Here is a 106,206-nt window from a genome sequence, read left to right as displayed (position 1 = left end):
AGATAAGATCTAAATTTCTCAAGAGCAAAAACAATAGCAAGCATCTCTTTCTCCGTGGTGGAGTAATTTAATTGAGCGTCATTCAGTGCTCGAGAAGCATAGTAGATGACATGAGAAGCTCTCCCAACTCGTTGCCCTAGAACGGCTCCCACTGCATTATCGCTTGCGTCACACCAACTCGAATGGCAAGTCCCAATTCGGAGGTTGAATAATCGGTGGTGTTGTGAGGCGCTCTTTCAGTGCTCCAAATGCCTTCTTGCAATCGTCATTGAGCTCAAATGCTACATCTTTCTGCAGGAGGTGAAACAATGGTGCTCCGATCTTGGAGAAGTCTTTGATGAAGCGTCGGTAGAAACTTGCATGTCCTAGAAAACCACGTAGCTTTCGCACAGAAGTAGGGTAAGGTAAAGCAGTGATTAGCTCAACTTTAGATTTATCTACTTATATACCCTCATGTGACACCTTATGGCCTAAAACAATTCCTTGCTGAACCATCAGTTGACATTTCTCCCAATTGAGCACAAGGCTAGTTTCGATGCATCGTTTCAAGATTAAAGTCAAATTACCTAGACAATCATCAAAACTAGAGCCATATACACTAAAGTCATCCATAAAAACTTCAATGATTCGCTCAATATACTCAGAGAAAATACTTACCATACATCTTTGGAATGTAGCAGGGGCATTACAAAAACCAAAAGACATCCTTCTGTAGGCGAAAACTCTAAACGGACAAGTGAATGATGTTTTCTCCTGATCCTCGGGTGCTATCGCTATCTGAAAATAACCTGAAAATCCATCTAAAAAGCAGTAATATGCGCGACCAGCGAGTCGTTCAATCATTTGATCAATATAAGGGAGAGGAAAATGATCCTTTTTTGTTACTGCATTCAGCTTACAGGAATCTATGCATTGGCACCATCCAGTTTGTTTTCGAACCGGGAGCTTTTCTCCTTCTCGAGTCTCTTCCACCGTTACTCCAGCTTTCTTGGGAACCACTTGAACCGGATTCACCCACCTACTATCGGAGATAGGGTAGATGATACCAGCTTCGAGAAGCTTTAACACTTCTTTCTTAACTACCTCAGTCATAATCGGGTTCAACTTCCTTTGAGCTTGTCTCACTGGTTTTGAATCCTCCTCGAGTGTGATCCTATGAGTACAGAGCGAGGGATCAATACCTTTTATGTCAGCGATCGTCCATCCAATGGCGGTCTTGTGATCTTTTAGAACCTTGATCAATTTCTCTTCTTGTTCTGGTGTCAATTTTGCAGAGATGATCACCGGTAGAGTCTTCTTCTCTCCCAAATAAGCGTACTTTAGAGTTTCAGGTAAAGGCTTCAATTCCAATTCAGGTGCCTGCATCAAAGATGGTAATAAACATTGATTAGACTCATGTAAAAATATTGGAGCTAATTCATACCTTGGTGACACTCTTTGAGTTGAGTTAAGCTCCTTTAGAACTTTTCTTATTCTCTTGTCTACGGCTATCACTCTCCCATGTTCTTTCTCCAGATGTTCCATTAACACGATCTTCAATTCGTCGGAACCACTTAATCCAAATGCGTCTTGCACCAAGGGATCAATGATATCAATTGCATATAATGTTTCAGAATCAATAGGATGTTTCATAGCATCAAAAATATTGAAATGGACTTCTTCTTCATCAAATTCCAAAGCGAGAGTGCCCTTCCGTACATCAATTTTTGCTCCTGCAGTGCACATAAAAGGTCTTCCTAACAAAAGAGGCGGTGGATTAAAGCAGTGTGCATCATGCATATCCAGAATATAAAAATCAACAGGGAAAATTAAGTCATTAACTTGAACTAGCACGTCTTCTATCATACCATCAGGGTAAGCATTGGTTCGATCAGCAAGTTGAATAATAATTCCTGTTTCTTTTAAAGGCCCTAGATTTAAATAATCGTATATTGATCGAGGCATGACATTAATAGCAGCTCCTAAATCTAGCATAGCCTTAGTTATCTCAGTTTTTCCAATCCTACAAGGGATAGAAAACATACCTGGATCACCTGTTTTGGGTGGTACCTTTCTTTTGAGAACAGCAGAAACGTTCTCACCCGCTATAATATGCTCGTCCCCTCGCAATTTCCTTTTCTTAGTGCACAGTTCTTTCAAAAACTTTGCGTACTTGGGGATTTGGTTGATAGCCTCCAGGAGCGGGATATTAAGTTCTACCTTCTTGAATATTTCCATCATCTCTTTTCGTTTGTTTGCCTTTTGTGGTTTCTTCAACCTGTCAGGAAAAGGAGCTGATTTAGTTTCAGTAGGAGGAACAGAGTCAGGAAGTACCTTTTCGTGAAGTTCAGCTTCTTTTTCGATCTCCATCTCAATCTGATCCTCATTCTGTTCCTTTGAGATGGGAGGTGGACCTTCCAATTCCTTTCCGCTACGAAGAGTTATGGCACTGATGTTCTTCGGGTTTTGCTCTGGTTGCGCAGGCCACTTTCCTCTTTCTCGTAGTTGTTTTACCTCTTCTAAAACTTGGCTAATCTGACTTTGTAGCTTGTCGACAGTTGACTTCATCTCTTGCTGGAATTACAGGGTACTGGTAGCCATAGACTTCACCAAGTCTTCCAAGGACGGACTGGAGTTGCTTGTGGGTGTTTGGGGGAGCTGTTTCTCGTAAGGGCGAGGCTGTTGCATCTGATGTGTGGCTCCAAATGGTTGAGGACCATGATTCTGGTGTGCGTTTCCATAGCGCAGGTTTGGATGATATCTCCAGCCTGGATTGTAGATGTTGGAGTATGGATTGTACGCTGGAGGTCTATTTATACAGTAGTTTGCAGCGTTCACATCCACTGCACATTCTTCTTGGAGGGTCGGACATGCATCTGTAGGGTGTCCTGTACTCGTGCATATTCCACACGCCTTGACCTGGACACTCGGGTTGGATTTTTCCACGACCATCTTGCGAACGAAGCTCGTCAACTCAGAAAGTTGTTGCTGCATCGATTGGATGGCATGGTCGTTGTTTCCGCTCATATGTCCAACATCTCTTGAGCCGAATTGCTGTGTATTTTCAGCCATCCTCGCAATAAGATCCCAAGTTTGTGCCGGCGTCTTATTTACTAAAGCTCCACCACTTGCAACATCGATAATGTTCTTGTCCATCAACGACAAACCATCATAAAAGTATTGAATCAATAATTGAGGGGGAATTTGATGTTGTGGACATTTAATGATAAGCTTATTGAATCGCTCCCAATATTCATGGAGCGTTTCACCTGATTGTTGCTTGATGCCACATATCTCCTTCCTCAGGATCGCAGCTCTGGAAGCTGAAAAGTACTTTTCCAAAAATTTATTCTTCATGTTGTTCCACGTGTCGATGCTTCCAGGTGGGAGATAGTAGAGCCAATCCTTTGCAGCATCTTTGAGTGAGAATGGGAAGGCTCTGAGTTTGATCTGTTCGTCAGTAATACCTGGTGGTTTCATGCTGGAGCACACCACGTCGAACTCTTGCAAGTGTTTGTGAGGTTTTTCACCTACAAGTCCATGAAAAGAAGGCAATAAATGAATTAATCCAAATTTGAGTTCAAAAGCAATAGTGTTATTCAGAGTGGGAAAGTTAATGCATAAGGGTTGCTGCGCCAAGTCGGGAGCAGCCAACTCCCTTAAAGTGCGGGTATCCTCAGCCATGACAGTCTCTTGATCACTTTCAGAGTCACTAGAGCTAGAGATTTTGAGGTGGTTTAAAGATTCTGCCAGCTTCGCAACTTGAGCAGCTTTTCGTTGTTTGGCTTCCTTTCGTAGCTTTCGCTCGACCTTCTCGAACTCAAGATTAAATATCAGTTCACCTGTACGAGAAGAACGGGGCATAAACAAGAGGATAAATTAAAATAACACAAAAGAGTAAAACAAAACGCCAATCCCCGGCAACGGCGCCAAAAATTGACCTGTCGCACGGTTAATCAAATATTTCACCTACTCCGTGATCACAATTTAATGTAATATAGGGGAATGGATCGTCTCCACAGGGATTGTGTGATTCACTCTTTCGTATTCTAATGCAGTAAATAAATATGGATTTTTCTTTTATTATCTAATGAAAATAAAATAACATAGCAATTAAATTAAGGAGGGAACTGACTATCAAGGGGATGTTTGGCTCAAGGGATGATGCAGTTATGGCACTTGTGTTTTATCATAAATTCAATAAAGTTAATTCTTATTAAAGTATCAACAAATTGGTTATAGTTATCAACAAGCTCTGACAACCAATTTTTTCTTACAGTGTGGGTAATTAAGGTACGACCGTTAACTACCCCTAATTAAGCAAATAAACCTAGGTGCGCCCATAAGAATATTGCCTAACCGCATTCCAATCTAGAAAAACCCAATTCAAAACAATTACTACCTAAGAGGAGTAATTAGATTTGATTGCCTAACCCCCGGGAAGGAACTATTCAACCCGGTTGTCACCTATTCAAGTGCGAATACAATTACGGATATCCTATTTGAATTGACTTTAGATTATCAGACTAATTTAAATATTGGTACCAAAATATTCAATCAATCTAACAATCACAAATGCTATTATCAGAATTAGACAAATATTGATAATAAAAAAGAACTTTTATAAAGAAAATCAAGAATCTCCAAAACAAAAGAACCAAAACATTATCACCCCTCAAACCAGAAAAGTATCTACTCCATAATTAAATAACAAAGAAGAAAAGAGAAAGATGAAGTCATAGTGGGAGGGGGAAATCTTCTCTGTCGATTTGCTCCTGCGCGATCTATGGATCTGTCAGTCTCCTGCTCCTGTGCGTATCTGCCCTAGCCGTTTTCCCCCTTTTGAAACGTGTGATCCCTCCTTTTATTTAATGTTTGCCCTAATTATTTTGTAGATGGGCTTTTGGGCCTTTAATTAATTTTATTTCTTTTTTCTGCCAATTATGCCAAATTTAATATTTGTCTTCTGCACACAGCAAATAAACAATTCGCATATAAATCCAATCAAAATCATCCAATTATCGCATATGATATTAATATAAAACGCATGCGATTTCTAACTATCAGTATTGATAATTGTTGCAGAAATTCTAGGAAATCAAGAAGAGACCAACAAGGACACAAGAATTTGGTAACCCAGTTCGATCAGAATGATCTATATCTGGGGGCGCTGCCAACCCAAAAATTTACTATAAAGTACGCAGACACATGTTAAAGTGAGAATATTTGAATATTTATAGGTTAAACATGCCAATAATATCCAAATTATATCTCTAAAATCTAGAATATAATATCTAAATCATATCCCTAGATTTTAGGATATAGTCAGGCTTCATATTCTAACAATCTCCCACTTGAAAACTGATTGCATCTTCCACTTCAATATTTTACTTCATCGGCAGCGACGGCGCCAAGCTTCATTCTTCACTCATCGAAGCCAATTGAGGTTGAACACAACCTCAACCCATCTAAGGTCATTACTTTAGATTGTCTTCCAAGATTGTTCATAAATCGGCTTACTACTCCTACTGCACATGCTTTCCGTTTCCTAAAGGTATAAAAGCATCGTATTCATGCTTAAGGAAGTATACTCATACCTCTCTCGTATCGTCGTCAATGAACGCAGTGTAGTACTGTGAGTCTCCAAGGGTCGATACAAGAGCTGGTCCCCACAAGTCCGTTTGGATCAATTCCAACTTTTCCTTTTCCAGGTCTTTCCATCTTTTGAGAACGCCACCTTTCGCTGCTTCCCAAAGATATAATCATCGCATACTCCAATATCGACGGATTTAAGACCTGTCAATCTTCCCTTTGAAACGAGTTCCTTCTATGATCGGGTTTCATATCCCAACAATAATATTAAAAACTAATATTTTATATTGAATATTGATTTTTTTTTTTTTGTGAGAGAAGAGATTACATATATTCATCCGTTCCAACTCAATATACTTAGTTATTATTTTTGTTAGTCATATTCAAAGATATTAATTTTGTATTCTAATAAAAATAATTCACACACACACATATATATATATATATCAAAATATCCCTAATTTTTACAAAACTATTCATTTTTTTTTTGTACTTTTGACAAAAATATAAATACTATCTTACATAGTTTTACTCACTAATAAAATAATATTATTTTTAAATCAATAAGAAAACAATATATGGATACTTTGAGTCGGGATGGGGGAGTATATTATATAGTCCATTTGTCTCGATACAATAGTCCTATTTTACCATTTTTATTTATTTTAAAACAATAGTCTCATTTTTTTAAAAAAATAATCATATCACCGTACAACTTTTTTTTTTTATTATTATTATTTATTATTACATATGTATCATTATTATTATTTTTTTTTGTTCACTCAAATTAAAATACTTATTATCACTTTTTACCGATTAATGTCAGACATAAATAAGTCTATTTTGAAATGACAAAAATAGTATATTACGAATGTGTTAGTAATATTGGGTTTGAGTGAACAAAATGATTATTTGTGTATTTATATATATATATATATTAAAATTGTTAACTTAGGTGTGTTTGTTTAGTAATTTTTTTTAAAAAGATATATATATTTATTTATGTGAAATATAAAAAATTATTTAATAATATAAAAATATAAGTGTAATATATTATTTTTTTAAAAAAATATTTATTTTTGAAAATTGTAAAAGAACACACGTTATATATTAATATATTATTTATATCATATTATATATATCTAATATAAAATTATCTCAGCCCTCTAGTAATGGTATATTTTTTTAAAAAAACATATGTATCTTTTTTAATTTAAACATTAAAAATATTTTGAAAGGTCTCTTGATCATAAAGAAATAAAATAATTGTATTAAGAGAATTAAAATCAGAATAAGAATATTTAAATTATTATACCATTATATTAGTGGATGCTTTTTGACATATTGATTCAAAATCTTATGATATTGTATTGGTTAAAATACTTCATTTCATTTACAATATTTTTAAAAAGAATAAAAATATAAGTAAAATATAGAAACATTATAGTAAATTCAACCGGCTACAGTCCTTAATATAAAATTCAACACTGTGCTGCACATCATGTGCTACCGGACAACACACGGTATTACTATACACAACAAATAATATACGTTATTATGATACAAATACAACATATGATATAGTTTCACACAACACATATAATACTTGATTTTAGCATATGACATATTCTCATACATCACATGCTGTAATTATGAACAAACAACACATGTCTTTATTACATACAACATATATTATTTATAAAAAAAATATATGCTATCTTTGTATTTTATGTGTGTTGAATTGAAAAATCAGCATGATTCTGATTTTCCAAATTCAACACCGTAACCTTTCCCTATTAAGGGTGTGTTTGTTTGGGGGCTTGGATTTTGAATTGAGATTTGAATAGTAAAAATTTTGAATTTGAATAGTTGTATGATGTGATATAAATAGGTGTTGATGTGATGTTTTGAATGTAAAATTGATTTTTAGTATAATATAAAAATGAAAAATAAGTGTTTGATTTGATGTTTTTGGGAAAAAAAATTGGATGAATAGTATAAATACAATCCAATTCCCCAAACAAACACATATAGATTTTGTATTATTAGGGGTGTGCTTGTTTGGGAGTTTAGATTTTGAGTTGGAATTTGAATAGTAAATATTTTTGAATTTGAATAGTTATTGATGTGATGTAAATAGGTGTTGGTGTGATATTTTGAATGTAAAATTGATTTTTAGTATTATATAAAAAATAAAAAATAGATTTTTGAGTTGATAAACACACCTTAATTAAATATGTTACATCATAATGGAATGAATCGGCATGCATGTTTCCTCTTACTTTAATAACGAACATTATATAATTACATTGCCCCATGATGTCGTGTAAAAGCAGTGTTGTATTATTTGTTATGTCTTGATTAAATAATACTACTACTATTTATTCTTAAATAAATTTAGCAACCGACATCTTCCTCAATCGATCCTTGTGCTGCGATGCCATTTTGTTCAATCTCAATAACAGTATTATTATTATTATTATTATTATTATTATTTATTTATTTATTTAATAGTACTATTATTATTTTGAAAACACATAATAAAGGCTCCACGTGTCGTGTAGTAAGGAGGGTGTGATAGGGTGCCGCGTGGGCTCGACCGACCAGGACAGACTAGACTAGCCTGGTCAGTTTTCCTTGATTACTCTATTTTTTTTTTTTTTTTATTACAATTAAATTAAATCATGGCTTTGTGCGCTGGCCCTTACGTGCTCACCATTTTTCAGTATTTTGTTTTATTATTATTATTATTTTTTTTAAAAAAAATTAATTGGGTGCATCACACGTCTTCTTTTCGTGCACTTTACCTAATCTCCAAGCCACAGAGTTCACAAAATTTGGGAAAATTATTATTATGATTTTTTATAAAGGTTTTATTTATGAATTATAAGGTTTGATTGATTGATTAATTAATTTTAAATTTCGTTGATAGCTGATGTGTCTATAGCTACGTATTATTATGATTAAAAAAAATATTATATACTATTTTCGTTCATTTTAAATAATTCATTTACTTTTTACATGTTGATACTAGAATATTAATTATCATATAAAAATATAGTACAAATTAAAAAAAAATTACAAAAATACTTTCATTAGTATCTTATAATACTAATAAAAATATATTTATACAAAAAATTATACAAATATAAAAATATTTTGAATGTTAAACACAATGACACGAAAAAGATAAAGGTGATTAGAGGTGGATAGAGAGAGTATATAATACTCCCTCCGTCCACACAATAAGTATACATTTACTTTTGGCGCGGAGTTTGAGAAATAATAGTATTCTAATTATAATAGTAGGTAAAAGTAGTTTAATGACATTTTTGTCCTTACTTTTTGGTATAAAAGTAATGATACGATGTAAAGTAAGGGTATTTGTGGAAAAAAAGTGGAGTATTTAATGAAATTTTTACTTTGTAATTGGATGTCCCAAAGTAAAAATATATATACTCTGTAGCTAGACGGATGATGGAGTATATGAATGCGGTGTTAAATATTAACAAAAACAAAGGATTACAAATGTAATTATAAATTTAAATATGGATAATAAAATATATTAAAGATTCTAGTGACAATTTTGTTGTGTTATAAATAAAGTACTTAATATATCTAAGGAAAAAATAACATAAAATAAGTTAATTAATATTTTCAATATATAAATAATTAGAGTAGAATATTTCAAGTATATATGTATTTAAAATAGATTACATTTGACAAAATTAGTTTGAAAATTCAAATAAAAGAAACAATTTTTTTTGGGGCGATTCGACAATTTAAAATTAGGAGTGTATTTGGTACAAATTTTCCAAATTGTATAATATTAGTCAATAAAAATATACTTCCTTCGTCCACAAACTAATTTACTATTTTTATATACAAAATTTACTTTTTTACCCTTACTTTATTTACTCTTTCATTTTCTATATACAAGATTAAGGACAAATTTGTCATTTTATAACCAAAACCCTAATTGCCTAAAAATATGTATAAATATCAAATAAGACATTAGAAAATTGACAGAAGGAGTATTATTTATTTTATACAATATTACATCAAAACTTAAAAAAGAAAAAAAAAATCAAGCTCAAATAAAAATTTAAAAAGAAAAGATTTTATTTGATTTTTGTATTTTATGTTTACTTTTTGGTGTTCAACAAAGACGGTAATAAATTTTTATAAAATCTAGACATACCATAAAATAATGAAAGAGTAATCGATCGACATATTTATTACAGAAATTATCCATTTATAAAATGTAGCCTATATCATAAATGTGAACATAATTTATTATAAAATCTAATTTTGCTGCGGCCCATAATCATAAATAACTCTCATAGTTAAGCTACATTATTTAATTCAATTTTCTACATGTAACTATGGTCATTGCCGACTCCTTTCTACAATTTATTTAAATAATTTTGTATTATTATTATTATCATTATTATTATTATTTTCCGAAAATATTCTACAAGGTCGTTGTGATATTCGTACAAATCTTAAATGAGCACTTTCCAAAATATACTGAGATCGCGTTATCTTTTCTTGATTTAAACTCGTATATTTTTATTTAAAATATTTTAATAAAAAATAAAATAAACAAATCTAAAATTCCATTTTTTTCGACCGTTGTATATATGAAAAGATACATGACACGTGGACAATAAGTGGTGAATATATTCACGCGTTTGGTAGACCTTACCGCACCGAATATATATTTCTGATTTAAAATTAAAAAAAAGAAAAAGTGCGAGGAGAGAGAGAGAGAGAGAGAGAGAGAGAGAGAGAGCAGTTTATGAGAAGTTTCCTCGCAATTTCGCAGCACCGTTTCGCATCGGCTCTCCTCTATTCTCACTCAACTGGATTCGCTGAGGCGGTTGGTTTTTTTCAGGTTTGTAGCGAGATTTGTTGGTAATCGGTGATTTTTTTGACGCTTTTTGGGTGTGGTAATCGGTGTAGTTGGTTAGGAGGATTGGTAGGGGTGGGGGAGAAAGGATATCTATCAGTAGGAAAAAGCATATGAACTCATCCCTGTGCAAATTGTTGCTGTGTTTATATTCGCCAGAATTGATCTGAAGTAGTGTTTTTAAGCAATGTCTATGTGCTGGTATTGACTTGATTTGACAGAGATAAGCCGTGTCATCTCTCCTGCGAACAGAATCCGAAATGAACGAGGACTACAAGTCGTCGCCGTACAGGCGACACCGGAATGACCTTGAAGCCGGGAACAGTACCCGAGACTATGACTTGGACGATGATGAAGGTTCGGGGCCGTTTGATATAGTACGAACAAAAAGTGCTCCGGTCGACCGCTTGCGTAGGTGGAGGGTAAGTAGTGCATTGTTATCATCTGTTTTTGATGATTTTCTGTGGTTGCCTTCAGTTCATATTTGTGGTAAAGTGCGACCGACAGGCATGTTGTATTGTTCTTTCTGATCAATTTTATTTTATTTTAGTTTTTCCGGGACTGTATCTACTTGCAATAAATAATTAATAGAGGTGAAGATTAAATAATTTGTGATCAGGTTAATATCCAGATTCTTTAGACCTTACAGCGCCGTTTCAGAAGTTGATTTTTGTTTTTATACTCAATACTAATTTGTTTTTAGAAAATATTAAACATCACTGAGGAAATATTACGTGTAAGTGTATTTGCTCACCTGTGAGGAGGGTTGAATAGAAAGCAGATACTACTTGTGGTAATGCTGAAACTGGTTATATATAATTTGAAAAACTATTTATCTAACCTGTACTTTAATAACAACGTAAAAGAATACTTTCCTTGCAAGTTGATGGTGGCCGTGTGTCAAATGTGTGTTTTTAATTTTTTATTGGAATTTTAACTTTGATGTTGTTTAAGATATCTGATATGGATTCTGGAGAAATTTGAATCCTTAATGTGAATTCCTTCCCGCCAACCATGCAATGAGCCTACAGGCAAATTTATGATGCGTGCAATATCTGCTTTAGAACTTATTGTGGGAAGATCAATTATCCAGTTGTTTTGCATGAGAGCAACTTTGTTTGAAAAAAATGAATGCCATTGGTGGTTGTGGTTTCAGATAGTCGAGTGCATGGAGTTTATTGTTGCATGTCGTTTGTTTTAAATTATACATGACGTTGGTTATCGTGCTTGCGGTTCGTTCATGCTCAGCTCATCATTTTTGGCTAATTATTGCAAGTGATTTAATGTCAGCAAGATCCATTTTCTAGATGTTGGTTAACATGAGCAATACTATGTATATAACGAATACTTGCCATTGGGGGTTTGTGGTTTCAGGTTGTGAGCTTAGAACTTACTGTGATTGGTAACTTGTTGCTTGTTAGTTGCACTTATACTTCCAATCTAATTGAATACCAACCTATAAGCTATATTCTCTCTGCTTTTCACACCGACTATTTGGGTAGAAGATTATGTTATTTGATGAGAGCTGCTGCTTTTTTATTTTAATTTTTAATTTTTTCATGGATTTTATTTTTCTTGGGTTTTATATTATTACTTTGGGGTAGTTATTGATGTTATCCTGTATTGACTACCTTTGCATCAGCAAGCAGCGCTTGTACTTAATGCTTCTCGGCGATTTCGGTATACATTGGATTTGAAAAAAGAGGAAGAGAGGAAGCAGTTGGTTGCAAAAATTAGAATGCATGCTCAAGTCATCCGGGTGCTTATATTTCGTTTTTCTTCTTGATTGTATTGTTTATAAAATATCAATTGATTGTTATTAATCAAAATTTTGTGAGCAGGCAGCTGTTCTTTTTCAAGCTGCTGGGCAGGGTCAAACTGGTAATTTTCTTCATCACTTATTTATGTACTTTTTTAGAATGCATTTGATATGGGGTATCCGGAGCTCGGAAATAGCCACTGATGGAGCCCCTGGTGGCGGTGGATGGGGGCAGTGCCAGGCGCTGTAGCCCTCTGGGTCTTCATTGACCGGGCCTACAGGCTTCCCATATTTTTGTGCCGTATTGTGTTCTAGGCTTAATCTGCTATTGATCAGCCTTAGTTTCTGTAGTAAGTGGATTGTTACGGGCCCTTACCAGACATTCCTGGTTATGGGAACATGGTTTTAACAAGTGACTGGTTAATGCCATTAAGCATATATATATATTAGCTAAAGCTTCTTCCCATTGAATATTTCTTCTAATTCCTTTTTGGTGAAACTTGTTATAGCTTTTTGTGCATTCCTAAACTGTCTTATCATGCAAGATGTCTTTGTTTCATTTCTCAATTTGCACTGTTACGAGAACGTGGTTATTTATGGTATCCCACTTATATTGTGCGTCAGTTAATCTTATGTTCAGTCTTCAACATTATATATTCTGTTATTTTCATATATAATGATCGTTTCTCTGAGAATTAGCCTGGACTGTAGCTTTTCTTTCTGATAATCATCATCCATACCTTTTATTTAGGTCAAGGATCAGCCAAGTTACCTTCAACCCCAAATCGGATTGGTGATTTTGGTATCAGTTCTGAGGAGCTAGTTGCAATGTCCAGGGAGCATGATCTCTCTCTTCTGCAGCAGTTTGGAGGGGCAAGTTTTCAGAAATCCTATTCTGCAGACTTCCATAAATTTATGCTGATGTTATCCCAACATCTCTTTCTTTACTTCTTGTATTATAGGTTAATGGAGTGGCTCAGAAGCTAAATTGTAATGTGGAGAAAGGTGTGCCTGGAGATGAGACTGACTTAATAGAACGGAAGAAAGCTTTTGGATCTAACACATATCCTCGGAAGAAAGGGCGAAGTTTTTGGGTGAACATTAATTCATCTTGTTGCTACTGCAGTCATTATATTCTAAAATCATTCATGTTTATGACTGGAACCATTATTTATGCTTTTCTCAGAGATTTGTCTGGGAAGCCTGTCGAGACACTACATTAATCATTTTGATGGTTGCTGCAGCAGCATCCCTAGCGCTTGGCATAAAGACGGAGGTAAGGGCAAACATGCTTTTCCTTGCCCAACTGCTGAAACACATTTTAATTTTTAGTTTTTGTGGATCGTTCTGGTGTTAATTTTCTTACGTCTTGCTGAATAATGGGTTTGCTTAGGTTAATGATTAGATATATTGTCACTGCAATATGGTTTAATTTTGGGGTGGGGTAGTGGGGGATGGTTTTCTGGTGTAACACAAGGTCAAGTTGGCATCCTCTGGATGGCTGGGGTGTCCTTTCATTGGGATTGGTTTTCTGGAGATAAATGGAAATATTTATGGAAGAGATGGAAAGCAGATAGCAGGTAAAAAATTACAATAGATGATGAGGTGAGGTGAGTTGCGCAAATAAATAAAAATTTTGTATAGTAGGAAAATATTGGCTACGTATACTTGGAGTTTAGTTTCATTTGTTTGTTTTTTTTTTTTATTTTTTATAATTTATTTTTACTATGCAATCATCATGATTTCATATAAAAGTCATTTTATTTTCTCATGAAATATTATATCCAAACCACTGGTATTCAAAATACAAAACCAAACTCTAAATAAACAAACCAAACCCTTGCGCTCTGTTTACTTTAAGAATATATATATATATATTTTAGTTACTTTATTAAAACATACCATTTATTCATACTACCCAAAAACCAAAGCACACATGCAAACCCGAAGTTAGGGTTCGTTTTCTTAATATTTTTTTTTTCCATTTTTTTTACTATTCAATATCTTAGTTTCCTTCCATAAACATCACACCCAAACATCGATTTTCCACATAAAACACCATTACATTCAACTACTATTTGACCTAACATTAAATAAAATATGACAAACACAAACGCAAAAGAGAAAAAAAAATACCCCAAAAGAACAATCACCAATTCTTCTTGTTCATAAGGAGATTTTTTTAAATTTATTTTTTATTCTTGCTGCACTCTTATGTTGTGAGAAACTTTTGATGCAGTTTTTAATTCACATGAAGTTTCATTACATGAATTTAAAAACTTACATATCTGAATATTTAAAGTTCAACAAACTATAGAAATTGGATGGAACATCTTGTTAATATATTCCCTGAATGAATAAAGTTAAAATGCAGAAAAATTTGAACATTCCAAAGGGATGTTAGGGGAGTTTGTTGTTTTAAATTTTGTATTCGTATTAATAAATGTTTATTTTCCATTTTAGGGCATAAAGGAAGGTTGGTATGATGGAGGAAGCATTGCTTTGGCAGTCCTTATAGTCATTATATTTACAGGTATTTCTGTCATTATATCATCGGATTTGTTTTGGCCTGTATTTGAAGTGCATGTCAACCTGCGTTATGTTTATATACATTGTGTAGCTTCGTCTTGTAATAATTTGGATTTGTATGTTGCTTAGTACTACCTTCGTTTCCCAACCTCATTTTTACTGTGGTAACTAGCACCCACAGTTTTTGTATTTCAGTTGCTATATTTTGTATTGTAATAGTTTTAGCATCCTTTAAAAATACTAAATTAAAGTGACAATTTTTCCTACAACAATTTGTCCTAAAAGCTGAAATTTTTATATTTTCCATTAGATGAAGGATGAAAAAATGTTGAAGTAAAGAAAAGAAAAACACAGTAGAAATGTGGCTTGTGTGAGCAGACCAGTGTCCTGTGTACACTGGGTTGCTGTGTGATGGCTTTGTTGCAGTCAACTTTATAGGTGTAACAGATTGTGGTAACTGTGGAAATTTTTGCAGCTGTAAGTGACTACAAACAATCACTTCAGTTCCAAAACTTGAATGAGGAGAAGCAGAATATACAAATGGAGGTAGTTGCCATGCAATATTGTAGTTTAAACTTGAACTTCTTTCTCTTTTATTATTTGCCTTATTTTCCCCTTACATTTCTTGGTATTTCCATTACAGGTAGTTAGGAATGGGCGCAGGATAAAAATATCAATATTTGAAATCGTTGTTGGGGATGTTGTGCCTCTCAAAATCGGCGATCAGGTGGTGGAAAGCCACTAACCCATAAAAATAAAGTTTTTCTGTGACTTCCAATGTTCGAATTTCAGCAATTTAACACTAGTTGCATCTGTACAGGTACCTGCCGACGGATTGGTAATCTCTGGTCACTCCCTTTCAATTGACGAATCAAGTATGACTGGAGAAAGTAAAATTGTGAGTTCAATGGATTATCAGGTGTGAGTATTATTTTTTATATGTCGATCCTCTGATAGAAATTAATTGTGCTTTTATTAGGTACACAAAGACTCAACTAAAGCACCATTTCTTATGTCGGGATGCAAAGTTGCTGATGGATATGGAAGCATGCTGGTGAGATCTCTAATCATTTGCATGCTTAATATGAAACTTCCATTTGTTCAATCATAATTGCAATGCCTGGTAATATGTTGTTTGCATGGTGATGTGTATTAGACAAGTATATTTATCATCATTTGCTTGGATAATTTATTGTCCTAGGACTTCACAGTTTTTAGATATTGCAGAATGCTTCCTTCTTGCCCCTCGTTGGTTATATTTGCAAAGCTAATAAAGTGTCATTATTGTACAAACACTGTATGCTGTTAGTGTCCTCTCATGATATCCACCCAGGTGTGATTCTTCATGATAGTTTTACACTTTTACTACTACTTGTATCCCAGGTCACAAGTGTTGGAATAAACACAGAGTGGGGATTACTTATGGCAAGCATATCAGAAGATAATGGTGAAGAAACACCATTGCAGGTCCCTTCTGTTGAAAAATTGAACTTCTGTGTGAATGCTAATTGCCGTGGCTTGTGGTTTTGAGGTTGCACATGCTAATAATTTCAGGTAAGATTAAATGGGGTTGCTACATTCATTGGTATAGTGGGTCTTGCAGTGGCAGTGGCTGTTCTGATTATCCTTGTTGCCAGGTACTTCTATTGAGATGATTAACACATTATTATGCCCCATATAGAAGATGCCCTTATTTGTTTACTTTTTTTGTGATCTGCTAGATTTTTCACTGGGCATACAACTGATCCTCAAGGCAGACCCCAATTTGTAGCAGGGCAAACTAAAGTTGGTGATGCCATAGATGGCTTCATAAAGATTTTCACTGTTGCAGTATGTTCACTTTATTGTACTAAGTCGGATATTGTTTTTCCATAACATCTTTGGATTGTTAACTGATTTGGACAAAAATTCCAGGTGACTATTGTTGTTGTGGCGGTGCCTGAAGGTCTTCCTCTGGCTGTTACTCTGACGTAAGTTTATATAATTGCCCATCCTATGGTTGGTCCTGCACCCATCCTGTTGTAAACATCTAGATAGCAATGAAAGAGAAAATTCTTATCTTCCATATTGTGGATCGTCTCAGACATGTACATGTCTGTTGGAATCTTAACATTGTGCATTTGATATATTTCATACTCCTATCCTAAGAAAGTATCTTCTTTGTCATCTTCTGCGATGATATTAATCCATTTCATTTGTTTTTTTTTTTTGTTCCTTTCGAACATTTGTTCTTGTAATATATATACTCCGGTTGCTTTTTTGTCGCCCTTCACCTTTGGACATATTTTAAAAGCGCAAATTGTTTTATTTTTATTAACTTCATTTTAATATGTATATGGTCTCTTGTAGGTTGGCATATTCAATGAGGAAAATGATGGCTGACAAGGCATTGGTATGTCTACTTGCTGAGATATGAAAGCACAACTTACTTCTTATCCATAAATTTATTTTTACTATTTGTTCTGATCCATGCTACAAAATTGATTGATCATAGGTGAGGAGGCTATCAGCCTGTGAAACAATGGGATCTGCAACCACAATTTGTAGTGATAAAACTGGGACCCTAACTCTCAATCAGGTGCTTATCAGTTTTCTTTAACTTGGGATATGGGACCTGGAATTAGTTATCTAGCTAGTTTATTACTAGGGGATCTGCACTCTCTCTTTTTCTCTCTCTTTATTTTTGTTTTAGTGATGCTCATTTTCTGCTTTCCTTTTCTTTTTGTACAGATGACAGTAGTTGAGGCATATGCTTGTGGAAAGAAAATTGATCCGCCTGACAATAAATCTCTTGTTCCATCGAGGGTCATATCGTTACTTATTGAAGGCATTGCTCAAAACACAACTGGAAGTGTTTATGCATCTGAGGTATATTAACAGTGGGACATTAGATTGTGATATGGAGCTATTTATTTATTTATATCACAAAGAGGTGCGGGTAGGGGTAGCATTTTACTTGTAGGGGTAGGAGCTATTTATTTATCTATATTGTTTATGCGTTTCTCTTTTAAGATTGGATGCATAAATGGGTCCCTCTCTCCAGAGAGCCTGTGAGTTTACTATGAGTTTGTTTAATGTTTTTATTTGAAGATTATTTATTTATTTTTTATGTGAGATATAGAGAATTGTGTCGATAATATTAAAAATAATATTTTATGTTGAATATTGATTTTTGTGAAAGAAAATAATATATATTGAGAATCGTGTCGAAAACTATTTCTTGGACAAACAAACCCTACCTAATTTAAAAAGATCAGATTATTTATAAGAATCACCATTGTCTCCCTACTGATGGTTTTATGACCCTCTTAGAATCCATATTGTGATATGTGGTGTTTATGAAAATATGAAAACCTATAAGATGTAATAAACATGTTAGCTATTGGAGCTATTTTGAGATCGCTGGTTATATTTTTTTCTCCCAATGCAATTGTAATTCTTTTGTATTTGCAATACTTCTTTTTCTCATACAACATTTCATGCTCGTGGGTGTTGCTATTGCACCTAATTTTGTGCATAGTATTTGAATAACTGTGTCAAGGAGGTCTGTTCTGTACAGTAGTTTAGTTTTTGCTTTCTTTTTTGGGTGCCTATAAGATTTTAATGCAGGTCTCACCTGAGATAATGCAGTGAATCTGAACTTTGTATGAGGGATGATCATTGGCAGCATTAGAATACTACAAATTGATTTCTTGTTTGGCATATCTTTAATAGGATGGTGGAGCTTTGGAGATTTCCGGGTCACCAACAGAGAAGGCCATTCTGCAATGGGGATTGAATGTAATGCAGTTATTTTTATTTTACTCGTATACTCAATCTTATTTCTTATATCTACAGCATGTTTACATTGGTTTTGTTTTGTTGTGTAGCTTGGAATGGATTTCAAGACTGCCCGTACAAATTCAGACATCATCCATGCATTCCCGTTTAACTCAGAGAAAAAGCGTGGTGGTGTTGCTGTAAAACTGGTAATTTCTGATGTGTTTATTACTTTATTTTATAATCATTAGTTTATAGTGGCATAACTTGGAAGAACTTCCTTAATTTTCAACTTTCCCATTCCAAGTTTTTGATTTTTTGACTGCTTTTGTTTTTTCTGCAGTCAGATTCTGAAGTTCATGTGCACTGGAAAGGTGCTGCTGAAATTGTTCTTGCTTCTTGTACAAGTTACATAGATTCGGATGATAAAGTTGTCCAGATGGATGATGATAAGGTTTGGATATTACATGTTTTTATGAACTAATCGTTCTTTTATTATGAATGTGTGGCACAAATGATTTTTGTGGAAAGTAGAAAAATGTTGACTTTGTATTATCTAATATTTTCCTTGATTATTTAATTCAATGACAGTTATCTTACCTTCTGTTTCTTTGTTTGGTTTTATCTTTGCTTTACATGCCATTTCTAAAATAAAGTATATTCTTTTCTGCAGTTATTATATTTTAAGAAAGCAATTGAAGATATGGCTGCAGGAAGTTTGCGCTGTGTTGCTATTGCCTATAGGATGTGTGAAGTAGAGAAACTTCCAACCACTGATGAGGAACTAGAAAACTGGCAGCTCCCTGAGGGAGATCTTATTTTGTTAGCGATTGTTGGTATCAAGGTGCATATGACAATCCCTATTTTCATGAATAGCAATATTTAACTCTCCATTGAAATGAAGATGCATTATTATGTGAAAATGCTTTATCCTATGGCTTGAACTTTCCTGTGTATTTGGAGTAATACACAACATTCCATTCATTAGTTGTATTCAATTGATAACAATGGATGATCTTGTGTTCCTTTTACATGCATTTGTGTCATAGCGGAACGTGCTAATCTGTCAGCTCATCAAAATATTTGAACATGCTCTGTTTTGTCATGCATCTTTTCTTCATCCAATTCAATCATTAGGTTTCTTTACTTGATTGCATCCTTTTAATGGAAGTGCTTTTCTTATTTTCACTTGTGATTGAATATTCAGTGTCTTATGTTCTTACGAATATTTCTGATGTAGGATCCTTGTCGACCAAATGTGAGAGATGCAGTTCAGTTATGCATCAATGCTGGCGTTAAAGTATGCACAGTTCTCTTTTTTTACATGAATACTATATCCGTTTTACATTTTTAATTGCATTCTCCGGTGTATTTTGTTGATGGTGTTTGTCTTGCTTTGTGTGTATCTTTCTTAATCTTCTCACCTTTGTCATGCTTCTTTGCATGCCCCCCTGCAATAACTGTTACCCGGAATTTGTTTGTGACCTGAACTGTAAGATGGGTCACTGTCACCTTTATTTGTTGTCAGCAAAGACTATTTGCTCCGTGCATCTGGATTTCATGCTTCCAAATATTGCCTTAAGCTTTTGAAATCTTCTACTCTGTTTCCCTGTCTTTCTACTAGAGTGCCTGTTAACTAAACCTCTCATGCTAATTGATTATAAATTGGTAGGTTCGCATGGTGACTGGGGACAATCTTCAGACAGCTAAAGCAATTGCTTTAGAGTGTGGGATTTTAAGATCAATGGATGATGCTACTGAGCCAAATCTTATAGAAGGAAAGTCATTCCGTAACTTGACTGAAGCACAAAGATTAGAAGTGGCTGATAAGATTTCGGTATGGGAAAAAAACTGAACTGCTGGCTTGCATGGCTTATATACATGTGCATTTGTGTACATTATGGCCAATATTCTTATTAATGTCCTGACAGGTCATGGGAAGGTCATCACCCAATGATAAACTTCTGCTTGTGCAAGCTTTGCGGAAGAGGGGGCATGTTGTTGCAGTAACAGGAGATGGCACTAATGATGCCCCTGCACTTCATGAGGTTTGTTTTCTCCCTTGCTTTGATGTAGTTGATATGTCCTTTTGGTTTAAATGAGGAGAAGAATAACCAGTTCTGGGATAGTGCTTTATGTTACTCTCTTTCCTATGGCATCATCATATTGGGGGCATTTGGTTGTCAGGAGCAGTCGGTTATTTGACTTGTACATCCTTTTGTATCAGCTTTTTGATCTTTTTAAAATCAGATAAAGAGCAGGTTTGACAGTCTGAATTGATTTTTGATATGGTGCAATCTCTGATGATAATTTTATTAGTATAGTTTATAGGCCACACGTAGAATGGCGTTTGGAAATGCTAAGCTGGTTTGTCTTAGTTTTGCTTCAAATACTCTTAACTTAAAATGATATGGTTTACAATTCCATCATTGTGTAGGCTGATATTGGTCTAGCAATGGGAATTCAAGGGACAGAGGTTGCTAAGGAGAGCTCGGATATCATTATATTGGATGATAATTTTTCCTCTGTTGTGAAGGTATGTTTTCGTGTCTGAAAAATGATTCAGATTTTGTTGGTTTAGGAACCATTGTATGATATGGTTTAGGTTTCTTTCCTTGGATTCTGTGCTTCTTAATAGGCAATTTCCATGGGGGCAGAGTATCCTCTTTGATTTTCTAAAATATCTTGACAAATTTGATGTATTTCTTTGTTATATGGGGGCTCCATACCTCCTCTATGCCACTCTGTTGTAATTGTCTTAAACTTTCTGTTGGAAATGTATGTATGATCATCTTTGGTGAAAGAATGCATGATCATACCTAATATTCATTCAATCAAAGGCAACATTGCAGTTTACATTTTTGAGCAACTTTATGTTTCATGCAGGGTTAAATGTGGTCATGTTGATACCATATGCTGTTCAGTTGTTGATTTTATTAGTCAATTTCAGGTTGTGCGATGGGGTAGATCAGTGTACGCCAATATCCAGAAGTTTATACAATTTCAACTTACAGTTAATGTTGCAGCTCTAATTATCAATGTTGTGGCTGCTATTTCTTCTGGTAATGTTCCACTCAACGCAGTGCAGGTGTGTAACCTCTCTCTTCTATCTGCCTGTTTGCATGGGTTTGGTGCTGTTTTTTATTATGGTTGGTTGGTCTGAAATGACAATCTATTGGTTTCCGTTTTGGAAACCAATTTCTTTTGTCCTCTCTCCAGCTTCTTTGGGTAAATCTTATCATGGACACACTTGGCGCCCTTGCTCTGGCCACAGAACCTCCTACAGATCACCTTATGTCTAGACCTCCCGTTGGTAGAAGGTTAGACTTATCCATGTCTCGTGGAATCCTATTTTGTTTACGTAAATGAAACTAGTTTCTCTTCTGCCTATTGGTTTGCCTTGCACATTTTCCTCTTGCCCACTAGCCAAAGTGATTAAAAATTGCTCACTTTTACTCTGGCATTTAGTGGCTTCCAGAATGTACCGTTGAACGTAATTCATCCCATTAGATAGTAACCCAAAACTGAAATTCTTGAAGATAGTAATTCATCACTTTTACACTTGTCTTGTTAAGTACTTGCAGTGTGCAGTACATTAGAAGATAAAATTACTCCTTTTATTTTTTAGCCCATCACAACATTTTACCCTGAAGTTTTCCGGGTTTGTTTGGAACACTGGGGTTACTAGTAGTTAGTATTACATTTCTTTTTGTATAGGACAAAAGAATTAGTTATGTTGCAGTTGGCACTAAGATAAGTGTGCACCATTGGAGTCTTAACATTACTTATTATAATAGCAGTTGTAAGATGAGGGTGCAACATTGGAGTCTTAACATTGACATCTATAGTAATAGCAGTGATGGCAGTTGTATATAAACCCACTCCCTCTGTGTAAGAAATATGAAATAGGACAGGGATTTCATGTGTTGGCATCTAATTTTTGTATGCATGTATACTTCATTTGGTGATTCATATTTTACCTGAATACTGTTAAATAAGTTATTTTTGCTGTTTCAGGGAACCTCTGATAACAAATATCATGTGGAGGAATTTGCTAATACAGGTATCAGACATGTTTTTGGGTACTGTAAAAGTGCATTTGATGTTTGACTGGACAAATGGCTAATCCAATTTCTCTTGATCATAATCCTTGGCACTGGAATGAACTTAGGCTCTCTATCAAGTAACGGTTCTTTTAGTCCTCAATTTCCGGGGAAGGAAAATCCTGAATCTAGAGACCGATACCAGCGACCATGCTTTCAAAGTGAAGAACACACTGATTTTCAATGCATTTGTTTTCTGTCAGGTAAGCTATATATCAAATATAATCTACTAATGTAAGACTTCTGTAATAAGAAATATAATCTACTAATGTATGTCTTCTCAATGGGAATGTTGTAGATATTTAATGAGTTTAATGCTCGAAAGCCGGATGAACTCAATGTTTGGAAAGGAGTAACTAGAAACCATCTCTTCATGGGGATAGTTGGGCTTGAAGTGGTACTTCAGGTGAGATTTTTGTTTACCACCTCTACTGAAGGGAACCCACTGGTTTGTATACTTCACAGTATCTATCTTATTTGCTTGTTTGTATTGTATACTCTCCCCTCTAGGTTATCATCATCTTTTTCCTTGGAAAGTTCACAACAACAGTCCGGCTCAGTTGGAAACTGTGGCTTGTTTCAATTGTAATTGGCTTTATCAGGTATGTATAGTATAGATATGGAGAGAGTCTCCTCATGTCCCGTCTCACAACAGCCATGAAATTCTTGTATCTGATCTAATAGAGTCTTGCTTCTCTGTTTCTTAATTATCAGCTGGCCTCTTGCTATGGTTGGAAAACTTATACCTGTACCAGAGAGACCATTTGGTGAATATTTTACCAAGAAAATTCGGAGAAACAAGGAGTCAAGTGGTATGTATTATGTATATGTGTGTATGTATACACGTGATGTTTCTGAAATGAATCTGACTATGACTAGTTGTTGTTGTGCATTGAATATTGAATTCAGGCAAGGAAAATGCAGCTATGGAGGAAGGAGGCTGACTTTTGTACAGACAACATGACAGAGATACAATACATAAAAAAAGAGAAGAAATCAACTAACTTTTTTTTCTAGGTGTGCTGTTCTGTTTCAAATTTGAACTAACAAAGTTGGTTTGTTTTTATTACTTCTGATTGATCATAGGGTTGGTGGTATTATCTTCACATATATATATTATATCTAGGTTAACTGAAAACTCAAAGAAGTACATAAATTACTATCTTGTGTCCGTCTGTCTGTCTCTCTCACTCTGGTTTTATGCTGTTTGGAATGAATGAATTATTGAAAATACATTGTCTAACTATGCTTCAGAATTTGATATGTATAAATTTCAATTTGACCTGGACTACTGCAGGCTGGTGATATGATGATGATAACATCTAGCTAGCTTAGCTGGTCATATAATATAATTAGTCATCTCATTTGATCTCATCTCATCTCATATCTTTGGTTCCAACTCGTCCATATTTTTACCCTATATAAAACAAAACTACTTGTTAATAATTATAGCCAGCCGTCCAGCAAGACCTATCTTCGTTGCTTGGCTACAGTTAAAGTCCCATTCATTCCCTACTACTATCACACAACATTATAAAACAAACAAATAAAAATTGAGAGAGAGAGAGAGGTTGTCCTTATAAATCCATTCAATTAGCTGCCCGCTAGAGGAGAAGATACATTGATTTACGTCCACAAATATTATCCCGTGTGCACATACAAAAGGTCATTGAGTGGACCTGAATTATGGAAAAAAATAGCCAAAGAAGCACCCCTCTTCTGTGGTTGAAAAGAAATATGTCGGGAGGTCATTAACTATGAGATGTTGGGAACTAAATAAGCCCCCAAGATGCCACAGCGCTTAACAATGTTTTTCTCTTTTTAAATTGAATTGGATCTTGTGAACCAATATGTTTAGACAGTGTGGTGTGAATTGTAGGAGTTTCAATATTGTATGTATGCTAAAAGCTCTTGGGATTTGTTTGTATGTTTATGTATTGTGATTTTTTTTTTGTAGGATTTGCTATGAATGCAGACATGGTTATGTGTTGCGATTTGTTTAGTTTATGTGTTGTGATTTGGTTGTGGAATTTGTTTATAGATGGCTCACAAATTGCATAATAGCCATGTTTAAACACGGGCATGTCAGACTAGCATGTCCTTATTCAACCTCCCAACATTCCTGTTTTAGACACGGCCATGTGCCAACTCTTATTTGCGAAATAACGGTTGTATCTTTAAAAATATAGCTATGTTGTTAATACATAATAGTACAGGGCGATAGACATGCCCATGTATCAGGCCGTGTATAGGAAGCACGATCGTGTTAATATTATATACAACCATGTTTAAAAAATAAAACAGTACTATGGTGTGTATACATGGTTGTGTATTAGGCGTTGCATAGGAAACAAAACCTTATATTTATGTACACAGTTGTATTTGTCATGGACAATATATTTCTTTTTTTATCGAAAAGATCAAGGGTTTTATATTTACATTCACGTAAGAATATTAACATCTAGGTTGTGTACTAGGCCCTGCATAGGAAACACAACCTTATTTTTATATATAGTTGTATTTGTCACGAATTATGTTTTCTTTTATAAAAAAGATCAAGAGTTTTATATTTATACTAAAGTAAAAATATTAACATCTACACCAGACATACCTGAAAAAGACAAACCGCAGAACAAACACCGTAAGTAAGCCTCAAGAGTCTAGAACAAAGTGGAGTAATGTTACAAAAGCTCCATTAACAAAGAAACTAAGGGTGTGTTTCTTTAGGCCGGTTTGAAGAAAATTAAGATTGAGTTTGGTTTTTGTTTGAAATTTAAGATAGGTTTAAATTTTTTTTGTTTCTTTTGTGTATATGTTTGGTTTGGGTTTTAAGGGTTTTGATATGTATTGATTTGACGGGTAATAAATATAATATAAATGTGTATTTATTTGTATAATTTGATTATAAATTTATATTATATCTACATAAATATTTTTATTTTTTTTATTTATATTATAAAAAATTTAATTTTGTACAAAATGCCATATGTATGACAAACAAAAAGAAAAAAAAAAAAAACACGCAAACGGCCTGCAGTTTATCTGCCAAACAAAGGACAACCCAATTTGGGGAATTCGAGCAAGCCAAAAGAAATTGCAGACGACTCTATGACAAGAAAATCTAACTCAACCAAATAAATCGGAAATTCAACATATCAAACCAAGTCAACCTCACAGGATAAAGTGTATGCGCACATGCTCTCTGAAAGTGTATATAATCAGCTAACGCTCAAGTAGTGCGACAAAAGATTATCCCATAGGCTTGAATGATAATCAAATCTCCCTTGCATAAGATACTCGAATCTAACATCAAGAATTAAAGGGATTTTTTTATAAAGGTTGTAACGGGGCTGATGGTTAGGGGTAGAAAAAAGGATATGCGAAGGCTAATATATGTTAAAAAAGAACACAATAAGAACACGATACTAGCATATGAAAAACAATTCGGCATAAACAATGAAACCCTTACTTTATTCACTACCCAAACTTTAATAACATAATTATATCAATCCTACTTCATCAAGGTTTATTTTATTTTTAATTTTTTTTGGGGCCTTTTTTTTTTTTTTTTTTGGCCTTTCTTTAAATATATATATATATATATATACACGCCTTTCACTACCCGTTCTCATTGAAGCAGACACTTCTGATACTCAAACTTCGTTTCTACCTGGTGCCAAACAAATAAGGTCCATCACAACATGAATTTAAGGTAATTCTTTCTAACATAGGGTTCAAATCGGAGAAGAATTAATATCAAAAGAAGGGTATGAGACTAAAATACAGTTTAATATAGAAGGTTGAATGATAGATGGTGTGGTAAGGAGATTTTTTATTTGATCAAAATCTTGTTTGCAGCTTTTATCAAACTCAAATAAGATATCCTTTTGTAAAAGCAAAAACAATGGGCTCACCACCTTAGAGAAATCCTTGATGAATCGTTGATAAAAACCTTCATGACCAAGAAAAGAGCGCAATTCCGTCACCGAAGTGGGGTAGGATAAGGTAGTAATAGTGTCTATCTTTGCCTTGTCAACCTCTATTTCTCTTGAAGAGACCAAGTGACCTAGAACAATTCCATCTTCAACCATAAACTGACATTTTTCCCAATTAAGAACCAATGTCATTTCAATGCATCTTTGCAAGACTAAGACCAAGTTATCTAAACATGCATCAAAATTATCACCATACACACTACAATCATCCATGAATACTTCAATGATCTTACCGACATATTCTGAAAAAATACTTATCATGCACCGTTGAAAAGTAGCTGGAGCGTTACAAGCCCAAATGGCATCCGCCTATATGCAAAAGTGCCATAGGGGCATGTAAATGTCGTCTTCTCTTGATCTTCCGGTACTATGGTAATCTGGAAGTACACTAAAAATCCATCTAAAAAACAGTAGTGAGATTTTCCTGCTATTCGCTCAATCATTTGATCAATAAAAGGTAAGAGAAAAGGGTATTTTCTTGTGACGGCGTTCAACCTACGGTAGTCGATACACTGGCACCATCCAGTTTGTTTCCTAACTAGAATCAACTTACTATCATTGTCAGCCTCAACCGTAACTCCTGCTTTCTTAGGCACCACATGAATCGGACTTACCCATGGACTATCTGCGATAGCATAAATAATTTCGACATCCAATAGTTTCAAAATCTCTTTCTTCACCACTTCCATCATCACATGATTCAATCGCCTTTGAGATTGCCTTACTGCTTTTGCATTCTCCTTCAACACAATGCGATGTGTGCAAAGGAAGGGGCTGATGTCTTTTATGTCATCTATGGTCCAACCAATAGCTTATTTGTGCTTTCTCAACATCTGAATCAATCGCTCCTCTTGGATTTGAGAAAGGGAAGCTGATATGATAACAAACAAGGTTTCTTTCTCTCATAGAAAAACATATTTAAGCTTATCAGGGAATGACTTCATCTCTAGATCCGGAACTTGCAAAACAGAGGGCAATATTTTTTGTTTAGATTCACTTAAAGGCAACGTTGCTTGTTCTAACCTGGTCGTCTTGAATTCCGAAGACTGCAGTGCGTGCATTGCTTCCCTTAGCTGTGAATTCATCAATTTTTTTGCATTGAATTGCACATCACGATGGTATTCCAGAAAAATCTCCAAAGGGTCTCTTCCACTTAAATAAAAAATTTCCTGCATGTTCTCATAAAAAACATCCAAGCTATAAAAAACGCTAGATTCTCCAGGGTATTTCATAGCATCGGAAATATTAAACTGTACTTTCTCACCATCAAACTCCATAGAAAGTATACCCTGCTTGACATCTATTTTAGTTTGCACAGTGCACATAAATGGTCTACCAAGCAATATCGGTGAAGGATTTGGAGAGTTATCATTATGCATGTCAAGCACATAAAAATCCACTGGAAAAATTAATTCATTAACCTGCAGTAGGACATCTTCAATCATTTCTTCAGGGTAAGCATTAGTCCTATCATCTAGTTGTATCATAATCCTAATCTCTTTTAATGGCCCAACATTTAGAGATTTATTAATAGACGTAGGCATCACATTAATTGCAACTTCTAAATCTAACATTACTCGTTTAATCTCCAACTTACCTATCTTACAAGGAACCGAGAACATACCTGGATCGCCACATTTAAGAGGGAGTTTACATTGTATAATAACAGATACGCTCTCGCGAGCAATAATGCACTCATCTCCTCGCAATCTCTTTTTATTCGTGCAAAGTTCCTTAAAAAATTTGGCATACTTCAGAACTTTTTTGATAGCATCTAGCAAAGTTATGCTCAGTTCCACTTTTCTAAACATCTCCATCATCTCCTTGTTTTTATCACTCTTCCTCGGTTTCTTTAACCTGCAAGGAAATGATGCGGCGTTAGTCTTAGGGTAAATAGGCGTTTCAGAAGTTACCTTGTTTGTTTTTTCATGAGCAGCTTTCTCTATCTCTCTTTCGATCTCTTCTTTATCCTTGTCCTTTGAAATTTCAATTTTAGGTCCTTCTAATTCCTTTCCGCTTCGTAAAACCATCGAGCTCACGTTCTTCGGATTAGCGTCAGGCCATGCAAGCAATTTACCTTTCTCCTTTGATTTCATCTCGCGCATCTCATTCGCTATTTGACTCACTTGTTCTTCCAAGCTCTTTATGTTGTTCCGAGTATCTTGTTGAAATTGTAACATGTTAGACGCCATAGTTTTTATATATCCTGTAAAGAGTTATTTGGAACCGTTTAAGGAGGTTGTTGATTGTGATTGCGTGGGCGGAATCCTTGTGAAGGACCTTCGACACGTGCTTGTTGATTTCCATATTTCAAATTGGGGTGATCCCTCCATCTTGGAGTATAGGTGTTTGAGAAGGGGTTGTATGCTCTAGGGGCGAATCTCGCAGCATTGACATCCACTCTTTGAGTCATAGTGGGACAGGCATCACAAGGGTGTTCCGTGCTAGTGCATATTCCACATGCCTTAACTTGTGCATTTCCTATAGCCATATGTCGAACAATTGAAGTTAGTTTGCTTAATTGTTTTTGTAGAGAGCTTACCTTATTTGCCTCTTTCACTGCTGCGAGTTCATAGCCATGTCATTCAGTAGATCCCACGCATCTCTAGGGATCTTGTTCATCAAAGCTCATCCACTTGCTGCGTCTATGATCCTCCTATCGATGAAAGTCAAACTTTCATAAAAATATTGAATTAGTAACTGTTCAGGGATTTGATGTTAGGACATCGCATAATTAAAACATTAAATGGGTCCCAATACTCAAATAAAGATTCCCCTGTTTGTTGTTTGATCCCGCATATTTCTTTCCTTATGTTCGTAGCTCGTGAGGCAGGAAAGTACTTCTCAAGAAACTTTCTTTTCATGTCAGTCCATCTGTTGACGCTTCCAGCAGGTAGATTGAATAGCCAATATTTTGCAGCATCTTTCAGTGAGAAGGGAAAAATACGAAGCTTGATTTGATCTTCTGTTACTCCTTGTGGCTTTATACTTGTGCAGACGACATCAAGTTCTTGAAGATGCTTATGTGGCTCTTCTCCTAGAAACCTATGGAAAGAAGGCAACAAGTGTATTAGTCCTGATTTTACTTCAAAAGCATTGTTACCGTATACCGTCGGGTATGTGATGCAGAGATGCTGCTGGGTCAAGTTAGGGGCTGCCAGCTCCTTTAATGTCCTCTGATCCATCTTTTCTTCTAGCTCCATCTCGTCAGAACTAAAATCTCTAGATGATTCTGAAGCTAAATCTTTTTTGCGATGCTCCCTAGTTTCTTTTCTTAATCGATGCACAATCTTCTCAATCTCGGGATCGAAACTCAAGATTCCTGTGCGATCAGATCTCGACATAAACAAAAAAAAAATAAGATTTGTTAGATAATAGATAAAAACCAAAGATAAATAAACCAATTAAAATTCCCCGGCAACAGTGCCAAAATTTGATAGACGTTTGTCATATGCTGCAAAATTTAAATAAAATAAACCTACTTCTACAATAAAAATAACGTAGTATAGATGAAGTAGGGTCATCTCTCCAGGTAATTAAAAAGGTTTTATTTTCGATTTTTTAATTTATAAATATAATAAAAAGTGGGGATTTTGGAAGTAAGAAATAAAAATAAAATAACAAACTAAAAACTCTACGACTAAAAGATAAATTCAATAAAAATAAGTTTCCAGTCTAGGAATGAAATTGACAACTTGGGTAGTGGATTTGATCATCGAAAAATATATAATTTTATTGGTTTCTAAATAAATTAGTTATAGTTACCGATACGCACCTGATAACCAACTTTTCCTTAATTTCTCGACAGTTTAGGTACGCCCGTCAACTGCTTCCTTTGTTAGAATAGAACTCTAGTGACACCACAAATAATTTACTAGCCTAACTGTCTTGCGAACTAGAAGAGTCTAATTCAATTTAACAATTACCTATGCAAAATTGTTTAAAATTTATTATGTCATTTCCTAATGATGTCTACCACTAGTTGCTACTTGAACCAAATTAAAACGCAATTACGGACTCCTAATTTAGTTTAACAATTAATCCTTAATTCAATTGAAACACCTGACCACAATACCCAACCAAATAAAAGATTATAACTCAAAGAAATCAGAAATCACAGAAATACTTAAGAACCAAAAAAATATCATAAATCAAAACAAGTCTAATCTCCCAAATCCATACCAAGTTATTTTTCACTCCTAGACTATAAAAGTAAACTATTCGCTAATCATAGGAGGAAGAACAAATGAAGCAAATAGAAACATTGCCTGAAAATGATGTTGGTAGTGGTAGAACTCGAAATCTTCTTGGAAGAATTTTTCTCCTTTTTGCCCTTGCACGGTTTCTCCCTGGGACTGTTCTGCCCGGTGTTCTCCTCGGCAAGTGGCAAGTGGCATAAGTGGCACCCCCTCCTTCTTTCTTTCCTTTATATTTGCCCTAATTTTGTAACAATTGGACTTTGGACATTTTTGTTATCTTTTCCCACTAATTATATTAAATTCTATTATTTTTCTCTTGCAAATTATAAATAAATAATATATACCCAAATCAGGTAGAATCTAATAAAAATCAATCAAATATCGCAAATAATATAAATATTTAACACATGCGATTTATGACTATCAAATACATTACTATCTTTTTTGGAGGCAATGAATTCATTAAAATCTACATCCACAAATACATGAAAGAAGGCGAGTCACTTGTTGTTGCACTGAGTGTGTTAATTTGTTGTTTCTAAATTTGTTTCTTATGGATGATCTACGAGGATTTGGCTCGGACGGAAGAATGTTGACATTAGTTTCTTAGCCAATTCAATAACGCTATTAATCTTGGTCTCTTGAGTGTTTAATTGATATTTGAGAAGCATCAAATAAGTCCAAAGTGAAATACTTTGCAAAACAATGAGATGAAAGAAGATGATTGAGTGATATATATATATATATATATGTAAAAATAATTCTCCCTCTGTCCCACGTACTGTGTCTACTACACTGTATTTTAGGAAGGATGTAATTAGTAGATAATTAAAAATATATTAGTGAAAATAATTACTTTATAATATAAATAATTATAAATTAAGATTAAGATAACTAATTAGTTTAATTAAAATTAAAAAAAATAAATTAAAAAGTTTAAAATTACATTAAAGTGTGTAATTATTTTCCAAAAAAAGAAAGTGACATGAAATATAAGACGGACAGAAACGGCAATGTGGACATGATATGTGAGACGGAGCGAGTAATAAATTTGTAATGAGAAACCGGAAAATTTATATTGAAATACCAATATCAGAACATGAAAATGCACAAATTTCGAAACCTAAAAGAGAATGAGAAATAAAAATAATGGTCGTAATTGCCTCGTGAGGCTCCACTCCAACCTCTCGTCCTTTCCGTTAGTGTCTCTAAACTTAACAAATAAAATATTAATTTATTATCATTATTATTGATATATAGAATTAGATTTATATATTATTATAATACAAATATATTATCGATGGTTGCACATTCATTTAGGTGGGCCCACCTCCAACATATTATGAAGAATCACATGTAATATTTTTTAATTTTTTGATCTATTTATTTCAACAACATAAGGATTAACGGACATTTGGTATAAAAATGAAATTGTAGATAAATAAAAATGGATAATAGAATGGTAGAGAAAATAAATTAAGTAGAGAATAAAAATTAATCATCTGATTTGGTAAAACATAAAATTTTATTGAGAAATGTAAAAAAATGCAGCTATTTGAATTAATCGATTAAGAATAAATGATTAATCGGGCAAGAAAAAAAAATTGTAATTGTGAAAATTTATGAAAAAATACTTTTGATATTTTTTGTTTTAATAATAAATTAGATACGATGTTTTGTAAGATCAAATTTTTAGTATAATCTTTTTTTTTTAAAAAAAAAAAAACTAGTAAAAAATACATATCTAAATAATAAATTAATTGTGATGTTTTATAAAATTGAAATAATATAATTTAAAAAAATATAAAATTAAATAATAAATAAAATATACTGCCATCAATATACAATTTTCTACATTTATTTCTCTTTATATATATATATATATATGACAGAGAAATGAAATTAGAAAATGAGAAATAATTTATTTTTTAGTTTTCATTTCTCTAAATCAATCAAAAAAAAAATGAAAATGAAAATGAGATCATTTCCATTTCCTTGCCCTTATTTTTCTTGTACCAAACACACCCTAGTGCCAAATCTCTAAAGACATCTAACAATTGTTCTATTGAATATACAACGCAATACAAAATTATCAATCTTCTATTAATTTTAATTTTTTTTATTTATTTTTCGGAAAGTTAAAAAAAAATTGGTTTGACGATAGTAATTTGGAAATAAGGATTGCTTGTATAAATTGGAATGTTTTTGTTATATTGAGTAGAAAAATATTATAAAAAATTTTATCCAAAAGAATAATGTGGCAAAATTGGTAGTTTATTGGTAAAATTGGGTAACATTTACAAAATAGAGAAATTTAAGAAAAGAATATAAATACTAATTGAAAATGAAAATGAAAATGAAAAGATTATACATTTTAGAGGTTTATTCTGTTGTGTACTCAACGCAACTTGCGGAAGTCCTTCTACTTGTCCGTCCGTCCGTCCGTCCGTACACACCTTCTCTCTCTAGATCTGTTTCTCAGTCATCTCTCACTCTATATTTTAGTTTGTATATATTATATTTCTAGCACCACCCACCCACCCACCCACCTACCATATATATATATATATCGTGTATTTACGGACATTCCAAATACGCAGATTTTTCTTTATAGAGAAAAATAATAATATAATTAAAAAACGATTAATTTCTTTGATTCATCGTTTCTGGTTGGGATTGAGATCATCGATAGGTCTCTCCAACAAATCTTTCACATATATATATAAATTAAAGAGAATTTTTGTTTTTGTTTTGGCGTATGTAAAGATGATGTACGAACAGCAGCAGCAGATAAAGATGGATGTGATGAGGGGGAAGGGTTTGCAGCAGCAGGAGGTTACAGCAAGGAAGATTAGCAATAATATGGGATTGGGAATTCATGAGGAAGAAGAAGACGACGACCACATCCATTCATCATCATCTTCTTATAATATGAATATGGAAATAGTGGACCTGAGTGGGATGTCTTTGGATACTCTCCCAAACCCTCCTTTCCATTTGGCCAACATCTGCAAATTGGACCTCTCCAACAACAATCTCCAGGTCTCTCTCTCTCTCTCTCTCTCTCTCTAGGGTTAATTAGGGTAATTATATATATATATATATATATTTGATCTGAGTTTATGAGATGAAATGATACTAAGGTTATGTTTGGTACGGAGAAAAAGAAAAAAAAATTGTGTCATTTCTTTTAGTTGTTTGAGTCCGACAAATAGAACTTCGAGAAATAAATCATTTTTATTTTTCTGTTTTTATTTCTCTTTCTCTCTCGTATGCACAAGAAATGAAGAGAAATGATGTTGCAGTATATTTTTATTAATTTTTTTTAATCTTATTGGTACTATTTAATTTTTATAGTTTTTTTTAAAGTTATATTATTTCAATTTTACAAAAATTTTACGATCTTTTAAGAAATTGTACTAAAATATAATTTTAAAAAACATTGCATATAATTTATATATATATATATTTTTTTAAAAAAAGAACCATAAAAATATTTTTCATGCATTCTCATTGATTAAAACTCTTTTTTTTTTTTTTTATCAAGTTAATCAATTCTCATTCATTCTGCATTTTTTTACATTTTTGAACTAAATTATCTCTTTCACTAAAGAAGTGAATTAATTCTCATTTTCTATTCAATTCAATTTATCTTCAATTTCATTCTTTACTCTCATTTGTCTGTAGTTCCATTATCGGTGCCAAATGCCCATGAGAGTTAATTATATTGTATTTTAGTGATTATATTAAATAATTAATTAATATATATATATATATATATATAAATATATAATGATGGATGATTGATTGATGGAGGTGCAGAAGATTCCAGAATCACTAACGGCTCGGCTGCTGAACGTGATGGTATTAGATGTCCGGTCGAATCAGCTAAGGTGTCTCCCTAATTCAATCGGCTGTTTGACAAAGCTCAAAATCTTGAATGTATCGGGCAACCTCATTCACTCGCTTCCTACCACCATCGGATCCTGCACGTAAGTATTTTAATTTAATTTGGGGAACAAATTATTTTCGGTCCCAATACAATCAAAATTCATCAATTTTGGTTCAAATATAAAAATTTTATCAATTTTGGTTCCAATATGACCAAAACTCATCATTTTTTGTCTCAATATAAAAATTTTATCAATTTTAGTCCAATATAACCAAAACTCATCATTTTTTGTCCCAATATAATCAAACCTTATTTTTTTGGTCACACCGTCAACAAATCGACGAAAAATGCTGACGTGGACTTGCAAAATTGTGCAATTTTTTCAAATATAAATATAAGGTTTGATTTCTTTTCACGTCAGTATTTTTCGTCGGACAGTAAAACCAAAAAAGATAATGTTTGATTATATTGAGACAAAAAATGATAGAGTTTTGGTTATATTGAGACTAAAATTGATAAAAAAAAAAAATTATATTTGGACAAAAAATAATGAGTTTTGGTTATATTGGGACAAAAATGGATGAATTTTGGTTATATTAAACTAAAATTGATAAAACTTTTATATTGAGATCAAAATTGATGAATTTTAGTTATATTGAGACAAAAAATAATTTTTTTCCCTTTAATTTAATTTAATTTAATTAAATCTTGATTTTTGTTTTTAAATGTTGCCTGTCTAGTCTAAGTTATAAGTTAGTTAGTTTCACATATAATGAATGATTGATTGCATCAACCTCCTCAATTAATATATATATATATATATATATATAATCCCAGTCATCGATGACAGGATGCAAAAGTCAACCCTCGTTTCTTGTATGCGTTGACTTTATTTCGTTTTATTTTTCTGGGTTTCTATGTAATTAGTTAATTGCAGACTTTTTCATCAGCGGGTCTGTTTCATATTCCTACACCATATATGATAATATATATATATATATATATACAATTGTATTAGAGGTGCATGGGGCTGAACAGCATAAGGGCTAAGAATCCCCTCCCATATATATATATATATATTAAATAGTCCTCCCTCCGTCCCAGATACCATGTCCATGTTGCCGTTTCTATCCGTCTCACATACCATGTCATTTTCTTTTTTTAAAAAATAATTACACGCTTTAATCTCATTTTAAATTTTTAAATTTTATTATTATTTTTTAATTTTAATTAAACTAATTAGTTATCTTAATCTTAATTTATAATTATTTTTTCTAATATATTTTTAATTATATACTAATTACACCCCTCCTAAAATACCGTGTCTACACTGTAGCAGACACGGTATCAGGGACGGAGGGAGTACCATATTAATTTAAGGGTGTGTTTCTTCTTATTAAGTTTGGAAAAATTAGATTTGTATTTGAATTTTAGGTTGTGTTTTTATGTTTATTTTGATTTATAGGTTGGATTTGATTTTTGAGATTTTGATGTGTATTGAATATATATAAAATATGTATTAAAATAAATTTATGAAATTAATAATAGGGTAATTTGAATATTAATTTGTGTTAATTATAAATAAATATTTAAATTTTTTATGTAATTATAATATATAAAATTTTATTTTTTATAAAATGACATGTTTATATTTTATTAAATTATTATTATTAAAAAAATTAAAATTATTTATGAATATTCATAAATTGTGATTCTTAAAATAGAAAAGAAAAGTCAAACGGACATGACTTACGCCGTAGCCGCAGATAGTGTCGGTATAAGGGCAGTTTCGCATCCAGAGTCGATTCAACAGTACCATAACAGTAAAAAACACTCGAACCTTGATTGTAGAAACACACCTTAAATATTTTATCGTGTAATTTGTATTACACAATCAAACCATCTACATATACTTGAAGAGATTTTTTTAGTCATGAATTTCTCATCTACAAAAGCTCTGTAATGGAGACTATAATCGTTTAGATATGTTTTAATTTTTTTTCTAAAGGTGTGTTCTTTCGAGAAATTTGAATTTGAGTTTAGATTAAATTTAATTTTTTTTATTCTTTTTATGTTTGTAGATTTGGTTTGAGTTTGAGTTTATATTAAATTTGAATTATAATATAAGTTTGGATTTTTATGTCGCTTTAAAATTGTAGTTTTGGTTTAGACTTGAATTGTAAGATAGTTTAGATTTTTTATGTTCTTTTAGATGTGTAGATTTGGTTTGAGTTTTTAGAATTTTGATTTGTATTAATTTGATAGGTAATAATTTTTTTAAGTATAAAAGTATTATTTGTATATATTATTTTTGTAAATTAAAAATAATATTAAGAAAAATTTTGTTAACCAAAATGCATCGATAATTTTTTGTTAATTTGTTTTTTTTTTTTTTTAACAAAATAGTAGAAAATGCAATTAAACTTAAGCTTTTTAGAACCTACCATGGTAGACTGCATTGATTATCTCATAGGGTGTGTTTTTTTTTAGGCGGAATAGAAAAAATTGGGTTTGATTTTGATTTTTATTTGAATTTTAAAATAGATTTGAATTTTTGTATTTTTTTTTTTTTTGTGTATGTTTGAGTTGAGTTTGAAGATTTTGATATATATTGATTTGATGGATAATAAATATAATAACATAAATATGTATTACTTTATATAATTCTATTATAAATTTATATGATATCTATGTATATATATATTTTAAATTTTTATTTATTTATATTATAAAAAAATGTATTTTCTACGAAAATGACATATATATTGTATATATTTTATTAAATTATAATTAATATAAAAATTTTAATTTTAATTTATAATTAGCAAAAAAAACTAAACCCACGAGGCCAGCAACTTTGTCTGTCAACCAAGAGACAACCCCAGTTTGGAGAGTTTTACTGTGAGTGTTTGCAAAGTAAAACTCCCAAATCTTGGTGTTTGCACAGTAAAACTTTCCAAACTTATTCCGAAGAAACATGCTTTGTGTTGTGGATCCTCCCATTACTAATAAAAAGTTAAATAAAAAATGAAAAATTACATTGAATTAATGTAACAATTTTTATATAGAATACAGTAGTTTTATTTTATCTAATCAAGTACTTACTTTATTATTATTATCATTATCTTTATCAAAAAATTTTATTCTATATATGCTATGAATTCATATGCATATTATAGCATAATGATCCAATCTCATTTTTTTATTATTTTCAAAACAAAATATTAATAGTATTGGTTTATATATATGCTATCTAGTAGTAGTATTCATTCTACTACCTTAATTGTATATATATATATATATATATAATATAGGCTTGCTTTATATGCAATTTTAGAAGTTTTATATATAATATTTGATGGTAATAAAAAAATTAAATAAAACATTAATCTTTACATTGAATTAATGTAATATTTTTAATATAGAATATAATATTTATTTAATCTCATCAAGTATTTACTTTGTATTTATTATTATTTTTTACTATTTTCAAAACCAAATATACTATTGGATTATATATATACTTAAGGCTTTCTTTATATATAATTTTACAGAGTTTTAAAAATTTTAAAAAATTAAAAGAATTTATTTGCTTGTGTTTTCATGATTCAATTTTTAGAATTCACTCAATATATATATATATTTTTTTTCCAAAACCATGTTACATCAAATATTTATTATGTATTCAATATATTAATTTTAAAAAAATTATTGAAAATATCGGCTTGCAATGTTATTTTTAAAACAAAATCAATTATAAAAAATTGAATACTCTCTCTATCTCTACCACGGGACGGATGAAGTATTTGACTTGATATTTCATTAAGGGTTTATTTCTCTTGGGCTAGAGGGGCTCTGGAAGACAGACTTTATTATTTTTTTTTAAAAAAAATTATAATAATTATAATTTAATAAAATACATACAATATATGTCATTTTGTAGAGAATAAAATTTTTTATAATACAAATAAATAAAAATTTAAAATATATATAAATATAATATAAATTTATAATTAAATTATACAAATTACTATACATTTATATTATTATATTCATACTTATCAAATCAATACACATCAAAATTCCTTAAACTCTAACCAAACCCAAAAGAAACATCAAAATTTAAACTCTATCTCAAAATTCAAATAAAAATCAAACCCAAACTCAAATTTCCCCAAAACTTTCGAAAGAAACACGCCCTAAAAAAAAATGTAATTGATGTAATATTTTTTATAAGTAGTACCAATAGAGATATTTGAAGGAATCTCAAAGGATATAGAATATACCTGCAGATCCCTGGAAGAACTGAATGCAAACTTCAATCAGCTCCGGCAGCTCCCTGACAGCATCGGGTTCGACCTCCAAAGCCTCAAGAAACTCTCAGTGAACTCCAACAAGTTGGTGCTCCTCCCTCGCTCCACCTCCCACCTAACCAACCTCCGAATTCTCGACGCCCGCCTCAACTGCCTCCGAGCCCTCCCAGACGACCTCGACAACCTCATCAATCTCCAAGTCCTCAACGTCAGCCAGAACTTCCAGTACCTCTCATCCCTCCCCTACACTCTCGGCTTCCTCATCTCCCTCGTCGACCTCGACGTCAGCTACAACAATATTTCCTTTCTGCCCCATTCCATCGGCAGCCTCAAGAAGCTCCACAAGCTCTGCGTCGAAGGGAATCCGCTGGTCTCGCCCCCTCCGGAGGTGATCGAGCAGGGCCTGCCAATGGTGAAGGAATACCTTTGTGAGAAGAACAAGATGAACGGGAGGCGGCAAGGCGTTTCCCCGAAGAAGAAGTCGTGGTTCGGGAAGCTGACAAAGTGCGGGACGTTTAGCGGGGTGAATCATGTGGGGGTAGAGAATGAGCGGGATGGGTACATTATGCCGAGCTACCGGTCGATAGATGGGATGACTTCGCCGCGGTACATGGGGATGTTCTCACCCCGCCGTCTTTTCTCGCCCAAGTCCTATTTTTCGAGATGAATCTATATATAGATACATATGTGTTTGTGCTACATTTTATGCATGTGATTTAATGTAATTTTGATGAAGATTTGCTAATATTACATTTATATATATATATATATATACACATACACTAGTGCTCGTATGTGCGCGTTAAATTGCACAACTTTTTGTTTTGGTAGAACATTTTTTGTGATTTATTTTTTCTTGATATTAATTTATTGTATAAGTTAAATTATTCTCTACAAAATGATATATATATTAATATGTTTCAAATTTCTAATTAAATTTTATAAATTACATTATATGAATATGAATATAGATAATGGAAAAAAGAAAGAAATAAAGAGAATGAATTATATAAATAATTTTTTTTATAACTATGCAACTAACCAATTTTTAAAAATCTAATTTTTTTTTTCAAAATACTTTTTTTTATATCATACTTTTTTTTTGGTATTATTAAAAAAAATAATTCTCTACAAGAAGTGATAGACAGAATTGTTTGGATGAAAGGATGGGAGGAAGAAAGAAAATAAAGAAAAGTGGCAGACTAAATTGATCGAATGGAAGGATAAGAAGAAGAAAGAAAAAAAAAAAAAAAAAAGTGGCTGACCGAATTAGTCGGATGGAAGTGACAGATCGACTTAATCGGATGTAATGATTAGAGAAAGAAAGAGAATGAATTATATAAATATATTTTTAGGGAGAAAATGAGAAAAAAAAATGGCCGGCCGAATTGATCAGACGGAAGGACAAGAGAAATAAAGAATATAATAAAAGAAGTGGCAGATCGAATTAATCGGATGTAATGATGAAAGAAAGATAATGGATTATATTAAATTTTAGAGAGTCAATATGGAGGAAGTCGATTGCCTAACATGGGAATAATTGAGACAGCCGTCAAGCGGGAAGTCGGTCAGCGATAACTTTGACATATTTTATAGCTTATTGTGTTTAATTAATTATTTATTTATATTCAGTTTTGGTATAATTTATATTAATTTAATTTAATAATTGTATTTATTGTATTTTGTGTGTAAAATATTAATTTATTAATTTTAAGTATATTTTATAATTATTTTGGTGTATAAATTAAATTAATTGATGTATTTCTTAAATTATATTTTTAGGTATTATTTATTATTTATGTGATATTTAAACTTTAAGTTTAGCTAAATTAAATATATAAAAAATATAATTGAAATATTTAATGTTCGCGCAATAAATATTTAAAATAAATAATATATTTTATTATTAAATTTTTAGGTGTGAGCAAAAATTCAAACCAAATTGAAATTTAAAATTTGGTTCGAATTGAAGTTTTGACAAATTTCGGATTTTCGCATTGAATCGGATCAAATCGGTAATATTTAAAATCTGAACCAATCCGAAATCCGAAATATAATATTTTAATATAAAAAAACTCAAAATTATTAATCATATTTTAATATATTTACTTTTATATATTATATATATATATTTAATATTATAAAATAAATAATAAAATATAAAATAAATTTACAAATTAAAAAAATAATTAAAAAATATTTAGAATTTTGGATTTTTCGGTTTGGTTCGAATTTTTTAGTTCGAATTTCGGTTCGGTTCGGTTCGGCTCGGATTAATTTTTTCAAAAATTTTGAATTTTCGGATCGGTTCGGATTTGGCAAAATCCGAACCAAAAATCCGAATACTCACCCCTAGTAATTTTTAATAAATGTCAATTTTGTATTAATTAGTGCACAAATCTGTGTACAATCATTAATTATTAATTGAATGACTGTTGTATTAATTCTGCACAGAAACCAGTGGAAGTATTTATAGCTGGTCGGTTGCACGTGAAAACTTCTGCATAGAGGTGAGCAAAGTCGGCTGCTGTGTGGAATTCAAGCTACGGTTGTTCGGATGCATTAAATCCGTCAGACTCCCCCAACTCTTGCGTTTACTTCACATTTACTTCTGCTTTCTCCCAGCTGCTCCCATTAATTCCTGCACTATTAAGTTATTAACTTTCAAGTATATTTTATAATTATTTTGGTGTATAAATTAAATCGGTAAACTGGTTTTTTAGTCCCGTAACTGAACTCTTTTGTCATTTTAGTCCTGTAAGTTGAGCATGTCGCAAACTAGTCTCATAAGTGAAATATTTTCGTTGTTTTAGTCCTCCGGCACCGGAGACACCCGCGTGGCTCGCCGGAAGCCACGTGTTCGCCAGGTGTCCTACCAGGTCAGCGACACCTGGCGGACACATGGATTTTATTTTATTTTTAATTTTTTAATTTTTTTTTCAATTGGACCAAATAAAAAGAATTAAAGAAGACAAATAAATTTTAAAATAATTAAAAAAATTAAAAAAGAATTAAAATCCACGTGTCCGTCAGGTGTCGCTGACCTGGCGGACACGTAGCCTCCGACAAGCCACGCGGGCATCTCCGGCGCCGGAGGACTAATACAACGAAAATTTTTTACTTATGGGACTAATTTGCGACAGACTCCACTTACGGAACTAAAATGATAAGGGGGTTCAGTTACGGGACTAAAAAAACAGTTTACCCAAATTTAATTAATTGATATGTTTCTTGAATTATATTTTTATGCATTATTTATGTGTTATTTAAATATTTAATTTTAGCTAAATTAAATATTTAATTCATGTACAAAATGATATATATTGATCAATCGTCCAATCGGAGTCAAATATTTTTTGTTTTGCATGTCCAATAAACTCGAAAACTCCTGCATTAGTTTCAAATGCATTTCTTAATATATTATATCATTTAAATATTGTAACTAACTTATTGTATTAAAGTAAATGTTACGATCTACAAAATGATATACATATCAATATATTTTCTACAAGTAAATCACTACAAAATAGCAAATGGAATTGGAAAAACACAAACCTCAACAACACCCAATATCCTCAATATAACTGACAACGCAGGGGTTAATTGACAAATTTAATCATACTTGCCTACAATATTATCACTTCGTACAACTGTTCAAAATAACAAATGTTACACTATTAAGGACACTTACATAATAACATGTAGATATTTGTACCACTAATCATATATGTTAAAGATATGTGGGATGACATCCCTGCTCCTCTCCTCCTCTAGCCCCACACATGCCTATGTATAGATACATATGAGTGCGTATCTAAGCGCAAATATACAAACTCGATGACTACAAACAACCAAATAAGAAGACAACATGCTTTAATCAAATAAAAACAACTAGTCCACAAAAACATGTAATCCAAGTAACAAGCATGACCACCAAATATCAATGCTAGATTCTAACATATAGAAAACTTAAGGATCACATCAGCAAGACAATCCACATAATACTAACTAAACAATAAAATTCACAAAGATCTCAAGGAACACATGCAACTCAACACATAGCAAACAACATCATGCATCAAAGTATTCCTAAATTTCTACAATTAGTTTTAATTTAGCATCTCATGCTTATTTTCAACTAATTTTCCCATAGAAACATGCAATTTATTTTTACATTTAGCATTTTATCATTTTCACCGAGAACCTGTGGAGAAAAAATTAAATCAATCACATAGCATACAAATCAAGAATCTAATACATGCATTTCAATTTTTTCACCAAGGAAACACGTGATGCAACAAAAATTATTTTATTCTTCATTATCCTCCAATTTACAATTCTTTTTACGTATTTTCAAATATTACCTCATATGCATTTTCTATCTCATACGGAAATATTAACATGTGTCCAACAATTGATTATAGCAACTCAAATTCGCAAGACTAACACAAATATAGCCTAAGAAACTGCACAATAAAAATAACCAAAGAACCAAAAACAATTTCCAAAAAATTTCACCAAGAAATATAGGAAATTACATCAAATTTTAAGATTATTCTACTAATTACCAAGAAATGCATAGCCAATCAACACAAAAAATTTCAGCATATTATCAAACTACGATTTCACCAAGAATCATAATATACCACAAATAAGGATCTGAGGGTTTAGCTTTTTACCACGATTCGAATCCTACCAAACTCGAATCAATTTTTTTTTTCAATTTCGCAATCGGTTGATCACCCAGGGCTCTGATATCATTGTTGTGAATTCATTCCCGAATCTTTTGTATTTATCAAACAATACCTCATAAACAAAATTACGACAATAAATTAGCGGAAGCAAATTTCGAATAAAACCCACATTAAACTAAACCTAAATTGAAATAAAATTATCACATTTAATCAACAAAGGCTAAATTGGAAATGAAAACAAGAAATACAAACAAGCAGAAGCCTATTAATGAATTGAATTAAATCAATGGCACAAGACTCTCGATTCGTTCTGGACTTGATTTCTGGAAATCCCAAATGGAGTGATTAGGGCTCAATTCAATGACAAAAATGATTGACTTTTGCCGAAGACAATGAACGGACTTCTAGGGGTGAAAACAGCCTCGGTTCATGGTGGTCGGCGGCTTCAAACTCCAATTAAAGAACAGCGGTGGCTCCAACAAGTGACTCCTTCTTCGATGACGAACAACGGCGGCGACAAGCGACTGCCAACGGCAACTTCATCTCCTCCAGCCGCTGCTTTCCTCCGACGACTCTTCTTTCCAATGAGCAGCGAACCTCCATTGCGCACTCCGGCTGCAGTCTAGAGCGTCATCGGCCGGACAGCTCCTCCAATCGGACAACATCAATTTCTTCCGAACAACTATCGATCGACTCAGTCCATGGTGCGAATATAGATTTTCAGCTCAGTCCATGTGCAAATGACCCGAGGTGAGCACGTCTCAAGGTGGAGGTCGACACGTCACTCTAAGCCTCGATACCCACTAGAATCGGCACTCTAAAAGGGGGTTCTACTCTCACCGGAAACACTGGGAACACTTAGCTACCCTCCCTCTCTCCCCCTCTCTTATTTTCCCACTGTTTTTCTCTCTCGGAAATTCACACTCTCTATTTTTGGTGTATTATGGTTGCACAAAAGAAACTTTTCATCAAGCAATAGGTGACAAATTAATTTGCAGTTTCATGCACATTATCCACACATTGTATGGTGCACCACAACAAAAATGCCAACTACATCAGATAATATTTCAATTTAATTCTATCATTAAATTTCTAACAAAGTTCATATAGTCCCGATTGCTTTTCACTTATTTCAATTGAAATAAATAAATGATAATCCAAATACGAAGTGCATTTCGTCACAACAAAGTTCATCTTACCATAATTGTTTTCTAATTCCACACCTTTCAAGCAATAATAATAATAATAAAAGCCCAAAAAAATCCAAAAAAGTTCAAAAATATATAAGCTTTGTTCTTTCAACAAAAATTCCTAACATATTTTCTTCAAACCTTGTATAAAAAATATCAAAAACAAAACAAACACACCCATATATAATACAAGAAAATAAAAGTTAAAGAAGTATTGAAGTAGAAACCCTATTTCAAGTGTTGCCTGAGTAAATCAAAATTAAATATGTTGGAATTGCAACTGAATACATCAAAATCAAAACAACAATAAAAAAATCAAAATAAAAAATTTCATTTAAAAAATGCTTACCCATCAATATATTGGAACTACTCCAAATACGCACAACACATAAAATTACTTAGATATTGAATTATTATTTGATTTTTGCTAAAACTAACGATGGACATGAAAAAAATTTCGATTTGAAGAAATGACCGGATATAGTAATTCTGAATAGAGAAAATGACAAGAAATAAAATCTCAAATTAATTGGGTGTCAACGAATATTTTTTTTTTGTCCTTTTTTTCTTTAATTATAACGGTGGATTCAAATTAATTTAGTGATTTATTTAGTAAAATTTATTAGATTTTACGGACAATTTGAAATAAATCTCCATCTCTATTTCCATCTTTGAATTCAGTTTCTATACAAGTTTTAAAAATACTGCACTCTCTCTTTTTTTAATTGTCGGCATTAACTCTTTACCTCTATTACTTTTCCTATATTGCTCTTGTCTCTCTGTCAAACATTTTATCATTTATTTTTTTCTTCTATTTCTTTTTTCTTCTCTCTCTTCATTGGGTTTTTTTGCGCGAAGAATTGATTATGTCTAGCGTTTGCTTTCATTTGTGTGAAGAAATTTGTAATCGATGATTGATCTATAATGGATTTCGAATTTAAATTCCAATATCTAGGTTTATTTTGCGCGAGGGAGAAACGGGTAAGGTGAAATTTCGATTTCTTTGATGCGATAATTTTGTTGATTAATTACGATAGTGTTGTTAGGGCTTGCGACTGATTCAAATAAATATTTAACTATTTCTTTGGTAATTGTTATTCTATTTGAGATTACGGTTGCAATAGTTGCTAACTGAGTTTTATTATGATCTTTCGTCAGGACGGTGTGTATAGGAAAAAACGTTTTGTGTGTGGAGAGGGGCTGTTGCAACTTTTTGCTAGTTTATGTGGGCATTTTTACCGGTATTTTTTTCCAGTGTAGTATACTTATATTTATTAATATTATAACCATATTGTTTGATATTGTATGCTCAATGTATTTGAAAATACCCTGAAATTGTTGGTATATACTATGACTACTCATCTATAAACCTTGGTATTTATTTTATGTGTTTATATATTAAATAATGTTAAAATTTTGTAGTTGTGCAACGGTGTTTGCCGAAAATAATGAAAATTGGGAATGATTTTACTGGAAGTTAAAGTTTGTTCTTCATGTTGATGGTCGATTGGATATCTACGATGAACCCATTAACCCGGTGTCAACCCATGATATGGATGTGATGCATAACGACCTGGAGACAAAGATAATTTCTTCCACATCATCTGTCCAACCAAGCCGGCCAAAGAAAATATGATTTGAATCACAATATGTGAGACAAATTAATAAATATAATTGTTGTGGTCGTCTAAGACACAACCGACGAAGTTACAAGAAGATTTTAGCATATGTATTTTTTACGTGTTTCTTGGGGTATAAATTTTCTTTTGTTTTTGGAAGATTATACATTGACCGTAGATTTTTGTACGAGATCACTATTGAATGATTGAAAAATTTGATAATATTCCCTTGTATATTATTAGGCAAATACAACTATTATATCGGGATACATATCAATCCAATCCCATTATTACAAAATAGAAAACAAAAGTATGTGAATTCATAAAGAAAATACGTTACAGATTATTATAGTTACATAAAATATGATCAGAAGTAAAAGTTATTAACAACGATAATACATTACACGGTAATTTTCTTATTAAATTTTACGTATATTTGAGGTTCTTTATGTCCCCTAAATACTCATTACGATATAACATGACTCGAAGTGCACCCCCATCGTTTATTTGAAACTATATTAACATAAATCGAATTTATTTATGAGGGTACATAATATTTTTGAAGGAGTAGCTATAATGAAAATACGAGTATGTTGTGACGTTTAGGAAGTATATTTATTAGTATCATATGTATACCTACGAGTAAGAGTGTGAGCCTTTGTGTATGAAAGTATTCGTATTTGTTTCGTATACAAGTATAATTATTGTAACAATGGATATTTTAACTATCTATCCAGAATGTTTCATTGATTGTTGTTGGATCATCCAATTACTACTTGTTTACATCACACCCACTTTCTCAGAAGTTACTATGCATTAGCGGATATTTCTAAAATAACTTATAAGATCACTTATTCATGTATTTAATGGTGGATGAGAATGTAACTTAAGATAGATATAGTATAACATATCATGTGGTAAACCATAGTAATAGATATTTTGAAGTTAGTATATAACTAATGATGCATTATGTTCTTTGTATCATTATTGTCCGTGCAAGCATTTTTTTAAATTAGAAGGGAACTTCCAACAAGAATAAATGTATTAGAAGTTATAGTGAGTAAATGTTATGTATGAAACATATTGGATCCTATGAGGAACATATTAGTCATTGCTGTGTACATACAATGTATCAATTAGTGTTTTTTAGAAGATTTATTGATTACACATCTTTTCAATATTCATCGAATATGTATAAAATTACTTATAAAGCCTATTCCTTAATACAAGTATATTAAATCAATTAGAAGTATATAACTTAGTAAAATAGATGAACAAATATCATCATTTGGGGTATGTGACTTTCACTTAGGGCCTCTCAACACCCAATCATGATTGTGGCTAACTTAGAAGACTATGGTTTGAATAGATCATTTCAATTTCGTTGAATATTGGTTTCTATAAACCAATACTACCGAAACGATCATTGAAATCATTTGTTTATGCATTCAAGAGTGGATAAGAATATTACATAAGATAAATTTGACATAACATCATTGTGGATCATGGTAAGAGATATCAATGAGTTAATGGATAACTGATGAGACATTTTGGTCCTTACACTCTTTATTGGCTTTGTCAATGTCAGCATTTTGTAGACTAGAAAAATATTCGCAACGAAAAATGTGTTACAAGGTATGAGAAATAAATATAATATATAAGACATATTAGGATTGTCCATATTATAAGTATTAGTCATTGATGTGTACATTGAACGTGTCTATCGGTCCTTTCAGAACAGTACGGTGAGTACACATCTTTTCACTACATGTTGCATATGTATATAGTTACTTATAAAGTTTATTCATTAATAAGAGTACATGAAATTGTGTTTTACTTAAATGAGGAACATATGTCATCAGTAGGAGTATATTGTTCAAATTTAGGAGTTTCTCCATACCTTATCACGAAATTTTACGCACTGAAGTATATTTCTTAATTCTACGTGTAACTACCTACAATACCAAAAGTCCATACTTATGGAGAATCGCATATGTCATTTGTTGAATTAGAAACTACGATAATCCTTAAAAGTTTTGACAAAAATATAACATCAATGACTTATTACCCCCAATTTGGCAACTATGCTTCAAACCTCATTTGTCCTCAATTCATGCACAAAAATTAACATACAAATCTGATAAATGATATTAGACAGTGTCTCCAGGGTCTCTTGATAAAATCTTCACAAAAACCTTTGTTCGACATATTTTGACATTGTCGAATTTAGTAGCTCATCTGCTAAACGGATAAGTTTCGTGTTGCATAAAGCATAACTCTTAGAGAATATACATATTAGTAACCTACCATCATGTCTCTCACCTTGGACCTGACAATATTTAAAACAAATAATAAGTCTGCAAAAGTATATACAACACCGATTTAAGTTTATAACATAACTATATAGGTATATAACTTTATTGTAGAAGAACGTCAATTGAAAACCAGAGCACACATTATATACCATTTGTTGTAATAAAAAATATTTGGAGGCATTAACGCACACTAGTAAAAACAAACATAATTTTTATAAATCAAAAAAATAAATGCATGAACATCCAACAATATGATAGAGATATCAATAAACACATTCAATACTTAAGAAAGTCATTTCACATGAGAAATTGACACCAACGGTATTTGGAAAAAAAAAAATTAACTCCACCCATATTATATTGTAACTATTTTATGAGAAAATTAAACCTAATAAGATGGAAATGAAGTTAATTTTATATATAATAAGGTTACTTACTCTTTAAAGACATCAAAATAACCTATACTTAAAATGATGGTAGGTTACGATGTCGAAGTAAGCTCGACTGACACCTAAACTTGTACAAACCATATAGAGACACATGACAAAGAGATAAGAGTATCCCACGAATTCGAAAGCACAAAACTAAAATATCAATTTTATCAAATATAAAAATTTTAAATTAGTTTTTGAACTTCGTTTGAGAGAAGAAACCCTATTCGATATTTTGAACAAACTGTGCATTTTTATTTTATCATCTTGATTGAGTTTTGTTAAAAAAAAAAAAAAAAAAACTTTCTATACAGTAGCGGTGATGATTTCAAGGATGACGGTCGGAGGCGATGGTCTGAAAGTGAGAGGTGAAAGGTTTTTAAAAAAAATAAGTGATTGAGATCGTATAGATTCTTTAGGTTTAGTTGTTTTTGTGTGTATTATTTATTAACCGATTGCAGTATATAAATAATAAACTAAGGTACATTACATTGCAACTAAGTTGTATTGTACGACAATTTTAGAGTACGTAAGTAGAGAATATAAATTTACGTAAACTCAACGGAAGCATATAATATATTCGTTACATAAATTTTACAAAAGTAGGTGCTTACTATAAGGACTGAAATTAAATGTATTTTATCTGACGAGTATTTAAATCAAAGTGTCCATAGATTTAATTGATAGTATTTTAATTTTATTTAACACTTATTCATTATTACTAAATTAGAAATTTTGGCTAATTTGGTGAGATAATTAAAAAATGGACTAATTTTTTGAGACATAATTTTATATAGCATTATTATTGTTATTATTATTATTTTTATTATTTTATTTTCTAGACAATTATGGGTGTGTTTGTCTGAAGGATTTTGATAAATTTTTATAATTCACATAAAAATTTTTTTTTCAAAAATATCAAATCAAACATCTATTTTTTATTTTTTATATTATACTAAAAATCAATTTTACATTTAAAACATCACATCAATCCATATTCATATAACATCATACAACTATTTCAATTCAAATATTTTATTATTCAAATCTCAATCCAAAATCCAAACCCCCAAACACACCTTATATTGTTTGCAGTTATTTTTGAGGTTTTTATAATTTATTATCCATACCTCTCAATACAACAGTCTTTTTACTATTTTTTTTTTTGTCCTAAAACAATGGTCTCATTTTCATAAATAACTATTATCACCAGTATATCAAAAAAATTATTTATCTTTACTTACTTTTGGGGTGGAGACTAATATTTTTATTAAAATGAAAATTAAATATATCTTTTTGACAATAAAAAAATATAAGTTTAAACTACAAATATAGTAACAATATTTATTTATATTAAATATGATAACTATTTCAATTTAAGATTTGAATATCGGAAACAATAACACATTTTTTTTTAATATTATTTAAATGTAATTGGCTCGAAGAAATAATTGTGAGGGTCAATTTCTTCCTAAAATGAGGAGTCCATCATGCGATGAAAGAAGCGCATCGGCGGAAACGCAACGACGACGACGACGCCGCCCTCACAAAGATTTCTTCCGGTGTGCCGCCCTTGTCCTCCCCTACCTAACCCCTACCGAACTAGCCTCCGTTTCCTTGACCTGCAAAACCCTGCGCCAAATCTCCAAATCCATAACTCTCGGAAGAATCTCCAACTCTTCCAGAGGGTTCGAGACCGTTCCAACCCCATTCCTGAACCCCACAGCCAAAGCCAACGCACACCCGTACTCCTACTTTCTCTACACCCCGACCCAGACCCTCCCCGTAAGTCCGGATACCCGCCAGTCCTGGGGCTCCAGCGATGGTCCGCGGGTAGAGGGTCGACCCGACCCGTTTCTGTTCCGGGTCGAGGGTGCTATCGGGTGCGATTGCGAGACGTGCAGAAGTGGCGATGGCTGCCCGTGCTCCGGGGAATGTGGACCTAGCTGTAAATGTGGGTCGGGCTGTGAAAATCGGGCGAGTCAGGGCGGAATCACGGCCAGGTTGAAGATCGTGAGAGATGAGAGGAAAGGGTGGGGTTTGTATGCTGCTCAGTCCATTCCTTGCGGACGATTCGTCTGCGAGTATGCAGGTAAGCACCGTACGAATTACAATTTACTCATTACGATTAATTTGCAGTAAGATTATATATCGATTTCAATTGCGAATTCGCATTATTGATTTCATTCAGTGATTTTTGAACCTAAATTCATGTTCAGAAAATATATTACTAATATTTTGTATGAAGGGAACAGGAGGCTTGTAGGTACTTGAATGAATTTTTCTGTGAATTCTTCCTCCTATTTGAAAATCGTTGTTTGCTTTGCTTGAATTCAGTTAGTCGATTTTGTTTTTAGGGTAAATTATATTGCACACACATTTATGTTTGATGAAAAAAATGTGAAGTTTGGATACCTTTTTTCTTGTTAAAAAATAACAATAACTAAGCATCGCAAGCTTACTATCCAAATGATTTTTGAAGATTTACATTTTCTTAATATTTTTTGGACAAGAATCACAAGATTGGGAATGGAAAACAGTTGTTAACATCAAATATTTTTACCTTGTGTTTTTTAGGAATGAACTGTTGAATTAAAGTTTTCACAATGTTTATTCTTATATGATATAAGATCATGTGTACGATAGACACATAATCCTTAAAAATTTATAATATAAATTTGATCTCATTTCTTCAATAAAATTGGAGAAATAAGCCATCAATCTTATTTATTTTATTTCTCTTTACTACAAAAAAAAAAGAAAAAAAATTCTAGGGTGTGTTTGTTCGTGGGTTTTAGTTTTTGGGTTTGGATTTTGAATAGTAAAAAATTGAATTTGAATAGTAGTTTGATGTGATATTTTGAATGTAAAATAAATTTGTTGTATAATATAATAAAAAAAGAAAAGTAATTATTTGATGTGATATTTTTGAAAGAAAAAAAGAATTTGAATAGTAAAAATTTGTAGTAAAATCCACAAAAGAACACAACTCTAATAAAAATTTGGCAATCTTTCATTTGCGTAATAAGTATGTGATTGTTAGCCGTCGTTACTTTTGAAGAAAAATGGCACACTATACAAGATTTTACAGTAACACGAGAAAGTATTATGCTATAAATAAAAGTATAAAACACATGATGTTTTTATATAACACGTAGTGTATTATGCAATTTACCTTTGTTTTTAATCAAATTGGTCATCAAACCAAGTAGAATGAATGATGCTCTCGACGAGTTTCTTGACAGATCTAAGGATTTGAACACATCATCAACATTGGATTGGATTGGATTGGATTGCATTGCATTGTTGTCAATCTAAATTAGTTGGTTGCAGGTGAGCTTTTATCAACAAAAGAAGCCCGTAGAAGGCAACAGATGTACGACAAACAACGTCACTCAGCAGCAGCTACAGCTTCTTCACTTCTGGTGGTAAAGGAGCATCTTCCATCAGGAACAGCATGCATGAGGATCAATATCGACGCCACAAGAACTGGGAATGTTAGCAGGTACATTAACCATTCTTGTGATGGCGGGAATCTGGACACGGTGATTCTAAGAAGTTCTGGAGCCCTACTGCCCCGCATTTGCTTCTTTACATCCAGAGATGTCGGAGAAGACGAGGAACTGAGTTTCAGCTATGGTGACGTAAGTCTCAATCCGAATGGGCAGCCGTGTTTGTGCGGTAGCGCTGCATGTACCGGCATCCTGCCTTCTGAACATACCTGAAAATTGAATTAATCTAATGTAAGTTTGTGATGGCTGGCTGGCTGGCTAATTAATATTGTTCTGGCAGCCAGTTATTATGCATCTGTGGATTATTGTGTCTGAATTTCTTGATTCTGGATTTGAATTTTTTGTCTTTCTTCTTTTTTGTGTTTCTACGATTAAACTCTATTCAGGAATACATATATAAATCAATGAAGGTCTAGGAATGGCATTAGTATAGCACAGCCAGAGCTATGAAACACAGTTTATTGATTAAAGAAGAGCACAACCACAGCTAGCATGCATGGGCGTGGGTATTACTATAGTTAGGTGTCGGATCGCTCCTCCTCAAATATCTTCCTATCATCCTAACAGTAACAATTTCTTGATATTCTTAAGAATTTTGCTAGGACAATGTCATTACATTAGCACAAAAGCACACTAAGGTACCCTATTTATTATAAGTTTTGCTCTCCCTAAAAAGTGATAATTAAGGTACCCTATTTATAAATACAATGATAGGATTCAGTCTAAATCTATCTATTACCAACCAAAGTCTTTCTATTACAAGATAAACATATACTAGGTCAATACTATAGGATAAATATCGGTTACAACCTGTCGGATAAACTGGATTTAGTCATGGTATTCTAGTTCTTTTTTAGAGTTCCAAATGTTCTAGAAGAGTCCAAGAGCCTCCGCGACTCGGCTTGCCTCTTTACCCCTCTCAATCACAATTTTAGCCCGAGACACACTCCCCGATTTGAGCTTGTCATTGCCCTTAATGTCTCAAAGTCTCAAACAAGATTTTCGAACTTAAATAAGTTCTTGGTTGTCTCCCAATTTGTCTGGGACTCAAACAATCCACGCAACTTGACCAAGCACTTTACCAAAGGTGCTCCATTCTTTTAGTGTATAATTTTGTCGGCTAAGATTTCTTCGTCTACTTAGTTATATGATGTTTGTATGCCAAGCGGGGGCCTTGTCGACTCATTTCGGCTTGGGTCCTGAGTGTAATTGAGATACGGCTTCAACAAGCTCACATGGAGCACAAGGTGAGTTTTATTAGTGTTTTGAGTAGTTCCACCTTGTATGCTACCTCTCCAACTTTCTTTAGTATCGGGAATGTGTCCTCATATGTCCACATTACGCCTTTGTATACCCCTTAAAGATGGCCGTTTGGATATAAATTTACGAATACTAAGTCTCTTCTTGAACTATTGCAACATCCATCTCCGGTTAGTCCCCTCCCCCCCCCCCCCCCCCCCCCACTAGTATGCTCCTACACCCTATGGACTTCACTAACCTAACGATATAATTTACAGAGATACTCTCTCACATCCATTCTGGTATGAGCAATGACCAGAGCAGTCCCATAGGTGGATGATTCTCTTATATGCCTTACTAGCATATGAGGCATGTCCATACATACTCCTTTACATACTTCTTATCTATGGTCAATAATAGCACTCTCGAAGAAGGGCTATAGTACATTGCACACTTGGGTATCCCGCATACTTGAGGTTGTGATACTTCCGTAAGATATCTTGTCTTAAGCTTTCCCAATCCGGCATGTACATCAGCTAGCTTTTTTCATGACCAAGCTATCTTCCAATGAAAAATTTATTGTCTTCCCTTCCTTGAATAGGTCAAGCATGGCATACGTTAACTCATCATGCACCAATCCCTTGCATATTCGATCAACATTGTCCCCGTCAACATAGCACATAGCCGCTACTCTATGGTTAAAGATGTTTGTTGCAACATTAGTCTTTCCAAGTCAATACTCAATCTCTAATTTGATTTTTGCAAGAAAATCAAGCCACCGTGCTTGTTTACCCGTTAGCTTCTTCTAAGATTGGAAATAACTTACAACCGGATTGCATGTGATAATCATGTAAGATATATTCTCATACAATGCACCACTGCAAGCATTTTTTTTTTTTAATTGTTGGTTGGTCATTCCTTCTTTGCATTTATCAATTTGTAACTCTTTTATGCCACTGGGTGTCTCTCTTGCATGAGTACACCGTCTACGGCTATGTTTGAAGTGCATTTTACCACCTTTAATGGTTTTAAGAAGTCGGAAAGCATGAGTACCGGGATATCACTTGACATTCTTTTATCCACTCTCACTTTTCTTTCGCAACATGTCCATCAAAAGTATCTCCATAGTCAAATAGCCTTTGACAAATTGCCTACAGTAATTTGCCAGGCCAAGGATAGATCACACCGCTGTTAGTGACTTAGTGCCTACCACTTGATCTTTTTTAGCTCCATGTATATCCTCTGATCACCGATAAATTGTTCCAAGAATCCTACCTATCATAGGCCAAACTCACACTTGTCATTTCTCATATAGTGATTGACTTGTAGAGCTTAAAAAACCTTTCATAAGTCTTATATATGATTTGCCGAATTTTAACTATACAACATAATACCATCCAAATATTCTACGACAAAGCTGTCAAGGAACTCTCTCAACATATCTTGCATCAGGATTAGAAAGTCGTAAGGGCGTCTTTCAAGCCAAAGGGTATGACATTAAACTAATAGGACCCATACCACATGATGAATGTTTTTTTAGGTTCGTCACTGTTTCGTATCCACACTTGATAATACTATTTTCGAATGTCCACTTTGGATAACACTTTTGTTGGTTATAAATGTTGAAAATTTTGACTGTTTGAAGCTAATCCAAAAAATCTCTCGATAAATAAATTATGTTGACCCGTTTCTTAGCCCATTCCCTTTACCTAAACCCAAGCCCATTTCCAAACCCATTGATACAGGGCCTGTGTGGTTGGGGGTTAAAAGGATAGTTAAGTGGTTTTGGGGTGTGTTTGTTTGGGAGAATTAAATTTTAAATATATTATTTATTCTATTTTTTTTTAAAAAAAATATCAAATCAAACACTTATTTTTCATATTTTATATTATACTAAAAATTAATTTTATATTTAAAACATTACATCAACCCCTATTCATATCATATCATAAATAACGGTTCAAATTCAAAATTTTTATTATTAAAATTCTAACTCAAAATTCAAACCCCTACAAACACACCCCGAGAGAGAAACCCTACAAACACACCCCGAGAGAGAAACCGCGTGAGACGTGAGACACAGAGGAAAACCAAGATAGAGGGAGAGGGAGGGAAAAGAATCACGAGTGATTGTTTCCGGTGAGAGTAAAAGTCTTAGAGTGAGAGCTGGCCTCCACCTTGCGGCTTGGTTATTATAGTCCATATGGCGCACCTGGATGCCGAAACATGTTGTCCATTCGCTGGAGAGTTGAATATTCGAAGCCCCAAGAAGATCGGTGAAAGAATCGGAGTTGCGTTGTCGCTAGAGAAGAACCCTTACCGGAGCTGTTGGCTGGACGCTTAAGGAAGATGACCGGAGAAATCGCCGGAGTAGTTCGTCATTGTTCGCCGAAGGACATCCACTGCCCCAGTCGCTGCTCGTCGTCGCCGATTGAAGTTGTCGATGTCTGTATCGAATTTGGAGTTTCCCAAATGCAGAATGAAGAAGACGAACAGGGGGTTGAATTGCTTTCTTCAATTCACAGCATTGTTTGTTTGGGTTTTTATTAATGTGCCAGAAATTCCAGTATTTAGCCTTAATATAAATTATTGTTTTCAATTTCGATCCGATTTGTGGTGGCAGGCCTCTCAGAAACTCACTTCGCATGATATTCTCAAACTTTTTGAATTGTTGATGAACACGATTATATTCGGTTCAAATTTTTGTTACATCCACATCAATGTTTTTCATTAGTGTTTCAACGATGAAACAAAACTAATTAAACTTATCTGTAATGAATTTTTTATATTACAATTTAAATATAAAATTTTTTATTTTAATCGAACCAATATTGATTTTTTTTTTCCTAAATATCATATTCTTTCCATTTTTGGCTCTGTCTTTTATTTTAGATTTTTCTCAATCCTTTACTTCTACAACATAAATAGATGTTAATGTCGCAGTGTTTCAATGCTTAACCTAAATTGGATCAACAAATTCATAAAACTTATTTTGTTTCAACGACAATTCACGTGCAAGTGCATGATTTGTAGGTTATATATGTTTGCTATATACAAGAAAGGTAGGGGATTGAGGTTTTGTAGGACGATTCAATAGCAGCCAATGACATAAATTAGACAATGTAATCAATCAAAAATACAATTCCATAATGGCTATTTTTTTTACCGCTTAGCTCAAAGTATAATTTTTACTATTTTATTTTTACTATTTTTCTTTTGTTTTTTTTAAAAAATAATCATAAAATACTTTTATTTTTTACTTAAATTACAAAAAAAACAAATGAAAAAATGTCAAAAAAACTTACACACTTTCACGGCATTAATGGCATTAATAAAATAATAATATTTCGTAATCTATTACAAAACCCCAAAATACCCTTTGATTTAGAAGAGAGGGGGTATTAAAAACAATACAAGGGGAGCAACAAAGATTAAATAATACAAAGAGAGGATCAACCAAGAATGCAAATGACTGGACAATTCGACAACAAAGAGAGAGAAACGGCACGTCATAATAATAATAAATAGCATAACAATAAAGGCTCTAAGACTATTATTAGCCAATTTAGAATAAAATCAGATCATAAAAACACAATTACTCACAGATTACTAGAAAGAAATAAAAACTTCAAATTCAACAAATCCTAATGTCTAACTCAAGCCATAACAAGAAGCAGTAGTTGAATAACTAGAGTCCAATACCTAGGAGAAACACAAACCAAACCAAACCAAACCCAACCCAAGGAACATGCCATAAGGAGATGACTGGAAAATGGCAACAGCAACAACTCAACTGCAGCAGCTAGACAATGACGACAATGGCAGGTTGCTGTAGCAACAAGGGCACAACCAAAAGAAGACAATGCAATGCAATCGCCCAGCAGCTTATAATGAAAAGGCAAAGCATAAAAACAAATGATGCTTGCCTTATTTTCAGCCTTTGTCCACAATTTCCACTGGGATGATAGGAATGGACTCCCACCATTCCCTCAACCGTCGATTACCCTTCTCACTCTGCAGCTGCTTCCCAAAGAAGAAACACAGCACCATTGCTATCACAATGAACTTTAAAGGAACCATCGCCAGTACGGCCGCCAAAAATGTCATAACCATCATCACCCTATTCGTGTGCTGCAAAACACAATACCATGGGTACCAAATTGTTTACCCCATTAAAATTAAAGGTTCAACTTATCTACCTTAATCACTTGCAATAAACATGCTGAAATCAAATTATTGATATTAGAATGTAATCGTGTAACAATCAATATATACATATATACCTTTGGGGCTTTTGAGATTAGTACTGACCATATCTTAAGTACTGTTATGTTCACAAGCTGCATTATTTCGTGTATACTTCTCAGCGCATGTTGGGCGGACACAATGCTCTCTATGGTAACCTGATCGGGTCCACTCTGTATACAAATTTTTTCATGCTCTTCTGGAATCATCTTCTGTCTTGTCCACAGCATATTAGCAACCCCACACAACAAGAAGGCAGAAAAAGACAAGCCGACCAGCTCTCTGTATTGCAAAAGGATATTCAAGAATCACTACGCATTAGCAGAGCTTATTACACACGTCAGTATTGGCACATACTTGTAAATGATTCCCAGAGTTGCAATCATCACAATACAAGTTGTCCCAGGCTGTTCCCACGTAAAAATTCTTCGAGCAAAGGGTACTACTATTCTCAAAAGTGGTTTCAGCAGCCCCTGCATGCATTCAACATTCAAGCACTGAATCAAAATGCAGGCAGTCCTAAATTAAAATCGATATTTTACAGCTAGGAAGTATTATAAATCATGCAAAGGATGTTATTAGATTTTCATGGCTCCTACGTACCAAAAGAACTTGGGCACTCTCGCTTATACCTTCCTCTTTTATGCTCACAGCAGTAGCTTTTGCCATGTCCATTTCTTTTCCTTCCTCCCGCGCTCTGTTCACAGCGCTTTCCAAAGACGAAATATTTTCGGGGCGGACAATTTCACTGTTGTTGGCATTGATCTCTTGAGTGTCGTCCACAAAAGGAATAGAAGCTCGGGAAATATTAAAGTTGTTGAGAATTGAAGTTGCAGTGCATGGGTGTCGAGTAGTTAAGTTGTTTAGAGTCTGGGCAAGCTCCTGCAATACATAGTCCCCCTTGGGCAATTCGTCCAGCAACACAAATATCAGAAAGTTTTTGGGCTCCGGAGGCGAAATTCTAAGCATTTCTCTTGCTGCATGAAGTCTAATTATCCCCAAAATGGTCCTTGCATGCATCTCCCACATTTCAACTGATTCGACCTTGAACTTCGACAAGAACCGATGTAGTAACATAACCTCCTTTATAAGAGCCAGCCAATGATCACGTCTTGTGGAGCTAGTCATCTCCGGAAATTCTAAGACAACAGCTTCTTGCCTAGAATGTTCCCCAAGAGCAGATACACATTAATCTGTTATAGTTGTCGGCCTGAAATACCTCAGCTTTAAACAGTAAAAATAATAAAATTTCTTGAAATTACAGTTAGGTTGTGGAAATTTTTTTTTTTTTTTTCCGATACTACTGTGAAATAATCACATGTAAAAATACAGGAACATATCCAAGTTGCATACTTACAAATCGGAAGCTTCATAAACTATAGCTTTGTCAAAGAGTGGAGCACCCCAAGGGCCTGTTGCTGCGGGTTTCACGTTCTGCTCAGTATCCTTCGAAAGATCAAGTTTCATTGCATCTTCATACGATACAACACCCGATGCCTCAAAGTAAAGAGCATTGTTTGTCAGTGTCAACCTGCCTACAAAGATAGCAGTTATCTTAACACAATGAAACATTACATAGTTTCTAAAACTAAAGAATTGAAAATTGAAAGAGAAATATTTCAGACTGACCAGGCCAGCTTGTTCCTCCAATATGGCGCACGACTCGCTGTGAAGTTGGAGTTCCCTCGACGTGTAAGATAAATTCACCATCTGTTAGCTCTATCCCCTTTGGAGTTTCCTGATTATGCAAATGCTTCATGCATCTAACAAAAATCATGAAACATGTCATGCTTTCACTAAGCATTGTCTACTCATGGGAAACAGATTGCCTTATCCATACAACATGCATGTAAGAACGAAAGAAAATAGAATACAAAAGACTCTACATCGAATGAAATTTTCTTTCGCAATCTTTGCTAGATAATATGTTTCAATGCACTATAGGACCCATAATTATAAGAATTTCGAAAATGAGGATATGAATTGAAGAATATACTTGTGGATCTCTTTTAGAAACTTGTCATAAGCTGGATAGTGAAGGCGATTCCCTGTAGGAGAAGTCAATGTCTCAAAAGTAAACCTCCCATTGACGGTGTCGACAACCAATGGAACAGTGATTGCCAGCCATACAAATGCATCTGCACCAACACTGGGCTCTCCATCTACCTATCATACAAATACGAATATTAGCGCCTCATCACCCCAACCGTGCTATGAATTCCATCAATTCACTTCACTTACAAGTAGTGGCAAAAGATCAGAATAGAAAAGAGGAATATCGTCCTGAAACTCATCTGTTCCGCTCAAAACCAACTTCTCCTCTCTCTCTTTCCGAACAGATTCCTAAGAAAAATGAAGCTGATGAATTAAAGAGCATTACTAGGCATATAAAATCTATAGTGTTTTCTGATGCACAGGATTCTAATCTCTTGCTTGGAAATTCTTGCTTTTAATTGATATAATATATGTATTCTTGAAAATTTTGAAAAATGAATAGGTAAACATTCTAAAGTATAAGAAATTTTGTTCAGTATAGCCATTAATGATGCCGAATTCCCAGCAGAGTCCTAAACACGCGCACAAACAATGTATGCCTAAAATGAGGAAAATTTTTTGAGAAGACTGTAACTATGTATGCCTATATTCTGCTCAACCAAAATATAGAGAGAGATTGCTGACAGTGAGAGTATAAGATGCTTCCTGGGCAGAGGTGGGCATTTCCCAAGCAAGCATCATATCAAACGTGAATCTGCTAAATGAACCGTCACTAATAGTCTCATCCAGACCACCACATATCATGATTTTAACTGCTTTGGAGCAACAAAACTCCACTAATTTTCTGGAATACCCATCATCAGACTGAGGTAGAGCCTCCCACTCCTTGTCAAATTGTTCAATCAGTGCATCAACACAAGTATCAAGGTGCCTGCACCGACAAAATTCCTCACGAACACCATAAATTTAAAATCAGGCGTATTTACAACAAATTAAGCAGCACAGGAACAATAGAAGAATAAATAAAAAAAAATCCATGGAAATCTTAGATAGAAAGAAATTAAGCGAATGAATTACTACTACTACTGAGTACTGACCTAGCACATCTCCGAACGACGTCGTTGGCAATGGTGGAAAGATACTTCCTCTTCCTCTCCATATACCTATTACCTTCCATGCCTCTATTTCTCTGCGGGTAGTAGCATTGGGTTGGGTGTTGTGAAGAAGAAGGAGGAGGCGGCGGCGGCGGCGGCCAAAATGACTGACAGTGTCCATAGCCGTACGTCCGCGCGCCTCGTGGCGAACATGCACAACACCGCACCTTTAATTTAATTTAATCAATTTGTTGTCTTTCTACACTAGCTAGCTAAATAAATACTCAGGTGTGTTTACTTGTCACGTTTTTACATCTTATTTTATTATTTTAATTTTTTTTTTCAAAAATATTAAATCAACATTAAATTTTTATTTATTTTATTACACTAAAATATAATTTTAGTAAAATATTTGATTTGATATTTTTTTTAAAAAAAAAAGATGAATAGTATCTAATTTTCAAACACATTTAAATATAAGAATCGAATCTGAGACCTGACCCAACTCCCAAGCGATGAATATCTCACCACTTGATCTACAAGGTTGGACATATCGGCCTAGTTAGTTATTGTAACGTACGTATGCATTTTCAATTGCGTTCCCTTCTTCCTTCACTTACATCTATCTACATTATAATTGTGAAGTTTATCCAAATTGCCGTTAAAAGGCTATGCCTGTGAGTATTAGGCCAACTGCAATGGAAACATCAGCAATTCTTTTAAAAAGAAAATAAAATAAGAATAAAGATGTTGCTTTCCAGCGTTTCGAAAAAGAGAAGATTTTGATTAAATTGGGGCACATGATATTTATGTATATATATGATATATATTATATATGTTTTGTTTTTGTAATTTATATTGAATTTATTGTTATATTTAAATTTTGTAATATTTTTATAATTTATAATATTTTATATTATACAAAATGATACCAATATTAAACATATTTTATTAATTTAAATTTTAAAATATATAAATAAAAATATTATATAATTCTATTAACAAATCAATATTAATAAATTTAATTTAATTTATTAAATAAAATTTTAAAATTAAATTAAATAATAAATAATATAATTTTTCCCATAATTTTTTAATAAATCAAAATATTGGCAAATAATAATATAATATAATATAATAATTAATACTATAAATTAAAACTATAATTTAAAAATAATATATATATATAATATGAAAATAAAAATTTATTAAAAAATTAAGATAAGTATCTTTGTTGTCCGCTGACGTGGGAGAGAGAGAGAAAGTGACGTGGATAAGAAAAAGTAGCAGAGATACCCAAAAACGGATATATACGTTGCGAATGGTCTTAGAATAGTAATCGTAGGCTTTTCTAATTTTGGAAGTTACTATTCTATTCACAATATGTGTGTCCAATTTGTTCCGCCTACAACGCACTCCACTGTATCGCATTGTACGGCCTTTTATAGACAAAATTTATTTTGATTTGAAAAATCAAGTTCGTTCTATCTGAAAAATCTTAGGATCAATTTTGAGAAAAATCGGATCAATTGAACTTGAAATAGAAAAAACTAGTATCATATTCAAGTTGACCCAATAATCGAAAATATAAAAATTAAGTTAGATTTTGAATTTCAGCTTTAGAATAGACATGAAATTATTTTTTATTTTAATTTATAATATTTATATTATATCAAATAAAAACTACATAATTATAAAAAATGAAGAAAAAAGATAAACAATTTTAGGTTTGTATGTGACACCAAATATTTTATAAAATATAAACAAATATAAAATATTTTTAAGTTAAAAATTATAAACCCTAAGACCATGAATTTTTTTTTATTATAACAATTAAAAGAAATAAATTTAAATGTAAATGTAAAAAAATATATAATATAATATTAAATTAAATAATACTCTATCATTCCCATATATATATCAATTTACTTTATGCACGGAATTTAAAAAATTTTAGTATTATATTAAGATAAAATAGAAATAAATGTAAAAAAATTAAATTAACTCTATTAGTATTGTATGATATAAAGGTAATGATATTTGTGTAATATATTGTAAATTGGAAGGATATTTGTAATGTTAAGTAGATAGTACAATGAAATTGATATTTTATTATGAAACGCACCAAAATAAAAAAATGAATAGATAATTAAAAGAAAAATGAAGTAATATGTATTAATTATTTTTAATATTAAATATACTATTAATTTTAAAAATAAATACTCATTTAAACTACAATTATATATATATATTAATCATATTATATAACATATAACCGTTCTTCAGCATTTTTCGCTGGATAACGGTTCTTATGATATAATTTTTTTAATTAAATTTTATTGATGTAGCAAGCTACATAGATTAATATCAAACTTATTATTGTATAAGAACTAGCATTGAAGATGGTCTAATTACAACAAATAGTTCTACACTAGACAATTCGTTCAAAAATCAAATACTTATTTCTCTTATGTTAGTGTATTTAAGAAGAAATTATAAAGAAAAACACAAATACACAGTCACGCATGTTAATGGTCAAACTCGAAAATTAATTTGGAAATTCGATTTTTCTCCTAGGTTTTATACGGCGCTGAATCACACTTGCACAAGTATTAAAGTAGTTGGTTTGGAAAATTGATTAATCTAGCCGTTCATCTCTTTCAGTCAATTTTTGGATTTTTTTCATTTATTTCACCTTTTAATTTTTTTTCTTCTAAATATAACTTAATTTTAGTTAAGTTTAAAGATTTTGGATTTTTTTTTTTAAATTTTTAATGTGTAGACAATTTGCAATTTAGTTTTGATTTTTATGTTAAAAATAAATACTACAATCTCATACTAAAATTTTAAATGTTTGTTTTAAAAATACTACATTTCTTAATTTTTTGCATTAATAGAAAATGTTTATATAATATAATGAATATTAAGATAAAGTATTATCTAAAATTGTGTTTTATCTCTTTTAGTTGTAATTTTCTTAAATAAAATCTCTTTGTTTCATCGTATTTTTTTATAAAGTGTTTTCTTATTTCACTAGTTTCTTTTAAAGTCTCGAATTTAGTATAATTTTTATATTGAAATGCACAACCAACACAAACATTATTTACTATGGTGTGTATTGTTATAACTTGTAATAAAAAATTGGGGCGTAACCAACTGTGGCAAGCGACATTCTTTCTTTTGGCGCCTGAGCCATTCAGCTAGGCAGACGTCCACCTGTGACGAAACGATGATCCAGAAGTTCCAAGAATTGATCAAGTGTGGAGTTCTCAGCGGTTAGCTATTTATTGCCGGCCAACGACGACCGACTCATTTGAGTTGTGTCGATGCCTTCCAGCCGATAGCAAGGCCAGCAAGGAAGATCTGTGCTCGACTAATGGAGTCCTGCAGACGAGCGAGCAAACTGGGAGTTATGGCAGTTTCAACCATTCAACCAACTAACTATCTAACTGCCCAGCGGTTGCAACAACATTTCAACCCCCCAACTGCTGCTCTGTAACCGCTCAACTACCGCCAACTGTCGATCCAAAAATCTATAAAGAGGGCAAGATTTCTTGTATAATATATCATAGATCATACTGTGATACTCTACTTTTACTCTGTTCATTTTCCAAGAGCTCAAATCTTGTAAGGGAGTCTTCCTAGTTAGAGAAGGAAGTCGGGGGAGTGGAGATTCTCTCATCCCCTGACCATCCAGTTTTCAATTGCTTTCTAGATAGATTACAACTTTCTTTATTGCTTTGTTATAGCTTTATTAATGTGGAGTAATCACTTTTCTAGAAGTAATTCAATATCAAGATTTCTTCATTTTCAAACTCACTCCAAATTTCAAGTTTATATTTGATTGTTTAAATCTAGATTTTTACTCATTGTGGAAAGTGCATCAGAAAAATTGATTATCAAAGCTTAATTTTGCGTCGTATTCATTTAACATATTTTAGATAGTTCAACGTAAATATGTATGCGGGATCCTTGTCGACATGTTTAATTGTTGTTCGGAATTAAATTTTGATTAAACAAATGTGTCAGAAGGGTAAAACCACTAATAAAATAGATTACCAAAATAATTAATTAGACATAGACGGTTGTCTATCAGGTATCAGAAACGTATAGTGACAATAGTTTTTCTTACTTATAGTGTTTTGAATCTGGGTGTCATTGAAGCCTTGTTGTAAATCCGTAATAACAAGTACCATCGAGTCAAGAATCTGGTTTAATGAACTAGTATGATCACAATTCTTATTTCTATCGCGTCGCACTATACATATATGTTTCGCTATTTCACTCTCATCATCCGCTCATTCCATTCATGAGAATCTAGTCATTTTATTTTCACACAAATCACATACAAACACCTCTATCCATCCTCATCGTTGCTATTACCACCGCTCATTTATTCACTTTTGCTATCACTTACCGCTCGCCAACCATCACTCACATATACATATATACCGCTCATTGTCGCCTTTGCCGCTCCACGAACCAATGCACTCGCCGCTTGTGAACCATCGCTCCGCTCATTGACATTACGGCTCACTCATTACTGTTTCCTTTACCTTACTGCATTTTACTGCTTTTCGGCTGGCTCGCCAGTGAGCCAACTTTTATTGTTTTTTTCTAATTAGCCAGACTCAGTAAAATTTCTTGATTTTATTTCACGACTTAAAATCCTTGTGTTCGACTTGAAAACTCACCACTCAAATAGTATAAATCAATTATGATATAGTATTTTAGGATCTACAACAAAATAACTTTCATTAACTTCTATATCTGATCATTTACAATATGCAAATATGCAAGATTGTTTTAACCCATCAAAATCCCTATTTTCCAAAAGATAAACCATAATCATTCATCTTAATTTTAGTGGATCAGCATGTTTACGTTTTGGCGGTAGCGCCGGAGGATTAGCTACAGGGCCATGGGTGTTTCCCAGGACCACCACATAGGTTGGAAAAAGGACTCTTAGGTATTCGGCGATTGGGCACCCAACAACCATCCAAGTAATCTCCTACCATTCCTAGAAACCTTCAGCCGTCTCTGAGGTTATTTTGAAAGGGGTATAAGAATTGGGGGTGATATAGATAGAGAGCTGTCAATATAGGATTTTATTTGGTGCAGTCGGGCAAGGCCGTCTAGAGTAATGGAAATAAAGTGTGGTGGAGAGACTGAGCTTGTGAAACTTTGGCAACAACCAAGTTGACGGGCAAGATATTGGGGCTGATAATGGTAGGCAGCATAAAATTTCTTGCTCTTATCAAGTTTTTTGCTAGGAAAGAGGGTTCTTGGCTTGAGGGCTGCATCCTATGAAAATTGGTAGGTCATATGCGGGAGTTCGGCTGGAATGAGATACGGGAATTCGGTTTAGGGACATGGCCAAAAATGTTCGGTGTACAAAGATGGTATATTTTTTTTAGGGAAAGCATGGGATGCCATAATGGTCAGTCTTAATGATGGAATTAATGGTTTTTTAAGAGTCAAGAAAATAATTTCGGTCAGGGCAAAATTGGAGTGAAAAAAGGCCCAACATTCGGGCGAGGTCTGTGAAGACAAAAGGTGACCAGAGAAGTGAGAAGGGAAATAGATGTGGAACCATAGCTCTAGGAACTGGAACATTCCTGAGCATATAATATCTAGCTTGGCCTTGCCAGATAGGCCTGCGCTGGCTTTAGTTAGACCTTCAAAAAGAGTGGCGAGGACAATGGTCCTAGGGAAAAAAAATTGGCCTTTGGCCAAGATAACTACAACATCCAAATGTGTGTAAGTGATGCACTTGGAAGAAGGGCAGATGCCATACCTACATAGCCAAAAGAGGAGGAATGCAACGTGCTCCTCAACAGCCACTAGTGTACCTTTTCTGCCGTAGTGTGCATCGATAAAAAGGCCCCATACGGTGATCTTGGGCTTTTGTTGGCCGAGGGCTCAACAAGGATGGTCTGACGGGAGCCCTTCCCTGTCTAGATTGCTGACCACCGGATCCTCTCCGACGATCGGCAGGTAAGCTATCATTGCAACGTCCACCAGGGTGGGGTTGATCAGGCTTGCGGAAATAAGAATATATCTACCTCCAAATCCCAGAAGCCTGCCATTCCAAGGAGGATGACATCTTAAAATTGAAAAGTTTGTGTGGAGAAGTTAATAGCCTTCTTCAGGTCTTGCCTCCGCCATTGCACCCCATATATTTCAGCAACGCGGGCATACCAAGTCCGGAAAGTAGATTGAGATCACCAAGATTGGTTTTGATGGTATCATGCAGGCGAGCAGGGTTCAGGATAGGACTTTCGATGGCGAGTCGATTGCCATCTTCTAAAAAGGAGACCACTGGAGCAACATCGTCGGCGGTTTGGAAATAATGGTGACAGTTTGGGAAAATACCTTGGAGAATACTAAAGTAGGGTCAGACGTAGAGCCATCAAAGGGATGAGGAGAAATGTATTATATGGTTGATCAAAGATGTTACCCGAGAAGATTTCTTTGAAAATATGAAGGTTGGAAGAAAAGAGGCAAGAGAGAATTTTTGGATGAGTAACAATGGAAAGTGAAAGCATGCACAATTAATTTTTGGGGGTTTTTAAGCAAGCTGAGGTGACAACTGAAGGGTCATCATTGCAGTCTTGAAATAGGGAATGACGCTATTTCAGCAGTCACGTCTCACAACAATTGAGGCGTGACGGTTAAAATTAGGGTGGTATGAGGCGAATTTTTTAGCCTTGAAATTAAATTGTTGGACCCAATTGGAATAAGGCCGAAAGTGGGTGATCCGACGGATATGAGTGGCTGACATGAGAAAGGTTGTTTAGCTAACCGACTGATGGTTGTATGTTGAGCAACCGAACAAGAGTATTAATCGGACACCAGTATTGTGATCCAACAAACCAATTGTATCGAGGGAATGGGTATCCAACCAAGTCAGTTATAACTATTCCGAATTCGAAGGGCATGACGTAAAAATCGTTGTCAGTTAACAAGCATTATTGGGTAACCGAACAAGGACGATTTGAAGCAGTTTTTTCAAACCCTTATTTAAAGTCGCGTCCCCATGGTGAATGTATCTTCTATCGACAAAAAATCAAGAGAATCCATTGGGGTTCATCATTTTTATATTTTCAGTTTTTATTTAATCATTTCTTAGTGCAATTAAATTCAATGCTCAGGGATCCTTAATCTCATACACCACCTATCAAATTCGAAATATATTTTTGGGTTTTATATTTTATGTTGAAATTTCCTCATCAACATATATTTTTTTTGAAATTTTCTATTATTATTTAATACTCCTTCCATCTCGGATATAATATTATGGTTACGGTAGATACATAAATTTAAAATAGGTATAATTAGTAATTAATTAAGAATGTATTAATAAAATTAAGTATAATATAATCTTAATAATTATAAATTAAAATTAAAATAACTAATTAATTTAATTAAAAATTTAAAAATATTATAAAATTTAATATGTAGGTAAAGTTTGTAATCTTTTTCAAAAAAAAAAAAAAAAAACAATGACATGAGACACGGATGGACATAAATGAAAAATATTATATGTGAGACGAATGCAATAGTAATTTTTTAGACTTTTGTATGTATATATTATTTGTCACCATACTTTTTTTTTTTTATCGCATCATCATATTTTAATTTAATATATCGATGTAAATAAAAATAAATTTTATGATGTTTGTGTATGTAATAGAGTTTTCACTTATTAATTTTTTTTGATATTTTTTATTTAAATATTATAACAATTATCAAATTTTTATCTTACAAACTAATAAGAAGAGTATGTTATTCTAAAAGAATAATAAAAATATATTGGTGAAAATAAAACAAATAAATATAATTTTGATGCTTTGTTATTTATTTATATGATTTAGTTAGGAATTTAGAAAAAAAAAAAAAGAAAAAAAAAAGCATTATTATCAAATTAGTTATTTCATTATAAAAATAAATCGAAGAAATATTAAAATTTACACAATTTAGATAGATTACAAGTATATGCTATTAACTTACAAATATAAATAACTTATCTTTTTTTATTATAATTAAATTGCAAAGGAATAATATATGTACAAATTATTTAGGAAAAATTGTAATATTTGTCCTCTAAGTACAGCCTATTATCATTTTTAAACACTAATATTTACCGTTCTGAAAATAGGACTATAAGTGAACAATATTCGCTCTTTCTATCTTCTAGCGCCGGAATCTTGCATGTGACCTGCACGTGCGATGTTGTATCCTCCCCGACGCTGAGCTGTCCCAAACCGGAGGTGACATGTGCGCCCCGTGACACTATTCCGGCATAACTGGGTATTTTCAAAAAAAAATTAAAAATAAAAAAAGGTAAAATTTTGACTTTTAGTCCAATTGGACCAAATTAAAACAACGAATTAAATCTAAACACACCCACACCGTCGCGTCGAGCCCTAGTTCCTTTCTCCCTCGTCAATCGCGAATCCTTCTCTCATCTACGAATCTTCTTCCCGCCCACGGATCGTCGGCCGTCGTTGTCTAGCTAGCTTCCCGCCGGAAAAATTGGACCACCGTGCGACCTTACGATCCCACGCCGGTGTCTGGTTCAAAATGGAAAATACCGAAAATTCTGTTTGTGAGTTTTTTGTATTTTCTTGGACGTTTCTATACAAATTATGGTGTGTGGATGTCTCCGTTGAGTTTTGCTCATAACTTGTGGGTTTTGCATTATTTATTATTTGTTTGGTTGGATGTCTTCAAAGTAACTAGTTTTTGCTTGTAATGTCAAAGGTGGGATGTCTTCAACTGAAGGCGTTGTCGACTGCTACTGTGGAATAAGAGCGGTTGTTCGTACTTCATGGACGGATAAAAATCTGGGGAGGAGATTCAGTTGTTGTCGTAAGTCAAAGGTACTCATTCAATCATTTTTGTAAGATGTATTTTTTACAATGGAATTGATGTTTAAATATTTTGTAGCAAAGGACCTGAGTTGGTTGTGGGTTTTTTCGATTGGAGGACCCTCCGATGTTCCATCGAGCGAAATGTATCATCCCCGAATTGTTAAAGAAGTTGAACAATCGCAATGTAAAAATCGATATGTTGAAGGAACAAGTGAAAAAACAACGAAAAATGTGTGCCCTATGGCTCATGGTGGTTGCTATTATTTGTGCGTGGATGTTCAAACACTGATCATGTTAAGCCATATTGCCTTTTGGGTGGTTGCCTACTTATATATGGTATTAGTGGGTCATGTAAGTATTGATCTACTTTTTTGTTTTTCAAAGCGGTAGCGAACTCGAAATTTTGGATGTTCGGATGTAAGTAGGAATTGTGTATTAATTTATGGTGCACGAGATCATTTTAATTGTAATATAGTTTCTGTAATATACTGGTTAGCAACTATAGTACTTGCTGACATTTTGTTTTTGGACATATGGTTGATGTACTCTAATTAGTAATGAAAGAAATGACGAAATGCGTCCCGTAGTCGAAATATACTAATATTGCAAAATAAATACATATTGACTAGCAAACACAACTACCGAGTATAATCAAAAGGTTGGGCAAAACTCAACACCACAAACCATAGATATAGTTATTTAACACGAAATAATCAAAATATTGATCAATCCTTTTCGTAGACATCCATCAAGACCATTAATGCTAATTTTTCTTATTTCTAGGGGGTCAGATGCTATGTTGTCTATCGAATTTTTCCCCATGCTCGAAAAGTTTCAACAACTCCCTTTGACGCACGTATGCTGGTAGCTCGTTCCATGGAGTGTTCTGCACGGGCATAGAAGGTGCGCATAGGTTATGTGGTGCACGAGACAATTGGAATTGTTCAAACATGGTAGGTGGTGGTGGAGGCTGGACGTCCATCGAAGCAGTCACCTGAAGGAATTAACTCTTAAAATGGGTAAAAAAATATGAATTTCTTTTATGTACCATAGATGAAACGAACAATCTTCTTACCGTTTGGAACTGGGCATCCGCACTCTGTATCGAAGCCGATGGCTGAGACTTTGAAAAATGTCTCAACTGTGCAAGGTTTAATTAAGTGTTCTACTTGGTCAATTCAACGAATGACAGTGTTCATATATATGCATAATTGAATATATAAAACATTCACTCACACTTCTCCATGGTGGCATTGACACAGGATTTTTTTTAGTTTGCATTATCGGAGGAGCTCTCAGTTGGGCCTGCGCAAGATGTTCCTTGATAGGTTAGTCCTCCCTCAACACTCTTGCCTAGAAATGTAAGAGTTCAGGCTAAGTGTGTATTAAATTCACATAACAAATAAAAAATCACTTACGCTACGCCTGGGTCTAACATGCTGACTATCCTTGCGTTCTACAAGTCGTTTGCCCTTACATTTTGTGTGTCAAGTTTAATAAGTTCGTTCGCAAGAGTATTCATATAATAGAAACGACTGATAAATGAATAAATATGTAATTGAATAAACAATTGTACCAAACAAGGACTGTCACGTGTAATGGACTCTTGTGTGATGACTTCCACCGGTGCTTGGCTTGAGTTTGGTTCGTCAAGCGGTCGCTGCATTTAATAACATGGTTATACCTATTTTCAAGAATATGCTTATTAAGTCGAATGTTATAGGATGATGGACTTACCTCAATAGTTTCGCTCTCAACCCTTATCGGCAGCATGCACTCTCCTGTAGAACCTCCCATTGAGGTGTTGGACAATGTTCGTAAGGCAATATTCGGAGTTCTTACCTGAAAATATAAATATATGTTTAAAACACAATATGTTTACGTCAATAGAACAATACAAAAGTCATCTAAATCAACACTTACATTTCTCCGCAATGGCACTTCATGATTGTCTGTGTTTTGAGGATCCTTATCCTGGATGGAATTCTATACAGGTATATCATTAGTTTGTTCCAAAATAAAGAGGTAAAAATATAGAAACATTGAAAGTTACACGAGGTTACGTGTCTACCTCGTCTAGGCGGCGTGTAGGACAGTGTTTGGAGTTATGGCCTTCAGTGCCACAAGTCCGCACTTAATTGTTGTTTGTCTCCTTTTAAGGATCGATGTCCCTTCCTTCGAGTGCACAACCCTTTTGCCTTCTTCTGGCTCACGTCGACGCTGCTTCTTCGGCCTGCCTACATTCTGGTGCACTGTTGGCGGTTTTTGGGGGAAGATTGGTCGGCTCCTAGGATAACTCACTGCTCATCATTTTTATAGAGAATGCGTAAACCTAATTTTACGAATCCACCGAGTAGCAGTGGTCAACATAGTTCACTGCATCCGATCCTTGATTTCCAATCGCTGAAATTGCATGTTGACATGGAATGCCACTTAATTGCCACCGTTGACAAGTACATGTCTTCTCTCCCAAATCAACACTATGTTGGCTTCCATCAGCGCAGAAATTTGGTAGTGCCTGTCGTTGGATTTGATCAGAATACACTCCCCTACCTTCTCTCTATTCCTTCGAAGTAACTTCATTATTTTAGGGCACATCTCCATGTTTTTCCACTTGCGTAATGCACGGTCTCGATGCTCCTGCAGCCATTTCATCAAATACACCCTTAGATCCTCAAACATCGTAATTATATATCTATCAATGGCATATGAAATACAATTATTGAAACTTTCGCACAAATTATTCACGTGAAGATCACATTTTGAGAAGAGCTGACAGTGCGATCTGGTCATCTCCCATCCGGGCTTCCCCTCTAGCCACTCCCAAGTCTTAGGATCGAGATCTTTCACTCATTGCATCCATGTATGAAACTCCCCCGCTGTTGCTGCTCTAGCAGCCTTCCACAATGCGTTCTTAAGCGTTGTTCCCTTGAACCCACCTGTCATGAAGTTGTGTAAATGCCTCACACAACAACGATGCTCATTGCCCGGTAACACATCTAACATGGCATTAACCAAGCCTTTCTGCTTATCAAACATAAAACAAACTTCTCGGCTCTCAATTTTCAGATCCATTTTAACCAAAGTAAGAAACCATGTCCGTGTTTCTCTAGTCTCGCTCGAAACCGCTGCATATGCAATAGGGTAAATATAATTGTTCGGATCGACACCAACAGCCGTAAGAAGGACTCCACTATACTCTGTCCGAAGATGGCAACCATCAACCCCAATAAATGACCGGAAGCCAGCCTTGAAGCCCCTCTTCAAGGCATCCAAGCAAATGTACATTCTATCAAATAAATCCCCATCTTCGGTACCTAACACCACCGTCGAACCTGGATTGGCCTATCTCAAGGCATTGGCATAATCCTACAATCTGTTGTATTGTTGAGTTGCATCACCTTCTAATTGCTTTAATGCTCTTTTTTTCGCCCGATATGCCATATATTTGGTTACGTTCACACGCAACTCATTGATGACATCTATACGAAATCCTTTCATTGCTTTTTTGGGGTCTGATTTAAACTTCTTCGCATACTTCTCACTCAACCACTTAGTATTCATATTCTTTACATTAAACCGCTCCTCACATGTGTGCTCCTCGTGAAAAACAGAGATTTCAAAACCTATGCCGTCATCCATCGCCCGGCCATAAATCATCTATTTACAATTTGCATCCCCAAAAAAAACATACTATTTACAATTTGCATCCCCAAAAAAAACATACAATCTCTTCTTATCGATCCGAGGAAATCTAATTTCTCTCCAGTTCACCACTGCATATGAATTTACCGTGTGTTTCATCTCATTCCTACTTGCAAACCTTATTTCTATTTCAAACTTAGTTTCAAATAAATCTACTTCACAAAAACTACGAAATAAATGATTTTTCAAACCTTCATCATCCGACACCACCAACTCCATCAACTCATTATCCGACTCCAACATGTCTCTTTCAGATTCGTTATTGAGATCCAACTCCCTTTCACTACCGACATCTCTCATGCCACCATCAATTTCACACTCTTCTCCTTCCCCCTTCACCTCCATATCCTTCACTTTGTCAACCTCTGTGACTGCCTCTTCTAACAATTCCAAGCCTATGTCGACCTCGCCACAGCTCCCCTCATCGACGTAATCCTCAAACAAATCATCATCACTATCATCTAAGGAAGAAGACATGAGGTATTCACTATCAATCTCATCACAACCAGTCCCTTTAGTTTCGACTTTTACTTCAACAAAAACTGTTAGAAAAGTTAACATTGTACACCACGAGAGTAAGAATCAAATGCAAAATATACACAATAAAAAATAAAAATATTTTTAAATGGTGGGGGACCATTCTAGCAACCTTTAAACCGACAAGGACAAAAAGACAACTACAACACGAATAAAGTACTGGCTACCCAAGATAAACATGTCATTATAAAAGCATTTGGGCCAAGACTCAAAATCTACAAATTCTACCAAATATTGTGGAACACGAGCACGGTTTTACTAGATGAGGGTTTCATTTTGTCGAATGTTGCGCGACGACAACAAAATCGGACCAGACACGTGGGATCGTAGGGTTGCGCGGTGGTCCGATTTTGCCGGCGGGAAGCTAGCTAGACGACGATGGCCGCGATCCGTGGGCGGGAAGAATGTTCGTAGACGAGAGGAGGATTCGCGATCGACGAAGGAGAAATTAACAAGGGCTCGACGCGACGGTGTGGGTGTCTTTAGATTTATTTCATTGAATTTTTTAATTTGGTTCAATTGGACCAAAAGTCAAAATTTTATTTTTTAAATTTTATTTTTTTATTTTGGAAATACCCAGTCACACCGGAATAGTGCCACAGGGCGCACATATCACCTCGGGTTTGGGACAACTCAGCGTCGGGAAGGACACATCATCGCACATGCAGGTCACGTGCAAGATTCCGGCGTCGGAGGATAGAAAGAACGAATTTTGTCCACTTATAGTCCTATTTTCAGAACGACAAAAATTAGTGTTTGAAAATGATGATAGCCTTCACTTAGAGGACAAAAATTACAATTTTTTCAATTATTTATTTGCATATTGAATATTATTTTTAATATCAACTCATTATAGGTTACTATATTTTTAATATTTTTGTCTATTTAAGCTTTTGTGTATATATTAGAAAAGGAATATATGTTCAAATGCAATAGATTTATTTGTTTAATGTTTTAATTTAATTTTTTTTATATGAGATATAAAAAATTGTGTTAATAATTTAAAAAATAATATTTTATATTAAATATTAATTTTTACGAGATAATAAAATATAAATATTGACAATCGTATCAGAAAAGAAAATAGTAGCAAACAAATCCAATCACATCAAAATTTTGTATTATTATTAAAATATATATTTAATCGATAAAATTTATCAATTTTCAATATCTAAAATACTAAAATTGATAGGTGAAAGATATTTTGATTTATACAAATTATTTTCATATTAAAAATTTATATATTTAATAACCATAATTAATTTTAACAATATAATAAAATCTATAACATGATGGACTCCCCACTAGTATATTAGTATTAATACGAATGTCATTATATATCAATATCAGTAATATAGTTTATATTTTATTATATTAATAATTATTATAAGTATGCTATATGTATTATTATAAAAATATTTGTGGATAAAATATAATGCATTTACTATTTTATATTTTTTCGTTCGTAAAAATTATTTAGATTTATTTGAACACGAAAATTAAAATATAATCATTTTAAATTTTAAAATAAGTATGAATTTATTTAGGCACGAAACTCAAAATAATAATATTTTATATAAAAATAAAATAAATAAAAAAGAACTAGGTGTATTTATTTGGATATGAAAATTAAGAAATAATAATATTTAATATAAAGATAAGATAAATGAAAAATAAATTAAAAGTCTTTTTTCATCTAATATTTTTGGATAAATTGATTTTTGGTATGGTAAGGAGAATGTGTTAAAAATATAAAATATATTATTTTAAATTGAAATATATGACTTTTTTAATTTTTTTTAATGATTATTTGATTTTTTTTTTTACTTATTTGACTTAAGTATTTTATATTTTTTAATATTATATTTAGAGAATCATAATCCATAAAATTGGGTTGAGTGAAGAAAAGAATTGATAAAACAGGCAGTTAACTAAATAAAAAAAAAATGACAAAATAATATTATTTATTAAAGTAAAACAAATAAAATTGCAAGTGAATAAAGTAATGCACCTTAATAAACTTATGGCCAAACATAATAACCTCAAACTAGATTAACAAATAAATCACACTACTAGAGCATCTCTTATGAAGCATAATATATTTACTATTGTCTATATATATATATTATACAAATATAGTACATACACTATTATTAAGCATAGATTTTCTAATAATTATGTGTATTTTGGTTGTGGTATTGTTGAAGAAAATCGAAATTTGAGATATAACATGAATCCAACACTTCACTATTTCATGTTTCATTCCAAAAATTAGTTTAAATTGTTAAGGTTTCTTACACCTCTAAGGTCGGAGTTAAAGTTGATACGAGAAGCTATTGTTTAAGGTCAAAATATGGATTAGGTAAATTTTTAAATGGATGAATTGGAATTGAACACTCTAGGGTGTCTTTATCTTGGGTATTTTTCCTAATTTTCACTATTCATTATTTTTTTTTAAAAAAAAAATATCAATCAAACGCTTATTTTTTTTATTTTTTGTATTATATTAAAAATTAATTTTACATTCAAAATATTATATTAACATCTATTTATATCACATCATACAATTTTTATTATTTAAATTCCAACTCAAAATTCAAACCTTCAAACAAACACACTGTAACTGTATCATCAAAATTCTATGGTGATCGATAATATATATAACTGGAGAGCACATGACCAACGTAACCAAATAGACCATTAATTTTATGCAAGAATGGTGGATAGAAATGCTTGTGGAAATTTAAGGGTAAACATCTTATGGACACTAACATAAATATATGTGTTGTCGTAAAAAAATCTCTAGCGACGGTTTAATCGGGAAAGTCTGTTGAAATTTATTTGTTCGAAGGGTTCTTCGGTCTCCTCAAGAAAGGAACTGGACTACCTCGCAATTTTTAGATGAGGAACATAGCAAGAAGGTCGAAATTGATACAGTGGAGATAAATACAATGTTGGTAATTGAAGAAAAATGTTGGAATTTCATTAAAAATGCACGAATATGGAAGAAAGCTGTAGAAACAATATGGAAATGCCAAGAAAAATTGAAAGAAAAAAAAAGTCACTTCTGGTGGCTTCATCGGAAGCCTGCTAGAATCGATTTATTTCAAAGCGTTCCCCGGCCTCTTCACGAAAAGATCTTGGCTATCCCGCGATATTCGAATAATTGATAAAAAATAAAGCAAAAAAAAGAGCTAATAAACAAAAACGAAGCTGGAAGAAGAAAATGGAATTAATGCAAAAAAAACTGTAAAAAATTACACTGATCTTGAAAAAAAAATTAAAGAAAAAAAAATGCAGAGAAAATATTGTAGAAGATGATTGTGAATTTCGTTTTGACCTTATTTTGCTTCTTGATCTTCTATAAATCTTGTTGTTATTTTTTAATTTCCTTTGGATAAAATCTTATTCCTAATTTTTCTTTAATAACTCCAACAAATTTTACTTCCACCATCTTCCATTTGTTGACTGCTCCAAATGCACCAGTCGGCTGGGTCATTGGGCTAGTCGGGTCGCAAGTCTACTCGTTGATCTGGACCTTCTGTTGGGTCGCGAACCTCGGGGGTTTGGGCTACACTTGTAATGGGCTGATCCAATTAATTTTGGGTGTGTACAAACGCCCCCCACAAAATTATCTGGACAAGAATCAACTCGTGGTCCTGATGATTTTGTCAAATACCTAAGGGTTTCCATATTTCACCGGCCTATCAAACCATTTTTTTCTACTTCTGGAAGGTCATCGTTAACTTTAGATTGATTGTGTCTTCCTTCCAACTCCCAAAAGGAACCCTTTAAGATATCTTCCATTGATAAACGTCTTCAACTCCTCCCCTTCGGGCTCCATCAATTTATATGCACCGTTAGATGACTTGGCCGATAGGATAAACGGCCCTTCCCACGTGGGGGAACACTTCCCGAGCTTCGTATCTTTGGGACCTTCCGGAAGAACGGTCTTCCAGACCATGTCACATTCCTGAAAGGTTTGAGGCCTCACGTGCTTTCGGAAGGTCGATTCGGCATTCATTTTTTTTATGTTGAATGCATTAAAGAGCTTGCAGTCTCTCTTCGGGTAAGGTGTCGAGCTCCTGGAGTAAAGTCTGGTTCTGCTCTCTCATCGGCAGTTGGCTCATCTTCAAGATTCGAAGAGAAGACACTGTAATCTTCAACGGAAACACAGCTTAATGACCGTAGGTTAGCCTATAAAGAGTCTTCCTGATTATGGAGGATTTGGCATTCCGATATGCCCATAAAGCCTCTTCCAAAGTATCATGCCACCCCCTCGTGTTGTCTTCCAGTGCTTTTTGATAATGGAAATCAAAATTTTGTTCGTCGTCTCGGCTTGCCCGTTAGCCTGAGGGTAGTACGGAGAGGAATGAAGCAGTTGGATTACGTATTGGGTTGTAAAAGCCTTGACCTTCGCGCTCATAAATTCAGTCCCTTGTTCGGTGGTTATCATCTTTGGAATGCCAAACTTATAGATGATGTTATTCTTAATATAGCGTATAACATGGTTATTCTTCCTCCCGACGCGTTGGAACCATTAAAAGTCACCAGCCAAGGTTCTAGCCCCGCATAGTCCAAAGGAACAGTCTGAACCATCCCAGGATGTTCGGCCAAAAAATCTGTGATGGCTTATCCTTTCACGGCCTTAAGGAGCTGGTATGTCAAAGCGAATGATACAACTTTAACGCCCATTTAGTTAAACGGCCTCGGAGGACTGGTCCGTTTAATCAATAGCGTAGGAGGTCAACTTTGCATATGACTTTAGTTTCAACTGGCATCAAATAACATTTTAATTTCGTGAACACATTATATAATGATAAACAAAGTTTTTCAATGCACGAATAGTGAATTTCAACACCATTTAATGTCCTACTAAGATAATAAATAGCGCGTTCCTGACCTTCATCATCCTCTTGGGCGAAGAGGCATCCTATTGTATCATCTGTCGCAGCTATGTACATCTCAAACTCTTTTCACTTGATTGGCAGCATTAACACCGGAGGAGATTACAATGCTTGCTTAATTTGGTCCAGGCCTTCTTGTTGGATTATTCCCCATTTGAACACGTCTTTATTCCCACGCAGAAGCACTGAGAAGACCTTCATTCTCTCAACAGTGTTGGCAATGAATCTCTTCAAAAAATTAACCTTCCCCATCAAGCTTTACAGCTCCTTAATGTTGCATGGGGGCCCAAGATCCTGGAAAACCTTGGCCTTATTTTTTTCAACTTTGATCTCTTTTTGATAGACCAAAAAATCTAAGAAATTCATTACTTGTACTCCGAAACGGCACTTTGCCAGGTTCACCTTGAGGTTATGCTGTCTCAACTGCATAAAGGCCTTCGAAGGTCCAACAAGTGGTGATCGAATGCTCGGGACTTTACGACCACGTCATCTATGTATATCTTCATACAAGCACCAATCAGGTTGTGAAATATTGCATTCATCGCCCTCCGGTAGGTTGCTCGCGCATTCTTGAGGCCGAAGGGCATTACTATCCACTTAAAGATTTTGATTGCTCCGGGGCAGCGGAAAACTACTTTATGGGCATCCTCCTCGGCCAGGTATCTTTGATTAAAGCCAGAGTAGTTGTCCATAAAAGAGAGGATCTCGTATCCAGCCTTAGATACCACGAGCATGTCGGTAATGGGCATCACGTATTCGTCCTTCGGCGTCGCTAAATTGAGATTCCGAAAGTCAATGCAGATCCTGATCTTTCCATTCTTCTTCACCATTGGAACAACATTAGAAATCCACTTCAGGTACCTACATTTTTTAATAAATTTAGCTTTAAGGAGTTCTTCGACCTCTTCCTTCCCTTTCGGTACCAATTCCGAATTGAAATGCCTAGGGGGTTGTTTGTGCTGCCATAATGAAGCTTGAGTAGATAATCGATGCTTCACTAAGCTCTTTGACAGCCCCAGTATCTCGTGGTAATTCCATTCAAAACAATGTTTCAATTCTCGGATCAAAGCAACCATTTCTCCTTCTTCTCGACATCAAGCAAGGTGCCAATCCGTGTCATCCGATGGGGCTGTCACATCTACCAGGTTGATCTCCTTCACTAGGTCTTGCACTTCAAAAGGTGGAGCATCTATTCGAATCGGTGAATGGATATCTTCTTCATATAGATCCAAAAAAGGCGGCTGGGAATATATCATTGCCCGCCCGTCATGAAGGTAAGCAACATGATTTTCGGAATATTTGAATGGGTAGCCGGATCTGCACGCTCGCGCTTCCCAATCCTAGAGGATCATGTCGTTATTCATGATGAACCGACGAGCTTTCGGGCCGCGTGTCGGCCTCGGTTTGGAGGCAAAAATTTGATCACCTTGACCTTGAAGTCGCCCTCGAAATATAAAGCTCGTTCAAGGTCTTGATCGGTGGCAATTATGTCCAAACTTGCTTCGGGTATCTCGTTGCAATCGAGTGTTCCGATCATCGGCTCATCCTCTGGGATCTCGGTTGTTCCGAGTACTGCATGGCCCTGTGAATTAACAAGACAATCATTGTTAGTAAAAACACACTTCGGCCTTCATTCTTTGCGGGCCCGAAGCCGGTGGCGCAAGTCCTCCCTATTTAATTCTGACCTTCTAGCAGTAGTTTCTTCCTGATTCTCGACTTGCTGCCCTCCAGCTTGACCTTCCTGGCAGTCGGCCGGCTGCCCCCTAGCGTGACCCTCCTGGTAGAGATGAGCCGCTAAGCATTTTCGCTGTATTCTTCTATTTTGGATCCTGGTAGGAGGTCGCAATCTCTGCCCCTTTTGATTCACGGCCCAACTTCCATCATCAGGGACCTTTTCGGAGAGACGTGTTTGATGTAGCGTAATTATCACCTGATCCACCAAGGTTACTCAGCATACCTCTCTTCCCTTCTCGAAGTTCACTTCGGCGACCGTATTAGTGGGGAAAGGTCTATCCCACACCGAGCTCCTTCTAGAGGGTTTGATCGACCTTTCAAGCCTTTCAAACACCGGTTTTCGAAGTTCCGTCTTCCTATTATTTTTTCCATATCCTGATGCTGACTTTTTAAGCCTTGTCGGACGTATTCCAACGGTATTTATTGGTGTGGAGAATAATTCGGTATCAACTTTCACTTCAAGTTTCTTGGCCAACTCAAAGCGGTCTTCTTTGATGGTCTTCCCCTGGGACTCAGCCAAGAAGGTCTTTTTCGGTTCATCCTCGGCTTCGCCAGCTTCTCTCTGGGCATGAGCATTGTAGTTTCCGCTCCGGAATTTTTTGTTTCGCGTCATTTGAGCCTTTTTCAAGGGTTGTTCGGCCTCTACATCTTTGGACATCGGCTGCCAAAAGTCGCGATACTTCTTAAGAGCTAGTCTGTCAAGCAGCTGGTGTGTCATGTTATTTATCCCAACATTCACCACCTGATCCTCCAGTACACGAACTAGGCATTTAGTTTCCGCTCTTCTGAATTGCTCCAAGAACTGCTCGATGGAATTCTTTCTTTACCAATCGCCATACATCCTATGAATTGCATCTTCGATTACCTATGGATTTATGATGGAATGTGATAGCGGCGCCATCTCTGCTTGCCCCCCAAGCTGTTCAGGAACTGCGTGAATAGGCGGCGAATTACTTTCTGCCGACTGCTGTAAGGCCTGATGAACAGGTCCCCGTTGTGGGAAACAACCTCGAAGGTCCTCTGTAGCTTCTCTGAACACTGGGGTCTGCTACAGTAGTGGATTTGGTTGGGCAGAATATTCGTAGGTTTTTTGCACCCTGGAACCAGCAGCAAATCGACCTTCCTCAGCAGGTCCTTGCCCCCTAGTGTATTTGGATAATGTTGGGACTAGTCCCCTTGGTTCTCAAGTCATTCCAAAAGGCTTTGAGACAAAGGAAGGTGTTGGAATCGCTTTTGGCCCTGCCCTCATACATTAGAAGCCTCTTGTCCGGATGTTGGATTTATTTAAATGTTCAGAGTGGGGACTAGGGTGCTGAAAGTAGTACCAGTAAATAAGGAATTATTTTGCTCATGTGGTGCTGATAGGATTGACCCTAAGGTTATCCCAAATATGCCGGTTGAAGGCGGCCCAAAGAAGGTTTGCCCGGAAGATGCCCGAGATTCTCCGACCTTCTGGGTGGTGATTGGAGGTCCTCCAGATCCGGTATCCCTACCAAAGATAGAGACATGACCATATTTGAGCATTTGGGATGTCAAATCTGCTGCGAAGCTAGTTGTAAGGCCCGCAGGAGGCCAAATCTCTGCCTGGCTGGAATTGACCTTCCGAGCCTTACTTTTTCGAGTTTCTTTCTCCAGAAGCAGCGCAAACTCGTTCGAATGGCGAGTTTCAGAACATCGGTAATGTATTGCAATAGTTCCAGGGCGGATCCGTGAAGGGATGACCGAATTTCCCCATGGATATGCTTCTGAAGGACGCTGGCTGGAAGGTTAATGATCTGGTCCGGCCTTCCAGCAGCCGCGGAAGCCTCGTTGCATAGGGCAGCTTCCTGTGTAGGGCGCGATGATGAATCGCCAATGATTTCTTTGTTTTTAAACATCTCTGCAGTCATCGGCGGCATCAATTCTCTTCTGAAGTTTCGTGCAAAAGTCGCGAGAAGTTGGTGTCACACTGGGCGTGTCAATTCTGTTGTTGTCAAAAATCACCTCCGGCGGCTTAATTGGAAGCCTGTCAGAATTGATTTGTTCGAATGATTCCCCGACCTCTTCAAGAAAAGATCCAGGCTATCTCGCGATAATCGAAAAATTAAAGTAAAAAAAATGAAAGCAAAATAAGGTTGTAAACTTAAAGAAAAAAAAAAAGAAAAATAGGAGATTGATAAAAGAATATGAAAAAGGGTATTGTTCTTGAATGAAAAAATAGAGAGAAAATCAATTGGTGAAGAAAAAAATAGGTTCAAGGAAGTGAATGTTGTGTTCTGCTTCCTTGATCTTGTTATTTTTGTTTGTGAATCTGTTTAGGTAGAATTTTATCTCTATTTTTCCTCCAACAAATTAAACTATCTTTAGCCACTTCTTTGACCTTCCTACTTCATTGGGCCGAATCGAGTTGAGCATTGGGTTGAACATCCCTGTGAGCCCGTTCATTGGTCTGAATCTTCTACTGGGCCGCTAACCTCTTTGAATTTGGACTGCGATTGTACCGAGCCAGCCCAATCAATTTTGAATGTTAACAGTATTATGATAATATTTGAGATGATCCAATTTATTAAAGCTAAATAAATTAACAACATCCATCCGATCCATAATTCACAAAACATGTGCAACTAAGGACCTTTTTTGGCAATTAAGCCAGCTAGCTAGCTAGTGCATGCACGTTGCAATTAGGCATTATTCTTAGAAATATATATATATAGCAACCAATTGAACACTTAATTAATTACTATCTCCCATGATGGAGGATATATGATGGAGGATATATATAGAGCTGATGACATGAGAACGTACACTCGAGTTCTCTGGTGTCCACTTTCGGATAGCGGCTGCAGGTTCCTACGTTATTAAAAAAAAAAGAATTCTCTTTCGGATCGGAGGTGTATATATGAACACAATTTAATTAATTTCAAATCCCATGCGACCACACTATATATATACTATAGTTATTGTTATATGCAACTATGTAATTAATTATTTTTGTTATTGTTAATATATAGTAATTTGTAATATTTAAATGATTGAGTCCACAAATTTTGTTGGAATCTTCATTTGGATATGTATTCTTAATTCAGCCTGTGCAGAACCAATTTTAACCATTTATTAAGCAAGCTAACGAAGTCATTTTAAATATTTTTTTGTTTTTTTTTTTTTTAGAATTAAAGGTAGAGATTATTTATCTGATGTAAAGTGACTATTTTGTGTTTTCATTGATATATAATAATGTGTGCAGTTAGACAGCCTTTAACTATTGACCAGTGATTATCCGTCTTCCAAGCTCCTCCTTAAATACATTAATATATATATATATACACCTTCTGAAAGAATTCCATTGTCATAGAGATTGTAGATTGATCTTTCATCTCATCAAATAAATTAGGAAGTAAGAAAAAGTTATAATAATGTCGGGAATCATCGACAAGATCGAAGAGAAGTTAGGGTTTGGGGAGGAGAAGAAACACGGGGAAGAACACAAACACGGGGAAGAGAAAAAGCACAAAGAGCATAAGGAGGGGAGCCATGAAGAGACCAAAAAGAAGAACAAGAAGAAGAAGGAGAAGAAGAAAGAAGGTGAACACCACCACGACCATGGCGGCCACAGCAGCAGCGGAGAAGACAGCGATTAGTTTCCATTTTCAAATTCTATAGTTTCTATACATTACTTATAATGCTTTGTTTGCATTTCTATTATAAGACATTGCTTTGTAGTGTAAGGCAATGTATAGCTTAAATTCTTGTTTAATTTCTTAAACTCTAGACCTTAATATGAGTTTTACCACATTTTTTTACGATTTTTTTTTTTTTACAAAAATATAACATCAAAAAATTATTTTTTTATATTATTACTACAAATTTATTTTACATTCAAAACATCATATCAACTTCTATATTTATATCACATCAAACAACTATTCAAATTCAATTTTTCACTATTAAAAAATTCAAACCCAAAAACTAAAAACTCACAAACAAACACACCCTTATTCTTGTTTGGTTCCGTACTTCTTCTTCTTTTTCTTCTATTGTTTTGTACTTCCTCCTTCTTTTATTAGTGACATAAGAAAATAAAGAAATGGTGTTTAATATGTTAATAATACTAAATTAATTATGATATTATTTTTATTATTATTTATGTAATTAATAATATTGAGAATTTTAAAATAAATTTAACATATATAATTACAAAATTAGAATATGTAAGTATTTAAATATTTTAATCATATTACAATAAAAAAATATATGGAATATGTATATCGTTTTTTAGAGATAAAATTTTTATAATAAAAGTAAATAAAAAATATTTTTATTTATTTATAATTAACATAAAATTAATTTTATAGAATATGTGGAGATTTAAACGTAGATAAAAATATTTATTTTTTTTAGGAGAGATAAAAATAAAGGGGTTTTGAGTTAGTCCTACATGATTTATGATGTTATATGTTATGTAGTTATTAAGTTGATTTATTTTGTTAAATATGTTTTGATTTAGTAAGTTTTACCCAAAATAAAAAGATTTCAATTATTATAAAACTGACAAAAATGAAAAAATGTCAATTGTTACGGGACAGACAGCCATGTCGTACAACTTCGAACTAAGAATTTCCTTTGTATAATATTTCAGTTGGTAGGATATTCATATTCTCATGTCATGGCGGCGATTAGCATGCATAGACAAGACCCCTATCAATACGAGGACATGATTTACAACCAAGAGTTATATCTAAAAGTTTACAGTAATATGATTAATTTGGTTCCAAGAATGTATGATTAGGATGATTCAAATTAGAGCTCGTTGATCCTTCGATCATTAGGAAAAGAAGTCACAGAAGCCTGATGTGAATGATGTCAATGAAAAAATTAAAACATCACGGTGAGGACTCACACATACCTGAGCAATCTAACTTTAATAAGGCCACAACAAGCAGAGCTGCAAATTTGCCCATGCTATGGTTCCACGTGGTCCAAACCCGATGCCGCCTACCCAACTTCGTTGTTTGGTAGACCCTAACACGAATTACATCCTAATTCATGATTCCAATAGGTGAGTTATAAAATGAACTGCTTCTAATATAAATTATGGACTGTGATGTTTTCTGATTCCTCATTTTTTGTTGTTGGTTTTGGGTGAATTATATGAATGCATTATAGTATAGTTGTTACGTACGAAATTTAGAATTAGGTTAAAAGCCCAAGGTAAAAAGAAGAATGGGCCTGGCAATAGGGTTGATTGAACTGGCTGAAGGACACCGTGAGGAAATCAAGGAAAATAAATTTATTTATTTATTTCTAAGGAAAATACAGGTCGGAAGGTTTTCAAGTCGGTAGGTCCTCAGGACGGAAAGACCTCAGGACGGAAGGTTCTTAGGTCGGTAGGTCCTCAGGACGGAAAGACCTCAGGACGGAAGGTTCTTAGGTCGGTAGGTCCTCAGGACGGAAGGTTCTCAGGTCGGTAGGTCCTCAGGACGGAAGGACCTCAGGTCGGTAGGTCCTCAGGACGGAAAGACCTCAGGTCGGAAGGTCTTCAGGTCGGGAGGCCCTCAAGATGGAAAGACCTCAAGTCGGAAGGTCTTCAGGTCGGGAGGTCCGCAAGACGGAAAGACCTCAAGTCGGAAGGTCTTCAGGTCGGGAGGTCCGCAAGACGGAAAGACCTCAAGTCGGAAGGTCTTCAGGTCGGGAGGTCCGCAAGATGGAAAGACCTCAAGTCGGAAGGTCTTCAGGTCGGGAGGTCCGCAAGACGGAAAGACCTCAAGTCGGAAGGTTTTCAGGTCGGGAGGGCCGCAAGACGGAAAGACGATGAGTCGGAAGGTTTTCAAGTCGGGAGGTCCGCAGGTCGGGTAAACTGTAGGTTGGATAGAAGGCGGAGTCGGACAAACGCGGAGGCCTTTGATCAAAGACAGGGGGCGGTTGATATGGAGGTCGGCCCAAGTGGGGTCGGGCGAAGAAGTAGGTCGGACGAAGGACGAAGTCGGGCCAAAAGAGCGGAAGGTTTGTGGTCGGCTCAAGGAGTGAAATATAGGGAATTTTGGTCTGCTGGGGACACGTGTCAGCATGAGAAAAGTTGGAAGACGGTTGAGAAGGAGACGTTGTAACCGTTCGGGTGACGGTTTTCAGTACGGTTTCCCAGGGAATATTTAAGGTTTGAATCATCATTTGGCAAGACATCTTCAATCAACTTCAACAAAGCAAAGTCAGATTTGGGGATCACCACTTTAAATTTCAGTCTTATATTTTCCAGTTTATTTTCTGTACCATACAGTGTTTAGAGATTCCTAATCTCAGGCACTAATTAATCAAGTTTAAGGATATTTTCTATATCTTTGAATTTTACTTTATTTTTGTTGAAAAATTACATCAACAAATTGGCGACCACAGTGGGAGCAAGACAAAATTGCTCATTCCAACTCCGGCGATAATTTCATACGTCTTAGATCCGACCGAATCATCGGAAGGGTTATGGCAGGTTCACAACCGCAAGCATCTTCGACACCGGTGGGAGAATCCGTTCCACCACCCATTGTGCCAAATGCCGGGGAAATCCCACAACCACCAACTGATTGGTGGTCTTATGTTCAACAAATGAACAACCAGCATACCTTGGTTATGCAGAAGATGTTGCGTGAGCAACAAACGAACATGTTGCGTGAGCAACAGAGTCAGTTGCAAAACATGATAGATCAAGCACTGTCAAGGGTTAGTCTTCAACCCACTCAAACGCCACCAGGAGTGTCACCGTCCAGACCACAGGCAAATTTCGCAGGGCCATCATTCGTGGATAGTACATTCCCAAGTGCCACAAATCCCAACCGAATGGATAGGGGAAAATCTCCTTTGACTTTTCCCAACAATGTTCACTGGGACCAAGGGTTACCAATCCGCAGCCGAGCAATACAAGGGAGGACAGGCCTGAAGGATATATACATGATCCTATTCATATTCCTGTGCAGGATCCGTTCCATGTTCCTGATCATCAACGCTTTCATGTAGATCCTGACGAGATTGCACATATATTAAGGGATCAGTATGGATTAACTCCTCAGATGGCTAACCGCCCTGCATATCAGAGACCTTTCCCAGAAAGGATCATTAATGAACACCCTCTCCCAAGGAATTTTCGACCACCCGACTTTCATGCATTCTCAGGGGAGGACGGATCTTCCACCATAGAACATGTTGGTCGGTTCACAGCACAATTAGGAGAAGTTGGCAATAACCCTTTTTATAAGTTACAGCTGTTTGGTTTATCTCTTACTAGAACGGCGTTTTCGTGGTTTGTAAGTTTGCCTCCAGGACAAATTCAGACATGGGAAGGACTGGAGATGGCATTTCACGCTAGATTCTTTAATCCTTTACCAGTTGTTTCTTTAACTGATTTACTTGAATTGAGACAGTATCCAGAAGAAACTGCTTCACAGTTTATAGAAAGGGTGCGATTGATGAAGGGACGATGTCCTACGGTAATCAGTGAGAAAGAGATGACCAATTTAGTGGTCCGGAATATGCATAATCGTTTAAGAAAGGCACTCACTGCCCTGGATGTTGAGGATTTGGCAAGTCTTGCATCCAAGGCAGGACGTCTAGAGTCTTTGTTCAGAGAGGAAGATCAGCATAACAGGCGTAATAGAGGCCAACATATGGCGAGTATGGGAACAGAAACATGCGACTTTGATTTTAATCAGTCAGAAGAGATGGCAGCCGAAATCCTTTCTGGAAAACCGTATGTATGTCCTAAATTGAAGCCAGTACCAGGATCTGAAGGAAAGGAGCAACCGACCTTTGATAGTTCGAAAGCTGATGAAATCTTTGATATCCTACTGACTGATGGGCAGATCCGTATTCCAAAGGGCCAAAGACTTGCCACTAAAGAAGAAATCAAAGGGAGACCATATTGTAAGTGGCATAATTCTTTCACACACACTACAAGTCAGTGTACTCATTTTAGGAAGGAAATTCAAAAGGCCATCAAGACAGGTCGGCTCAAATACATCACTCTAGGTGTAGACCAGCAACCGTTTCCGGATGTAACAACGGAAATGGTTGACATCCAACCAAGTTCGAAAACAAGGAAAAGTTCGGCCAACGATGGACAAAAAGGGGAACGAAACCAGCCAAGCCCCGAAACAAAAAAAGGAAGTCGGCCAAACAGCAGCCGACCGGAAGAACGACTCAAAATTTGTGAGAAGCCAGTTGCTGAAAAGTGGGACCATCCAGATGGTTCTTTTAATGTGGAGGTGAAAGAAAAGGTTTTGATACGTGATCACCCGACCAGAAAAACAGGGTCGGTCGGGAGCAATTGGGCTCGAAATAAAAAGCCTTTACCAGTTGATATAGACTCTCGTTTCCCGGGTATGAATCGTACACAGATTCGCAATGCCAAACGCAGGTATGCTGCAAAGTATGGGAAAAGAGGTCCTTCAACAAAACAACTAACCGACGAACAAAAAGCAGCCGACCACTTGGCAGGAGATCAGTCCATTCGGATCTTTACAGAACAAACGACCAACGAGCAGGGAGTAACCATTCAGTCTCCAGTTGGTCGGTCCAGTCGGGTCTGGTCAGGAAAGCAACCGAATGACGGATTAGGCGCTGCCGACCATACCAAAAGAAGTTCGTCGGGACTGGGGAAAGGTAAAGGTGTGGCAGATGAAATAATTAAAGGTTTTAGATGCCAACATTGTGAACGAATCAACATCAATCCATCTCTTGAAGAGTTCCGTATCGAATCTTTGACGGTTCAATCTCGATCTCGGGATAAGACAAAGGAAGAAGTAGTAACTACAGGGGAAAGTTCAAGATCTGTTAAATCTCGTCTGGGACCACGAATCCCTTGTCGAATGACAGAGATTAATCAGATGAGTGATGAACCGACGTGGGCGAGTCTGGTAGATGAAACTATGGACGAACCTTTATGGGCTTTCTTGGCAGATGGTGAATTAGAGGAGACAGAGGGGGCAAAGACCTCAGACTCTGAGCCTCAACCGGAGCCACCTTCGATTGTGTTTCCTCCTATTCCAGAGGGTGCGATCTCCCATTTGAAGCCTCTGTATGTTAATGCTCATATTTGTGGGAAACCAATCACAAAGGTTTTCGTGGATAATGGAGCAGTTTTTAATGTTATGCCATTGAAGACTCTCAAGAAGTTAGGAAAAGGAATACATGATCTATCTCCTGTGGAATTCGAAATGACAAGTTTTACAGGGCAGCCGACCAAGCCTGAAGGCATGATGGTTGCCACAATTGAAGTCGGACCAAAGAAGATCTCCACTGTTTTTTTTATTGTGGACGCAGATACTACATATTCTCTCTTGCTGGGAAGAGACTGGATTCATGCCTCTCGATGTGTGCCATCAACCTTGCACCAACAATTAATGTTCTGGGAAGGAGATCAGGTCTTCAAAATGGAAGCGAATGACAACCCATTCGATGTATCAGAACAAGTTGAAGAGTCAGTGTTTTATGCCAGTCCTTTGGCTCCGATGTCTCAATTGTATATGGCCAGGGAATACCCAAACAAGGGTTATAAAGTCACTGGCCAGAACTCGATGTTCTATTAAAAGAACACCTTTATTGTATGGCTCATGATAAAGCCACACCCATTCCCGTATAATTTGTTTGTAATGGAAGATACAAGCTTAGAAGTATGTAGTTCTCTTATTAATAAGTTCTATTTAAAGCAGTTATTACATAAAGCAGAAAATAGTAAAGAGATTCTGGATGTTCACCTCCAAGAAGATGAACAATTTCGTTGGCCCGACTTATTAGAAAAAACAGAACCAACAGCTTCATCACAAGACCCATTATTGGAGTTTAATTTAGGAACCGAATTGGTTCCAAAAGTGATCAGGTTAAGTGGTTATTTGTCTAAAGAGCAACAAACAATGATGCTCGAAGTTATTAGAAACAACATTGATTTTTTAGCATGGGATTATTCAGAGATGCCTGGTTTGACAAGAAGTCTAATAGAGCATCGATTGCCCATCAAAGAAGGTTGTAAACCTTACAAACAACCTCCAAGGCGAATGAGTCCAGATCTGATGCCTCAAATCAAGGAAGAAATCCAAAAACTTCTCAAAGTGGGTTTCATTCAACCTTGCCGTTATGCGGAGTGGCTGGCTAATATTGTGCCAGTGGTCAAGAAAAATGGTAAGATAAGGATATGCATCGATTTCAGGGATTTGAATCTAGCTACCCCTAAGGACGAATATGTGATGCTTATGGCCGACATGCTGATAGATGCAGCAGCAGGGCATAAAATCCTTAGTCTGATGGATGGTTATGCAGGTTATAACCAAATATTCTTGGCAGAAGAAGACATTCCTAAGACAGCATTCAGATGCCCAGGGGCTTTGGGTATTTATGAATGGACAGTCATGCCATTCGGGTTAAAGAATGCAGGGGCAACTTACCAAAGAGCCATGAATTCAATCTTTCATGATTTAATTGGCAGATCTATGGAAGTGTATATTGATGATGTTATAGTTAAATCTGCCAGTTTTGACGAACATTTGAGAGATCTTGAAGAGGCATTTGAAAGGATGAAGAAGTACAAGTTGAAGATGAATCCAACCAAATGTGCTTTTGGAATATCAGCCGGGAGCTTTCTAGGATTCTTAGTTCATGAGAGAGGAATTGAAATTGATGCCAATAAGGCTAAAGCCATTCTTGATAGTCGGCCACCCAAGACGGTTAAAGAAATCCAAAGTCTGTTGGGTAAGGTGAATTATTTGAGGCGTTTCATTTCTAATGCTGCTGGCAAGGTCAGACCCATTACTAAATTGTTGAAAGCTGGAAAAATTGCCTTTGAATGGGGTCCCGACCAACAGACGGCTTTAGATGCTATCAAGCAGGCATTGGTTCACCCTCCAGTCTTGATGCCTCCTAAACAAGGTCGGCCACTCAAACTTTATTTGGCAAATACATATGAAGTGGTTAGTTGTTTATTGGCGCAGGATGGTGATGACGGGAAGGAAAGGGCAATTTACTATCTCAGTAAAACCCTTACAGGACCAGAACTGAATTACACTATGCCAGAAAAAATGTGTTATTCATTGGTCTTCGCTTGCACTAAACTCGAGCATTATTTGCTGCCCAGAAGAGTTGAGGTCATATCAAAGGTGGATCTCATCAAATTGATTTTACAGAGACCTACTATGAAGGGCAGACTCATGAAATGGGCCATCAAATTGGCTCCTTTCGATCTTCAACATTCCCCGCTGAGGGCAATTAAGGGACAAGCAGTAGCCGACTTCTTGGCAGAATTCTCACAAGTCGGGTATTCTCTTTGTGATAGTGTCCGACCATTTAGTTGTTCATCATATCTGGATAATCTACAGGTCGGATGTGTGCCTTATATAAGTACCAGAACATGGTTGATGTTCTTTGATGGTTCTACCTCTGGAAACAAATCAGGGGCAGGGGTCTTTTTGCAAGGACCTGATGGTCAAAAGATCAACTTACAACTACGATTGGAATCCATGACCCATAATTCGGCAGAATATGAAGCTTTAATTTTGGGTTTGGAGGCTTTAATTGCCAGGAAGGTCCAGTCTGTAATCATAAGGGGGGATTCTCAATTAGTAGTCAACCAGGTAAACAATCAATATGTTTGCAATTACCCTCATCTTCGCAGATACAGGGACATTGTGGGTCGGTTACTGACAAAAATCTCAGAAGTAATAATTGAGTTCATTCCGAGGAAAGAAAACCAACGTGCTGATGAATTGGCTCAAAGGGCATGTAAAGGAATTCTGGAGGATATGTGGTCGGAGGTCAAGTCGGGCATAGAAGGAAAGACAGACCCGATCTGCGAAGTTATGGTCGGGCAGGAGACTATCGGACATGACCCCGACTGCGAAGTTACGGTCGGGCAGGAGACTATCGGACATGACCCCGACTGCGAAGTTACGGTCGGGCAGGAGACTATCGGACACGACCCCGACTGCGAAGTTATGGTCGGGCATGAGACTATCGGACAGGACCCCGACTGCGAAGTTCTGGTCGAGCAGGAGACTGTCGGACAGGAGCCCGACTGCGAAACAGTGCCCGATTGGAGAACAGAGCTTATCATGTATTTACAGAATCCAGGTGCGAGTGTTTCGGTTGCGACACGATTGAAAGCTTTACGTTTTCAATTAATAAATGGAATTTTGTATAAGAGGTCATTTGAAGGTCTGCTTTTGAAATGTTTGGGGTCTAAAGAAGCTCTAGAGGTAATGACAGAAGTACATGGTGGGATATGTGGAGCTCATCGGGCAGGTCTCAATATGAGATGGGCCATTCATCGCTTGGGTTTTTTCTGGCCAAAGATTTTTGAAGACTGCATACAATTTGCCAAAGGCTGCCAGGAATGTCAGAGACATGGAAACTTAAACCATTTGCCAGTAACCGAATTGCAATTCTTGGCAAAACCATGGCCTTTTAAATCATGGGCTATGGATATTATTGGGAAAATACATCCTGCTTCATCGAAACATCATTGTTTCATATTGGTTGCGACTGACTACTTTACCAAATGGGTAGAGGCAATTGCTTTGAAAAATGTGGATCAGAAAGAAGTGATAGACTTCGTTTTGAATCAAATTATTTACAGGTATGGTATTCCTCAGTCTATAACAACCGACCAAGGCCTGGTTTTCACAGGGGAAAAGTTCTCTAGTTTCTTGGCAGAATTCGGTGTTCGATTACATCATTCTTCACCTTATTATCCCCAAGCCAATGGACAAGCGGAAGCAGCAAATAAGATTATTATTGGGATTATAAAGAAGATGGTTGAAGGGAACCCAAGAAAGTGGCATTTGTTATTGTCTCAGGCTTTATGGGCACATAGGAATACCAGAAATACGGCCACAGGGTTCTCACCTTACCAACTCACGTTTGGCCAAGATGCTGTTTTACCAGCCGAAATCCGAGTATCATCTGGCCGAACAGAGTTTACTGATGGTGATCTTACAAGAGAATACCAACAACTTATGATGCAACAGTTGGAGGATTTGGATGTTAACCGTCTCCATGCAATAGGTCGAAGTGTGAAACAGAGTGAAATCAGAGCAAGGAGTTACGGAAAGAAAGTTCTTCACAGGACATTCCAAAAAGGAGATTTAGTCTGGAAGACCATCCTTCCTACATATAAGAAAACTGACCAATTGGGAAAGTGGTCACCGAATTGGGAAGGACCTTACATTGTTCAAAAAGATATTGGGAATGGCGCTTTCATTATTGTAAATCATGAAGGGAGAAGAGTACATGATTGTATTAATGCTAAATATCTGAAGAGGTATTATCCTGCCTTTTCAGATAACAAAACTGCCTGAAACAAAATATTATTCAGAACCCATTTATGGGGTTCGAACCTATTTAAAGGTTCATTTCTGTTAGTCATCGTGTATTTGTGGGAAGTTTTCTGCCTCTGAATCAGACTTTTCATCCCAGTGAGTGGATATTAGCTCTGGTTCTTCTTCAATAAGATCTTCCAAATCTGGTCGGTACCTTTCCCATTGGCTTTGCATTTCATCTAAATCTTGATGGGTACGTGCTTGCATGTCTGTTAGGGCTTGATGTTCACGATCAACGATGGTCCGCAATCTTGAAAAGACTTTTCGTTGATTGGAAAATATGTTATCCCAACCAAGATCTGGAAGTATGGTTGCTGCGTGATTTTCGATCATTTCCATGTGATGATGAAGATCAGGAATGCGGCTAAGGATGTCACGAAGAGGTTCATACCCCTCAATGACTTTTTCCATCAGGCGGATGACGCGATGAATGGTTCTTCTTCCTCGTTGGGAGAATCGGAATTTGAAGTCTAGTTGCTTGAGTATATGTAACAAGTCTTCTGCATGGCCTCCAATAGGGTGATTACCTACAAAGAAGGGTTGAAGAACACCCTCCCAGTTGCTTGATGGAACATGAGGTCGGTCATTCGCCATGTTTGTTAACACTTTCAGTGTTTTGATTTTTAAAATATGCCTGGGAATATGTTTCTTAAAATGTGAGAAACAGTGTTCTTTTAAAGAAGGAGTTTGGTTCGTTTCCTATAAAGCTGGGAATTGAAAGGTGATCCTTGTTTTGAGAAGAAAGAAAAAATGGATTACTAAGTCAGTTGTTGTTACAAAGGGGGAAGTATTACAACAGTGCCCCTAGGGCAGTTTTTATATGGGTCCATTTGATTTCATCCCTGGATAGCCTTCTGGTATTGGCAGCCGTCTGATATCTTATGATGAATTGGGATCGGGCTTGGGTTTTCAGCTCTTGATCCAATTCAGCTTCATTCTTGGTGTACTGCTCAATCAGACGCTGCTCATTGATAATTTGCTTATCCAGGGTAGACTGTTCTTTCCTCAGCTCCCGCAATTCTGCCTCCTTTTTCTGAATAGCTTCATCAACTTGAGCTTTCGTGTTAAGGAGACCACCCAGCCTTCCAGTAGTCTGCTGGAGGGATTCTCGGGTCTTAGCCAAAGAATTCTCCAGCGCTGTTTGATCGAAGTCGGGCTGGGGGGTTTCGGCTGACAGGAGCCCAATGACTAATACTTCAGTCTTGAGCTCTGTAAGTCTTTCCATCAGCCGATGCAGAATGGGGACAGCTGGTGATTCCGTTGGAGTGTAAAAAAGAAGGCCACCAACCGTCTGAATGAGCTTGTCCAATAAGTCGGACCTTAATTCGGACAGGGGACGGTTAATGGCCTCAGTAAACACAGTCTGGGCCTCCGCTGGAACCGGAACAGTCGATAGGACAGCTAAGTCCGAAGGCCCCTGCAAGTCCTACAATGTCAATAAGTATGCCAGAGGAAGTGCAAATTTATTCAGATAGGATATGTGTTACCTCTGGACGGACTGCTGTCAGTGAGGGGTGCAGCAATGAGGTCGGTCGAGTAGGGCAGACAGCTGGTATAACAGCAGCCGACTCGTCGGCTGCTGCGAATGGTCGCTGAGGTGCCGACCTGGGTCCCTATGGAAAGTAGTATTTGAAACAGTTAGTGTTTTTCGAAAGAAAAGTTATGGCATGGATTGGTTTAATCTTACCAAATTCACAGAAGTCTCCGAATCGGATGAAGACATTTCTTCCATTTCTGGAGGTTGGGCTGCCACAGGTGGTTCTTCTGCCTGCCATTCGATGGCTAGAGGGAGCGCCGCTGCTGGTAGGGCGGCTGCAGGTTGGACGGCTACATCTAGAGCCACTGCAGCCAGGATCTCTGGGGCACCTTCGATTTCGGGATCAGCAGCATCAGGGATGTCGTTTTGAGGGTCAGCTTCGGCGAGGGCGGCTGGTTCTTCCTTTGACATAGATGAGTCTGATGCCATGTATGGCGGCCGACCCATCTGGGAAGTAGTCCCCTCGCTGTCAGAAGAGACCCCTGCTGCTGATGGGATAGGTGAAGGTGTCTGTGGAAAAATCATGAAGATGTTTGTTGTTAAATATATTAAGGTTGATCATCCGAATCCTAAGTCTTGCTGATAAAGGAACTTACTGGTTCTATAGGCACTGCTGGTAAAGATTGTCTCCTGGTCGGGGGCCTGGCCCGACCACTCCTCGGTACGGGAGGAAGAGTTTGCCTCCGCGTCGGGTCCTCCACCCGACTGCTCATTGGCAAATTGGTCTGGACCAAAGGCCCGATTGAATGGTCGGTTGGTGCTGGCGTCGGTTGCATGGTCGGTGTCACCAAGGTCGGTTCTGGGGAATGAAATGAGTAAAATCAAAGTTACGATATAGTGAATTGGTTCACGGTGTTAAGAAACATTACCAATTCGGGGTCGGGTCCTTGCTGACGTCCTATTTATTCCAAGGTCTGCTAGTGTTTGCTGGTCGGTCTCCGAGGTCGGGGGTGTTTGCAGCTGGGAAGTTTTTCTTTTGCGCGTGGGACCACCAGATCCGATTCCCGGGGCGGTTGTTTGTTGTTGGGTGCTAGTATGTCTCGCCGCCCCTAGAACCAATCCTTGGGGGGGAGGAGTATGTTCAGCAACCGACCCTCATCAGGGGATATCAGGGACCATACAACCGACCACCATTCATTGAAAGTATCTACAATCTCAGGGTTGGAACGGAAAGGAATATAAGAATTGGAAATTATATACGTGGTGAGCTGGGAGATATAAGAAGGGATTGAATTAGGAAGGACTCGTCGGTCGGGACTTTGAAAAATTATTTGGGGACACGCGACGGGTCCAGGGATACCTTGGCAACAGCCGAACTGGCGCGCCATGAATTGAGGTTCATAGTTAAAAGTGTAAAAAGTTTTCTGCCCTTTTTTATCAAGTTTCTTGCTACTAAAAAGAGACTTGGGTTTGAGGGCGACGTCCCAGGCGAAAGGATAGGTGGGATGAGGACAAGGCTCAGGAGTCGGAAGCGGGTTTGGTACTGGAAAGGGCCAAAAATGGTCGGGAGCATAACCCGCATACTTTTTATACATAGAAAATCGAGAGTTACTGCGGGTATCTGTTAAAATGGCGGTTATTATTGGATCAGAAGATTGGAGTTTATTGCGTCCTGAGCAGAGTCGGTTGAGGACTAATCCTAAATGTTTTTCAGATGTTGGCATAGTGGGCGGAGATCCTAAGTTAAACGCGTTGGGGAAGTAAAGACGGAACCAAAGTTCTAAAAACCAAAAAGGACCCGACGCGGCAGTGTCTAATTTCCTATTATCATTATCTGTTAAGCGAAGGCTAACTCTAGTGAGTCCTTCAAACAGATTGGCTAAAAATAGAGTACCAAGGGAGAAGAACCGACCTGACGCAATATGAATGGCCAGGTCGAGGTGAGAAGGAAGAACACTTTTGGAAGGGGAAACAATGACGTACCTACAAAGCCAGAACAGGATAAAGGCAGTATGCTCCCGGTCGGTTACAGGAGTCCCTGGAGCCCCTTGCTGGTCGGTTGCGAACTTTGTCCAACCCCATTCCTTCACACCTTGTAAAGACCATCCCGGATGGTCTTCTGATGGCTCCTGCCCATCTAGGGCTCCCATTACAGGGTCTTCACCCACGACTGGGAGATGTGCGATCATGGCCACGTCCATAAGAGTTGGGCCAAAGGGGGCCGATGGCAAAAGGAAAGTCCCATTTTCCGCATTCCAGAAGGCGGACATGGCCAACAGCACCTTCTCATGCAGGTTGATAGGCATGGTGGACAGTAGTATTGCTTGGTCGATCTTTTGGGATCGCCATTGGGTCTGGAAGTGTTCTGCTACTCGTCGATACCAAGCACGATACAGATCTTTTGGGTCTGTGAGATGGGTCTTGATGCTGTCTCGGATGCGAACTGCTTGGTAGTTGGGATTGTTGATAGCCAAGGCGTTGCGAGATTCCAAAACTTCCCTCATCCGATTTGAATCTTCAGGAGTAGTGCAATATGGACGGATCGTCGGAGTTAGTACTTTCGAGGTTCAAAATGGACCTTCTGGAAGGGTTCCGTCGAAAGGAAGGGCAGGAATGTATTGATTCGCCATAGTTAGAATGTTTTGGGATTGTGATTCACACAGGCTTGTATTGCGAAGAAGGAAGTTAACCAGGAGTGTTGCAGTACCTGGTGTAGTTGCTAAGGGAGTTTTTCAAGAAGGTAGTGCTTTATGAACTTCCAAACATTTATTGGCGTTTGAAAGTCCCTTGGCGGCGGGCAAGTTGTTACGTACGAAATTTAGAATTAGGTTAAAAGCCCAAGGTAAAAAGAAGAATGGGCCTGGCAATAGGGTTGATTGAACTGGCTGAAGGACACCGTGAGGAAATCAAGGAAAATAAATTTATTTATTTATTTCTAAGGAAAATACAGGTCGGAAGGTTTTCAAGTCGGTAGGTCCTCAGGACGGAAAGACCTCAGGACGGAAGGTTCTTAGGTCGGTAGGTCCTCAAGACGGAAAGACCTCAGGACGGAAGGTTCTTAGGTCGGTAGGTCCTCAGGACGGAAGGTTCTCAGGTCGGTAGGTCCTCAGGACGGAAGGACCTCAGGTCGGTAGGTCCTCAGGACGGAAAGACCTCAGGTCGGAAGGTCTTCAGGTCGGGAGGCCCTCAAGATGGAAAGACCTCAAGTCGGAAGGTCTTCAGGTCGGGAGGTCCGCAAGACGGAAAGACCTCAAGTCGGAAGGTCTTCAGGTCGGGAGGTCCGCAAGACGGAAAGACCTCAAGTCGGAAGGTCTTCAGGTCGGGAGGTCCGCAAGATGGAAAGACCTCAAGTCGGAAGGTCTTCAGGTCGGGAGGTCCGCAAGACGGAAAGACCTCAAGTCGGAAGGTTTTCAGGTCGGGAGGGCCGCAAGACGGAAAGACGATGAGTCGGAAGGTTTTCAAGTCGGGAGGTCCGCAGGTCGGGTAAACTGTAGGTTGGATAGAAGGCGGAGTCGGACAAACGCGGAGGCCTTTGATCAAAGACAGGGGGCGGTTGATATGGAGGTCGGCCCAAGTGGGGTCGGGCGAAGAAGTAGGTCGGACGAAGGACGAAGTCGGGCCAAAAGAGCGGAAGGTTTGTGGTCGGCTCAAGGAGTGAAATATAGGGAATTTTGGTCTGCTGGGGACACGTGTCAGCATGAGAAAAGTTGGAAGACGGTTGAGAAGGAGACGTTGTAACCGTTCGGGTGACGGTTTTCAGTACGGTTTCCCAGGGAATATTTAAGGTTTGAATCATCATTTGGCAAGACATCTTCAATCAACTTCAACAAAGCAAAGTCAGATTTGGGGATCACCACTTTAAATTTCAGTCTTTTATTTTCCAGTTTATTTTCTGTACCATACAGTGTTTAGAGATTCCTAATCTCAGGCACTAATTAATCAAGTTTAAGGATATTTTCTATATCTTTGAATTTTACTTTATTTTTGTTGAAAAATTACATCAACAATAGTATATATGATTGGTGCAGAATTTAGAGTCCGGAGCCTAGACTAGACCACTTTTACTAATGATTATATGATTCTTGCATTGGGTTGAGAATAATTTTTTATAATGCTAATGTAATTATTTATTAATGTCAATTAGAGTATTGGGGTCTTATGGTTTTGTTTGTTTATTTGTTTTGTTTTTTTTTTTTTTTAATGTATAAATCAACAACACATTTGGGTGTTACAGAAGAACCTCAAAGTGGCCAACTCCCGCTGGACATGCCACGGCCAATCAAGTATGTTACCAATAAGTATTGTTTAATTTACTTCGAAGAGAATTAAAGAATTTCCTCATGCACCAAACCTTATATTTTTATTTTTTATTTTAGTTTCGTTCAAAAAGAGACTTGTATCAGTTCAAAGATCAAATGCTAAAACTTCATTATAATATGTTCTTCTAAATATAAGTTATGTTGGGTTATTTTGGTGAACAACGGAAGACGAACGATAGTGGTGGTGTGTGGTCGATGGTGGGAGGGACGATGGCAGCGGCATAGAAATTCGTGATGGGGTGATTTCGCACAGGGGTTAGTTTTCGTTGAATTTTTGGGGAGCGAGGCTTATTTTGTCTAATAAATAGTTGTATATTGTTAATTATGGAAAAAGAAATTATTGAAGGAGTATTCTAAAATTAATATATAAAAAGATTAGTGCGAGATCATGATATTAATTTCCAAAAAAATACTTATGTTGATTGAGGTTATATTTGATTCGTGAGTAGGTTTAGAATTTTTAGAAATACAGAGTAAAACATACTCAATATAATAAATATTTTACTTGCTGAAAATATTGCACTATATTTCGAATTTGTGAACGTCAAAATATTATAGTACATATTACATTTATTTTACATTAGACATCATACTACCGATTCTATAACAGCACGTGTGAAATGTATGTACATCATTACGTTTTTCAAATGTTTTTTATTTGGAAAGAAATTAAATGCATATGTTTCTAATTTGTGTAGATTAATATTTTCAATTATAACGTAACTATTATCCAATATTTTAAGCCCAGCCCGGATAAACTAGAAACAGACCCAAAGCTCCACAAAATCGGCTCGGATGAGAAGCAACCTAGTCCGAGTGAGAGCTCAATGACAAGCCCAATAATGGATCCAACAACCTGAATAAAACCGGTCCAAAGGAGAAGCTCGTGCACTTTCGGATCAGGAATATAGTGGAAAGAGTGGTTGAGTTGGTTCCGAAAAAATGGAAAATTGAGGAAATCATGGAGCATGACGTGGGGGTTGAGAGAATTATGTAGCAATGTATCAATAAACTATTTAAAGGGGCAAAGGATTTAAGAAAAAGGGAGCACACATCCGTCCAGCACTATTTTCAATTTATTTCTTATTTATTTTTATTTTTTCTCTCTATTTTAATGTATTCTTATTTTTCAATACTTTTTATTTCTTCCAAGACCAAATCCGTTCCTTTCTTGTTATTGTTTTACCTTGTGCTATCATTTCTGTATCTTGATATTTCATATCTCTAATATAAAATCCTTTAATTTCCAGCCTTAGTCTTTGCTTTCTTTTTCATCCGTACAATCTATTTTCGTTCAATTTAATTACATGAAATCAGGTCCGAAATTGTTAATCGCGTTTGGCATCATCTGGATCTGTATTTGCAATGATTTTTATTACGAGACTAGCCCGGATAATTTCTTGAGTAGGCCGGGGAACCCGATTATTTTCGATTTCGACTGGCCTAGATTTATCGGGCTGTCATCAACGAATTTCAGTGACAACAGATTGGCATGCCCAATGGAACTCCAACGAGTCTCCCACTTTTTATGCAACTGAGGAGTCGCAAATTACCATCGCCAGAGAAAGTTAAGATGTCAAAGGAAGAGGAAATCACCGGTGAAACTTCAGCCCTATGCATCGCCGGAAAATTCTCTGCAGCTCCCGGGAGGCATTGATAGAATGATTACGATCACTAAGAGCGTTTTAGAAGATCAGATTCGTGGGGAAATCTGATCTTCCCTCCGCGACTCAGCATTGACGTTCTCTCAATATTTTTCCGACATTTTTAAGCCCACCATCCAAAATGAAATTACGTGGGCGAGAGAGGAGAAGCTGCGCAAGGGCACAACACCAGTGACCAGCCTCAAAGATGAGAAAAATGCTACGCCAGCAAAGGCAGCATAGTGGGGCACATCCGGACATCTCCCAATGATGCTCCATTATGGTAACGTAATCATACTGAGCGAAAGAAACAAAAACAGTAGCCCCCCGGAAGAGACAGTGGCTGAAGGGTCTTGGCGGTCCTTGGGGCAGGCCATCATAAGGCTGCTGTCACATCAAGGACCTTCGGGGAGTAGTAGGTACGCACCACCGGCGTTTTAATGGCAAAACAATTGTTTGTTCGGGGGCAAACGGTCAAGGAAATGTCCCCGCCGGAGAAAAAACGGCTGACCTTTGGGGGGCACGGTTGACCACGGCCTCAACACCTCTGGCCGCATCTCCGGCTCCGGGGATGACTTGGGGAGCATCCGCCCCACCTCCAAACCTACCTTAGGGGCAACTTCTACTCCTCCAGGTCCATGAGGGTCAACTCCATCAGTTGTAGCAGTGGCTTTGGGCTCAGGTACACCAGCTCCGGCCGTGCCGCCTCCACCTGGGGAGCAGAAAGCATACCGGAAAGTTTTTCAGCCAAACCAACCACACAGCAAGGGTGCAGATCTTCAAAATCGATGTCTCATCAGGGAGGCAGTTGGTAAGCACCACCAGCGTCCCAATGGCACAACAATCCTTTGTTCGGTGGTGAAAGCGTGCCGATATCACCCGCGAAGAACGGTCAAGGAAACATCCCTGCCGAATGAAGAGATATCAATCTTTGGGGAGCATGGCCGACGACAACTTTATCACCTCATGTCGTTCCTTTGACCTTCAAAATCACCTGGGGGCCAATCGCACCACCTCCAAGTGTACCCTGGGGGCCAGCTCCATCACCTCTGGGACCCTGAGGATCAGCCCTTTCAGCCGTCGCAGTGACGTGGGGATCAAACGTACCGGCTCTATTGGTGCCGCATACGCATGACGGACAAGGAGCATACCACAAGATGAATTTTCCTAAGGCGTCTAGGCAGCTCGAAGAATATAGATGTCCAAATAAGGGGGTTTCGATACCATTCAAAAAATTTCCAGCTCCGGCGGCACCACAGATGACTTGGAAAACAGCCCCGCCACTTCCCAGAGTATTTCGAGCTCCAGATACTACCCGGAGGATGGCCCCGCCACCTTCGGCAGCACTTTCAGCTCCTTACGCTGCTCGAAGAGCAGTCCCGCCACCTCCAAGTGTACTTTCAACTTCGGACATTACCCAGGGGACAGTCCTGCCATCTCTGGAAGTGTATCCAGCTCCGGAAATTACCAAAAAAATAGCCTCACTGAGGCCACCACCTCCGTGTGTGGCAAGGGATGTAGATCCGCCACATCCGCTACCTCTGGAAGCATCATCAGTGCCAGTAGGGACCTGGAAAGACTCGTCGACTATAAGAGGGTCAACTATGTCAAATCTAGACAGAATGGCCCCAGATCCGGGCGGACCAACAACAACTTCTGTGCAGCCCGGAGGACGTGCTGAAATGGCTGATTATCGATCCGCAAGTGATTGAAGAGGCAGTCCGAAGAATTTATGGCGACACCGGTTGGCTGCCCGCAAGGCCATACTATCAACAACCATTCTCGGATCGGATCAACGTCAACCATCCTCTCCCTCGGAATGCTCGGACCCCAGAGTTCATGTTTTTTTCGGGGGAGGACTCGCACTCAACGATTGAGCATGTCAATCAGTTCACGGCGCAATGTAGAGGGGACTTTGGGAAAAACGAGTGGTACGAGCTCCAACTATTTCCATTATTCCTCACCAGGCCAGCCTTCGCATGGTATACATCTCTTCCTCCTAACTCATTTCATACATGGGAGGACCTAGAAAGGGCATTCCACGAGCGTTTTTACCTCCCGCTTCCGGAAGTGACCGTATCCGACTTAACTAACCTACGGCAAAAGCATAATAAGCCGGTAGAAATTTTTTTAGAAAGGTTTCGCAGGGCAGAAGGCCAATGTCAGGTGCGGATACCCGAAAACTAAGTCTTTGACATGGCAGCTGATAATATGACGTGTCAACTTCGTGAAAAATTGGCCCTTTAAGAGTATAACGATTTTCGACAGTTTTTCGCAAAGGCGGCCAAGGCAGAACAGCTCATCCGGGAAGTCATTGGCAAAGATCATTCATCGCATGCAAAGAAGACAATTTTGATGTCGATGAAGGATCTAATCAAGCCCTTGTGACCATGCAGCCGTCTCATGCGCCGATCAATACCGTTGGAGTGCACCTAAAAAAACCTTGCGCATCAGTAACAAGGGCCGACGGAAATCGGAGGAACTGACCAGCCTCGGGTGATAGGCCGAAATTGGAGCAAGTCGCACCAAGGAGGAACCGACGCAGGCCGCACCAAGGAGGAACCAACCAATCTGGGGTGATAGGCCGAACTGGGAGCAGGCCGCACCAAAGAGGAACCGACCAGCCTCGGGTGATAGGCCGAGCTGGGAGCAGGCCGCACCAAGGAGGAACCAACCAGAGGACGGCCCCTGCCGAAGGAAGACAGCCCATCATCAACCAGAGGTTTCCGGACGTGCCCCCCTGTGCTGCCTTCGTTGGAAGAGCATTTTCCTCATCTCCGGGGTTGGTCACTGGTGCTTTGCCCATGCGCAGCTTCTCCTCTCTCGCCCACGTAATTTTATTTCGGATGATTGGCTTGAAAATATCGGCAAAATACCGACAGAATGTCAATGCTGGGTTGCGGAGAGGCAGATCGGATTTCCCCACGAATTTGACCTTCCAAAACGCTTGTAGGGATCGTAATCATTTTGTCCACGCCTTCCGGAGCTGCAGAGAACTTTTTGGTGATGCGTGGGGCTGAAGTTTCACTGGCAATTTCCTCTTCCTTTGACATCGTAAATTTCTCCGACGATGGTAATTTGCGACTCTTCAGTTGTATAAAAAGTGCGAAACTCGTCGGAGTCCCACTGGGCGTGCCAATCTGTTGTCACTGAAATTCCTCAATGACGGTCTGATAAATTTAGGCCAGTGGAAATCGACAATAATCGGGTACCCCGGGCTAGTCTGAAGTAAAATTCGTTGGGCAAACAGTTCCGGATGATGCCAAACGCGATTAACATGTTCGGGCCTGATTTCATGTAATAAAATAGAACAAAAATAGACTGTACAGATGACAAAGAAAGCAAATGCTAAGGCTGAAAATTATATGGTATTAGATTGGAGATAAGAAATATCAAGATGTAGAAATGATAACATAAGGTAAAGCAATAACAAGAAATGAACGGATCTGTTCGTGGAAGAAATAAAAGAAATAAAAGTACAGAAAAATAAGAATGCACTAAAATAGAGAAAAAAAAAATAAATAAGAAATGAATTGAAAATGGTGTTGGACGGATGTGTGCTCCCTTTTTCTTAAATCATTTGCCCCTTTAAATAGCTTATTGGTATCTTGCTCCATAATTCTCTCAACTTCTCACATTATACTTGATAGTCATAAATCGCATGCATTAAATATTTATATTATTTGCGATATTTGGTTGATGTTGATTAGATTCTACCTGATTTGGGTATATATTATTTATTTATGATTTGAAGGATAAAATAAAATAAAATTGATAGAATTAGTGAGAAAAGAGAATAAAAAGGTCCAAAACTCAATTGTTACAAAATTAGAGCAAATATAAAGGAAAGAAATAAGGGGGAGGCGCAACTATATGCCACTTGTCGAGGAGAACACCGTGCAGAACAGTATCAGGGAGAAACCATGCTAGAGCAAGAAGAAGAAAGATTCTTTCAAGAAGATTTCAAGTTCTACCCCTACCAACATCATTCTCAGGCGATGTTTCTCTTTGCTTCCTATGTTCTTCCTCCTATGATTAGCGAGTAGTTTACTTTTCTAGTCTATGAGTGAAAAACAACTTGGTATGAATTTGGGAGATTAGACTTGTTTTTATTTATAATATTTCTTTGGTTCCTAAGTATTTCAGTGGTTTCTGATTTCTTTGAGTTATAATCTTTTATTTGGTTTGGTATTGTGGCCAGGTATTTCAATTGAATTAAGAATTAATTGCTAAACTAAATTAGGCGTCCGTAATTGCATTTTAATTTGGTTCAAGTAGCAACTAGTGGCAGACACCATTAAGAAATCACGGAATCAATTT

General features: G+C 35.8%; 7 protein-coding genes and 1 non-coding gene across 12 annotated transcripts; 5 read left to right on the top strand and 3 right to left on the bottom strand.

The window, feature by feature from the left end:
- Nucleotides 1-2,559: 2,559 nt before the first annotated feature.
- On the bottom strand, nt 2,560-3,843 carry LOC127264813 (uncharacterized). Its single transcript, XM_051294359.1, has one exon. It carries the CDS (start codon nt 3,841-3,843, stop codon nt 2,560-2,562), a length of 1,284 nt encoding a protein of 427 aa, XP_051150316.1.
- LOC127265110 (small nucleolar RNA R71) lies at nt 3,182-3,288 on the top strand. Its single transcript, XR_007841903.1, has one exon. It is a non-coding gene; the product is annotated as a small nucleolar RNA R71 (small nucleolar RNA).
- Nucleotides 3,844-10,308: 6,465 nt separating the features above from the next.
- LOC127264757 (calcium-transporting ATPase 10, plasma membrane-type) lies at nt 10,309-23,876 on the top strand. Its single transcript, XM_051294266.1, has 35 exons — nt 10,309-10,468; nt 10,705-10,905; nt 12,126-12,242; nt 12,325-12,364; nt 12,994-13,115; nt 13,205-13,336; nt 13,429-13,518; nt 14,706-14,775; nt 15,247-15,317; nt 15,415-15,498; nt 15,592-15,669; nt 15,751-15,825; nt 16,155-16,238; nt 16,326-16,408; nt 16,493-16,601; nt 16,686-16,741; nt 17,121-17,163; nt 17,266-17,349; nt 17,502-17,639; nt 18,486-18,551; nt 18,641-18,739; nt 18,874-18,984; nt 19,204-19,374; nt 19,771-19,830; nt 20,203-20,367; nt 20,462-20,578; nt 20,968-21,066; nt 21,481-21,618; nt 21,750-21,850; nt 22,548-22,593; nt 22,702-22,836; nt 22,932-23,039; nt 23,144-23,235; nt 23,348-23,445; nt 23,543-23,876. Exons 2-35 carry the CDS (start codon nt 10,744-10,746, stop codon nt 23,575-23,577), a joined length of 3,279 nt encoding a protein of 1,092 aa, XP_051150223.1. The 5' UTR covers nt 10,309-10,468; nt 10,705-10,743; the 3' UTR covers nt 23,578-23,876.
- Nucleotides 23,877-27,530: 3,654 nt separating this feature from the next.
- LOC127264812 (uncharacterized) lies at nt 27,531-28,820 on the bottom strand. Its single transcript, XM_051294358.1, has one exon. It carries the CDS (start codon nt 28,818-28,820, stop codon nt 27,531-27,533), a length of 1,290 nt encoding a protein of 429 aa, XP_051150315.1.
- Nucleotides 28,821-33,416: 4,596 nt separating this feature from the next.
- Nucleotides 33,417-39,854, top strand: LOC127264952 (plant intracellular Ras-group-related LRR protein 6-like). 2 transcript variants are annotated; one of them, XM_051294567.1, is made up of 3 exons: nt 33,417-33,869; nt 34,653-34,819; nt 39,012-39,854. In XM_051294567.1, exons 1-3 carry the CDS (start codon nt 33,594-33,596, stop codon nt 39,697-39,699), a joined length of 1,131 nt encoding a protein of 376 aa, XP_051150524.1. In that variant the 5' UTR covers nt 33,417-33,593; the 3' UTR covers nt 39,700-39,854. The 2 variants fall into 2 exon arrangements, with proteins under 2 accessions (XP_051150524.1, XP_051150523.1); XM_051294566.1 differs by having other exon boundaries at nt 33,418-33,869; nt 34,650-34,819.
- Nucleotides 39,855-50,735: 10,881 nt separating this feature from the next.
- On the top strand, nt 50,736-53,374 carry LOC127264685 (histone-lysine N-methyltransferase SUVR3). Its single transcript, XM_051294182.1, has 2 exons — nt 50,736-51,373; nt 52,615-53,374. Exons 1-2 carry the CDS (start codon nt 50,758-50,760, stop codon nt 53,004-53,006), a joined length of 1,008 nt encoding a protein of 335 aa, XP_051150139.1. The 5' UTR covers nt 50,736-50,757; the 3' UTR covers nt 53,007-53,374.
- A 4,211-nt stretch (nt 53,375-57,585) lies between these two features.
- Nucleotides 57,586-61,614, bottom strand: LOC127265021 (uncharacterized). Of its 4 annotated transcripts, none has more exons than XM_051294666.1 (10): nt 61,370-61,612; nt 60,957-61,203; nt 60,519-60,620; nt 60,274-60,443; nt 59,907-60,040; nt 59,635-59,812; nt 58,881-59,436; nt 58,635-58,750; nt 58,316-58,559; nt 57,586-58,163 (listed from the first exon to the last, which is right to left on the bottom strand). In XM_051294666.1, exons 1-10 carry the CDS (start codon nt 61,447-61,449, stop codon nt 57,966-57,968), a joined length of 2,025 nt encoding a protein of 674 aa, XP_051150623.1. In that variant the 5' UTR covers nt 61,450-61,612; the 3' UTR covers nt 57,586-57,965. The 4 variants fall into 4 exon arrangements, with proteins under 4 accessions (XP_051150623.1, XP_051150624.1, XP_051150625.1 ...); XM_051294667.1 differs by having other exon boundaries at nt 60,957-61,220; nt 61,370-61,611; XM_051294668.1 differs by having other exon boundaries at nt 58,023-58,163; nt 58,344-58,559; nt 61,370-61,613.
- A 22,903-nt stretch (nt 61,615-84,517) lies between these two features.
- Nucleotides 84,518-84,742, top strand: LOC127264811 (protein SRC1-like). The gene has a single exon (XM_051294356.1). The coding sequence runs from the start codon at nt 84,518-84,520 to the stop codon at nt 84,740-84,742; it is 225 nt and encodes a 74-aa protein (XP_051150313.1).
- Nucleotides 84,743-106,206: the final 21,464 nt, after the last annotated feature.

The sequence above is a fragment of the Andrographis paniculata genome, unplaced genomic scaffold (genome assembly GCF_009805555.1).
Source record: "Andrographis paniculata isolate CXL003 unplaced genomic scaffold, ASM980555v1 Contig71END, whole genome shotgun sequence".
In the NCBI taxonomy this organism is placed as follows: Eukaryota; Viridiplantae; Streptophyta; class Magnoliopsida; order Lamiales; family Acanthaceae; genus Andrographis; species Andrographis paniculata.
This window is presented reverse-complemented; position numbering and strand designations above follow the sequence as displayed.

Bases quoted from the DNA above. Each gene is read 5' to 3' on its own strand.
- LOC127264813 (XM_051294359.1), bottom strand. From the start codon at position 3,843: ATGCCCCGTTCTTCTCGTACAGGTGAACTGATATTTAATCTTGAGTTC.
- LOC127264757 (XM_051294266.1), top strand. From the start codon at position 10,744: ATGAACGAGGACTACAAGTCGTCGCCGTACAGGCGACACCGGAATGAC. The intron at 13,116-13,204 runs GCAAGTTTTCAG...CTTGTATTATAG, and splicing joins TTCTGCAGCAGTTTGGAGGG to GTTAATGGAGTGGCTCAGAA. The intron at 18,985-19,203 runs GTTTGGATATTA...TCTTTTCTGCAG, and splicing joins TCCAGATGGATGATGATAAG to TTATTATATTTTAAGAAAGC.
- LOC127264812 (XM_051294358.1), bottom strand. From the start codon at position 28,820: ATGGCGTCTAACATGTTACAATTTCAACAAGATACTCGGAACAACATA.
- LOC127264952 (XM_051294566.1), top strand. From the start codon at position 33,594: ATGATGTACGAACAGCAGCAGCAGATAAAGATGGATGTGATGAGGGGG. The intron at 33,870-34,649 runs GTCTCTCTCTCT...ATGGAGGTGCAG, and splicing joins TCTCCAACAACAATCTCCAG to AAGATTCCAGAATCACTAAC. The intron at 34,820-39,011 runs GTAAGTATTTTA...ATATACCTGCAG, and splicing joins ACCACCATCGGATCCTGCAC to ATCCCTGGAAGAACTGAATG.
- LOC127264685 (XM_051294182.1), top strand. From the start codon at position 50,758: ATGAGGAGTCCATCATGCGATGAAAGAAGCGCATCGGCGGAAACGCAA. The intron at 51,374-52,614 runs GTAAGCACCGTA...AGTTGGTTGCAG, and splicing joins ATTCGTCTGCGAGTATGCAG to GTGAGCTTTTATCAACAAAA.
- LOC127265021 (XM_051294666.1), bottom strand. From the start codon at position 61,449: ATGGAAGGTAATAGGTATATGGAGAGGAAGAGGAAGTATCTTTCCACC. The intron at 61,204-61,369 runs GTCAGTACTCAG...TTGTCGGTGCAG, and splicing joins GTCGTTCGGAGATGTGCTAG to GCACCTTGATACTTGTGTTG. The intron at 58,751-58,880 runs GTACGTAGGAGC...GAATGCATGCAG, and splicing joins AGAGTGCCCAAGTTCTTTTG to GGGCTGCTGAAACCACTTTT.
- LOC127264811 (XM_051294356.1), top strand. From the start codon at position 84,518: ATGTCGGGAATCATCGACAAGATCGAAGAGAAGTTAGGGTTTGGGGAG.